Source organism: Lepidochelys olivacea (assembly GCF_965140295.1).
Source record: "Lepidochelys olivacea isolate rLepOli2 genome assembly, chromosome: 17".
NCBI classification, from domain to species: Eukaryota; Metazoa; Chordata; order Testudines; family Cheloniidae; genus Lepidochelys; species Lepidochelys olivacea.
The window spans coordinates 24,316,050-24,457,803 of record NC_140427.1 but is presented as its reverse complement, the minus strand read 5'-3'; the positions used below and the strand labels follow the sequence as shown (position 1 = coordinate 24,457,803).

The 141,754-nt window shown below is 54.8% G+C and overlaps 1 protein-coding gene across 4 annotated transcripts; it reads right to left on the bottom strand.

Annotated features, from left to right (window-relative positions):
• Positions 1-31,025: 31,025 nt before the first annotated feature.
• Positions 31,026-122,942, bottom strand: ELN (elastin). Of its 4 annotated transcripts, XM_084650795.1 has the most exons (39): positions 122,754-122,940; positions 112,098-112,145; positions 110,888-110,947; positions 110,225-110,257; positions 107,930-107,965; positions 100,454-100,552; positions 99,509-99,568; positions 99,305-99,373; positions 99,177-99,224; positions 95,956-96,027; positions 95,149-95,178; positions 94,794-94,865; positions 80,369-80,410; positions 78,871-78,933; positions 78,176-78,220; positions 76,856-76,966; positions 76,703-76,747; positions 73,624-73,671; positions 72,805-72,921; positions 72,663-72,710; positions 67,351-67,467; positions 67,209-67,256; positions 64,887-65,033; positions 64,745-64,792; positions 56,825-56,971; positions 56,681-56,728; positions 53,324-53,434; positions 53,170-53,229; positions 48,960-49,091; positions 48,607-48,660; positions 46,064-46,186; positions 45,288-45,341; positions 44,447-44,626; positions 44,092-44,139; positions 34,879-34,905; positions 34,137-34,178; positions 33,623-33,652; positions 32,775-32,825; positions 31,026-32,112 (listed from the first exon to the last, which is right to left on the bottom strand). In XM_084650795.1, the coding sequence occupies exons 1-39, from the start codon at positions 122,830-122,832 to the stop codon at positions 32,063-32,065; spliced, it is 2,742 nt and encodes a 913-aa protein (XP_084506921.1). In that variant the 5' UTR covers positions 122,833-122,940; the 3' UTR covers positions 31,026-32,062. The 4 variants fall into 4 exon arrangements, with proteins under 4 accessions (XP_084506921.1, XP_084506920.1, XP_084506918.1 ...); XM_084650794.1 differs by lacking the exon at positions 48,960-49,091 and having other exon boundaries at positions 122,754-122,942; XM_084650792.1 differs by lacking the exon at positions 76,703-76,747 and having other exon boundaries at positions 122,754-122,941.
• Positions 122,943-141,754: the final 18,812 nt, after the last annotated feature.

The window sequence follows — 141,754 nt, the reverse complement described above, 5'->3', positions numbered from 1 at the left end:
ATTAAATCACTTTCACACCCTTCAGTTGCAGCAAACTGCTTGCACAGATTACCTTGAGGATTCCTTTCTCCAGGAACTTCTTTAAGCAACAATTCACTCCTCACAGAAATTTTGCCCTTACCCTCTTCACCTAAGGCTTGCTCTGAAGGAACACTTCCCTGAGCAACAACAGACTCTTTCTGGGTCTCCCTTACATCCAGAATTACCTGTGGCCCATCAGTCGGATTTCTACACAATCCCCTTTCAAGCAAACTTGTAGACTCACTAGACAAAAGGTTAGAAGAATTGTCCTTCCTTTTGCCACACACAAGTTCAGGAATCTTTTCCTTCTTGAAAAAAGAAAAGGAGTACTTGTGGCACCTTAGAGACTAACCAATTTATTTGAGCATGAGCTTTCGTGAGCTACAGCTCACTTCATCCGATGCATGCTGTGGAAACTGCAGCAGACTTGCTGCAAGTTGTCAAACTGTCAGTAGGCAACACAATCAAATCACTTTTATGCTCTCCTTGTGCCCTGGCTAGGGTATCACCCTGATTAGACAGAGTTGCGACACCCTTTCCCAACAACACACTAGCAACAGGTGAAATACAAGCACCAGAATTGTTTGGTCTCTGGGACTTTGCTAAGACACTAACTGGATGCAACCTAGTGCCATTCTCCCGAGCAGACACAGACTTAGGACCATTCCCTTCCTGGGCTTTAGTTGAATCCAGAACCAACTCTGAGACAACTGCACGACCCTCAACCATCACAGGCTGAAAGGCCTCTTCTGTCTGCTCGACAGACGAAGAAGGGCCGGAGACACATTCCCCCTTACCAGACACACATCTTGGGATCTCATTTCCCTTGTCCCAGCACACAGGGGTGTTCACAGACAACTGCTTGAAGACCAGGGTGGCTCCCTCCATAGGCAAGTCAATACCCCTGACAGATACAGGCACGTTTCCTTCACGGTCACAATTCTCCACCCAGCTAACAGGTAAGGTCCAGGGACACTCATCTTCCACTCTCCTCGCCTTCCCACACTGCTAACTAGACAAAGCCATCAGCTCACAAGGCTGCCTAGGCTCATCCAAAATGTCCTTCCCAGGCACATTGCCACTCCCCACAGATAAACTGCTGCTCTTCTCACTACACCGAGCTACTTCCAGCAAATCACAGTTACCCTTTTCCAGGTTCACTTTTATAAGCTGTACTAGCCAACAATCCATCACCCATCAAAAATCTACCCTTTCCTTTCTCAGTTAGGGCTTCCGCCTGACTAACCACTTTAATCTGCTCCTGAGAAATATTTTCCTGACCAATGAGTTTTTTCTGCTCTTTATCTAATTCCAGATTCACTTCTGAGACATTAGACAAACATTCAGAAACTTCAGTCACAGACAAACAGTTCTTTTCCTCAGACAAACATTTGGAGAAACCTTCCCCAGGCAAATCATTGTCCATAATAGACACAGGTTTAAGATCATTCATTTCCTGTGACTGGTTACCTGGACTGAACAAAGCTTTAATATTTTCCCCAGTCAAAAGATCCTTCGGCAATAACTTCCTTACACCAGCTATAACTTCATGCTCAGTACCATTCCATTCAAGGTGGATTCTGGCTAAAGGCATGCTTACCGTAAACTCATAGAAGACTACAACATTCACACTCTGATTTGGTAAGTAATCTTCCTCTTTGACAAGATCTGCTTTAACAAGAGTGATGTTAGAAGCCATAATTTGCCCTAAACAGCTTTTACCATTGATTTTTACACTCCCTAAGAATTTTTCATTACCACTCCCATACAGAGCATTAGCACAGGTTTTGGAGTCACCGTCTGCTGAACTCACAGTAACAGCATTTACATAAAAGCTGGGTTACACCCAGACAACTGCTCAGAGTTATACAACATACCAACATTGTTAGAAACTGGACTTTCAAGACGATACAATTTCAGCTGTTCTTCCCTTGCTTTTTTCACTTGAAGCTGAAGTCTGGCCATGTCCTGTTGCATGTAGCAAATCCTCTCCTCTCTTTTAGCAGCTTCTTTCTGTAAGCAGAGTCAGAATGAGCTCTACCCTGACATCTGGTGGTGGGCTGTGGAAAAGGCCTTCAGGGGCTGATCTCATTTGCATGGGCACACCCACCCTGCCTAGCATGATGAACTCCTTGCCCAAATGGTCACTTTGGCTGCTGTGGGATCCCCAGTCTCTCTGTTATTGGGGCAGAAGTAATAAAGCATTGTTATCCTGGTTATGTGAATCAAGGACAGTAGAACTGTACTTGGCATTTTATGACAGAGGGACTTGCCCTCAACTAAGGAGCACTTGCTAGGCAAGGGACATGGGTTCCAAAACCCAGTAAATTAAGGGAGGCTTGGGACAAGTATATGCAAAAAGAAAAGGAGTACTTGTGGTACCTTAGCGACTAGCCAATTTATTTGAGTATAAGCTTTTGTGAGATACAGCTCACTTCATTAGATGTATACTGTAGAAAATACAGAAAATGTTTTTATACACACAGACCATGAAAAAATGGGTGTTTATCACTACAAAAGGTTTTCTCTCCTGCTGGTAATAGCTTATCTAAAGTGATCACTCTCCTTACAATGTGTATGATAATCAAGGTGGGCCATTTCCAGCACAAATCCAGGGTTTAACAAGAATGTCTGAGGAACAGTGGGGGGAGGAATAAACAAGGGGAAATAGGTTACTTTTTATAATGAATGAACCATTCTCAGTCTCTATTCAAGCCTAAGTTAATTGTATCCAATTTGCAAATTGATTCCAATTCAGCAGTCTCTCGTTGGAGTATGTTTTCGAAGTTTTTTTGTTGAAGGATAGTCACTTTGAGATCAGAAATCGAGTGACCAGAGAGATTGAAGTGTTCTCCGACTAGTTTATGAATGTTATAATTCTTGACATCTGATTTGTGTCCATTTATTCTTTTACATAGAGACTGTCCAGTTTGACCAATGTACATGGCAGAGGGGCATTGCTGGCACTTGCGGTGTGGGGGCTAAACACTGCTTTGATCCCTTCTATCTACATGGTATGCTAACTGAGCTAATTTTGGCTTCATTAGGAGTCTTGTTATATGCTGAATAGTTGAAATCACTGATACCTAGGTCTGAGCATTAGACCTACTTTGGGTTAGTGGTGCACTAGTACTGAGGGTCCCCCTACTACGAGCTAAAATCACTAAAGAGCTGAAAAAGCAGCAAAGGGTCCTGTGGTACCTTATAGACTAACAGATATATTGGCGCATAAGCTTTTGTGAGTGAATACCCACTTTGTAGGATGCATGAGCTGAAGTTGCTGAGAGCTGTGTTAAGTGTGGGGGGGCCTGAAGACAAGTTGGTGAGTGGATACCAGGATGGCGAGAGTGGAGTGGATAGCTGGACTGGCAGAGAGGAGTGGACAGCTAGGAGAGAGGTGGGGAGAGTGGAGTGGAGCAGACGGCTGGTGGAGAGCAGAGCAGAGTGGAGCGGACAGCAGGACAGCTGGCAGAGAGGCGCGGCTGGTGGGAAAGACTGCAGCAGAACCCCATGGAGAGGCATGGCACTTGGCCGTTGACCCAAACAGCGGAGCATGTAAGATGCCCCCCATCCCTCCCTCCACTTCCACCCAGGCTGGGAGGTAAACTCTGCAGATGAACTTCTGAACTCTGGGGGACCAAGGACAGAAACTGGGAGCGGGGGGGACTATTGGGTTGCTGGACTTAAGACCCTGAGGGACACTGCCAAACTTACTTGGGGGGTGAGTCTTTTGCTCATGGTTGGTGTTATGAGTCCTGTTTGTGGTGTTTCCCCAACATAATGCCACATTGTTTCCCTCCTTTATAAAAAGGCTTTTGCTACACTCAGACTCTGTGCTTGCAAGAGGGGAAGTATTGCCTCTTAGAGGCACCCAGGGAGGTGGTATGTAATTGTCCCAGGTCACTGGGTGGGGGCTCGAGCCGGTTTTGCATTATGTTATTGAAACGGAACCCCTAGATACTGAACCCGGCCCTTGTTGATGCCAATTCTGACGGGCAGAAGGGTTACATTTTTGGGGGCTCGTCCGGGATGTCCTGGGTCAGTACCCTTCGCAAGCACCTGTTGAGTGTTGCACTACACTGGGAAACAATTGTGTTTATATTTTGAGGAAATTTGTATAATGGCTAATATGTTGGGTTTGTCAGGCCACAGCTCACGGGCTGCAGCCTCGGCAGATGAATGGGCAAAAGCACTGGGGCAAACATTGGAAAAGGTTGTTCTGTCTCATGCTACGTCAAACTCTTGTCGTAAGTTAAGGTTATTTGCTGGGAGGAGGAGTTTGAACCCTGGTTGGAGCATACCACTGAAATGCTTCAGGAGTGGGCTGTACCCGATGCAGAAAAGCGAAGATGTCTAATAGAGAGCCTTAGTGGCCCAGCATTAGATGTGATTTGTACCCTGAAGCTCATTGACCCTGGGGTCAGTGTGAAGGACTGCCTAGAGGCCCTTCATCACACCTTTGGGAGCGTAGAGGACTCCAAAGACAGTTACTGTAAGTCCCTTAATTCCCAACAGCAAAGGGGCGAGAAGGTTTCAGCCTATATACAGAGGCTGGAGAGACTGCTTCAGAGAGCTGTCATGAGGCGAGCAGTGACTGCTGAGCAGATGGATCAGACCAGACTGGCTCAAATTGTAAGAGGAACTCAGTATCAGAACCTGATTCTACTTCATCTCTGGCTAAGAGAACGACAGGAACATCCCCCAAGTTACTCCCAGCTGATAAAAGAGGTCAGAGAGGAATAAGAAAGGCAGGCTGACAATGATTTTTGGGAAGCCCAAGCATTGGAGCCAGCCAGCACAACACCACTGCAAATGGCCAGTGTACTGATGGTGAGCACCAGAGAGGGACTTGCCCAACAAATGCAGGTCCTGACAGAATGGATAGCTGAACTGCAAAGCACCATTGACCTAGCTAAGACTTCCAGGAATAAGGAGCCTCAGATTCTGGCAATGGAGAAGTCGGCATTTAGAGCCACTATCCCATTCAGGCAAAGGGGGAAAGGACAATTCTTCTGCTACTGATGTGGTCAGGATGGACATGGAGCTGCCAAGTGCCATAATGAAGAAAATCCCCCCCTTAGTGTATGGAGAGCTGAGGATCAGTTGGGAGAGATCCAGTAACTGCTAGAGGGTCTGGGGACGGGGACCACCCAGGCCTGCAGGATTTGAAGATCCCTCCAGAAAAGACTGTCCAGCTGGGATCCCCGCAGGACTTACAGGGCCTTGAGCAGAGGTCATGGTGAGGATTGAAGGGGTGGAGTGTAAAGCAGGGCTTGACACTGGATCTCAAGTGACTATTATATTTCAGTCATTCTACCAACACATGCTTAGGCACCTGCCTATACAGCCACTGACCGGCCTTGGTCTGTGTGGCCTCAGCATGGAGGAAGACCCCTACCAAGGGTATGTCATAGTGCACCTGGAATTCCCAGAGGAGGTTGCTGGGGTAAGAGAGGAGGTAGACACAGCTGCCTTAATATGCTCTGACCCTAAAGGGACCTCTGGTGTGTCTGTGCTGATAGGGACCAACGCCAGTCTCTTCAAGGTACTCGTGGATTACTGCAGACGACGGGCTGGGGACCAGTACCTGAATACCCTGATGATCCATACGCTTTGTGCTGAAGCCTATAGGAAAATTGAGAGCGCTAAAAAGGAGACATCTGAGGTACCGACTGGGGCAATGAAATACGTGAGCACGACCCCCTTAGTAGTGCCTGCAAGGATGGAGCGAGAGGTGCTTGTCCTGAGTACCTGGCTGAAAGGCAGTAAAGGGGCATTAGCCATGGTAGAGCAGCCGGTGGGAGGAGAGCTCCCGGAAGGAGTGCTGGTCCCCAGTGGAGTCACAACCCTACCTGCTGGAGCCCAGGAAAAGGTAACTATACTGATTGCTAATGAAACAAGTCGTGATGTTGTTGTAAAGCAAGGACAAAAGGTGGCAGACCTCTTTGAGCCTGAATCAATTGTAAAACCCCAGTGTGAAACTCAAGTTCCGACAATAGACCCAGCAAAGTTTGATTTTGGAGATTCACCAGTGTCCGAGGAGTGGAAAGATCACCTGAGGAGGAAAACTTTGTGAAAGCTCCAAGGTGTTCTCACTGCATGAGTGGGATGTGGGATGTGCAAAAGGAGTAGAGCACAACATCAGACTACATGACTCTCGACCTTTCAGGGAGAGATCTAGGAGGATTGCTCTCTCCAAGATGGAAGATGTGCAATGTCATCTTTAGGAGCTGGCTGAGAATGGCATCGTTACAGAGTCCCACAGCCCGTACGCCTCACCCATTGTGGTGGTCCGTAAAAAGAATGGGAAAATCCGGATGTGTATAGACTACCACACCCTAAACAGCCGTACTGTGGTTTACCAGTACACTATGCCTCGAGTCCAGGATGCCTTAGACTGGCAAGCCAGTGGTTCTCCATGTTGGATCTTCAGAGTGGATACTACCAGACCCCTCTGGGAGAAGAAGATAAGGAGAAGACAGCCTTCATCTGCCCATTAGGGTTTTATCAGTTCGAACGCATGCCCCAAGGGATTTCTGGAGCACCTGCCACATTTCAAGTCTTATGGAGAAAGTTGTGGGAGACATGAATTTACTGCAAGTGTTAGTTTATTTGGATGACCTGATTGTGTTTGGAAGAACCTTGGAGGAGCATGAAGAAAGACTTCTTAAAGTGCTTGATAGGTTGGAGGATTATGGTCTGAAGCTTTCAATTGACAAATGCCAGTTCTTCAGAACCTCAGTGAAGTATGTGGGTCACATCGTGTCCCAAGGGGGTGTGAGTACTGATCCTGACAAAGTAGAAGCACTCACTAGATGGCCATGCCCAAGTAACTACAGAGAACTCAAGACCTTTCTTCGATTTAGTGGCTACTACTGCAGATTTGTGAAAAATTATGCTACGATTGTAAAACCTTTGAATGATCTTACCAGGGGATACCAGTCCAGCAAGAACAAATCTAAGACCAAGAATAAGGGGAGGTCCCCAAAGCCTCCTGTGCAGAGACACTATGGCCCCTTCGAACCATTTGGACCATGGTGGGATGAGAGATGTGAAAGGGCTTTTCGAGAAATCATTACTTGCCTAACTCATGATCCAGTCCTAGTCTTTGCTGACCCAAGCAAGCCGTTTATCTTGAATACTGATGCCAGTTTGGAGGGTCTGGGAGCAGTCCTTTACCAGGAAGTGGAAGGCAAACATAAATCTGTAGCTTTTGCCAGACGAGGACTGTCTGATAGTGAAACTCGCTATTCCACCCACAAGCTGGAGTTCTTGGCCTTGAAATGGCCATCACTGAGAAATTTCAAGACTACTGGTATGGTGCTCAGCTCCAGGTGTGGACAGACAACAATCCACTGACTTATGTGTTAACAAGTGCTAAGCTGGATGCTACAGGGCAAAGATGGGTGGCCGCTTTGGTTAGCTATGACTTCAGCATTCAGTACCGATCAGGGATAAGCAGTGTAGATGTGGATGCATTGTCCAGGCGCCTGCAGGCACCAAAGAATGATGCTACAGGAGTCATCCCATATCTCTTGATGTTTGGGCGAGAACCAAGATTACCCATAGACCTGTGATTTGGTGTATCAGAGGATGGAGATAGCTATGAAACTCATCAGCAACATGTATCCCGACTAAGAGAACAGCTGCGGAGCTCACAAGAGGAGGCAGAGCTGGGGGCACTCACGCTGCTTTCCCAGGGTCTTAATGTTTCATTTCACTCGTCCATGGGTTCGGAAGTGCTTTATCCCATCCCTCCCCTGTGTAGATGCCTCTCAGGCTCTCTGGTTCGTCAAGGCCCTGGGCAGCTGGGACAAGGGCTCCTCTCCTCACTCCAGGCAGGAGATGATGTCAGGCTTGTGAATGGGAATCCCTGCTCATGGGAAAGTTCACAGGTAAGGTCCCAGCCTACCAAATGTCTCAGCATTCATTGTTCCATTATTTTAACCCCAGCCACCCTTCCTGTGCTCACAAGCACGTGGGAGCCTCACAGCTGGGGAAATACAATGGAAGCCTTCTGGGGAGCCAAAGTGTCTGTGAGGGGCACTGACATGCCCTGTTAAACACCAGCACCTCTGTTAAATGCCAATGGACCCTCTATCTCCAGCTCAGAGGGCTAAATCCAACCCCTGCACTAAATCCAATCCACTACTGTCCCCCAGTCTGGGAGCAAGTTAGGACTGGGGGGTGGCACAAGCTAAATGGGAGGACATGTGACTGCCCCACATGTCTCCCCTGCTGAGTGACACCTAACCCCAGCCAGGGGCCTTCGCATTCTCCCCGCCCCACGTTACCTGCGGGGAGGTGCCTGGGGGGTTCTGTCCTTCTCTCCCTGGGATCCCCCATCCCCCAAGCAAGTTTGACCCACTCTCCCTGGCAGCCAGGCAGGGAGCGGCACAGAGCTGCTTCTGTCTGAGAGAGCCTGGCTGGGAGGCAGCCTGGGCTTGGCTGCCGGGGGGAGGGAGCGGGACTCCAGCTCGCTCAGCCCCTGTCCCTGCAGCAGGGCCTAGATGGGGGGACAGGGACTCCTCCCCCACCCCCGGCAGCTGGCCAGCTGCTGACACGTCTCTGTGTGCCCCTAGGCGAAGGGGGACAGCCTGTCTCCATGTGCTGTCTGTACCTGCAAGCATCACCCCCACCACTCCCATTGACTGGTTCCCAGCCAATGGGAGCTGTAGGGACAGCGCTGGGGATGGGGGCAGCACATGGCGCCTCCTCCCACCACCCCTTCCAGGGGCCGCAGAGTTGTGTCAGCAGCCGGCCGGGAGAGGTGTGGGGCCACGGCCGGCAGGCAGCCTGCTGAGCCCTACTGTGCCGCTGGACTTCTAGCAGCCAGGAGATCACGATCAACTGACCAAGGCTCCCGGATAGACCATTGATTGCAATCGATGGGTTGGTTACCACTGAATTGTATATAATAATGGGTTTATTTTTGCAGGTGCCTGTGCCTGTGACACTCTGTGCCTTGAGGGAACTCCCAGCACCCCCATGTTCATCCTTATCATATGGTTGTGTGGTATCCAATGAAACATTTTTTATCTCGGATGTCTTTGAAAGGCTCAGGATACACTGAGCATGGTTGTCACAGTGATGTCACAGTGATGTTATAGGTTGTGATTTCATGGATATAGTTATGAGTCTGACAATGTGTCCTCATGGCTTAAAACAGGCCCAGGCAAAAACTCTCCAAGAGCAGAGGGGCAATTCACACCTCATCAAGGCATGTATGGGACAAACCCAGCCCAGCCTCACAGGAACAAAGGACACTGGCTTAGGCAGCAACAAAGGATCTGTTGTACTCCTGAGTGAGTCACCCCCCTTCCTTTGGTCAGTTTGGGACTGCGATGAGGTAATGCTCACCTGACTCTGAAGGTGGGGGGGAAGCCAAGAGGGAAGAAAGAACATGATAAAAGGGAGAGACTTTTGCCATGCTCTTCTTCTCTCTTCCACCTCCATCTACAGACATCACCACCAAATGACTGAAGTGCTGATCAAAGGGGAGAGCCTGGCTGAAGAGCAACCAGCCAGCCTGTGGTGAGATGCATCTAAGTTTGTAAGGGCATTGAAAGTGTTAAGATCAGCTTAGAATGTGTTTTGCTTTTATTTCATTTGACCAAATCTGACTTGTGCTTTGACTTATAATCACTGAAAATCTATCTTTGTAGTTAATAAATCTGTTTGTTTATTCTACCTGAAGCAGTATGTTTGGTTTGAAGCATGTCAGAGACTCCCCTTGGGATAACAAGCCTGGTACATATAAATTTCTTTGTTAAATTGACGAAGTCATACAACCTTGCAGCATCCAGCGGGCATAACTGGACACTGCAAAATGGAGGTTCCTAAGGTTGTGTCTGGGACTGGAGATATTGACTAGTGCCATTCAGTTGCACAATCCAAGCAGTTTACATGCCAGAGGCTGTGCGTGAACAGCCGAGGAGTTGGGCTTCTCACAGCAGAGCAGGGTAAGGCTGTCCAGGGTCAAGGATTGGAGTGACCTAGCAGATCGCCGGTCCAGATAACACCAGGGGAACGTCACAGGGCCCCCTTAGCCTGAGGCCCTGGGCTGCAGCCCCTAAAACCCCTGCATTAATCTGGCCCTGCATCACCTCTGGGAGAGGGAGCTGGATTATTTTCCATTAGCCCTGCCCAACCGGCCCTGCAACGGCAGAGGGAACAGGATCTTACCCCCATGAGCCCTGCCCAGCCAGCCAAGCCCAGGAATGAGACAGGGAACTAGATCTTACCCCCATGAGCCCTCATCAGCAGGCCCAGTGACGGGAGAGGGAGCCGCTTTCTCCCCTCATTAGTCCTGCCCAGCGATGGGAGAGGAAGGAGATTCTACCCCCATTAGGCCTGCCCAGCCGGCCCAGCAACAGGAGCTGGATTCTATCCCATTATCCCTGCCTGGTAGGCCCAGCAATAGAGAGGGAAATGGATCTTACCCCCATTAGCCCTGCACATAGGGTGACCAGGTGTCTGGTTTTCAAAAAAGGGACCATGGTGGTTTCAGTCAGCACTGCCTCCGTTAAAAGTCTGGTTGGTGGTGCTGTGGAGCTAAGGCAGTCTAGTCCCTCCTGGTCCTGGCTCCGCACTGTGCCCCGAAAGCAGCCAGTTGGTCTGACCCCTAGGCAGGGGAGGCCACAGGGCTCCATGTGCTGCTCCCGCCCAGAGCACCGGCTCCGCACTCCCATTGGCTGGGAACTGCGGCCAATGGGAGCTGCAGGGGTAGTACCTGCAGGTGAGAGCAGTGTGTTCAGCCTCCTGGTTCACCCACCTAGGAGCTTGTTAGCCAACGGCCAAGGATGTTTGGTGAGGTGCCAGCTATGCCCGTTTATACCATCCGTGACTTTAACCGCTAGGACACACTGTCCCTTCGCGGCGGGCAGCCCGGGCTAGGCTGACGGATGCCCCAAGGTCCTAACCACCCGTGACTTTAACTGCTAGAGCTCAGAGCTCCTTCGCAGCGGGCAGTCAATACTGACTGACAGGTGCCCCAATGGCAGCACTAAGAGCCTCTCCACACCTGTGACTTTAACTGCTAGAGCTCAGAGCTCCTTCGCAGCGGGCAGCCAGGATTGACTGACAGGTGCCCCAAGAGTTTGCCCTGTGGAGGCGGCACAACTCAACGCTAGGCTCTTAGTACTCTCACCTAATGGCCAGGCTTTAGAGCCAAAACGGCTGAGGTTCTTTAATTGTGTTGGCTGCTTTACAGTAAACCAGAGAAAACAAGTCAGGCTTATGCATAAATGGTTACCAAAATTTATTAAGCTAGATTCTAATCATGTGGTTACAAAATTGCTAGTGCCTAGTTATTTAAATGTAGAGATGTTACACACACAAACAAGTTACAAAACTGAAGCCACAATCCCAAAGAAAGAAAACAAAGTATAGAGCTCTATTTCAAAATATGTGTACACTAAAGATAGGAGATCAGGTGTGGGTGCTTCTTACCCTCCTTGCATCTCTCGATTCCAGCGGTGCCAAGCCAGGATCGGTCACTCAATTCCGCGGAAAGACGAATAAGGGACAAGGCGTAGGGACCCTCTTAGCTGCAGAAGCCTTGGGAGGCTGTCACTTATCTGACCAGCAGATAGATAGTGAAAAGCACTCAAAAATCATGGTGCTGTAGGTCCCCTACTTATACCTCTGTACTCCTTTATTCTCTTTCTCCTTTCTTATGCCAAATTGAGGCTGGTCTGTCGGGGTGACGCCAGCTTTTGCAAGAGTAGTTTACACTTGCAAGGGAGAGAAACAATAAGTGTCGACTACTGGACATTTCTTTTATCAGGGTAAATATTTTCCCACCTAGGATGTTGGGGTGTGTGCATCACGCTATTTAGTTGGGGCTAAGAGCCATGTCTGTCACAGGGCCTCTGCCTGCTGTGAGCTTAATCGTCGTATCTGTTCCCAGAGGCACATTGTAGCAGCACACCTGTGCTTTCACAGCTTCAAAGGCTGTGCTGGAATATATGTTAAGTGCCCTGTTCCTGCTTCCTCCTGTGTTTCCAGCAATGCTGGTCTGAGGGGGGCGGGGGGCTGGCTGTCTGGCTACATTCCACCCCCTGATGCACCTCACTACATCCCAGATTGCAAGGTGGCGGTGATGCCAGCACCTCTTGCCCTCCTTGGGGAAATCTAGAAATACCCAACAACCAAATTAGAGGATGAGGGTTCGCGGAATTGGGTAGGATCCCTTTTTAGCTCTAGGTATCTGATTTGCGTGGAGGAAAGAGCAGTTTGAATCAAACGCTTCATAATACATAAAGTTACACAAAAAACAATTACAATAATTAAAATGGTTAAAACAGTTTTCACAACCGAATGTAAAAACGGGGAGAGGGAGAATCCCAAGTGTTGAGCTAACCATTGCATCCATGAGGTTTGTCCATTCTCAGCCACTGCATGTACTGGTACCAATTCAAGTCCCAGGCCATTGGTTGAATCTAGCAAGGTGCATATCCAGCCATTGGTAGCACCAGCAGCTGAGGCGATGGTTTGGATTGCTCCCCGAAGAGGATGTTCTGGTATTGCCAAGGTGACTGGAGCCAACAGAAGGATCATGAGGGCTTGCAGGAACATATCTCTGGTGGGTCGTGTTCTAGCTAAAAAACTTATTTTAAAACCAAAAGCAAAAATTACACCTGCTATTATAAGTAATGGCAAATATATCAACAGTCCATAGTAGTCTCTAGTGATCAAACAGGTCTGCTGCATGGTCCATTTTGCTGACAGGTTAGCTGGCAGGTTGCTCGGAACCATGGGACCATTCCTGCAATAAATCACATGGTCAGCCGGTCTTGGATGCGATCCAAGCCTCTGTAATGGTTATTAGCCTTTTATCAGCATTTAAGGCACTCCATACACCTTTCTCTTTATAGGCGTGCAAAACGCAGGTAAAGGTTCCCAGGGCTGGGTGTTTAATCACAACAGTATCTCCGGGAGCATACTTGGAACTGTGCGACTTCCTGTAGGAGTCTGTCTGTTGTTTAATCTCTGCACCACTTCGTCCAGTCTGTCTCCCCATGTGCCATCAGTAGGCTTCAAGTGATTCTTTAGCAACCCATTCCAGCGCTCGACCATGCCATTAGATTGAGGTCGATATGGAAGGTGGAAGGTCCATTGGACTCCATGGTTAAGGGTCCATTCCCTTACAAGTTTATTCTTAAAATGCGAACCATTATCTGATTGGATTTCTTGAGGCATTGGGACAATTGCTGTTAAGCGGTTTAGTCCCATAACTGTGGACAACCCTGTTGCCAATCGGGTTGGATATGCAAAACCAATCCCTGAAACAATTTCTACTCCAGTCAAGATGTATTTCCACCTCTGCCTTGTAGTGGGCAGTGGTCCGACATAGTCGACCTGCCAGGTTGCCCATAGTGTTTTTCCATCTCTTAGCCTGGCAAACCTTTGTCCTTCTGCTATATGTTTTCTAGTCTCAGCACAAATAGTGCAGGCTTGCACCAGGTCTCTAGCCTGTCTGTGGGTGATAGGCCACCCCCTGATATGTGCTTGCCGCACTAACTCATCACTTCCCGTGTGTCCTAAATTATCATGTAACCATGAATATAAGCGTTCCCATTCTACTTGTGTGGTAAAGAGCTGGGCAGCTGCATCGGCTAAATTGTTTAACTGTGCAGCTGGGGTATTATTCCTCTGATGAGCTGAGACATGTCCTATAGACAGGGGTTGTTGCAGGCCATGCTGATATAACCACTGCCAGTATTCCAGTCCCCAGACTGGTTTACCTCCTATTTCCCAGTGGTTATTTTTCCAGTTAGTGATCCACTGAGTGGCACCTGCCCATACCGCATAGGAGTCCGTATATACTGCGGTGGCTCCTGCTTCACAGGCCAGTTTAATTGCAGCTAATTCTGCAAGTTGTGCTGACCCATCAATTCCAGCAGTTAGGGGCGCTGCAGAGGTGTCTGCAGGCGCTGCTGCAGCTTTTCCCTTCCATTTGCCTTTGACCAGCCTGGCACTGCCATCAGTGAACCATACTCCCTCAGGCTTAGAAGGATCAAATGGGGCAGCATCCTTAATGGGAGACTGCTGTGGAGGCAGGCGGTATTCATCAGGCATTCCTACTTTCCATAGGGATTCCTGAATCATAGTGGGGTTTTGTGCAGTGTCTGCACTCCCTACCCTGTGGTGTATGTAAAGTGCCCATCTTTGGATAGTCATCTTTTGTGCTACACCAGGTGGTAACTCTTTCCCTTCCAATATAGGTTTAATGATTGGAAGAGGAGTGTGAACTGTGATGTCCTTATCCTGAGTTAATTCCTCAGTTTCTCTCAAGGCTGTGTAAGCTGCCAGAAGCACCTTCTCATAAGGCGTGTAGTTAGCCTGTGACCCTTGCCATGACGTGGAACCAAACTGAATTGGTCGTCTGGGAGCAGTGTCACTGTCTTGCCAGAGAGCATAAGACATTCCAGTGGCTCCCACAGTTAGGTACAAATGGAGTGGGGCTTCAGGATGTATGGGAGCCAGAGCCTGATAGGTGTGTATCTCCCCTATCAGTTGCCTGAGGGCTTCCTCATGGGCAGGAGCCCATTCCCAGGCAGCACTTTTCTTTAACAAATTGTACAATGGTCTGGCTATAATGGCAAAGCCAGGTACATGTTTTCTCCAAAACCCCAGGGTTCCCAAAATCTGTCTCAATTGATCTTTACTTTCAGGGGAGGGTGCCTGATTTAGCTCTTGCACAGTGTCATTAGGCACAGACCTCCTACCTCCCATCCATACAGTACCTAAGAATTTTATCTCTTGGGAGGGACCTTGGCATTTCTCAGCTGGTAACTCTAAATTAAGGGCTTCTAGTGCTCCTTTGATTTGATTCATAGCCTCCTGTACCTCTTCTGAGGTTTTCCCACCTATTAAGATGTCATCAATGTATTGCACAGTTTGTACATTGTGTGGCAGTATAAGGTCATCTAGGACCTTTGCCAGTGCCCCATGGCAAATAGTGGGTGAGTGTTTAAACCCTTGTGGCATTCGGGTAAAAGTGTATTGTACACCTTTCCAAGTAAAAGCAAATCTTTCCTGGTCAGCTGGTTGCAAAGGGACCATGAAGAACATGTCCTTTACATCTAATACTGCTAGCCAGGGTTTATCCCAGGTTTGTATGGTGTTTACAATATCTGTTATGCTAGGGACTGCTGCAGTTAATGGTCCAGTATTACTGTTTAGCTTCCTATAGTCTATAGTGAGTCTCCATTTGCCATTTGGTTTCTTGATGGGCCACACAGGAGAATTAAAGCGAGAGTGGGTAAGAATTAAAATTCCTCGCTGTTCCAAATCTTTGATCAGGTCAGTAACAGGGCTTATGGCCTCAGCTGGGACATTATACTGCTTTGTGTTTGTTACTGTTGAGGGCGGGAGAGCAGGCGCGCTGCTAAGTAAGTTTACAGAATAGTGGGGAGGGCTTTCCTCTTCCAGGTGGGTGGCATGAGGAACAGAACTGACTCCAAAAGCCCATCTTTCCCCATTAATCCTTCCCTTCTTTCCTCTTAAAACGTCCATGCCCAGTATGTTGGCATTGCCCAAAATCACCTCATATCTTCGGGGCTGATGGTGGGGTTGCAAGGGGATATCCAGTTTTATCTTAACTAATGGGTAAGTTATGGTACTGCCATTTACCCCTGTAACAAGTACCTGCTTTCCGCCAGTAGGTGGCGAGCCCTGAAAACTTTCTCGCTTAATCATGGACCTTTGAGCCCCTGTGTCCATTAAGAAAGGAATAATGTGTTTGTCATTTACAGTTACATGTATCCGGGGGTCTTTTGCTGCTGTTTTCTCCTCTTTGGATTTAAGCTGGTTTATTAGGAGAGGAGATTGACCCCCGCAAGCTAGTTTCCCTGCTCTGGTAACTCTTGCAGTTGCCGCAGCAATGGAGTATATCGGGTGTCTGCAGGTGGGGAAAGAGGAGAGAGCTGCAGAGGTGCACTGGGAGTCGCATGAGTTGTCTCCCAGTCAGCTCTTTTAAAGGTGGTGAATAATTTTAGCCGCTCTGTGGGCAGTCCATTTATCACATCTCTGGGATAACCTAAAGCCAGACATTGTCTCCACAACTTGGCTCTAAGCTCCTTTTCCTCCTGGGTTGGCTCTCGCTTGTTTTTATGTCCTTTAGATGGTGCCCCCTTGTTTCCCTGAAGGGAACGCATCTTAGCTTTGCCTGTCAGTGCTCTGATGTCTCCGAATTCTCTAAAGTATGACACCAGAAGGTTTAGCAGTGCCCGAAAGGTACTGTTATGTGCTGCAGCTTCTGATCTAAGGGACAGTGCCATGGCCCTGTGGTTACTCGGAACTCCCTTAAGCAGGGGTCTGAGATCATCTACATCTACCTGACCCTCCCATGGGCTTTCATAGGCTAACTCTTGAGGGTTTTGGCCAAGCATGCTAATGACAGCCACAGTTAATAGAGCTGTTTTTACCTCATCTATGTTGGTCCAGTGCATTACTGTGGGTTCATCTCGGTCTGCTGGGTAAATTCCTCTTGCCCATCGACAAGCCAGAGACCAAAGTGTTTTAGGGGTGTTCCCCTCTGAATGTTCCAGGAATATTCCTGCACCTAAGTTAAGGCGCTCAGTTTCTTGGGCTGTCAGGCGTATATGTCCACCCCCAGTGTCCCAGAGGCGGACCAGCCACTCTATTATACCTTCCTCAGGCTTTTTAGCAAAATCTCCCTGGATTGTTTTTAACTCCATGGGAGTATATTGGTGGGTGGTAATTTTGGTAAAGTGTGTTGGAGCTTTACTCCCTTTTCCCTTTTTACCTCCCTTCTTTGTTTTTGAAGAGGTGGATGGATAATTGTCATCCCCTTCTTCATCCAGCTCTGTCCCACTCAAATTTTCCTCATGTTCTTCTGATTTGTGATGTGTGATAGCTGGTCTTAATTTTACAGAGGGACCTTCCTCCTCAGAGGAGGGGGACTCATTTGCTGAATCCCAAATGTCTCCATCCCATTCCTCAGGGTCTAGCCAGAGAGCAGTCTCAACTTTAGCCCGGTTGATACTGCGTGTTTTAGTCTCCAGCTTTTCCCTTCGTTCTATCCCTTCTTTCTCAATTAAGGGAAGTAATCTTTTCTGAAGATGTTCCATATCCCTATTCAATGTTCTTACTCTGGTATCTAAATTCTGGCATTCCTGGCGCAGTGTGTCCCTTTCCTGTTGTAGCCTATTAAATTCTATTGCCAGACCATGATAATCCTTACAGGCAGCTTGCCAAATGTTAGTAAGCAGCCATATACAAGCACCTTTTCCTTTCCCTTTCTTCATCTTGCAGGCAGTTCTCCAGTTACAGAAATGCTGCCAGATCTCTGCTGGTTTTCCCCAATATTTCTCCAGCAGTTCTTTGCTCCACAGAGGATTTCCCCATCCCTCTTGGGTCAAACTTTTCTCTAGCTCAGGGAATTCTGTGGTGTTTATCATGACTGGTTTCATTGTGTTACTGTAGTGCAGCCTATATCACAATCCTGTTCATGACGCCAATTTCTGTTAGCCGACGGCCAAGGATGTTTGGTGAGGTGCCAGCTATGCCCGTTTATACCATCCGTGACTTTAACCGCTAGGACGCACTGTCCCTTCGCGGCGGGCAGCCCGGGCTAGGCTGACGGATGCCCCAAGGTCCTAACCACCCGTGACTTTAACTGCTAGAGCTCAGAGCTCCTTCGCAGCGGGCAGTCAATACTGACTGACAGGTGCCCCAATGGCAGCACTAAGAGCCTCTCCACACCCGTGACTTTAACTGCTAGAGCTCAGAGCTCCTTAGCAGCGGGCAGCCAGGATTGACTGACAGGTGCCCCAAGAGTTTGCCCCGTGGAGGCGGCACAACTCAACGCTAGGCTCTTAGTACTCTCACCTAGTGGCCAGGCTTTAGAGCCAAAACGGCTGAGGTTCTTTAATTGTGTTGGCTGCTTTACAGTAAACCAGAGAAAACAAGTCAGGCTTATGCATAAATGGTTACCAAAATTTATTAAGCTAGATTCTAATCATGTGGTTACAAAATTGCTAGTGCCTACTTATTTAAATGTAGAGATGTTACACACACAAACAAGTTACAAAACTGAAGCCACAATCCCAAAGAAAGAAAACAAAGTATAGAGCTCTATTTCAAAATATGTGTACACTAAAGATAGGAGATCAGGTGTGGGTGCTTCTTACCCTCCTTGCATCTCTCGATTCCAGCGGTGCCAAGCCAGGATCGGTCACTCAATTCCGCGGAAAGACGAATAAGGGACAAGGCGTAGGGACCCTCTTAGCTGCAGAAGCCTTGGGAGGCTGTCACTTATCTGACCAGCAGATAGATAGTGAAAAGCACTCAAAAATCATGGTGCTGTAGGTCCCCTACTTATACCTCTGTACTCCTTTATTCTCTTTCTCCTTTCTTATGCCAAATTGAGGCTGGTCTGTCGGGGTGATGCCAGCTTTTGCAAGAGTAGTTTACACTTGCAAGGGAGAGAAACAATAAGTTTCGACTACTGGACATTTCTTTTATCAGGGTAAATATTTTCCCACCTAGGATGTTGGTGTGTGTGCATCACGCTATTTAGTAGGGGCTAAGAGCCATGTCTGTCACAGGGCCTCTGCCTGCTGTGAGCTTAATCGTCGTATCTGTTCCCAGAGGCACATTGTAGCAGCACACCTGTGCTTTCACAGCTTCAAAGGCTGTGCTGGAATATATGTTAAGTGCCCTGTTCCTGCTTCCTCCTGTGTTTCCAGCAATGCTGGTCTGAGGGGGGGGGGGGGGGGGGGCTGGCTGTCTGGCTACAGAGCTGGACCAGCTAGAAGCTTCCAGGGTGCAGCGCGGTCCATGATGCCAGGATAGATAGGAAGCCTGCCTTAGCCGCCGCGCTGCGCTGCTGACCAGGAGCCGCCATAGGTAAGCCCATGCCCTAACCCTGAGAGCCAACCCGCGGCCCAAACCCTGAGCCCCATTCAACCCAGAGCCCCCTCCTGCACACCAAAGCCTCTGCCCCAGCCCTGTCTAGTTGGCAGTTGGAATGGTCTAGTTGGCAGCTGGTATCAAGCGGAGTGCCCCAAGGGTTGGGCTTGGGGCCAGTTTTGTTCAATATCTTCATTAATCATCTGGAGGATGGCATGGGCTGCACCCTCAGCAAGTTTGCAGATGACACTAAACTGGGAGGAGAGGTAGAGACGCTGGAGGGTAGGGATAGGATACAGAGAGACAAATGAGAGGATTGGGCCAAAAGAAATCTGATGAGGTTCAACAAGGACAAGTGCAGAGTCCTGCACTTAAGGATGGAAGAATCCCATGCACCACTACAGACTAGGGACCGAATGGCTCGGCAGCAGTTCTGCAGAAAAGGAGCTCGGGGTTACAGTGGACGAGAAGCTGGATATGAGTCAACAGTGTGCCCTTGTTGCCAAGAAGGCCAATGGCATTTTGGGCTGTATAAGTAGGGGCATTGCCAGCAGATGAAGGGACGTGATCATTCCCCTCTATTCGACATTGGTGAGGCCTCATCTGGAGTACTGTGTCCAATTTTGGGCCCCACACTACAAGAAGGATGTGGAAAAATTGGGAAGAGTCCAGCTGAGGGCAACAAAAATGATTAGGGGACTGGGGCACATGACTTATGAGGAGAGGCTGAGGGAAATGGGATTGTTTAGTCTACAGAAGAGAAGAATGGGGGGGGGGGGATTTGATAGCTGCTTTCAACTACCTGAAAGGGGGTTCCAAAGAGGATGGCTCTAGACTGTTCTCAGTGGTGGCAGATGAGATAACAAGGAGGAATGGTCTCAAGTTGCAGTGGGGAGGTTTAGGTTGGATATTAGGAAAACCTTTTTCACTACGTGGGTGATGAAGCACTGGAATGGGTTACCTAGGGAGGTGGTGGAATCTCCTTCCTTAGAAGTTTTTAAGGTCAGGCTTGACAAAGCCCTGGCTGGGATGATTTAGTTGGGGACTGGTCCTGCTTTGAGCAGGGGGTTGGACTAGAGGACCTCCTGAGGTCCCTTCCAACCCTGATATTCTATGATTCTATGAGAGCCCCCTCCCACACTCTGAACCCCTCTGCCAGCCTGGAGCCCCCTCCCACAACGTGAATCCTTCTGCCCCACCCCCCAGCTTGGAGTCCCCTCCTACACCCAAACCCCTCATCCCTGGCTCCACCCTGGGAAGGGATGGGGCTAGGGTGTTCGGTTTTGTGGGATAAGAAAGTTGGCAACCCTACCTGCCCAGTCATTCCAGTGATGGGAGAGGGGGCTCAAGTCTACCCCCATTAGCTCTGCCTGGCCGGCCCAGTGACAAAGAGGGATGCAGGATCTGTTCCTTCTTGTGTGTCAGGAAGAGAATTGCTTCCTGAACCCCATTCCGTGAGAGTCCAGTGGAGGCAGAAGGTTGTGCACCATTGTTCCTGAAGGCACTCTCTGCCTACAGCACCTTTGTTACTGGGGAGCTGGGTGGAAAGAAGCCAGCTCAGCTCGCGGAGTGGTAGCCGTGTTAGTCTGTATCAGCAAAAACAATGAGAAGTCCTTGTCCTGATCACTCTGGTTACAGTGTGTGTGGTAACACCCATTGTTTCATGTTCTCTGTGTATATAAATCTCCCCACTGTATTTCCCACTGCATGCATCCGATGAAGTGAGCTGTAGCTCACGAAAGCTCATGCTCAAATCAATTTGTTAGTCTCTAAGGTGCCACAAGTCCTCCTGTTCTTTTTACTTTTTGTAGTGACCCATTTACTACATGTAAGAGACTGAGTCTTCCACTGGCAGGTGACTTGGCACCAGATGACATTTTGACTAAACAACAAGCAAGATATAAAATTAATATGGTGCAAATTAAATGGATTAAAATCCTCACTGTTAAAGTTTGCAGATGACACAACACTTAGGGGAGGGTAAATAATGAAGAGGACTGGTCACTAATTCAGAGCAGTCTGGATCACATGGTAAGCTGGGCACTAGCAAACAATGTGTGTTTTCATACGACTAAATGTACATGTACACATCTAGGAACAAAGCATGCAGGCCACCCTTACAGCCTGGGGGACTCTATCCCGGAAAGCATGGACTCTGAAAAAGACTTGGGGGGTCTTGGTAGATGACCATGAGCTCCCAATGCGATGCTGTGGCCAAAAGAGCTAATGTGATCCTGGGATGCATAAACAGGGGAATCTTGAATAGGAGCAGAGAGGTGATTTTACTTCTGTATTAGGCACTGATACAACCAATGCTCAGATTCCGTGTCCAGGTCTCGTGTCCACAATTCAAGAAAGATGCTGATAAATTGCAGAGGGTTCAGAGAAGAGCCAGAGAATGACTGAAGGATTAGAAAACCTGCCTTCTAGTGAGAGAATTAATGAGCTCAATCTTGTTTATTTTAACAGAGAAGGTTAAGGGGTGACGATTATAATCTATAAGTGTTTTCATGGGGAACAAATACTAAGCAATGGGATCTTCAGTCTAGCAGAGAAAGGTGTAACACGATCCTATGGCTGGAAGGTAGAACTAGACCAGCGGTTCTCAAACTGTGGGTTGGGACCCCAAAATGGGTTGCAACCCCATTTTAATGGGGTCACCAGGGCTGGCGTTAGACTTGCTGGAGCCCAGGGCCAAAGCCTGAGATCCACTGCTTGGGGCCAAAGCCGAAGCCCAAGGGCTTCAGCCCTGAGCAGTGGGATTCAGGTTACAGGCCCCCCCACCTTGGGCTGAAGACTTTGGGCTTTGACTCCCCACACTGGCAGGGCTTCTGTGGGCTCAAGCTTTGGTCCTCCCTCCTGGGGGTCACGTAATTTTTGTTGTCAGAAGGGGTCCATGGTGCAATGAAGTTTGAGAACCCCTGAACTAGACAAATTCAGACTGGAAATGAGATGTACGTTTTTAACAGCTGAGAGAAATTAACCACTGGAACAATTCATCAAGAGCTGTGGTGGATTCTCCATCACTAGCAATTTTTGAATCAGATGGGATGGTTGTCTAAAAGACCTGCTCTAGGGCAGTTCTCTGGCCTGTGCTGTACAGTGGTCCCTTCTGGCCTCGGGATCTATGACTCTCCATCTGTGATACTCAGACCGCAGTGGTTCAGGAGCCAAATTAGCGCTCGCCATTGCCCATTGCTCAGGGAGATTAGAGAGGCTATCAAAATAAAGAATTCAATAATAGTGGGGGATTTCAGTTATCCCCATATTGACTGGGGACACGTCACCTCAGGACGAAATGCAGAGACAACATTTCTCGATACTTTAAATGACTGCTTCTTGGAGCAGCTGGTACTGAACCCCCAAGGAGAAAGGCAACTCTCGCTTTAGTCCTGAGTGCCGCGCAGGATCTGGTCCAGGAGGTAACTATAACAGGACCGCTTGGAAATAGTGACCATAATATAATGTAACCCTTCTGCCCGTCATAGTTGGCAGCAACAAGGGCCGGGTTCAGTATCTAGGGGGTTCTGTTTAAATAACACTGTCAAGGTTCTTTCCCCCCACTGAACTCTAGGGTACACATGTGGGGACCTGCATGAAAGACCCCCTAAGCTTATTTTACCAGGATAGGTTAAACGCTGCCACCACCAAAGTGTTACACAAAGAACAGGGGAAGTGCCCACTTGGAAACTCTCCCCCTCAAAGTATGCCCCCAAGCCCTACACCCCCTTTCCTGGGGAAGGCTTGATAAAAATCCTCACCAATTTGCATAGGTGAACACAGACCCAAACCCTTGGATCTTAAGAACAATGAAAAAGCAATCAGGTTCTTAAAAGAGAATTTTAATTAAAGACCTTTAATTAAAGGTACAGTTCTACTGTCCTTGATTCACATAACCAGCCCTTGAAGTCCTTTTCCACAACTCACCACCAGATGTCAGGGTAGAGCTCAACCTGACTCCGCTTACATCATAACATTCCTGTGGTGGGAAGAACACCTCAACAGCCCAACACCGTGGCATTTAATTTCAGAAAGGGGAACTATGCAAAAATGAGGAAGTTAGTTAAACAGAAATTAAAAGGTACAGTGACTAGAGTGAAATCCCTGCCAGCTGCATGGATACTTTTCAAAGACACCATAATAGAGGCTGTCAGGATTCCTTCCCCACTCTGAACTCTAGGGTACAGATGTGGGGACCTGCATGAAAGACCCCCCTAAGCTTATTCTTACCAGCTTAGGTTAAAAACTTCCCCAAGGTACAAACTTTGCCTTGTTCTTGAACAGTATGCTGCCACCACCGAGCGTTTTAAACAAAGAAGAGAGAAAGAGCCCGCTTGGAGATGTCTTCCCCCAAAATATCCCCCCAAGCCCTACACCCCCTTTCCTGGGGAGGCTTGAGAATAATATCCTAACCAATTGGTTACAAAATCATCAAAGACCCAAACGCCTGGATCTTGGAACAATGGAAAAATCAGTCAGGTTCTTAAAAGAAGGGTTTTATTAAAAAAAAAAGAAAGGTAAAAATCACCTCTGTAAAATCAGGATGGGAAATACTTTATAGGGTATTCAGATTCAAAACACAGAGGATCCCCCTCTGGGCAAAACCTTAAAGTTACAGAAAACAGGAATAAACCTCCCTCTTAGCACAGGGAAAATTTACATAAAACAAAAGATAAACTAATCCGCCTTGCCTGGCTTACCTACACTGGTTGCAGTATTGGAGACTTGGATTAGGATGGGTTGGAGAAGATGGATTTCTGTCTGACCTCTCTCAGTCCCAAGAGAGAACCAACACAAGCTCCACCCCCCCCCCCCACCCAAGATTTGAAAGTATCTTGTCCCCTTGTTGGTCCTTTGGGTCAGGTGCCAGCCAGGTTAGCTGAGCTTCTTAACCCTTTACAGGTAACAGGATGTTGCCTCTGGCCAGGAGGGATTTTACAGCACTGTATACAGAAAGGTGGTTACCCTTCCCTTTATATTTATGATAGAGGCCCAACTTAAATGTATACCCAAAATTAAAAAACACAGTAAAAGAATGAAAAAAGAGCCACTGTGGCTTAACAACCAGGTAAAGAAGCAATGAGAGATAAAAAGGCATCTTTTAAAAAGTGGAAGTCAAATCCTAGTGAGGTAAATAGAAAGGAGCATAAACGAATTAAGTGTAAAAATGTAATAAGAAAAGCCAAAAAGGAGTTTGAAGAACAGCTAGCCAAAAACTCAAAAGGTAATAACAAAATGTTATTTAAGTACATCAGAAGCAGGAAGCCTGCTAACCAACCAGTGGGGCCCCTGGACGATCGAGATACAAAAGGAGCACTTAAAGACGGTAAAGTCATCGCAGAGAAACTAAATGAATTCTTTGCTTCAGTCTTCATGGCTGAGGATGTTAGGGAGATTTCCAAACCTGAGCCGTCTTTTGTAGGTGACAAATCTGAGGAATTGTGACAGACTGAAGTGTCACTAGAGGAGGTTTTGGAATTAATTGAGAAACTTAACAGTAACAAGTCACTGGGAACAGATGGCATCACCCAAGGGTTCTGAAAGAATTCAAATGTGAAATTGTGGAACTATTAACTATGATTGGTTTGTAACTTGTCCTTTAAATCAGCTACTGTACCCAATGACTGGAAGATAGCTAATGTAACACCAATATTTAAGAAGGGCTCTAGAGGTGATCCTGGCAATTACAGACCGGTAAGTCTAACGTCAGTACCGGGCAAATTAGTTGAAACAATAGTAAAGAATAAAATTGTTAGACACATAGACGAACGTAAATTGTTGGGCAAAAGTCAACATGGTTTCTGTAAAGGGAGATCATGTCTTACTGATCTTCTAGAGTTCTTACTGTTCTACTAGAGTACAAACATGTGGACAAGGGGGATCCAGTGGACATAGTGTGCTTAGATTTCCAGAAAGCCTTTGACAAAGTCCCTCACCAAAAGGTCTTACGTAAATTAAGTTCTCATGGGATAAGAGGGAAGATCCTTTCATGAATTGAGAACTGGTTAAAAGACAGGGAACAAAGGGTAGGAATAGATGGTAAATTTTCAACATGGAGAGGGGTAACTAGTGGTGTTCCCCAAGGATCAGTCCTAGGACCAATCCTATTCAACTTATTCATAAATGATCTGGAGAAAGGGGTAAACGGTGAGGTGGTGAAGTTTGCAGATGATACTAAACTGCTCAAGATAGTTAAGACCAAAGCAGACTGTGAAGAACTTCAAAAAGATCTCACAAAACTAAGTGATTGGGCAACAAAATGGCAAATGAAATTTAATGTGGATAAATGTAAAGTAATGCACATTGGAAAAAATAACCCCAACCATACATACAATACGATGGGGGCTAATTTAGCTACAACTAACCGGGAGAAAGATCTTGGAGTCATTGTGGAGAGTTCTCTGAAGATGTCCACGCAGTGTGCAGCGGCAGTCAAAAAAGCAAACACGATGTTGGGAATCATTTAAAAATGGATACAGAATAAGATGGAGAATATCTTATCGCCCTTATATAAATCCATGGTGCGCCCACATCTTGAATACTGCGTACAGATGTGGTCCCCTCATCTCCAAAAAGATATACTAGCATTAGAAAAGATTCAGAAAAGGGCAACTAAAATGATTAGGGGTTTGGAACGGGTCCCATCTGAGGAGAGATTAAAGAGGCCAGGACTTTTCAGCGTGGAAAAGAGGCGACTAAGGGGGGATATGATCGAGGTCTATAAAATCATGAGTGGTGCGGAGAAAGTGAATAAGGAAAAGTTATTTACTTGTTCCCATAATATAAGAACTAGGGGCCACCAAATGAAATTAATGGGTAGCAGGTTTAACACAAATAAAAGGAAGTTCTTCACTCAGCGCACAGTCAACCTGTGGAACTCCTTGCCTGAGGAGGTTGTGAAGGCTAGGACTATAACAGGGTTTAAAAGAGAACTGGATAAATTCATGGAGGTTAAGTCCGTTAATGGCTATTAGCCAGGATGGGTAAGGAATGGTGTCCCTAGCCTCTGTTTGTCAGAAGGTGGAGCTGGATGGCCGGAGAGAGATCACTAGATCATTACCTGTTAGGTTCACTCCCTCTGGGGCACCTGGCATTGGCCACTGTCAGCAGACAGGATACTGGCCTGGGTGGGCCTTTGGTCTGACCCAGTCTAGCCGTTCTTATGTTCTTATGCCCAGAAGAGCCACAGTCATGTGACTTCATTGGCTCATTTACTATTGTTTTATATCTATTATTCTCACAGCGAAATGACTGGCCAAGCATTATTTATCAACTGCAATTGATTAATTACATAGTAAAAGCATGCTCATTGGTTACTAACTTAGATTGGTTAATAATTAAATCACCCAGAGTTTTAAAGTCACGTGCTGCAAGGAGCATTGAATCACGGCTTGCAGCTTGCTAGCCTCAGTCTGAGGCTGAGGATCACTGCTCTACGGTCTGGGCAGGCATGCCTGCCTTGTGACACATGCACTATGCATGCCAGCTACGGGTAGCCACTTTTCTGATTGCAGAAATCCTAACATCCTTGCCTGACCCCTGCCTGCCCCTTCTCCAAGGCCCCGCCCCCCGCTTACTCCATCCCCCGTCCCTCTGTTGCTTGCTCTCCCCCACCCTCGCTCATTTTCACTGGGCTGGGACAGGGGGTTGGGGTGCGGGAAGGGGTGCGGGCTCTGGGGTGGGGCCAGATATGAGGGGTTCAGGGTGCTGGAGGGGGCTCAGGGCTGGGGCAGGGGGTTGGGGTGTAGGAGGGGGTGAGGGCTCTGGCTGGCGGTGTGGGCTCTGAGGTGGGGCTGGGGATGAGGGATTTGGGGTGAGTGAGGGGGCTCAGGGCTGGGGCAGGGGGTTGGGGTGTAGGAGGGGGTGAGGGCTCTGGCTGGCGGTGTGGGCTCTGAGGTGGGGCTGGGGATGAGGGATTTGGGGTGAGTGAGGGGGCTCAGGGCTGGGGCAGGGGGTTGGGGTGTAGGAGGGGGTGAGGGCTCTGGCTGGCGGTGTGGGCTCTGAGGTGGGGCTGGGGATGAGGGATTTGGGGTGAGTGAGGGGGCTCAGGGCTGGGGCAGGGGGTTGGGGTGTAGGAGGGGGTGAGGGCTCTGGCTGGCGGTGTGGGCTCTGAGGTGGGGCTGGGGATGAGGGATTTGGGGTGAGTGAGGGGGCTCAGGGCTGGGGCAGGGGGTTGGGGTGTAGGAGGGGGTGAGGGCTCTGGCTGGCGGTGTGGGCTCTGAGGTGGGGCTGGGGATGAGGGATTTGGGGTGAGTGAGGGGGCTCAGGGCTGGGGCAGGGGGTTGGGGTGTAGGAGGGGGTGAGGGCTCTGGCTGGCGGTGTGGGCTCTGAGGTGGGGCTGGGGATGAGGGATTTGGGGTGCTGGAGGGGGCTCAGGGCTGGGGCAGGGGGTTGGGGTGTAGGAGGGGGTGAGGGCTCTGGCTGGCGGTGTGGGCTCTGAGGTGGGGCTGGGGATGAGGGATTTGGGGTGAGTGAGGGGGCTCTGGGCTGGGGCAGGGGGTTGGGGTGTAGGAGGGGGTGAGGGCTCTGGCTGGCGGTGTGGGCTCTGAGGTGGGGCTGGGGATGAGGGATTTGGGGTGCTGGAGGGGGCTCAGGGCTGGGGCAGGGGGTTGGGGTGTAGGAGGGGGTGAGGGCTCTGGCTGGCGGTGTGGGCTCTGAGGTGGGGCTGGGGATGAGGGATTTGGGGTGCTGGAGGGGGCTCAGGGCTGGGGCAGGGGGTTGGGGTGTAGGAGGGGGTGAGGGCTCTGGCTGGCGGTGTGGGCTCTGAGGTGGGGCTGGGGATGAGGGATTTGGGGTGAGTGAGGGGGCTCAGGGCTGGGGCAGGGGGTTGGGGTGTAGGAGGGGGTGAGGGCTCTGGCTGGCGGTGTGGGCTCTGAGGTGGGGCTGGGGATGAGGGATTTGGGGTGAGTGAGGGGGCTCAGGGCTGGGGCAGGGGGTTGGGGTGTAGGAGGGGGTGAGGGCTCTGGCTGGCGGTGTGGGCTCTGAGGTGGGGCTGGGGATGAGGGATTTGGGGTGAGTGAGGGGGCTCAGGGCTGGGGCAGGGGGTTGGGGTGTAGGAGGGGGTGAGGGCTCTGGCTGGCGGTGTGGGCTCTGAGGTGGGGCTGGGGATGAGGGATTTGGGGTGAGTGAGGGGGCTCAGGGCTGGGGCAGGGGGTTGGGGTGTAGGAGGGGGTGAGGGCTCTGGCTGGCGGTGTGGGCTCTGAGGTGGGGCTGGGGATGAGGGATTTGGGGTGAGTGAGGGGGCTCAGGGCTGGGGCAGGGGGTTGGGGTGTAGGAGGGGGTGAGGGCTCTGGCTGGCGGTGTGGGCTCTGAGGTGGGGCTGGGGATGAGGGATTTGGGGTGCTGGAGGGGGCTCAGGGCTGGGGCAGGGGGTTGGGGTGTAGGAGGGGGTGAGGGCTCTGGCTGGCGGTGTGGGCTCTGAGGTGGGGCTGGGGATGAGGGATTTGGGGTGCTGGAGGGGGCTCAGGGCTGGGGCAGGGGGTTGGGGTGTAGGAGGGGGTGAGGGCTCTGGCTGGCGGTGTGGGCTCTGAGGTGGGGCTGGGGATGAGGGATTTGGGGTGAGTGAGGGGGCTCAGGGCTGGGGCAGGGGGTTGGGGTGTAGGAGGGGGTGAGGGCTCTGGCTGGCGGTGTGGGCTCTGAGGTGGGGCTGGGGATGAGGGATTTGGGGTGAGTGAGGGGGCTCAGGGCTGGGGCAGGGGGTTGGGGTGTAGGAGGGGGTGAGGGCTCTGGCTGGCGGTGTGGGCTCTGAGGTGGGGCTGGGGATGAGGGATTTGGGGTGCTGGAGGGGGCTCAGGGCTGGGGCAGGGGGTTGGGGTGTAGGAGGGGGTGAGGGCTCTGGCTGGCGGTGTGGGCTCTGAGGTGGGGCTGGGGATGAGGGATTTGGGGTGAGTGAGGGGGCTCAGGGCTGGGGCAGGGGGTTGGGGTGTAGGAGGGGGTGAGGGCTCTGGCTGGCGGTGTGGGCTCTGAGGTGGGGCTGGGGATGAGGGATTTGGGGTGAGTGAGGGGGCTCAGGGCTGGGGCAGGGGGTTGGGGTGTAGGAGGGGGTGAGGGCTCTGGCTGGCGGTGTGGGCTCTGAGGTGGGGCTGGGGATGAGGGATTTGGGGTGAGTGAGGGGGCTCAGGGCTGGGGCAGGGGGTTGGGGTGTAGGAGGGGGTGAGGGCTCTGGCTGGCGGTGTGGGCTCTGAGGTGGGGCTGGGGATGAGGGATTTGGGGTGCTGGAGGGGGCTCAGGGCTGGGGCAGGGGGTTGGGGTGTAGGAGGGGGTGAGGGCTCTGGCTGGCGGTGTGGGCTCTGAGGTGGGGCTGGGGATGAGGGATTTGGGGTGAGTGAGGGGGCTCTGGGCTGGGGCAGGGGGTTGGGGTGTAGGAGGGGGTGAGGGCTCTGGCTGGCGGTGTGGGCTCTGAGGTGGGGCTGGGGATGAGGGATTTGGGGTGCTGGAGGGGGCTCAGGGCTGGGGCAGGGGGTTGGGGTGTAGGAGGGGGTGAGGGCTCTGGCTGGCGGTGTGGGCTCTGAGGTGGGGCTGGGGATGAGGGATTTGGGGTGAGTGAGGGGGCTCTGGGCTGGGGCAGGGGGTTGGGGTGTAGGAGGGGGTGAGGGCTCTGGCTGGCGGTGTGGGCTCTGAGGTGGGGCTGGGGATGAGGGATTTGGGGTGAGTGAGGGGGCTCTGGGCTGGGGCAGGAGGTGGGGGGGAGTGACGGCTCCAACTGGGGGTGCGGGCTCTGGAGTGGGGCTGGGGATGAAGGCTTGGGGTACAGGAGGGGGCTCTGGGCTGGGGTTGAGGGGTTTGGAGTGTGGGAGCGGGCTCCGGGCTGGGGCAGGGGCTTTGGGGTGTGGGATCTGGAATGGAGTTGAGGGGTGTGGAGTGCGGGCTGTGGCCATGCGGTGCCTACCTCAGGTGGCTTCCGGAAGTGGCTGGCATGTCTGGCTACTAGGTGGAGGGACCAGGGGGCTCCGCGTGCTGCTGTGCCCACAGGCACTGCCTCCATAGCTCCCATTGGCCGTGGTTCCCATTGGCTGTGGTTCCCATTGGCCGTGGTTCCCATTGGCCGTGGTTCCCGGCCAATGGGAGCTGTGGAGTTGGTGCTCAGGGCAGGGGCAGCGCATAGAGTTCCCTTTGGCCACTCCTGCTCCTAGGAGCCAGACATGCCAGCCACTTCGGGGAGCCACACAGAGCCAGGGCAGGCTGAGCCCGCTGCGCCGCCGAGTGGGACTTTTAGCCACCCAGTCAGCGGTGCTGACCGGAGCCACCAGGGTTCCTTTACAACCAGGCATTCTGGTAGAAAACTGGATGCCTGGCAACTCTAGCTATGGGCTGCTCTGCTCCTGGCCTCATTTTGCTGGCCTTAGTGCTCCGGAGAGGACTTTGGTTTGGTGTCTCTCAGCACAGAGCCCAGTTATTGCTGCACCTAAACCCTCTTCTTCAGGGGACTGTAGCTTGGCTCCCACTGCAGCTGGGCTGGGGGCAGGGGGCTGACCCTGTGTGTGGACACTCCAGCCCCTGCTTGTGCAGGTGAACACACCTGCTAGTCCAGTCACTCCCTGCCTGGCTCCAGCACAGTGCTCAGCTCCGTCCTGCTGCCCCAGACTCTGGCAGGCCAGCAATCTAACACGAACATAGCACAACTTCACTGGGACCTCAGTCCCAGCAGGCCACCAGCACTGTGAGCTTCCCTGCAGCAGTGCCCTGTGAGTGCCAGCAGCGAGAGCACAGGAGTAGAAGCCCTAGAGAGACTCTAGCTGGCAACAGGGGTTGATGTAGCCCCATGCGGAATGGGCACATTACATGGCAGACACCTGCAGCAGAAGGGGCCAGGTGCTGCAGGCAGTAGAGCTGGAGAAATGGGGTGAGTCCCGGACAGGTGCAGTGAGGAACTGGGTGGGGCAGATCCCCAGGTGGGCAGGGAGGATCCCCAGGGGGTGGGAGGCTGTGAGGATCCTGGGAAGGCAGGGCAGAACCGTTTGGGGTGTGTGTGTGTGAGGATCCTGGGGGGCAGGATGGATCCCTGGGGACGGGGGGGGGGGTGCAAGCCAAATCCCGGGGGTGGGGTGGGGGGGACAGATTGCTGGGGTGGATCGCCAGCTCTGGGTCTGGAGAAGCAGCGAAGAAGAAGCAGGAGGCTGCAGTCCTTTAGAAATCATTGTTTATTAGTCGTTTGGAAGCAGTTACTTTCCCTCTTTATAACATGTCCCACCCGAGCTATACCAAGTGAGTAACATGGAGAGGTGCGATTCCTTCCGGCCCACGGCTCAGGAACACACAGGCATCCAGGGCAAGAGGAAGGGCAGGTCCCAGCGGGGCCTCAGAGACATGGCAGGGCTGGGCTGGCGCTGGCTGCCCGTACAGTACTGCTGAGTGAGGGCGGGCACATGGCTAATCCCATCAGTGTTAGTGACTTGGCTCTGCTGATAGTGCCAACCCCTCCCCACACACCGGAAGGGCCGTGTCCTCCAGCGTGGGGACGCGTCAGCCAATCAGATGGCCCCACCGCAAAGAACTCTAGGCGAATTTAACCCACCCATGAGCCCCTACAGGCCCCGCTGGCATGAGTGTCAGAGCAGGAGGAATTCCCCTGCCCGCCTGCATGGAGCCCACAAGCCCCATCCTGTGGCATCCCGCAGCGTGGGCACTGGGGCGGGCAGGCACGGAGGGGGCTGACAGACATGAGGGGCGGGGGATCAAGGCTGGCTAGCTGCTAAGCAGTTCCTGGCCAGTTGGACGGAGTCTTGGGAGCAGCTGGGATATGCTGGGCCTGGGCACTGCTGACGGGTCATTTGCCCATATGCTGGAGGCAGGAGGAGCCCAGCCCCTTGCTGTCCTCTTGGAAACCAGCCCACATCTCCTCCTCCCCGAGGGCCCATGGCTCCCGTCCCCTGGGGAGGGTCCAGTCCTGCCCCATGGAGGCCTGCCCAGCTCTCCCTGCAGGGAGCTTTAGCACCAGTGGGAACGGCATTTCCCACAGTTTGTTCTGTGCTTCCCGCTGGAGAGAGGGCAGGGACCCCTGGGCCGGAGCGAAGGGAGCATCAGGGGCCATGGAATTCCCTCCGGGGGGCTGGCGGGGGAACGGGGGATGGGGCGGGATCGCTGCTTTACTCAGGGTTTACATTCTAGACCATGCAGTAGCACCAAAGTTCATGAGGTTAATGGTAGCAGCCTGGCTGGGTTACTTCCGCTTCCTGCCACAGTACTTCCCTTGCGCACAGCCCACGCCACCTGGCAGGGGACAAAAGAGGGCGTCAGTCCCAGCACTCCAAGCCCCTGGGCTCCCCCCAGACAGGGGCAGCAGGGGGTGGGACACGAGGCTGCCACCTGGTGGTGATGGCGTAGGCCAACAGGCTCCCTGCTGCCGGCTGGGCGAGCGGTGTGATGTGCTCCCGGCCCGGGCACAACGCTGCGGAGGGCGTGGGCTCTCCCCAGCCTGACAAACGGGCTGCTGCGTGAGGCAGCGAACATGAGGCCAGGTCAGGCAGCAACATGCTATGAATGAAGGGCTGATTGTTGTGCCAGAGGCGGGCCACTGCCGCCCTGTGGGCACAGCTGCGATGCGGGGAGACAAAGGCTGCTCCCAAAGTGGGAGTGGCCTGGGTGAGCCCCTGGCAGTGGGGCATGCCGAACCAAGCACCAAGGCTATGGCCAGAAGCCTGAGCATGGGCAGCATGAGCACCTTGGCTGGCACCTTGCGTGGCCAGCGCAGCAGAACCAGGCTGCACGAAGTGACGAGGCCGGGGGAGCCCCAGGCTGAGAGGTCACATGGCTTCCTCCTTCCAAGTGCAAACGGTGAGTGGGGCTTTCCTATCCTGCTCCCCCAGCGCGTGCTGGCAAAGCCTGGCGACCACTTAGCCCTGTCTGGCACAGTCCCTGTAGGGGACACCTACCTCTGTATCCCAGGGCTCCCAGGGCCCCACCATAGGTCTTGAGAGGTTTTCCTGTGGAGAGGCAGAGAAAACAATCCATCAGCACAGGCCCCATGAGTGCGCAGCCCAAGAGGGGGCAGCAGGGAGCATGTGCTACCAGTTCCCCGCTCTGCCAGCCACAGTCCCTGGGAGCCTGAGGACCGGCGGTGTGCCTCATGGGCCCTCTCCCCCAAGCACCTCTCACAAGGGGCACTTCATGGGACCCCAGGGGGACTCCCTGGAGCAGCAGGGCTGTTGGCAGCTCATCCAGGATGCCAGTTCCCAAAGGCAGCAGAGAGCGGTTCCCCGCCCCGAAGCCAACGATCCCTATCGACCAGCAGAGCAATGCGATCGAACCCCTTTGCCCCAGGGCCTGGCTGCAGCTGCAGGGCACAGAGACGTGCCCGCCCCTGCTGTGTGCACCAGGCTGGGTGCAGGGCCCACCTCACAGGCATTCAGCCAGGGACTAAGTCAGGGTACCTGGCTGCAGAAGGCACCCCTGCTCAGATGGGTGAAGGCACGGCGGGTAGGGGTAGAGGAGCCCAGCACTGGAGCCTGGCTTGCCCACTGGAAGTGCTGTGTGCTAGTGATGGGGACCACTGCCTCCACAGAGTAAGGGAGTCTGGGGCTGCTGGACCCACTCCCCCTGGCTGCTGCCGGGGTGCTGCTGAGGAGGGTGGATCTGGGAGCTAAGGCACTGCACGGGCACTCAGGAGATGAGGACTCCCTTCCCTGGGACTGCCACCCAGGGCAATTCACTCTGGGCCTGGGTTTCCAATGGGCGCAGTCCTTGCCTCACCCAGCCCTGGCAGGCACGGGCACCCACTCACCGCCGTATCCCAGCTGGCCAGCGAGTCCACCTGGAAGAAAGCAAAATCCTCAGTGCCAGTCCTGTTGGTGCCTCACCCCCTCCTTTAGACACCCCTGTGCTGAACTGGGGCCTCTTGCAGGGGACCTGGCACCATCCCCTGAGGGCTGCCCCAGCTCCATCAGTCTTCCAGGCAGACTGAGTGTATGCGGTATGGAGGCCAGCATAGACCAGGGCCCAGCCAGCGGGCACAGCCTCCTGGCCATAGGCCCCAGCCAGTGGCACAGTCCCATGGGCACAGGCTCCAGTCCTTGGCCCATCCCCCTGGCCACAGGCCCCCCTCCTGGGCCCCAGCCACTGGGCATAGTCCCCTGTGCACAGGCCCCGCCTGTCGATGTTGGCCTGACTGCAGCACAATGTGGCAGGGCCACGCTGGGACCCCAGGTGCGGCCAAGAGGCCCATGCAGGGGGATGGGGCACTAGGCCGGGCTCATGACCCAGCTGTTAGGAGATAGGAACTGAGCTGCCAAATATACCTGGGTAAATGGGAGACAAACCGAAGCCAGGAACTCCAGCCCCTAGAACAAAATGAGAGTGGGTGAAGCTGGGGCGAGCCACTGGCCTGGCTTGAGGAGGGTTGTGCCATGCACCCCACAAGCATACTCTGGGCCTGCAGGTCACAGTAACACCCTGCCCCACGGGGGGCTGCCTAGCAGTACCAGAGGCTGTGCCAGAGGAGACCCAGGGCATGGCCTGGCACCACCCTGGGCCACAGCATTCCTGGCCCCACCCTGGCCAGGAAGTTGAGCCCCCAAGGTCCAGTTCTCATCTGATCAAGGCTCAGTCCCACCTGAGCAGCAACGGCTGTGAATGCCTGGCCACATCCCCAGAGCTGGGCTGTGGGAACCCAGACCAGGGCACCCAGTTCCAGGACATCTGGCTGAATGGGGCCCTGCTGGCTCCTGTGCCCCGGAAAGCCCTCCCAGGCCATGGGTAGCTAAAGAGAAGTTCGGTTCCCTGGTGCCCAGGGCGCAGCGTCCGTAGGTCCTGGCAGCTTGTCCGGGACACTAGCCTGCCTGGGTTTGCTCCTCCTGCCAGAACAGCACAGTCCAGCTTCTTCACGAGCCTGCCTGGGGAGCGGCTAAAGAACAGGGCCCTGCCGAAGGCACCACTGGCATCAGCATCCCCGCCCAGGGAGGCTAAGGCATTCCCTAGGCAATGCCCAGCAGAGCCGCAGGAGAGCAAGCGTGAGCTCCCCCCACAGCCCCGTTCACTCACCTGGCTGCAGGCCCCCAACACCGAACCCTACAACAGCAAACACAGCCAGTCACTAACACAATGACAGCAGCGCCAGAGTCACGACCTCCCTGCCATCCCCCACAGCGCCCCATGCTGGGAGAAGCTGGGCTGGTATAGTCAGGACTCGGAGCCCCCCTGCCCCAGCCAGCGCTCCTGCCCTGTTTCCTACACTGTTGCCAGATGGGAGGCCCTAAGGCTAGAGGTCCCGCTGCAAAGGGCAAGGCACAGCTGGCTGCTCAGCCGAGGCCCAGGGCTCTGGGGACTGGCCAGAGGAACTGGGCACTGGCGATTGCTGCTGATGTCACCTGGCGCAGCTCCAGTGAGCTTCATCTCACAGGCCCATGCCCCTCTCCCCAGGACCCTCCCTTCCCGGTACTGCTCTGAACCAAGAGATGCCAGCGCCTGGAAACAGGCTGTTCACAGGACTGCGCCACATGGAGATGAGAGGAGGGGGTCAAGCTTAGCAGCCGTGGGCTCCCTGCAGTCCAGCCACGGTCCAGCTGGCTGCAGAGAGAATGTTTCCCTCGTTCTAATTACAGCTCCACTCAGCTGGGCTGGCCCCTCCTGTGCCCACGGTTCACAACCCGCTGCACAGGGGAAGGCACGTGCTGGGGAGGCTCGAACCTGTCTGCACCAGCATGGCCACCATGCCCGGATATTGAGGGGATGAGCAGGGAGAGGTGGCTGCACTGGGCACATGCTGTCACCTGCAGCCTCTGATGGGGAAAGCTGCCTGGAACAGCTGCCTGCCCCAGGACCAGCCAGGTGGGCACCAGGGACTGAGACCCCCAGATCCATGGACAGAGCCAGAATACAAAGCAGCGTGACAAGGCAGGGCTGGGTGAGGCAGGGTGGGTGCAGGCCTGGGCTCACAGCCCCCCAGACTGACACAGGGCCCAGTGACAATCCCCTGGGACTAAGGTGACCAGTCACAGCACACAGGGCCTTAAGGGCTGGACTCCGGCCTATGTGCCAGCCAGTGCAGGCAGCCCAGGCCAAGCTGCTCCCCACAGCCAGCTGAGAGGCACTGTCTCTACGCATGGGTCTGTCCCTGGTGTAAGCTGACAGCTGGGCCAGGGAGAACCCAGTTCCTCATTTATTGCCATGGCTGCGGACCTGGCATAGGCTGCCCACCTTTGTTGGATGGTAGTAAGGGGAAAGCACGTGGAAAATACGGGACAAGACAGTATTTCAAGGGCCATTTTAGGGACACAACATTTTTCTGAGCACCACCTGGATTTCTCTCTCAAGTGAACATTTCTACCCTCAGGTGTCCAGTGCAGTTACCACCTGCATCAACCTAACGTTCCAGTGGTCAAGGGATGGCCCTCAAAGTATGGGATGGGTGCCCGGCCCATAACCCGCAGGGCAAAGGCTTCCCGAGTAACTCCCTAGGGAAGTGAGCTGTAGCTCACGAAAGCTCATGCTCAAATAAATTGGTTAGTCTCTAAGGTGCCACAAGTCCTCCTTTTCTTTTTGCGGATACAGACTAACACGGCTGCTACTCTGGAATCTGATCCTTAGGGACACTAACACTGCACTCTCACCAGCATGCCTGCCCCTACAGCGCCCCCCGCTCACAGCCAGCGCTCCTACCCTGCTCCCTACAGTGCCCCTGCTGCGAGAGGCAGAGGCTGGAGTAGCCAGGAGCTCCCTACAGCCAGCGCTCGTGCCCTAGTCCCCACAGCAACCCCTGCTGGGAGAGGCTGAACCCAGTGGAGCTGGGCCAGTTACATGGCTTGAGAGGTTTGCCACTAGCCCCTAGATACAGAAACCCTGTGGCACAGAACAGGTGGGAAATGCACTCCATCAGCATTCAGCAAAAACTGTAGCAGCCCCAGGCTGGGTGACGGGGGTGAGGAAGGCCCCAAGTGGGCACAAGCCTGTGGCTCATGGCTCCATGACAGTGTGGGGGGGCCCAAGGTGCTGAGAGCTGGACAGATGGGGGCCCTCAGGGCGGCAGTGGAGTGTCCTGGATCTGAGATGCTAAGAAAGGAACATCCCATTATTGCCACTGTTTGGTGGCTGCTTTGGATGGGACCGAGGGGCCAGGGGGCCGGGGCCGCCTTCCCATGGGGACCAAGAGGCATTGGGGCTGGGGCCCCCTTCCCCTGGGACCAAGCAGGCGACATTCCCTAAGACTGGCATCCCACTCCAGCACTCCGTAGCCATGCACCCTGCCATCTGCGGGGAGGCCATCCCTTGCCACCTCCGCGCCCAGCAGGGGACAGCCCAGCCCTGAGGCCAGGAGCTCTAGGGACTGTCCCAGCAACCTCCTCCCCCACAGGGCCGGGCATGGAGCAGGACAGGTGCTCTGGGTAGTGTGCATGAGAAGCCCTGGAACCTTAATGTGAACCGTGCACCATGCAGACACACACGCACGAACACATGCACACCCCCATGTGTACGCACACCAGTGTACAGTACGCACACACTCAGCACACACAGGCCTGTCCATGCTAAATGACGCACTGCACCTGCCCTGGAGAGCTGTGTGCAGGCCTGGATGCCCTGGGGAGAACATGGGCACACACTGCCTTGTGGGGAGGAACCAGGTCCTATGAGCCTCTAGTGCTGGCTGACCCCCGGCAGCCCAGCTCCAGTGCCGTGGCCTGCCAAGCAAAGGCTCCGTCAGCCACTGGCTAGTGAGAGCAGCTGCTCACTGCCGGCAGCAGGCACCCAAGGCCAGCCGTGCCCCAGCTGGGCCAGCCCCTCTGGGCAGAGCAGAGCCAGTGGGTAGGGCAGTGCCCCAGAAGCTTGTGGCCTCCCAGACGTGAGGAGTGGTGTGTGGAAAGCGCCACGTGGGGAAGGGAGAGAGAGGAGGGCAGTGGCCTGTAGGCTGGCAGCCCCCATCACACACTCTGTGCTCCATCTGGCTCCTCTGGACAAAGCCTCTGGCCGTGCAGAGACTCTGGTAGTCCTGCGTGCTGGCTCCTCCGTGAGGGCTCCCCAGTGGGAGGTATGGCACCCTGCAGAGCCACTGCCTGGCCCCAGCACTGTGCCGGGAGCAGACTCCTGCTGGCATGCCCTTAGGGATGGGGCCTCTGGGGGAAGGGAGCTAGCCAGGCTGGGTCTGGCACTAGCCAGGGATGCCAGGATAGCAAGGGCCTGGGGCAAAGGGGTAGGATCAGGGCCTGGAGACTGGACTATAGGGAGAATCCTGCCCTCCCCGTCTGCAGACACAGCACGTCACCCCCAGCACCCTTCCCAGCACGTCACCCCCACCCGGCACCAGGGCCTCGCCTGCTGAAAGAGAATCATAGAATCATAGAATCATAGAATATCAGGGTTGGAAGGGACCCCACAAGGTCATCTAGTCCAACCCCCTGCTCAAAGCAGGACCAATTCCCAGTTAAATCATCCCAGCCAGGGCTTTGTCAAGCCTGACCTTAAAAACCTCTAAGGAAGGAGATTCTACCACCTCCCTAGGTAACGCATTCCAGTGTTTCACCACCCTCTTAGTGAAAAAGTTTTTCCTAATATCCAATCTAAACCTCCCCCACTGCAACTTGAGACCATTACTCCTCGTTCTGTCATCTGCTACCATTGAGAACAGTCTAGAGCCATCCTCTTTGGAACCCCCTTTCAGGTAGTTGAAAGCAGCTATCAAATCCCCCCTCATTCTTCTCTTCTGCAGGCTAAACAATCCCAGCTCCCTCAGCCTCTCCTCATAACTCATGTGTTCCAGTCCCCTAATCATTTTTGTTGCCCTTCGCTGGACTCTCTCCAATTTATCCACATCCTTCTTGAAGTGTGGGGCCCAAAACTGGACACAGTACTCCAGATGAGGCCTCACCAATGTCGAATAGAGGGGAACGATCACGTCCCTCGATCTGCTCGCTATGCCCCTACTTATACATCCCAAAATGCCATTGGCCTTCTTGGCAACAAGGGCACACTGCTGACTCATATCCAGCTTCTCGTCCACTGTCACCCCTAGGTCCTTTTCCGCAGAACTGCTGCCTAGCCATTCGGTCCCTAGTCTGTAGCTGTGCATTGGGTTCTTCCGTCCTAAGTGCAGGACCCTGCACTTATCCTTATTGAACCTCATCAGATTCCTTTTGGCCCAATCTTCCAATTGGTCTAGGTCCTTCTGTATCCTATCCCTCCCCTCCAGCGTATCTACCACTCCTCCCAGTTTAGTCTCATCCGCAAATTTGCTGAGAGTGCAATCCACACCATCCTCCAGATCATTTATGAAGATATTGAATAAAACCGGCCCCAGGACCGACCCTTGGGGCACTCCACTTGATACCGGCTGCCAACTAGACATGGAGCCATTGATCACTACCCGTTGAGCCCGACAATCTAGCCAGCTTTCTACCCACCTTATAGTGCATTCATCCAGCCCATACTTCCTTAACTTGCTGACAAGAATACTATGGGAGACCGTGTCAAAAGCTTTGCTAAAGTCAAGAAACAATACATCCACTGCTTTCCCTTCATCCACAGAACCAGTAATCTCATCATAAAAGGCGATTAGATTAGTCAGGCATGACCTTCTCTTGGTGAATCCATGCTGGCTGTTCCTGATCACTTTCCTCTCATGCAAGTGCTTCAGGATTGATTCTTTGAGGACCTGCTCCATGATTTTTCCAGGGACTGAGGTGAGGCTGACTGGCCTGTAGTTCCCAGGATCTTCCTTCTTCCCTTTTTTAAAGATTGGCACTACATTAGCCTTTTTCCAGTCATCCGGGACTTCCCCGGTTCGCCACGAGTTTTCAAAGATAATGGCCAGTGGCTCTGCAATCACAGCCGCCAATTCCTTCAGCACTCTCGGATGCAACTCGTCCGGCCCCATGGACTTGTGCACTTCCAGCTTTTCTAAATAGTCCCTAACCGCCTCTATCTCCACAGAGGGCTGGCCATCTCTTCCACATTTTGTGATGCCCAGCGCAGCAGTCTGGGAGCTGACCTTGTTAGTGAAAACAGAGGCAAAAAAAGCATTGAGTACATTAGCTTTTTCCACATCCTCTGTCACTAGGTTGCCTCCCTCATTCAGTAAGGGGCCCACACATTCCTTGGCTTTCTTCTTGTTGCCAACATACCTGAAGAAACCCTTCTTGTTACTCTTGACATCTCTGGCTAGCTGCAGCTCCAGGTGCGATTTGGCCCTCCTGATAACATTCCTACATGCCCGAGCAATATTTTTATACTCTTCCCTGGTCATATGTCCAACCTTCCACTTCTTGTAAGCTTCTTTTTTATGTTTAAGATCCGCTAGGATTTCACCATTAAGCCAAGCTGGTCGCCTGCCATATTTACTATTCTTTCGACTCATCGGGATGGTTTGTCCCTGTAACCTCAACAGGGATTCCTTGAAATACAGCCAGCTCTCCTGGACTCCTTTCCCCTTCAAGTTAGTCCCCCAGGGGATCCTGGCCATCCGTTCCCTGAGGGAGTCGAAGTCTGCTTTCCTGAAGTCCAGGGTCCGTATCCTGCTGCTTACCTTTCTTCCCTGTGTCAGGATCCTGAACTCAACCAACTCATGGTCACTGCCTCCCAGATTCCCATCCACTTTTGCTTCCCCCACTAATTCTACCCGGTTTGTGAGCCTTCAGGCCAGTGCCAGCCTCGGCCAGGACGAGGCCTTCTATGAGCAGGGGTGCAAGGGAGGAGAGGGGAGCAGGTGACAAACCACTGGGTGGCCCCCCACTGTGCCTGACCGCTAGCCCCCTGCCAGTCCCTGCCTTGGGTCTCTCCCAGCCCAGGGACCAGGGAATGCAGACATGTCCCAGCCTGTCAGCCCCCAGGGCCGCAGGCGAGACAAGGGGATGAGTCACTGACACAAAGATGGCAGGCCAGGGAGGGCGTGCTGGCAAGTGGGACGGGGTGGGGTGGAGCCTGGCCACGCACTGGGTGAGGCTGGGGAAGGGCTGCAGCTCCTGCAGGGAGTGCGGTGGCTCTGGGTTGTCGGTGCCATGTGCTGAGTGAAGCCACGGCCAGAGGGGCTGGAACCCCCCACTGATCACCCCAGCCATTCCATGCTGCACAGGGAGAAGCCAGGCCTGAGGCAGTTCCACCCTCAGCCACTCTTGCCTGTATAGCCCAGGAGCCTGGCTCCTAACCCGGGACTGGCCTGCAGCCAGCCACACTCCACCAGAGCCACTGCCAGGGAGGGCAGCTTCGGAGGGACAGGGATGCCCTCAGCTCTTGCTGAAGGGGGAAGGGATGAGTCAAACATTGCTACTTGCCGTCCTGGATGCCTGCCTGCAGCCATGAGGGCTAGGTCCCTGGCCAGGGCTCTCCGTGCTCCAGAGGGGACCTTGGGAGCAGGGACAATGCTGTGCCAGGGGAGAGCACTGGAGCCCTGCAGCACCAGACTGCCCACCAGCTTTGGGAAGCCTTGCCACCAGGGCTCGAGGGCAGAGCCCCTCTCTTTCCCATGCTGACAGCACACTTGGGCAGAGCGCAGGGGCAAATTCTGCCTCTCCAGAGTTCTTGGCCCACAGAGCTCAGCATCTCTGGCAGCTGCATACCTGGGAGGCCCCTGGCACCTGTGACCCCAGCCCCAGGGACACCTGTCAGTCAGAGAACAAACAGTTACACCAGTCACATTCCTCCTGTTCACTGGACATACTTTCCTAGGCCAGTGCCTCTGCTGGATCATAGGTAAGGCTACGTTTCTGTCACAGAGGTCACAGGAGCCCCAGAACCCGTGACTTCCAGAGACCTCCCTGACATTCTCTGCTTCAGCCCAGGGGCTGCAGGACTCTGCAGCTGGCAGCCACGGGGGCTCTGGCAGGGTTCCAGCAACAAGCAACGGGGGCCCTGCTAAGTTCCAGTGACAGGTGACAGGCCCTCCTCAGGGTTCCGGCAACAGAGGGGAGTGGGGGACACCTCAGGCGAGTGGCTGGGCATGTCCCATTTTCTCTTTGGGAAATATGGTCACCCTGCAGCTCCCAGCTGCCCTGGGCAGAGGGGGAACCCTACAGCGCCCAGCACCAGGGTGGCGGGGGAAACCAGAGAGCCGCAACAGCAGAACTCACAGGCAGGTCACAGCTCCCGTGAATTTTTGTTTATTGCCTGTGACCTGTCTGTGACTTTTACTAAAAACAACCATGACAAAATCTTAGCCCCAATCGTAGGCCCAGAACCCCTTGCTCTGAGCCCTGCAGGGCGGGCAGCGCATTCACCGCTGCCCGACCAGCCCCTCCAGTGGGAAACAGCTGTATCTCCTGGTTCCCTGTCACAGCAAACCGGACTGTCACAAGATTTTAAACCTACGGATTTCCAAAGGGTGCGCACACACACACACACACACACGCATGACTTGCACACGCACATATGCACACATGTAAGTGACCTGCACGCACACACATACACGTGCATACATGACTTGCACAAGTGCACACCCACCCACACACACAACCTGCACACACACACGTACTAAGAGAGACACACACACACGGCTGCGCACACGCAGCCTACATCAGTGATCCCAATAAGAATGCACTGCAAGATGTAATAAAATAGCACCAGGAAGACAGGGGGAAAATGCTTTAGAAACATAAAATGAACTGGCCTCTTGATGGTGCCATAGCACTACAGGCTGAGAAGGAAAGCGCTCGGTCCCTGCACATACCCGGCCCTGCACACCTGCCAGGTAAGTTCTTTCTGCGAGGCAGAGCAGTGAGGGGCTCAGGGATTTCTGCCTGCTCGCTGTGGACACTGCAACCTTTGGCCAGTCTGCAATGGTTTCGTGGCCACAGATCATAGTCTGTAATGCTCAGTTACACCCCAAATGCCTTCTGCCATTTTTCCTTAATGCAAGGCAGAGAATTCACAGGCCTGAACTCACAAAACAATACAGTTCTGCTCCGACATGCACGTTTGTAGCAAAATAGTGAGAACCTGCCCAGCTAAACTCAGAAGTGGAGCTGGGGCCAATTCCGGCCAAAGGAAAGAACAAAGCCTGCTCTGGAGTGCTAGCTGGAGAGGAAATCCACAGCTCCTCCTGCCCCAACCCCTCCCTGCGTGTGGCACGGAATGGGGAAGCAGACGCACTGGCTCTGTGGCACTCAAAGACGTGTCTAGTAGGCATCGAGTTTAAAGCAAACAGAAGAAAGCACTTCATACAATGCACAGTGAACTTACAGAACTCCTTGCCGGGGACTTAGTGAAGGCCAAAAGTATAACTGGGTTCAGACAAGAATTAAATCAGTTCCTGGTGGACATGTCCATCAATGGCTATTAACCAAGAGGTCAGGGATGCAACCCCATGTCCTGGGTGTCCCTAAACCTCTGACTGCCAGATGCTTTGAATGGATGATAGGGGACAGATCACTCAGTAAATTGCCCAGTTCTATTCATTCCCTCTGAAGCACCTGGCATTGGCTGCTGTCGGAAGACAGGATATTGGGCTAGATCAGGGGCCGGCAACCTTTCAGAAGTGCCAAGTACCAGAGGGGTAGCCGTGTTAGTCTGGATCTGTAAAAGCGGCAGAGTCCTGTGGCACCTTATAGACTAACAGACGTATTGGAGCATATGGTGTGCCGAGTCTTCATTTATTCACTCTAATTGAAGGTTTCGCATGCCAGTCATACATTTTAACGTTTTTAGAAGGTCTCTTTCTATAAGTCTATATTATATAACTAAACTATTGTTGTAGGTGAAGTAAATAAGGTTTTTAAAATGTTTAAGCAGCTTCATTTAAAATTAAATTAAAATGCAGAGCCCCCCAGACCGGTGGCCAGGACCCGGGCAGTGTGAGTGCCACTGAAGATCAGCTCACATGCTGCCTTAGGCATGCTTGCCATAGGTTGCCTACCCCTGAGCTAGATGGACCTTTGGTCTGACCCAGTATAGCCGTTCTTATGTTACATCTGCCCCCGTTCCCTTCAGTAGAAGAGGGGTGTGGAACAGGGCAGGAACATTGGCTATGGGGAAGCTGCCTAGGCCCTGGAGACCCTAGCTCCCAAGCAGGGCCGTGCAGGGCAGGAGGGGGCAGAATTTCAAAGCCAAGGCTGGTGGGTGGAGACAGGGTTCCCAGGATGGATGTTGACGGCTCCGATCGGAAGTTGCTGTCAGTCTGGAGAGAGAGGTGGTTGGCTCTGGCTGTCTGCGCTGAGCGACAGGACAGCTCCTCAGCCCTCCACACAGAGGGCACCGGGGAAAAGTGGACAGGATGGGCCACAGTCAGTGGCGGGCAAAGAAGAGCCATTGGCTGGGTCACGGTGGGGAGGTGCATACCGTACTTTGGAGGCTTGGCGCCTGGCTGCACGCCCAGCTGAGGAATCCCTGCAGGGTGAGAAGAGCACTGCAGTTAGACCCAGGAGCCGCATGGCACCCGGTGCCTGTCCGTCGCCAACCCGCCTCACTTGGCTTCAAGAGAAAGATGGTGCATGGGTGACTGTTCTGCACTTCACATTCAGAGGCACCTGCTACTACTCACAGCAGGGCCCAACACTTCTGGTGCTCCCGTGCCAGAGCTGCCCCAGTGCCCAGGAGATACCCTCTGAGGGGCATCCCATCGTGCTGTGGGAGGAGTCTAGCCATGCATGTTCCATGGGAACCAGCACCACTGAGTGACAGGATATGCAATTACCTGCTCCAGGTACAATGCCCGTTCCTGGCACTTGTCCTGCGCCGGGCACAAAGACTGGCACTCCCCCAGTCCCCGGCGTTACAACAGGTACCCCACCAGCCCCAGGCGTTGCGACTGGCACCCTGCCAGCCCCGGGCACGACACCAGGCACCCCGCCGGCCCCGGGCATGACGCCAGCACCTGTGGAGAGGAACGGGGGTTAAGGCCAGAAGCGCAGGCTGGGATGGAAGGGGACACGAGGAGCCTGTGCAGGCTCAGTGTGAGTATTTCTGGGCTGGGTCTCTGTGCCTCTGACATGGGCCCATTCAGTGGGCCAGACCCGTAGCCCTTCACACTCCTCGCACTCGCTCCGCATGGGGGTGAGGGCAGGCGATGGGCAGCAGGGCCTCTAGGAGCAACCCTGCGCTCTGCACGGGGGCCCTGACACCCGAGCTGGGCGGGGTCTTGTGTCTAGGATGCAACCCACACCGCATCAGCCACAGATACAGTCACGGCCTGGAGGAGCCACTTGCCAGCTGCAGGGTTGGCTGCCCTGGCTGCTTGGAGGCTGGAGCATCCTTTCCTGTGGTGAGTCGGGATTCAGACCCAGGTCAGAAAGACCAGGGCTCAGACAGCCCCCTGCAAGGAAGGGCTGTCTGCTGCTCCATGGCCCCAAGGACAGAGGGAGATGCAAGGCTGGGGCTGGAGCAGAGGGTCCAGGGCTGGAAGGAAGGGGAGGAGAGCCCGGGTTAGAGGGGGAGGGCTGGAGGGAAGGGGGAAGGGTTGTGGCTGGAGGGGGAGGGCTGGAGTGAGTGGGGGAGAACCAAGGCTGGAGCGGGAGAGCCAGGGAAGCCCAACTCACCATACTTGGCTGCTTTGGCAGCTGCTTTAGCTGCTGCTGCGGGACTGATGACTCCTGGAAGAGAGCGAGAGGCAGGGATTATAGTTCTGCCCTGGTGAACAGCCCGGCTCATTCACACTCTCTCCTCTGCCCAGCCAGGAACATGGGCACCACTGCCCCTGCCCAGCTCTGCCTCTGCTGAACCCCTCCTGCTCTTCCCCGTACACCATTGCAGATTCCCTCTCCGGCCGTGTCTGCACGGGCACAAGGGACCCAGCCTGCTCGCAGGAGCAGAGCAGCCTGCGTCTGTCTGACCCGTCCCTGTGCAGGCTCAGATCACCTGGTGGCACCAACACCTGCCCCTGTGTCCCAGGGAGATGGGCCAGTGGGATCAGTGGCTCTGAGCCTGGGGACGGAGGGACGCTGACTCTGGGCTGCTCAGACACCAGCACAGCCTGGCACTGCTGCCTGCCTGTGACGCAGCCGACTCCACCAGCTCCCATTTGATTACGGGCAGGTCCCGAGCCTGTGCCAGAACCGTAGTCAGCAATGAGCGGTTGGCAGAGCTGGGGTGCCATACCCAGATCCCACTCTGAGAGCGGGAGAATGGCAGGACTCCACCCCAGACAGGGAGGGACAGGAGGCTGGACAGCAGAGGGGTCACTCAGAGAGACCAGCAAGGGGGCAGGGTTACACTCAGCTCCGTCACTGGCCAACCCTATCACATGGTACCGGGGAGCCAAACCCACTCATCCACTACTGGAATAGAATGAGACGGTCTCCAATTCTGCCCGCACCTGGGACGCCTCCGACTCCACCAGGCACCAGGCCTCCAACTCCACCGGGCACCAGGCCTCCGACTCCACCGGGCACCAGGCCTCCGACTCCACCGGGCACCAGGCCTCCGACTCCTCCAGCTCCTGCAGAAGGTTAGATATGTGAAATGCAGCCGTGGTCTGGGAACGCAGGGCCTATAAAGGTGTGGAAGATGGCAAGGACTGAGGTAGGTAGAAAGTGTGGGGCCTTCAAATAGCACACAGGTGGATTGTAACGGAGAGCAGTGCTCAGATAGCAAAACACTGGGTGCAGTATAAGAACTGATTAAGAGAGAGAGAGAGAGAGATCTGTATGGAGGTGGATGGACAGTGGATGAGTCTGTTTGGGGCTGCGTGGATGGACAGTGGATGGGTCTGTTTGGGGCTGGGTGGATGGACAGTGGATGGGTCTGTTTGGGGCTGCGTGGATGGACAGTGGATGGGTTTGTTTGGAGATGGGTAGATGGACAGTGGATGGGTCTGTCTGGAGATGGGTGGATGGACAGTGGATGGGTCTGTTTGGGGCTGGGTGGACGGACAGTGGATGGGTCTGTTTGGGGCTGGGTGGATGGACAGTGGATGGGTCTGTTTGGGGCTGGGTGGACCGATACTGGAAGGGTCTGTTTGGGGATGGTTGGATGGACAGTGGATGGGTCTGTTTGGAGATGGGTGGATGGACAGTGGAAGGGTCTGTCTGGAGATGGGTGGATGGACAGTGGAAGGGTCTGTCTGGAGATGGGTGGACGGACAGTGGATGGGTCTGTTTGGAGATGGGTGGACGGACAGTGGATGAGTCTGTTTGGGGCTGGGTGGATGGACAGTGGATGGGTCTGTATGGAGATGGGTGGATGGACAGTGGAAGGGTCTGTTTTGGGCTGGGTGGACAGATATGGGATGGGTCTGTTTGGGGCTGGGTGGTTGGACAGTGGAAGGGTCTGTTTGGGGCTGGGTGGGTAGACAGATATTGGATGGGTCTGGTTGGGGCTGGGTGGATGCACAGTGGATGGGTCTGTTTGGGGCTGGGTGGATGGACAGTGGATGGGACTGTTTGGGGTTGGGTGGATGGACAGTGGATGGGTCTGTCTGGAGATGGGTGGATGGACAGTGGAAGGGTCTGTTTGGGGCTGGGTGAATGGGCAGTGGATGGATCTGTTTGGGGCTGGGTGGATGGACAGTGGATGGGTCTGTCTGGAGATGGGTGGATGGACAGTGGATGGGTCTGTTTGGGGCTGGGTGGATGGACAGTGGAAGGGTCTGTTTGGGGCTGGGTGAATGGGCAGTGGATGGATCTGTTTGGAGATGGGTGGATGGACAGTGGAAGGGTCTGTTTGGGGCTGGGTGGATGGACAGTGGAAGGGTCTGTTTGGGGCTGGGTGGACAGATATTGGATGGGTCTGTGTGGGGCTGGGTGGATGGACAGCGGATGGGTCTGTTTGGGGATGGTTGCATGGATAGTGGATGGGTCTGTTTGGGGCTGGGTGAATGGGCAGTGGATGGATCTGTTTGGGGCTGGGTGGATGGACAGTGGATGGGTCTGTCTGGAGATGGGTGGATGGACAGTGGATGGGTCTGTTTGGGGCTGGGTGGATGGACAGTGGAAGGGTCTGTTTGGGGCTGGGTGAATGGGCAGTGGATGGATCTGTTTGGAGATGGGTGGATGGACAGCGGATGGGTCTGTTTGGGGATGGTTGCATGGATAGTGGATGGGTCTGTTTGGGGATGGTTGGATGGATAGTGGATGTGTGTTTGGGAATGGGTGGATGGATAGTGGGTGGGTCTGTTTGGGGATGGGTGCATGGATAGTGGGAGGGCTCTTTTGGGGATAGGTGTGTGGACAGTGGGTTGGTCTGTTTGGGGATGGGTGCATTGGATAGTGGGGGTTCTGTTTAGGGAGGGGTGGATGGAATTAGCTGCATTATTTCCTAAAGGGCTCTCCAGACTCCACGAACCCCTCAGTGCAGGGAAGAGGAGTTTGCCAACTGAATACACAATGCGTCCTGGGCTAGTCCTCACCCGAGGGGCTGGGTTGCCCATGTCTTATATGTAACACGGACAGACCCCGTTCGCCAGTGGGCGGAATTGAACCTGGGCCTCATGAGCAGCTACTGCATGAGCTAAGAGCCGCATGGATCTTAGCGAAGGCTGCAGAACAGACTCATTACTCTCTCTCTAAGGGGTCTCGGTGCCACTAGATGTGACAGAGCCCCAAGCCCAGGAGGTATGTGGGTTACACACATTGTGGTCAGCACATACCACCCCTCCCTGCCCCCAAAGGAATCTCTGCCCCAACTGGGCTGGAAAGGTGATGGCACTCACCACGTGCCTTTACTTCTGCTCTGTTCACATGCGGCTCAGGCAGCTGCCTCACCCCTTCTTAGGAGGGCCCAGACTGCTCTGGGTGGGAGGTTGTTATTTCCTGGAACCCCAAGCCCCAGCTTTGGCCATGACCCCCTCCTGCTGGGACTCTCAGGGAGCCAGCAGTCACAGGGCACTGTGGATAGCCAGAGAAGGAAGAGTTGACTCACCGTACTTGGCTGCTTTGGCTGCTGCTTTGGCTGCTGCTGCCGGACTGACAACACCTGGGGACAGAAATGTGTGGAGAATGAAACTTGGGTGGAGATGCATTCCCCAGGGATGGAATCCAACAGACCCCATAGCATATCCCAGCACAAAAAAACACTGTTCCTGCAGCATGCTCTCCCACTGCAGGGACAAGGGGGAAGACCCCACCCTCAGCAGCACCTGGGGATGCTCCAGATTGCAGCGGAGCATCATGGGACTCTTTTCCTTCCCCTGCAGTGGCCATTACAGATCACTGCAGCAGTGAGGATCCCAGACCAAGTGGCAAGTCCTATCTCTCAGTTAAAGCAAAAGTTACCTCCAATGCCAGGCACCAGGGCTCCACCAACACCGGGGACCAGACCGGCACCAATGCCGGGCACCAGACCCCCACCAATGCCGGGCACCAAGCCTCCAACTCCCGGTACCACACCTGGTATGCGTCCAGCCCCTGTTGAGAGGTTCAGTGGTGAGGCCAGGGCAGGAAGCAGGGCTGTATCCCCCTGTACTCGGGGACCCATGATATGGCTGTAAAGGGTGCCCTGCCATTAGATTTAGAGAGATATGAATGGAGATCCTGGTTTGCCATCCACTCCCCCATTATCCTCTCAGCCCATAACCAGGCACCGATAGGGGCCATCCAGCCATCCCAAAACAGACCCACCCACTATCCTTTTCATGTCCATCCATTCACCCATGTGACGCACAGTGAATGCTGTGAAGTGCTCATTCCCAATGTTCAAAGTGCCCCACTCTGGCAGAGGCAGGAATCATGTACTGCATGTACACGATAGGCTGCAGGGCTGTTACTTTTAGCAGGTCAGACTGTTGTACCAGTTTCTTCCATGAGATCCTTTAATGCACTGTCTGGCTCTAGCTATGACCTGCTCAGATAAGGATGTTACACCTGGCGCTAATTCGTGGCTGATCAGTATAGTACAATTTAGCATTCCATTATGTCTCCCCCTTTAAATTCTACATTCCTACCAGTACAGACCAGACTGTTCAGTGTCTCTGAATCGTACTGGTTTTCTAATTACATGACCTGAATACATAACAACTAGGTCATCTGGCTGTCCATTGGTTGTAACAACTGTCTCTGGTCAGTTTGGAATCTTTGAATCTTCTTCTTATTCTGCATCTGCCATCTGCAGAATTTGCTTGTTGATTGTTCTTTCTGAAGAACAAAATGTAGATGTTGATCGCTTCTAGATGTTGAACTCTCCACTGTTGGTCTCAATCATGTACGATCTGGGGGCTGAATTCTCTTTTTTATAACAGCTGGAGTTGTCCTTCCTTTTTCTCCATCCTGTTTGACACAAACACATCTCCAGCTTCTAGGCCCAGCAGGTCCCAGAGTGATGTCTGTGGTAAAAGTGTTCCATAAGCACTTTTTGCCTTTGTATCCAATTTGGCTCCTTTCTTCATGTCTGGCCACTTTGGAGATAGATTCTTTTCCAGAGCTGGAACAGCAGTGCATAGTTGTCTTCCCACCAGGAGCTGTGCTGGGACTATATACAGTAGCCACTATTGGTGTTGATCTGTAGCTCAGAAGACCAAGGAATGGATCTTCCTGCCTTAGGATTTTCTTGTGTGTCTGTACAGCTCTCTCAGCCTCTCCATTCATTTGTGGGTAATGTGGGCTACTAGTAATACGAACAAAAGCATATTTTGTTCAGAATGACTTAAATTCTGCTGCAGTGAGTTGTGGTCCATTGTCCATCACAAGTTGTTCTGGAATACCAAAGTGAGCAAAAGTGCATTTCAGTTTCTCCATAACACATGTTGTGTCTTTCAATTACACTATTTCTATTGTGATACAGCAGGCCAGAGGGCAGCAGAAGGGTGATCAAAGGGAGATATGTAAGCCCCAGGATGATGAGAGCCTTATTCCCTGTAGAGGGAAGAGAGGTTGCTATAGATTAATTAGAGCACCTGAAGCCAGTCACCTGATAAAAACCCTCTGCTTCAATCAGACAGCTGGAGGAGTTGAAGCAGAGTGGTTTGGGGTTGGAGCAGAGAGCTGTTTGAAGAAGTGCTGTGGTAGGCCAGAAGACAAAGACCCTAAGTAAAGGGAAACCTGGTTTGTGCAGAGCAGAGGGACTCCACAGTCACAAGGGGTTGGGAGAAACCTGGCCCAAGCAGAGGGAGGGCAGGAAGTCCCACAAGCTGAAGGGCCAGAGAGGGAAGTAGTCCAGGGGAAGGAATTGCTAGTTCAAGTGAAAAAAAAAGGAGGACTTGTGGCACCTTAGAGACTAACCAATTTATTTGAGCATGAGCTTTCGTGAGCTACAGCTCACTTCATCGGATGCAACTTGGTTAGTCTCTAAGGTGCCACAAGTCCTTTTCTTTTTGCGAATACAGACTAACACGGCTGTTACTCTGAAATAGTTCAAGTGGTTTGCTGCTATCTCTAGGGCCCCTGGGCTGGGACACCAAGTAGAGGATTGGCCTAGGTCCCTCCCTCTCCACTCCCCTTCTCTGGGATACCAGTGGGACAGTTAATACCCCAGACCAGGGGTGAGAAATGGTGCCCTGAACCTCCCCTAGAAGAAGAGAAAGTGCGGGACCCATCATAGTAGTGCTGACAATTTGCCACACTATATACCTGGAAAAATAGTCCACAATGACTAGGTAATGATCTCCTCTGAATTTGCATAAATCAGCTTGTCTCTTCTAAGGTCTCTCTGGTAGGAGTGTCTGTACACTGCATGATCTACCATTGTCTCAAGTTTATTTGTATTGGATCTCTTTTCTAAAGTCCAATATCATCAAATCCTCTGAGTTCTTCCACCTTTCTCACTAGGCCTGTCATGGCTGCCATGCTGTGTCTGAGAAGGTTCTTGGTCTTTGATCACACACAATCTGAATGCACAGCTTTTGTCTTGTATTACTGTGGTGAAGTGGTCCATGCAGTTCAGAACACCCCCAGGGCTAGTCAGAGCGGTGTCAGCTGATTTCAGCTCTGGGAGGGGCAGAAGGGGATTGTAAATCCCTTCTGAGATGATGGTCACATCTGCTTCTGAGTTAACATTAAAGTTAATAGTCTTCCCATGAATATTCTGTTTCATTCTCCAGGCTGTCATCACACGATATATTGTATTAACAATGGCATGTGATCATCTGTAATGCTAGTCAACTCCCTGATTGCCTTGGTATGGCAAACAGCTACAAAATGTCCATATTATTTACAGGTGCATGTATTATACCTTGTGCCTTTGACTAAATATAAATCTGATGGACTATGAATTTTTCCATGTCTTGTACATTCTGTCTGAAAGGCGTTGTAGTTTGCCTGGGACTCCCTCATAGCCTCAGGGTTTTGGTGCCTTTTCAACTCATGCTGTGTCTGTTTACAGCTTCTAAGATACTTTCAGATGTCTCAAGTTGCTCCTGCCTTTTGTGCTACTTTTTGACAAGCTCAGCCTGCTTTGCTCTCTGAGTAGCTGTGAGTAGGTTTAAATCTACCTTTAATTGCCATTCCTATCGCTGTAGTTGTCTGTTGACTCAGTAATCAGCCCGTCTCTGATATTTTCATGTTCTGCATTCCCAAAATCAGTTGTCGGCCAATGCATGCAGAGCTATTATAAAACATTAAACATTTTCTCCTGGTTCTTGAATTCTCTGGTGGAAACATGCTCTTTCATAAACTACATTTTTCTGAGGTATACAGTATGCATCAGACATAGCCAGAACCTTTTCCTAGTTATCTTTTTGACTGTCTGCAGTAAAGGTAAAAGATTTAAAGATATGCTCTGTCTGCTTCCCACAGCATCAATTAATATTGATACTGGAACATCCCCAGTTTCCTTATGGAGTCTCATAGCAATGCAAAATCTTGAAAAATGTGGCTTCCAGTCTGGCCATTCTGAAGGGCAGAGAAGAACTGCATGATGATGAGATCCCACAACCTTTGTTGCTTTTGTTCCTTCTGTTTGCAACCTTTGCTGCTGTTTTCCTTCTGTTTCTGTTCTCCTCTGGCGCTAGTTTACTTCCAACACCATGTCTGTACTTCTTGTAGATGGTAAATTGCAGGGCTGCTACTACCCGATATGGATTGGCTACGGTGCTTCCTTCCCAGAGAGATACACTGGAGATGGGTTCACTCCAAGACCTTTCAGTGCTCTGCCTTACTTTAGCTATGACCTGCCCAGATAAGATAAGTGACACTGGGCTCCACCTACTGGCTGAACAGTAGAATTCAGTTTCACATTCTGGTACAGCAGGGTCTGCAAAGGTCTCTGCGGTGCCTGGTGTCATCGGAGACACATAAGGGGAGTGAAGGCTGGGCACTCCTGCCAGGTGACCCCCTGTGCCATGGGACCCTCGTATCCTGCTGCGCAGTGTGGACCGGTCTCCGTCTGCGCTCCATGCTGACGGCCCTGCTGCACGATGGCCTGTCTGAACTAACAGATGCCAGTGATGCCAGAAGGCTACAGATGCCAGCAAAAAGGACTCTGGCCTGCAATCAGGAAGCCCTGGGGAAAGGGCAAAGCTGCAGAGCAGTAAGAGAGGAGGAGCTGACTCACCATAGGCTGCTGCTTTCGCTGCTGCTTTCGCTGCTGCTGCCGCTCCTGCTGGGATTCCAGCTGTTTGGGACACAGTAGAGAGAGAGTCAGGGCTCTGAGACGGGGAGACCACAACCCCACAGGCCCATTGGTCAGTTGAATTGTGCAACTTCACCTCCAACTCCTGGGACGACGCCGGGCACCAGGCCAGGGACACCGCCGACGCCGGGCACCAGGCCAGGGACACCGCCGACGCCGGGCACCAGGCCTCCAACACCAGCCGCTCCTGCAGAGTTAGAGGAGAGAAACCCAGTCCCGGTCAACGTAAACTCTAAGGCCAGGTCTACACTAGGGACAGGGATCGATCTAAGTTACGCAACTTCAGCTAATTGAATAACGTAGCTGAAGTCGACGTACTTAGATCTACTTACCATGGTGTCTTCATTGCAGTAAATCAATGGCTGATGCTCTCCCATCAACTCCTCCTGTGCCTCTCACCTGGTGGAGTACCAGAGTTGACGGGAGAGTGCTTGGCGGCCGATTTATCACATCTAGACTAGACGTGATAAATTGACCCCCGCTGGATCGATCGCTGCCTGTCAATCCAGCGGGTAATGTAGACAAGCCCTAAGTGCCCAGTGGAGCTGGGCCACTGCAATTCTGCTGCTGTGCGCTCCCATCATGTCAGACACACCAGAGGAAGGGGCATTGTAAACATCCTGCAAGTTCATCTCAGCCCTACACTAGAGGGACAGTCTGATGGAATAGGAATTCATTCTCCAGGGGGATAAAACATCTTCTACTCCAGCAGGAACTAGGGAGGATGTTAAAAATCAACTGCTAAAGTTATACAAATCTGCTGGACTGGAGAACCTGCACCCAAGAGTTTTAAAAGAGCTGGCAGAAGAGGCCCAGAGTCATTGATGTTGATATGTAATAAATTTTGGAAACCTGAGCAAGTCCCAGAAGACTAGAAAAATGCCAATGTGTGCAAGTACTCAAATGGGCAAGTGGGATGACCTGGGTAGATATAGGCCACATAGCCTGACATCAATCCTGGGCAAAGATATGGAAGGGCTGATATGGAATGCAATCAGGAAAGTATTAAGGATAGCAGCATGGCATTTAGCATGCTCTTCCAGACAACAGGTCCCGTCAAAAAAGCCTGGCATTGTTTGTGAGGAGAATACAAGTCTGGGTGACAAAGAGAATAATGTGGATATTAAAGAGAGGTCTGGATCCTTTACAGTTGTGACGTTGCACCCCATAATGCTTTATAGAAATATGCCTATGAATGTAAATATGGCATAACTGGAATATGTTTTATGCTACATATGCCATGTAACATATCTCTGCAAAGGTTGTGATCTACTGAATGTATTCATCCTATTTGCATGCATGTATCATTTTTGTATTTGAAGTTATAAATATTGGCTGTGTACTTGTTTGATTTTAAGTAGCCTCAGTGAAGCATTTGGTTAGCTTCTTGAGAAAAGACTATTCTCAGTAAGTGCCCAATCAAGAAACACTTAAGCTGACAATAGACTTTGATAGATGCCAATCCACATCTGAGCTTTCCTTGGAACGTTCCTGTAGAGAACTAAGTCATACATAGACATGTGACTTGCCCAGGTGACTCCAAAACTCCATCTTGTAGAGGGAATTCTACAGAGGGGGAGGAAGGGGTTTCCACCCACAAGAGAGAAACTATGTAAAGCCCCGGGAGACCCCTCCATTTTGTCTTCAGCTGGCTCAAGAGATGGCCTCTCCGCCCCAAGGAGATGCCTTAAAGAAACTGGAACAAAGGACAGTAACTATGGGGGTGTGAGTGATTGCTGGACCCAAACTAGAAGGAGGCTAGTCTGCCAAAGAAGCTTACTGGAACATCTCTGAGGGTGAGATTTCATCTGTAATCACTTTCTTACTGTATTAGGCTTAGACTCGCATGTTTCATTTTATTTTGCTTGGTAATTCACTTTGTTCTGTCTGTTATACTTGGAACCACTTAAATCCCACTTTTTGTATTTGATAAAATCACTTTTTACTTATTAATTAACCCAGAGTAAGTATTAATACCGGCGAGGGAGGCAAACAGCTGTGCATATCTCTCTATCAGTGTTATAGAGGGCGAACAATTTATGAGTTTACCCTGTATAAGCTTTATACAGGGTAAAATGGATTTATTTGGGGTTTGGACCCTACTGGGAGTTGGGTATCTGAGTCTTGGAGACAGGAACACTTCTTAAGCTGTTTTCAGTTAAACCTGCAGCTTTTGGGGGACATGGTTCAGACCTGGGTCTGTGTTTGTAGCAGGTGAGCGTGTCTGACACAACCAGGCAGGGCTCTGAAGCCCCACGCTGGCAGGGAAAACGGGTTCAGAGGTAGTCTCGGCACATCAGGTGGCAGTCCCAAAGGGGGCTTCCGTGATCCAACCCATCCCAACGGTGCCCAGTCAGAATGAAGACAGACCGGGAAGCCAACAGGGGCCAGCCGTATCTCCACGTATTCAGAACTAGGCCCCAGACGAAGTTAAACTGCAGGGGGGAGCTTTAATTTACACTGTTGGCGATAGGTCCCTCTGGGACCAGGTGCCAGTGGGAAAACATCTGTAGCAGAATCTAGCTCTGGCAGACACCCTCCCTTCCCTTGCCCTGACCACCCCTCTTCTCCCTACTTAACATCCCCCCTCCACTCCAAAACGCCCCTCCCCTGGACCACACCTCCCCTACTTCACTTGACAGCCCTCCTCTCTTACACCTGTCTCTTCTCCCTCACCCGAAGTGACCCTCCCCACCTTCACCTGACACCCACTTTCCTCTCCCCCAACACGCCCCCTGCCTCACCCAGCACCACATGGCAGTGCCGGCTTGAGGTCAGTGAAGCCACCTCAGCCAGCCTTGCACCGCACGGATTCCCCCTACACCAGGAGTTCCCCATGGCCCTTCTCTTCCTTCTTGCATGCTGCAGTGTGCGCTTGATGGATTGGGAACTGAGGCCATTATGTATGAAGTGGATTCACACAGGCTGATGATAGAGCTGAAAAGAACATGCCCCGGGCCCTGGCGAGGGGCTCTGGGAATTCACTGACCGGCACATCCCAAACGGCTTCGCCCGCAGCCCTCCAAACTGAGCCGTGGGGCAGCAGCCTGCCCAGAGTGACAGGGGAACACGCTCTGTGCTGTCACACTGTCTGAAGCTTCCCCATGCTTTCTACTGGCTGCAGGGAGCCTGGCTTGTGGCCAGCGAGCGAGTTGGGAGCCCAGCTCCGGCTACCCTGCTCCCCATCACCAGTGGACCAAAGGCAGGAGCTCTCTATGCCACGTGCTGCAGGGCAGGGTGAAGCTCCATGGGGAACGGGGAGGGGAGGGATGTGAATATATCCCAGACATGCCAGCGGCTCCACTGATTGCTCCCAAAGAGACCGACTGTCTCTGGGCTCGGATCCAAGTAGCTACCCACTTCCAGGAGTGACAGGCGGGCACCCCATCACTATGGGCTGCACGGAGGGAGAAGGGGGAGGGAGCCAGCTTACCGTACTTGGCGGCTTTTGCTGCTGCTGCCGCTCCTGCTGGGATTCCAGCTGTTTGGGACACAGTAGAGAGAGAGAGTCAGGGCTCTGAGACGGGGAGAACACAACCCCACAGGCCCATCGGTCAGTCGAATTGTGCAACTTCACCTCCAACTCCTGGGACACCGCCGACACCGGGCACCACGCCAGGGACACCGCCGACACCGGGCACCACGCCAGGGACACCGCCGACTCCGGGCACCAAGCCAGGGACACCGCCGACACCGGGCACCAGGCCTCCAACACCAGCCGCTCCTGCAGAGTTAGAGGAGAGAAACCCAGTCCCGGTCAACGCAAATACCCTAAGTGCCCACTGGAGCCGGGCCAGTGCTATTCTGCTGCTGTGCGCTCCCATCATGTCAGACACATCAAAGGAAGGGGCACTGTAAACATCCTGCACCATCCTGCCCGTTCATCTCAGCAATATACTAGAGAGACAGTCCGATGGGACAGGAATTCATTCTCCAGGGGGATGAAACATCTTCTATTCCAGCAGGAACTAGGGAGGATGTTAAAAAGCAACTGAAAAAGTTATACAAATATTTCAGATTGTATAATTTACACCCAAGAGTTTTAAAAGAGCTGGCCAAGGTGGTTCCAGAGCTGTTGATATTGCTATGTAATAAATCTTCAAACCTGGGCAAGTCCCAGAAGACTAGCAAAATGCCAATGTGTGGCAGTATTCAAATGGGAAAGTGGGATGATCTGGGTAGCTATAGGCCAGGTAGCCTGACATTGATCCTAGGCAAAGTCATGGAATGGCTGATACGGAATGCAGTCAGGAAAGTGTTAAGGATAGCAGCATGCTGTTTAGCATGGTCTTAGCATGTGAGGAGAATACAGTCAAGGAGACAAAGGCAACTATGTGGCCCAGTCAGAGCGCAGACAATGTGGGAGGCCAACGGGGGCCAGTCTTTGTTCCCAGATCCTCAGCACTTGGCCCCAGACTAAGATAAGGTGCAGGGGGGGAAACTTTAATTTACATAGCTGGTGATAGGCCCCTCTGGGGCCAAGTCCCAGTGGGAAATCATCTGTAGCAGAACCTAGCTCTGGGAGTTGCCCTCCTTTTGCTCACTTTGACCCACTCTCTCCTCCCTCATCTGACACCCCCTCCTCCACCCCAACATTCCTTCCCCTCCCTTGCTGACAGCCCCTCCTCCACTCCAACATACCCCTCTACCTGATAACCCTTCCCTTCCTTCACCTCTTCTCTCCCTCACCCGAAGTGCCTCTCCCCTCCTTCACCTGACACCCCCTTTCTTCTCCCGCAACATGCTCCCTGCCTCGCCCAGCACCAGATGGCAGAGCCAGCTGGGGGCAGCAGAGTCAACTCAGCCAGCCTTGCACAGTACAGATTCCCTCTATACCAGGAATTCCCCATGGCCCTTCTCTCCCTGCTTTCATGGTACAGAGTTCCTTTGATGAGCTGGGAACTAAGGCCCTTATGTATGAACTCAGGCAGCTGGAGGCTGACAAAGAAAAGGCCACTCATCAGCAAACCCTGGACTTAAAAGACAAAGAAACTGAGGCCCAGAGACTAACAGGGATTTTACATGTACTGCCTCTGCCATGGACAGTGTCCAAAACTATGGCAGTAAGCTCAGAAGGAGGGTGTGATGTTGTACTCCATATGCTTTATGGAAATATGCTTATGAATATGACGTAACTGGAATATGCTTTATACTAAATATCCTTGGTATGGTGTCACTAGAAAGCTTGTAATTGACTAAATGTGTTCATCCTATTTGTTTGCCTGTATTATTTCTATATCTGAAGTTAAGAGAATAAGATATAAACTTGTATCACTGATGTAAACATATTAAGTGGAGGCCATTAAGGGTGGTCCAGAAACAATCAGTTGTAAATGGCCTTAGTTACTTGAAAGCCTTCCTGTGTATGTGTGGGCCAGCCCATGGGGAATGGAGACTAGGGGTCACCAGGTCACCTGATAATGAAATCCATCTTAAATCTGGTACTTTTCCATTTAGAAGGAGGGGTGGAGACCCAGAAAGACAAAAGATTCCCGCCTTGTGCCAAAGCTATAAAAGGGGGTTGAGCGGGACAAAGGAGGCTGCCAGTCATGAGAAAACCCCTGCTTACCACCTGAGATGTCTGCTGAAACTAACAAGGACTGTACCAGGGAAAGGACTGGCCCTAGACTAGGAAGGAGTCTAGTCTGTGAAAGAAGCTTATTGGAACATTTCTGAGGGTGAGATATTACCTGTAATCAGTATCTTAATGTATTAGGTTTAGACTTGCGTGTTTTTGCTTTATTTTGCTTGGTGACTTACTTTGTTCTGTCTGTTATTACTTGAAACCACTTAAATCCTACTTTTTATACTTAATAAAATCACTATTTTTATTAATAAACCCAGAGTAAGTGATTAATACCTGGTGGAGCAAACAGCTGTGCATATCTCTCTATAGTGTGTGATACAGCAGGGCCAAAGGGCAGCAGGAGAGTGTTAGAAGGGAGCCTTATTCCCTGTAGAGGGAAGAAAGTTTCCTATAGATTAATTAAAGCACCTGAAGCCAATTAAAGCACCGGAAGCCAATTAGAGCACCTGAAGCCAGTCACCTGATAAAAAACCCCTGCTTCAATCAGACAGGAGAAGGAGTTGAAGCAGAGTGGATTGGTGTTGGAACAGAGAGCAGTTTGGAGGGAAGCAGAGGAGAATTTGGAGAAGTGCTGCGATGGGCTAAGAAGACAAAGACCCTAGGTTAAGGGACATCTGGTTTGTGCAGAGGAGGGCAGGAAGCCCCACAAGCTGAAGGGCAGGAGAGGGAAGTAGCCCAGGGGAAGGAACTGCTAGTTCCAGTGGTTTACCGCTATCCCTAGGGCCCCTGGGCTGGGACCCGGAGTGGAGGGCGGGCCCGGGTCCCTCCCTCTCCACTCCCCTCCTCTAGGACACTAGTAGGGCAGTTAATACCCCAATTCAGGAGCAAGAAACGGTGCCCTGAAACCCTCCCCCACCAAGAAGAGAGAGCGCGAGACCCATCACATGCTGGGGACTTAAACCAGGGTTAGCCAAAACCCTCCCGTCCCTAAAATGGACAACATGGTCAAGGTCCTAATACAAGCCACCGCCACCCAGCAGGAGGCTACCCGGGTTTAAGCAACCACCCAACAGGAGGCGACTCGGATGCAGCAGGAGACTAATAGTCTATTGATGAGTCAGGCTGCCCAGGACTGAGCCCTGCTGCAAGAGCTGGTGAACCAGATGAAAGCCCTTATGGAGCTGAACCGCAACTGCGATGGGACCCGGACCATACAGGCCAGCTACTGCCTACAGAAAATGACACGGGAGGATGATGTGGAGGCATACCTCCTGGCTTTTGAAAGAGCAGCCCTGCGGGAGGCCTGGCCCCAAGATCAGTGGTCTGGTATCCTCGCCCCGTTCCTGTGTGAGGAGGCCTAGAAGGTCTACTACAATATGGCCGCGGAGACTGCAGCAGATTACTCCCAGCTGAAGGCAGAGATCCTGGCCAGATCCGGAGTAACGACAGCATTGCGAGCCCAGAGGTTCCATGAGTGGCAGTATACGGAGGACAAGACACCCTGATTGCAATTGTTTGACCTGATCCACCTGGCCCGGAAATGGCTGCGCCCTGAGGCCCTCAGCTCTGAGAAGGTGATGGAGCTCCTGGTACTGGACCGGTATATGAGGGGGCTACTACCAGGCCTCCGGGCTTGGGTTGGCCAGAATGACCCCTCCACCTGTGATGAGTTGCTCTCCCTCGTGGAAAGACAGCTGGCAGCCTGTGAACTGTTCCAGACCCCAGGGGGTGAGACACGGCAAACCAGGAAGTCAGCCTCAAACCCAGGGCCCCGCACTGTCGAGAACTCCAGGAGAACCATAACTGGGAGGAAAGACACCGAGGAATGGCCTGTAGCCAAGAAGTGACCTGGGGGTTTGGGAAGAGAGGGCTGGGGGGGCCGGCCAAATAGCCCCAGGCAGAGGGCGGCAACCGGAATAAGGGGGCGGTGTTACGAGCGTGGGGAACTGGGGCATATAGCAGCCCAATGCCCCAGCAGTAATGGCTGGCGGTAAAATGGGCTATGGAGACTCTCCACTACCACCTACTGGGGCGGCGGTTTACCCTTGTGACAGACCATGCCCCACTCCAGTGGATGCACAGAAACAAGGAGAAGAATGCAAGAGTGACTAGGCGGTTCCTATCCCTGCAGCCCTTCCATTTCCGGGTACAGCACAGGGCCGGAAGCCAACCCGGCAACGCTGGTGGCCTATCACGACAGAACTGCCTCTAGTCCCAAGTAGCCCAACCCCATGGTGTTGAGCGGGGGAGGGGGAGGTATGTGATACAGCATGGCCAGAGGGCAGCAGGAGAGCGTTAGAAGGGAGCCTCATTCCCTGTAGGGGGAAGAAAGTTTTCTATAGATTAATTAAAGCACCTGAAGCCAATTAAAGTACCTGAAGCCAGTCACATGATAAAAACCCCTGCTTCAGCCAGACAGGAGAAGGAGTTGAAGCAGAGTGGATTGGCGTTGGAGCAGAGAGCCGTTTGGACGGAAGCAGAGGAGAGTTTGGAGAAGTGCTGCAGTGGGCTAAGAAGACCAAGACCCCAGGTAAAGAGACACCTGGTTTGTGCAGAGGGAGGGCAGGAAGCCCCACAAGCTGAAGGGCAGGAGAGGGAAGTAGCCCAGGGGAAGGAACTGCTAGTTCCAGTGGTTTACCGCTATCCCTAGGGCCCCCGGGCTGGGACCCGGAGTAGAGGGCGGGCCCGGGTCCCTCCCTCTCCACTCCTCTCCTCTAGGACACTAGTGAGGCAGTTAATACCCCAGTTCAGGGGCAAGAAATGGTGCCCTGAACACCCCATACCCCCCCGCTCCCCTGAGAAGAGAAAGCGCGAGACCCTTCATACTAGTGCCGGCAATTTGCCACAAGTGTTATAGAGGGCAGACACTTTATGACTTTACCTTGTATAAGCTTTATACAGAGTAAAACAGATTTATTTGGGGTTCAGGCTCCCAGAAAGGCTGAATACTGGGTGCTGGGAAACTCCCTGTTAACGGAGAAGCCCCTGGCTGAGTGAATCTCAGTTTCAGTGAACTGCATAGAGGTGTGGCCCAACCTCTGGGTCTGTGCTGGAGCTGACTGGAGTGTCTCACTCAGCAAGAGAAGAGTGGAGGGGCACCTTTTCTGGCAGGAGGGTTGTTCTCAGTGTTCTCAGTGGTATCCCAGCTCACTGAGTGACAGTCTCGAGGAGAGTCTCTGTGACCGAACCCGTCACAGGCTCATTAAGGAGAATCCACGGTACCAAGGACTATCACAGGATCTGTGTACAGTGAAGAATTCTCAGAGGGGGCATGTAAACAATGGACAATTTTTGACTCAGATCATAGCAAAAGATTTTTCCAGTAAGCTGGAAGAACCTATAAAGGAGGGGAAGTGATATCATCACTTGGCCTCACTCCCCTCACAACTCAATACCTGGAAACAAATCTGGAGAACGAAGCCTTTGAACAGGGAAGGGTTGGGATTCCTCAAGCTGAAAAGAGGAATCCCAGCCTGTGGATGAAGGAACTATACCATCAGGGTGAGACAATGCTTGATTCAAATCCTATCTAGTTTATAGAACTCAGATTGTGCTTCTATTTTTCTTTCTTAGGTAACCAACTTTGATCTCTACGCTTACTACTTATAATCACTTTAAATCTCTGTCTGCTGTTAATAAATCTGTTTTATATTTTACCTAAGACACTGTGTTTGGGTTGAAGTGCTTGAGGAATCTCAGCTCAGGTTACAAAGGCTGGTGTGTGTCCTCTCCACATTGAGGTAGGGGTGGACTGGGTAATGAACTTACACTGCTCAGGCTTCACAAAAAAGAAGCTTACAAGAAGTGGAAGATTGGACAAATGACCAGGGAAGAGTATAAGAATATTGCTCGGGGATGCAGGAGTGAAATCAGGAAGGCCAAATCACACTTGGAGTTGTAGCTAGCAAGAGATGTTAAGAGTAACAAGAAGGGTTTCTTCAGGTATGTTAGCAACAAGAAGGAAGTCAAGGAAAGTGCGGGCCCCTTACTGAATGACGGAGGATGTGGAAAAAGCTAATGTACTCAATGCTTTTTTTGCCTCTGTCTTCACAAAGACAGGTTTCAGAGTAACAGCCATGTTAGTCTGTATTCGCAAAAAGAAAAGGAGTACTTGTGGCACCTTAGAGACTAACCAATTTATTTGAGCATAAGCTTTCGTGAGCTACAGCTCACTTCATCGGATGCATACTGTGGAAAGTGTAGAAGATCTTTTTATGCACACAAAACATGAAAAAATACCTCCCCCCACCCCACTCTCCTGCTGGTAATAGCTTATCTAAAGTGATCACTCTCCTTACAATGTGTATGATAATCAAGTTGGGCCATTTCCAGCACAAATCCAGGTCCCCCCCCACAAACACAAACCCACTCTCCTGCTGGTAATAGCTTATCTAAAGTGACCACTCTCCTTACAATGTGTATGATAAACAAGGTGGGCCCATCTGATGAGGTTCAACAAGAACAAGTGCAGAGTCCTGCACTTAGGACGGAAGAATCCAATGCACTGCTACAGAATAGGGACCGAATGGCTCGGCAGCAGTTCTGCAGAAAAGGACTTAGGGGTTACACTGGACGAGAAGCTGGATACGAGTTAACAGTGTGCCCTAGTTGACAAGAAGGCCAATGGCGTTTTGGGATGTATAAGTAGGGGCATTGCCAGCAGATCGAGGGACGTGATCCTTCTCCTCTATTCAACATTGGTGAGGCCTCATCTGGAGTACTGTGTCCAGTTTTGGGCCCCACACTACAAGAAGGATGTGGAAAAATTGGAAAATGTCCAGCGGAGGGCAACAAAAATGATTAGGGGACTGGAACACATGACTTATAAGGAGAGGCTGAGGGAACTGGGATTGTTTAGTCTGCGGAAGAGAAGAATGAGGGGGGATTTGATAGCTGCCTTCAACTACCTGAAAGGGGGTTCCAAAGAGAATGGATCTAGACTGTTCTCAGTGGTAGCTGATGACAGAACAAGGAGTAATGGTCTCAAGTTGCAGTGGGGGAGGTTTAGGTTGGATATTAGGAAAAACGTTTTCACTAGGAGGGTGGTGAAACACTGGAATGCGTTACCTAGGGAGGTGGTGGAATCCCCTCCCTTAGATATTTTTAAGGTCAGGCTTGACAAAGCCCTGGCTGGGATGATTTAGTTGGGGATTGGTCCTGCTTTGAGCAGGGGGTTGGACTAGATGACCTCCTGAGGTCCCTTCCAACCCTGATATACTATGATTCTATGAGTACAGCCCTGGGGTCCTAAGCTGCGGAGCTGGGGGAACTGGCTGGAGCCCCTCTTGCTCATTAGTGAGTGGCTGGCAAAAGCATTCAAGTAACTCAGCTGGATATGTGTCCCTGCCTGTGGATGTCTGTGTAAGTGCAGTACCTGGAGAGATTTGCAGCTTGTCACAGCAACGCAATGTGAGAGGGAGTCCAGGTTGGTGAGACAGAGGGCTCAGCGGTACCCCAGGTCCAGGTTGCACCCTGGGGAACCCATCACACCCGGGCCCTGGTGCGGGGCTCTGGGAATTCACTGACCGGCACATCCCAAACGGCTTCGCCCGCAGCCCTCCAAACTGAGCCGTGGGGCAGCAGCCTGCCCAGAGTGACAGGGGAACACACTCTGTGCTGTCACACTGTCTGAAGCTTCCCCATGCTTTCTACTGGCTGCAGGGAGCCTGGCTTGTAGCCGGAGCTGGGCTCCCAACTCGCTCGCTGGCCACCCTGCCCCCCATTGCCAGTGGACCTAAGGCAGGAGCTCTCTATGCCACGTGCTGCAGGGCAGGGTGAAGCTCCATGGGGAACGGGGAGGGGAGGGATGTGAATATATCCCAGACATGCCAGCGACTCCACTGATTGCTCCCAAAGGGACAGACTGTCTCTGGGCTCGGATCCAAGTAGCTACCCACTTCCAGGAGTGACAGGCGGGCACCCCATCACTATGGGCTGCACGGAGGGAGAAGGGGGAGGGAGCCAGCTTACCGTACTTGGCGGCTTTTGCTGCTGCTGCTGCTCCTGCTGGGATTCCAGCTGTTTGGGACACAGTAGAGAGAGAGTCAGGGCTCTGAGACGGGGAGAACACAACCCCACAGGCCCATCGGTCAGTCGAATTGTGCAACTTCACCTCCAACTCCTGGGACACCGCCGACACCGGGCACCACGCCAGGGACACCGCCAACACCGGGCACCACGCCAGGGACACCGCCGACTCCGGGCACCAAGCCAGGGACACCGCCGACACCGGGCACCAGGCCTCCAACACCAGCCGCTCCTGCAGAATTAGAGGAGAGAAACCCAGTCCCGGTCAACGCAAATACCCTAAGTGCCCACTGGAGCCGGGCCAGTGCTATTCTGCTGCTGTGCGCTCCCATCATGTCACCCCAGGACTCCTGCCCCATCCATCCCACCCTGCTCCCTGTCCCCTGACCGCTCCCAAAACCCCCACCCCTGACTGCGCCCCAGACCTCTGCCCCATCCAACCCCTTCTCCTTCCTGACTACTCCCCCCCCTGCCCCCATTCAACCCCCCACCCCCTGACCGCCCCGACCCGTAGCCATACTCCCGCCCCTGGAACACCACCCCCCGAACTCCCCTGCCCTCTATCCAACCCCCCGGCTCCCTGCCCCCTGACCACGCTACCTGGAGCACCGGTGGCTGGTGGCGCGGCTGCACCAGGACAGGTAGCCAGGCCGCCCGGCTGGAGCCAGCCCAGAGACTGGGTCAGGCCAGGCCCCAGGAGCTCGCAGACCCCCCGCCCAGAGCATCGCGCTTGCAGCGCAGTGAGCTGGGGCTGCGGGGGAGTGGGAACAGCAGGGGCGGGGCCGGGGCTAGTCTCCCAGGCCAGGAGCTCAGGGACTGGGCAGGAGGGTCCCGCAGGCCGGATGTGGCCCGTGGGCCGTAGTTTGCCCACCTCCGCTCAAGTAGCTTTCTTCCCCGATGTGATTTTTGCCCAGACAGACTCTGTCTTATCCATTCCATCACTTCTAATTTCTTTACAGTCGACCTCGTCATTGATATACAATGCTACTCCACCACCTTTGCCTTTATTTCTGTCTTTCCTGAACAGCACATGCCCTTCCACACCTGTACTCCAGTCATGGAGTCCAGGGATGACCAGGGGAGCTATAGGCCAAGTAGCCTGACATCAATCCCAGGCAAAGTCATGGAAGGGCTGATATGGAATGCAGTCAGGAAAGTATTAAGGATAGCAGCATCCATGTCATCCCTACAGTTAGGGAGACAAAGGAAACTATATGGCCATAACAAAGGGAGGACTGGACCCTTCATGGTGCCCGGTCAGAGTGCAGATGAAGTGGGAGGCCAACGGGGGCCAGTCTTTGTTCCCAGGTCCTCAGCACTTGGCCCCAGACTAAGATAAGGTGCAGGGGGGAAACTTTAATTTACATTGCTGGCGATAGGTCCCTCTGGGACCAAGTGCCAGTGGGAAATCATCTGTAGCAGAACCTAGCTCTGGGAGATGCCCTCCTTTTGCTCACTTTGACCCCCTGTCTCCTCCCTCATCTGACACCCCCTCCTCCATCCCAACATGCCCTTCCCCTGATCACCCATCCCCTGGCTCATCTGACACCCCCTCCTTCACTCCAACACGCCCCTCCCCCCACAACCCTCCCCTCCCTCTCCTGACAGCCCTCCTCTCTCACACCTTGACACACGTCTCCTCTCCCTCACTTGAAGTACCCTGTCCCTCCTTCAGCAGAGACCCCTTTTCCTTTCCCCCAGCACACCCCCTGCCTCACCCAGCACCACATGGCAGTGCCGGCTTGAGGTCAGTGAAGCCACCTCAGCCAGCCTTGCACCGCACGGATTCCCCCTACACCAGGAGTTCCCCATGGCCCTTCTCTTCCTTCTTGCATGCTGCAGTGTGTGCTTGATGGATTGGGAACTGAGGCCATTATGTATGAAGTGGATTCACACAGGCTGATGATAGAGCTGAAAAGAACATGCCCCGGGCCCTGGAGAGGGGCTCTGGGAATTCACTGACCGGCACATCCCAAACGGCTTCGCCCGCAGCCCTCCAAACTGAGCCGTGGGGCAGCAGCCTGCCCAGAGTGACAGGGGAACACGCTCTGTGTTGTCACACTGTCTGAAGCTTCCCCATGCTTTCTACTGGCTGCAGGGAGCCTGGCTTGTGGCCAGCGAGCGAGTTGGGAGCCCAGCTCCGGCTACCCTGCTCCCCATCACCAGTGGACCAAAGGCAGGAGCTCTCTATGCCACGTGCTGCAGGGCAGGGTGAAGCTCCATGGGGAACGGGGAGGGGAGGGATGTGAATATATCCCAGACATGCCAGCGGCTCCACTGATTGCTCCCAAAGGGACCGACTGTCTCTGGGCTCGGATCCAAGTAGCTACCCACTTCCAGGAGTGACAGGCGGGCACCCCATCACTATGGGCTGCACGGAGGGAGAAGGGGGAGGGAGCCAGCTTACCGTACTTGGCGGCTTTTGCTGCTGCTGCCGCTCCTGCTGGGATTCCAGCTGTTTGGGACACAGTAGAGAGAGAGTCAGGGCTCTGAGACGGGGAGAACACAACCCCACAGGCCCATCGGTCAGTCGAATTGTGCAACTTCACCTCCAACTCCTGGGACACCGCCGACACCGGGCACCACGCCAGGGACACCGCCGACTCCGGGCACCAAGCCAGGGACACCGCCGACACCGGGCACCAGGCCTCCAACACCAGCCGCTCCTGCAGAGTTAGAGGAGAGAAACCCAGTCCCGGTCAACGCAAATACCCTAAGTGCCCACTGGAGCCGGGCCAGTGCTATTCTGCTGCTGTGCACTCCCATCATGTCAGACACACCAAAGGAAGGGGCACTGTAAACATCCTGCACCATCCTGCCCGTTCATCTCAGCAATATACTAGAGAGACAGTCCGATGGGACAGGAATTCATTCTCCAAGGGAATAAAACATCTGCTCCACCAGGAACTAGGGAGGGTGTTAAAAGGCAACTGCTAAAGATATACAAATGTGCCGGACTGCATAACCTATACTCAAGAGTTTTAAAGAGCTGGCCGAGGAGGTGCCAGCGCTGTTAATGTTGATGTAATAAATCTTCAGACCTGGGCAAGTCCCAGAAGACTAGCAAAATGCCAATGTGTGCCAGTATTCAAATGGGAAAGTGGGATAGAATCATCAAATCATAGAATCATAGACTTTAAGGTCAGAAGGGACCATTATGATCATCTAGCCTGACCTCCTGCAAAATGCAGGCCACAGAATCTCACCCACCCACTCCTGTAACCAACCCCTAGCCTATGTCTGAGCTACTGAAGTCCTCAAATCATGGTTTAAAGACTTCAAGGTGCAGAGAATCCTTTAGCAAGTGACCCCGTGCCCCATGCTGCAGAGGAAGGTGAAAAACCCCTAGGGTCTCTGCCAATCTGCCCTGGAGGAAAATTTCTTCCTGACCCCAAATATGGCAATCAGTTAAACCCTGAGCACGTGGGCAAGACTCACCAGCCAGACACCTAGGACTCACCAGCCAGACAATCTGTAGTAACTCAGATCCCACCCCATCTAACATCCCATCACAGGCCATTGGGCATATTTACCGCTAATAGTCAAAGATCAATTCATTGCCAAAATTAGGCTATCCCATCATTCCATCCCCTCCATAAACTTATCAAGCTTAGTCTTGAAGCCAGATATGTCTTTTGCCCCTTCTGCTCCACTTGGAAGGCTGTTCCAGAACTTCACTTCTCTGATGGTTAGAAACCTTCATCTAATTTTGAGTCTAAACTTCCTGGTGGTCAGTTTATATCCATTTGTTCTTGTGTCCACATTGGTACTGAGCTTAAATAATTCCTCTCCCTCTCCGGTATTTATCCCTCTGAAAAATTATTGAGAGCAATCATATCTCCCCTCAGCCTTCTTTTGGTTAGGCTAAACAAGCCAAGCTCTTTGAGTCTCCTCTCATAAGACATGTTTTCCATTCCTTGGATCATCCTAGTAGCCCTTCTCTGTACCTGTTCCAGTTTGAATTCACCCTTCTTAAACATGGGAGACCAGAACTGCACACAGTATTCCAGGTGAGGTCTCACCAGTGCCTTGTATAACGGTACTAACACCTCCTTATCCCTACTGGAAATACCTTGCCTGATGCATCCCAAGGTTGCATTAGCTTTTTACACGGCCATAGCACATTGGCGGCTCATAGTCATCCTGTGATCAACCAATACTCCAAGGTCTTTCTCCTTCTCTGTTACTTCCAAGTGATGCGTCCCCAGCTTATAAACAAAATTCTTGCTATTAATCCCTAAATGCATGACCTTACACTTCTTACCATTAAATTTCATCCTATTACTATTACTCTAGTTTACAAAGTCATCCAGATCTTCCTGTATGATATCCCAGTCCTTCTCTAAATTGGCAATACCTCCCAGCATTGTGTCATCCACAAACTTTATTGGCACATTCCCTCTTTTTGTGCCGAGGTCAGTAATAAAAAGATTAAATAAAATTGATCCCAAAACCGATTCCTGAGGAACTCCACCGGTAACCTCCCTCCAGTCTGACAGTTCACCTGTCAGTGTGACCCGCTGTAGTCTTCCCTTTAACCAGTTCCTTATCCACCTTTCAATTTTCATGTTGATCCCTATCTTTTCCAATTTAGCTAAAAGAAATCGAGGTAAATTAGAACCATTACGTTTCCTTTGTCTAAAAAATCTGTTACCTTCTCAAAGAAGGAGATCAGGCTGGGTTGGCAGGATCTACCTTTTGTAAAACCATGTTGAATTTTGTCCTATTTACCGTTGACCTCAATGTCCTTAACTATTTTCTCCTTCAAAATTTTTTCCAAGACCTCGCATACAACAGATGTCAAACTAACAGGCCTGTAGTTACCTTGATAACTTTTTTTCCCCTTTCTTAAAAATAGGAACTATGTTAGCAATTCTCCAGTCATATGGTACAACCCCTGAGTTTACAGATTCATTAAAAATTCTTCCTAATGGGCTTGCAATTTCATGTAACAATTCCTTTAATATTCTTGGATGAAGATTATCTGGCCCCCTGATTTAGTCCCATTAAGCTGTTTGAGTTTGGTTTCAACCTCAGATGTGGTAATATCTACCTCCATATCCTCATTCCCATTTGTCATCTTACCATTATCCCTGAGCTCCTCATTAGCCTCATTAAAGACTGAGGCAAAGTATTTGTTTAGATATTGGGCCATGCCTAGATTATCCTTCAATCCAATCCACTTCCCTAACTAATTTCCTTAATTTTTTAAAGTTAGCCCTTTTGAAACCAAAAACCATAGTCACAGATCTATTTTTGTTTATCCTTCCATTCAGTTTGAACTGAATTAGCTCATGATCGCTCGAACCAAGGTTGTCCCTTACAACCGTGTCTTCTACGAGGTCCTCACTGCTCACCAAAACTGAAACTAAAACGGCATCCCCTCTAGTCGGTTCAGGAACTCCTTGGTGAAGGAATCCATCAGCTATCGCATCCACGAAAATCTGAGCCCTATTATTATTATGAGCTCTTGTCCTCCAGTCTATATCTGGGAAGTTAAAGTCTCCCATGATCACACAATTCCCATTAGTATTTACTTCATTAAAAATATTAAAGAGGTCTCTATCCATATCCAGATCAGATCCTGTTGGTCTATAGCACACCCCAAGCACTATCCCAGGGGAGGCTCTAGTGCAGGGGCGGGCAAACTTTTTGGCCTGAGGGCTGCATTGGGCTTCGGAAATTGTATGGAGGCTGGTGAGGGGAGGGTGTGCCTCCCCAAACAGTCAGGCATAGCCCAGCCCCTTATCCCTCCCCCACTCCGGCTTCTCGCCCCCTGTTGCCCACCCCGGGACTCCTGCCCCATCCATCCCACCCTGCTCCCTGTCCCCTGACCGCTCCCAAAACTCCCACCCCTGACTGCCCCCCGGACACCTGCCCCATCCAACCCCTTCTCCTTCCTGACTACTCCCCCCCCGGGACCCCTGCCCCCATTCAACCCCCCACCCCCTGACCGCCCCGACCTCTAGCCATACTCCTGCCCCCGGAACACCACCCCCCGAACTCCCCTGGCCTCCATCCAACCCACCGGCTCCCTGCCCCCTGACCACGCTGCCTGGAGCATCGGTGGCTGGTGGCGCGGCTGCACCAGGACAGGTAGCCAGGCCGCCCGGCTGGAGCCAGCCCAGAGACTGGGTCAGGCCAGGCCCCAGGAGCTCGCAGACCCCCCGCCCAGAGCATCGCGCTTGCAGCGCAGTGAGCTGGGGCTGCGGGGGAGTGGGAACAGCAGGGGCGGGGCCGGGGCTAGTCTCCCAGGCCAGGAGCTCAGGGACTGGGCAGGAGGGTCCCGCAGGCCGGATGTGGCCCGTGGGCCGTAGTTTGCCCACCTCCGCTCAAGTAGCTTTCTTCCCCGATGTGATTTTTGCCCAGACAGACTCTGTCTTATCCATTCCATCACTTCTAATTTCTTTACAGTCGACCTCGTCATTGATATACAATGCTACTCCACCACCTTTGCCTTTATTTCTGTCTTTCCTGAACAGCACATGCCCTTCCACACCTGTACTCCAGTCATGGAGTCCAGGGATGACCTGGGGAGCTATAGGCCAGGTAGCCTGACATCAATCCCGGGCAAAGTCATGGAAGGGCTGATATGGAATGCAGTCAGGAAAGTATTAAGGATAGCAGCATCCATGTCATCCCTACAGTTAGGGAGACAAAGGAAACTATATGGCCATAACAAAGGGAGGACTGGACCCTTCATGGTGCCCGGTCAGAGTGCAGATGAAGTGGGAGGCCAACGGGGGCCAGTCTTTGTTCCCAGGTCCTCAGCACTTGGCCCCAGACTAAGATAAGGTGCAGGGGGGAAACTTTAATTTACATTGCTGGCGATAGGTCCCTCTGGGACCAAGTGCCAGTGGGAAATCATCTGTAGCAGAACCTAGCTCTGGGAGATGCCCTCCTTTTGCTCACTTTGACCCCCTGTCTCCTCCCTCATCTGACACCCCCTCCTCCATCCCAACATGCCCTTCCCCTGATCACCCATCCCCTGGCTCATCTGACACCCCCTCCTTCACTCCAACACGCCCCTCCCCCCACAACCCTCCCCTCCCTCTCCTGACAGCCCCCCTCTCTCACACCTTGACACACGTCTCCTCTCCCTCACTTGAAGTACCCTGTCCCTCCTTCAGCAGAGACCCCTTTTCCTTTCCCCCAGCACACCCCCGCCTCACCCAGCACCACATGGCAGTGCCGGCTTGAGGTCAGTGAAGCCACCTCAGCCAGCCTTGCACCGCACGGATTCCCCCTACACCAGGAGTTCCCCATGGCCCTTCTCTTCCTTCTTGCATGCTGCAGTGTGCGCTTGATGGATTGGGAACTGAGGTCATTATGTATGAAGTGGATTCACACAGGCTGATGATAGAGCTGAAAAGAACATGCCCCGGGCCCTGGAGAGGGGCTCTGGGAATTCACTGACCGGCACATCCCAAACGGCTTCGCCCGCAGCCCTCCAAACTGAGCCGTGGGGCAGCAGCCTGCCCAGAGTGACAGGGGAACACGCTCTGTGTTGTCACACTGTCTGAAGCTTCCCCATGCTTTCTACTGGCTGCAGGGAGCCTGGCTTGTGGCCAGCGAGCAAGTTGGGAGCCCAGCTCCGGCTACCCTGCTCCCCATCACCAGTGGACCAAAGGCAGGAGCTCTCTATGCCACGTGCTGCAGGGCAGGGTGAAGCTCCATGGGGAACGGGGAGGGGAGGGATGTGAATATATCCCAGACATGCCAGCGGCTCCACTGATTGCTCCCAAAGGGACCGACTGTCTCTGGGCTCGGATCCAAGTAGCTACCCACTTCCAGGAGTGACAGGCGGGCACCCCATCACTATGGGCTGCACGGAGGGAGAAGGGGGAGGGAGCCAGCTTACCGTACTTGGCGGCTTTTGCTGCTGCTGCCGCTCCTGCTGGGATTCCAGCTGTTTGGGACACAGTAGAGAGAGAGTCAGGGCTCTGAGACGGGGAGAACACAACCCCACAGGCCCATCGGTCAGTCGAATTGTGCAACTTCACCTCCAACTCCTGGGACACCGCCGACACCGGGCACCACGCCAGGGACACCGCCGACTCCGGGCACCAAGCCAGGGACACCGCCGACACCGGGCACCAGGCCTCCAACACCAGCCGCTCCTGCAGAGTTAGAGGAGAGAAACCCAGTCCCGGTCAACGCAAATACCCTAAGTGCCCACTGGAGCCGGGCCAGTGCTATTCTGCTGCTGTGCACTCCCATCATGTCAGACACACCAAAGGAAGGGGCACTGTAAACATCCTGCACCATCCTGCCCGTTCATCTCAGCAATATACTAGAGAGACAGTCCGATGGGACAGGAATTCATTCTCCAAGGGAATAAAACATCTGCTCCACCAGGAACTAGGGAGGGTGTTAAAAGGCAACTGCTAAAGATATACAAATGTGCCGGACTGCATAACCTATACTCAAGAGTTTTAAAGAGCTGGCCGAGGAGGTGCCAGCGCTGTTAATGTTGATGTAATAAATCTTCAGACCTGGGCAAGTCCCAGAAGACTAGCAAAATGCCAATGTGTGCCAGTATTCAAATGGGAAAGTGGGATGACCTGGGGAGCTATAGGCCAGGTAGCCTGATATCAATCTTGGGCAAAGTCATGGAAGGGCTGATATGGAATGCAGTTAGGAAAGTATTAAAAATGGCAGCATGCCATTTAGTATGGTCTTACAGAGAAGAGAGCCTGTGAAAGAAGCCTGGCATTGTCTGGGATGAGAATACAAGTTTGGGTAACAAGGGCAACTATGTGGCCATAAGAAAGGGAGGATTGGACTCTTCATGTTGCTGTGTGCACTGAAGGCCATCTTACCGTACTTGGCTGCTTTTGCTGCTGCTGCTGCCGCTGGGCTTCCAGCTCCTGGGGATAAAGGAAGGAGAGGAAATCTCAGAAACCTGACACCACACAGACACAGAACGCAGAAGGCACATCGGCAGAGCCAGCTAAGCGCATTCACCTGCCACACCTGCAGCCCCTGGGCTGCCCCCAATACCGGGCACCAAACCAGGAACTGTACTGACACCAGGCACCAGGCCTGGGGAACCACCAGCCCTGGCTGGGCTCCAGCACCTGCAGAGAGCAACTGGAGTGAGACACAGCAAGAAGTAAGAGCACAGGGAGGAGAACCAGTCCTCTGAGGGGAGAGGAGGGAAGTCCAGGAAAACGGAGACCATGCGTGTCACAGAGTCCCTGGGCGATGCTCTGGAACTGCACCCCATGAAGCCAGTCAGGACTCTGGGGCAGTCGCCTTTCTGTGAGCAGCCTGTCTGTAGGACACAAAGCTCACACGGCTTCCACCTTCCTGGGTCTGACCTCGGAGCATTCAGCATCCTCTGCCCCTCCGTGCGCTTCCCCCCAGCGAGTCCGCTCAGGCGGGGTTCCTGGGGAAGCCAGAGGGTCCTGCCCCCCAACTCCGCAGTCAGACGTGACTCTCAGCCAGCCAGTAAAACAGAAGGTTTATTAGACGACAGGAACATGGTCTAACACAGAGCTTGTAGGTGCAGAGAACCAGACCCCTTAGCTGGGTCCATTTTGGGGCCAGTGAGCCAGACAACCACGTCTGCACTTCACTCCATGTCCCAGCCAGCCCCAAACTGAAACTCCCTCCAGCCCCTCCTCCTCTGCGCTTTGTCTCTTTCCTGGGCCAGGAGGTCACCTGATTCCTTTGTTCTCCAACCCTTTAGCTCCAACCCTTTGCAGGGGGGAAGGGCCCAGCCCATCAGTTGCCAGGAAACAGGGTGTTGGCCATTCTCTGTGTCCAGACCCCTGCACACACCTGCCCTGTAGGGCTCTGCAACGATCATACACCCTTCTCTCACCCCCTAGATACTTAAGAACTGCATAGGGGAAACTGAGGCACCCCCACACTATTCAGAGGAAACATTAAGAACAGTCCCACTTCGTCACAATGCACCCTGTTCTATCCTGGGCAGGCATGAAGAGCAGACTGGCCTCTCACTCCAGAAACATCCTGCTTCACCAGTGCGGCTAGAGCCCAGCTTGGATTGGCAGCTTTTTTTGGAGTGAGAAGGAAGCCCCACTTCCGGGGTGCCCCCTCCTAGGCCTCCATCCAGGAACCAGTTCTGGAGTGCCATCACCACCACAAAGGGACGATGGAGCGAGCAGGGAGTTTTGCCTCCATCCAAATCCACCCTGGACACCCACGACTGAAAAGGGCTGCCCACACGGGGCACCCTTTGCAGGAGAAAGCTGGGAGAGATGTCCAAGCTCAAGCCTTCCCACTGCTCTGTGGGGCCAGCCTATCCCAGCCTGGGATGGGACACATCTCTGTGTGCGCTCTGGGCTAAAGCCCTGGGAGCCAGGACGCCAGGCTGGAGCTAGGTTTCAGAGTAGCAGCCATGTTAGTCTGTATCAGCAAAAACAACAAGGAGTACCTGTGACACCTTAGAGACTAAAAAATGTATTTGGGCATAAGCGTTCGTGGGCTGGACCCTCCGATCCTGCAGCATGCCGCGCACCATGGACCTGGCTGTCCTGGTTGCACCTTTCACAGCAGGTCACTCCAGAGCAGCAACTCTGGTGATACTGGAGGAGAACCTGCCCTCGCCTCTGCGGTTATAAGGCGAGACAGCTGTGCTGGAACTCAGCTGACGGCCTGGGAAGGATTCCCTGTGCCGTGGGGCAACAGGCATTGCCTGCCCTCAGGAGTGCTGTACTCAGAGCTGCCATGAGAGGTCCTCTGGCTGACAAGCTGTGAATCAATGGAGCTGGTTGAGGAGTGAGGAGCAGGAGCCCTTTGTGCACAGGCTAGTGCGCTGCACTGATGCCGCGGCTCGCGGGTGCTCCGTGCGAAGGACCCTACTGCAGCTAGACACAACCGGCGCCCAGCGTTGCTGAGGAAACGAATGTGACGTGTGCACCCCCACTGAAACCAGGGGTGCCTCTTCGCTGACTGCTGGAGGGGAAACAGAGCTGTGTCTCGTGCACATTCACCATCGCTTGCACACTCACACACAACACTGCCTGGGAGCAGGGCTTTCCAAAAGCAAAGATCGCACACACACCCCCCAACTCCCAAGAGAAAGCAGCTGCTGTCGTGGAGCTGAAAGGTCCTGGGGAAACACATCACAACACACAGCTAGCAGAATGGAATCTACCCAGACAAGCTGCTCTCCTCCCCATCAATGCTCCGCTGGTGCAGATCTGCTCGGAGCTACACCAGTGTGAATGCACAGACCTCCTCAGTGACCCCCGAGAGCGTCTCCTGCTGACATAGCTACTGCCACTCACAGGGGCTGGAGTAATTCAGGGGACGGGAGAGCTCTCCCATCTGCACTAGCAGCCCTACAGTGGCACAGCTGCACTGTAAGCTGTCTAGTGTAGCCATAGCCTGGGTTACCATGAGCTCAGCTGTGCAGGTCTCAGAGGGAGCTATAAAAAAAAGCTGTGAAACATCATGGCTTTAAAGTCTGATATCAGAGGCCCTTCTAGTGCAGGAAACAAATGCAGAATATCCCATCAGGCTGCAGAAATCCCCCTTTGCAGGCAGGGGATAACGTTCCCTCTCTTGCCCTGCAGGGCTGGGTAACCTGGCTTTAAATCAGGACAGAGAAGAGCTGTCCCTGGGGCAGGGCTGAGTCCTGCCTACCCTGGGCCGTGGCATCCTCTGTCCTCTGAAACTGCTCCGGGTGGGTCCGTCCCGGGGAGATGGATTATGGGCTCAGGGCAGGTGAAAAGGTCAAAGGTGCTCCATAAACCCATTTATCTCATGGCTCAGCTGTTTGCCCTACGGTGCTGATTCATCACAGAGACTCTGTGCCAGGCATGCCACAAGAGGGACGCAGCACCTCCCGGCCAGCAACTGCCAGAGCCAGCCCTTAGGAGCTGCTCATCCCAGTGGGCCTGCGGGGAACAATCAGAGCCCACTCACCATACGCTGCTGCTTTTGCTGCTGCTGCTGCCTGGCTTCCAGCTCCTGGGTCACAAGGGAAGAGAGTCAGGGCTCTGAGATGGGGAACGCAGGCTCTGAGATGGGGAACGCAGCCTCACAGGCCCATTGGCTGGGCTAGTCAAGCACATTTACCTGCAATCCCTGGGACACCTGCAACTCCAGGGAGACCCCCAACGCCAGGCACCAGGCCTCCGAGACCTCCGACTCCGGGGATGCCAGCAGCACCAGGCACGACACCAGCACCTGCAGAGAGCACAGGAGCCAGACGAGCATCAGCACTCTGGTGCAGGGAGTGCAGAACGGCCCAAATCCTAGCAGAATCAGTGGCCAGGGTTACAAAGTCAGGGTCCACTCCAGAGTGAATGGAGCAGCAAGCTGCCCGCAGTGTCTCGGAGGGGCCCCGCTCACCAGGCTTCCCTACCAGTGCCCCTGCCTTTTGTGGAACGGCACAGTGAGGCCAGGCCTCCCAGCCCCCCATCCAGGCAGGTCTCGCAGAGAACGTCTTTCTCTCTGGCTACACTGTGTCGCCCCATGCACCAGTCGTTATGTCCTTCATGGTGCACGTTCTCCCAGCTGTACGCGAGGCCTGGATGGCAGCGCAGGGCTGGAGCAGCGTGCCCAGGCTGACGTGCTGGGCCCATTAGTCCCTGTTGCCCTGTATCATTGCTGAGTCTAACACCACAATGGCGCTGCTGCCAAAGAGGCCTGGGACAGAGCAGCCCACATGCCCCCGCCGGCCAGAGCGGTGCAGGACGTGAGCACACACATGCTGCCCAGCCCCTCTGGGTGGCAGGGGAAGTCCAGTGGGACACCAGCACCTGGCCTTCAGGGGACCCCTCTCCTGGATCTCCAACTGGGTTCACTGGTCCTGCAGTGGGACCTTAACCCTACCCTGAGGCACTCCCAGCCTCACATCCCTAGGCTTTCCCCACTGCCTCATGCTGTGAGCTGCAGGCCCCACCAGCTCTGCAGTGCCATGGCTCACAGTGAGGGCTCTGCCGGGCTGTACTGGGTGGTGCAGGGACAGTCTGAGGGGCACACCCCAGAGCTGTGGTTGGCAGGTCAGGGTGGGGGTCTCAGGCTTTCGCTCTGGCTCTCTGGAAAGCCCCAAGGTGGGCTGGCCCCGATGCCCCATCACTCCCTGCCTCCTGCTCACATACACTCCAGCCCACAATGGCACCCCAGGGCTGGGGTTTCCAGCAGCCGTGGCTCCTTCGCAGGCTGAATGGGAACAGGGGTCCCTGGTGCTGCTGCCCATGGATGGAGCTGGGGTCTGCAAAGAGCAGGTTTATCCATCCGTCTCCATGCTGCCTTCCCAAGGGAGCCCGTTACCCGCCTGGCTCCTGCCAAACACACCACTCGGTTCCCTTTGGTGGTGCAGGCTCCGCAGTGCCACTCTCTAGCATCTTGGCCCATGCCCATCACCATGGCATCTAGGCTCAGGCAACTCACCATATTTAGCTGCTGCTTTAGCTGCTGCTACCTGAGCTCCAACTCCTGGAGACACAAATAAGAAGACGTTCAGAGATCTGGACTTCATCACATGCCTGCAGAACAGCCGCCCCCAGACCCCCTCGGCCACCCTCCAAACCCTGGCCACCCCCGTACTGAGCCAGAGAGACCCTCCTGGGTCTGCCTGTCACGTGAGGGGAACTCGTCCTTGGTGTCTGTGAAGGCGTCTGCCCTGCAGCAACCTGGCCTCTCCCCCATGGAGAGGCACAGAGTCAAGGAGCCCTGGCCACCGCCCAGACACCTGGCCCCCACAGTGAGAGCAATCCTACTGCCATGCACCTCGCCCTCCCCTGGAGCCAGCCCCATGCTCCCTCCCCCGAGAGTCAACTCTTCTCCCCTGCCCCAGCCACTCCCCCTCCCTTGAGTTAGCCCACCACTTCCCCAGAGCCAGCCCCATGCCCCTTCTCCCCCTCCCCCCAAAGCCAGTCCCTCTACCCCCTCCCCCAGAGCCAGCCCCGTGCCCGTCCCCACAGAGCAGCCTGCAGCCTGAGCAGACTGGGAGGAAGGAAGGCTGGCTGGCCAGTCGCAGGGCCTGGCTCAAGGCCCCATTCCTGTGCCAAAGAGCGTGGGAGGCTCTAGGCAGCTGCCCCCTCGGCTCAGAGAGCTGCTCCCTGGGAAGAGGCCAAGCAGCGCACCTGTCCCTGTTGGGTATCCTGCCTTTCCCGCAGCACCAGCACCTAGCCCACCTGGTCCATACCCTGCAACCACAAAGATCAGAGGACTCTGTTAGACCGTCCCATCAAGGCAGGCTGTGATGGGAGCAGGGCAGCCCAAAGGGCAGGGCATGCCAAGGCAGCCTGGGGATGTGGCAGAGTCCTGCTAGGTGGGAGCCAGATTTCCAAACGTCTTGGAGTGAGGCTGGCTGAGGCGTGAGGCATGTCCTCGGGGATGGCCAGTGCTCAGCTTACCGAGCCGCCGGAGGGAGCCAGGCTGGGGCCTCAGGACATCTGGCTTACAGCCCTGCGCTGCCGGGATGCCAGGAATTCAGGGAGACGGCTCCAGTTTGGGCCAGCCTCCAACTGGGAGATGTGCACAGTTGTCAGCATTCTTCCTCCCCTGCAAGTTGGCCCAGGGAGGCCGCTGCTCTGCACGGGGAGCAGGAGGGTGCATGGGCCTCCAGGAGGGGAGACTTGCACTCAGGTCTCAGGTAACAAAGTACAGCAATCAACAAACCCTGCTCTCCTCATGGAGCCCCTGGTCTGGCTGCTGACCTTGCTGGGGCTTCGATTGCACATGTGGCCAGGTCACTGTAGGTGGGTCACAGCACCGTCCCTTCTCTGCCTGGCAGCCCTGGGGCCAGCGCTGACTATGGGCGCAGGGACGTGGGGCCACAGCCCTGCACAGTCAACTCCAGCGAAGCAGGCACTGGCAGTGACAGCTTATGGGCCCAGAGTGCCTGGCCTGGCTGAGCTGTACTCATTGCAGGACGACAGCAGGGCAGAACAAAGGCAGCTCTGAGCCACCTTCACCCTCCCCAATGCCAGGCCACCAGCGCTGCCCTGGTCCCAGCTGCCCACAGCCCCAGGGGTCACTTGGGCAGGCAGGGATCACAGAGACACCCCTTTGAACAAGAGGATGGGAAGCGGGTGCCCGAGAGGTAAAAGCTGCCTTGTGCTGGGGGAGCAGTGCTCAGCACCCCCATCTCCAGGCTAGGAGCTTGTCAGCATGACAGTGAGCAGCCCCAGTGCTCTCTGCTTGGTGTGTCTGGCACTGTGCGTCCTGAGACCCTCCCAAGGTGGGAGGCCAGGTCGTGTGAGCAGGCAGAGCTTTCCCTCAGCTGGGGGAAGGGCAGGGCTCACACGGGCTATCTGAGCAGCCCCCGAACCGCCTGCAGCCCTGTGCGAACCTCTGTCAGCTCGCCTGGCCTCTCCAGACACCAGCTGCTCGGGGATTTGGTGCCAGCTCACAGCCTGGCTGGCCACAGGTCTCAGCTAGTAGGAGACTCCTCCCATCGGCCACCCTGGACAGGTGTCGGCACGGACCCCTCTGAGGTTTAGAACAGCTAGGGACTCATCCAATGGCTATGGACTCATCCCTCGTCTCTGCTGGGAAGCTGCGTTTAGGATTAGAAGGGGGAAGTCACAGATGGCCCTGACCTTATCCTGGGAGGGCAGAGAATGAAAGAGCACTCACCGTAAGGCAGCTTTCCAGTGCTGTAGGGCAGCCCATAGCCACCTAGCGAGAAAAAACACACGGGGACGGGCGGTGAGTGCAGCAGCCTGTGCGTGTGAGCTCCATCCCACCTGCCCTGCAGGCCCGGGGCATCGTGTCCCTGCCACTGCCAAGCAAGACCGGCACACCAGCCACGCCATTCAAAGCCCAGCTCTGCTCCAGTTCAGAAGTGCCCCTTTTGCTAGCACTCTGTGGAACATGAGCTGTCCAAGCTTAACTCCAAGGGAGACTGTCTCAGAGCCACCTCTTCCTGCAGCAAGCGCCTGCAGACTCCACTTCCTGTCAGCCACTGGGCCAGGGTAGCGCCAGGCAGTGAGACCCCCGGCCCCACACTCCTGATAGTGGCAGCAGAACCCTCCCAGCTGGTTAGGGTGCCACTTCTCCGATGCTCTGGGGAGCTTCTGCCCCAGGCCGAGGGCGGCACTACCCACAGCCCACCTCCCAGCAGAGCATGTTTCCGAGCATGTCCCCCAGCACAGGCTCAGCAAGGAGCCCCCGGAAGGCTCTGCAGTGAGAGTTGCTCCCTCCTGGCTCTGTGCTGGCCACAGCCAAATGAGAGGCTTCGGTGGAGTCAGTCTTTGGGAGTTCCTGCTGAGGTCAGCAAGGGGGCTGGGGCAGCATGTGGAGAGGAACATTGCTACTGGGGAGCAGGCGACTAGGGATGTTGCAGTGGAACAGTCTCCTAGAGAAGGGCTGGGAGCCCCATCGCATGGGACATATGAACCAAGGCTGGACAAACCACACGTCAATATGGAACTCCAGTAGCCTGGCTGCAGGGAGCAGGGCAGCCTGCTCCATCTCTAGAGTAAGCCAGGCAGGGCCTGGGGAGCCCAGTATCTGGGGGGGACCAGCCCCTCAGGGCTCTGGCAGGAGCAGATCGAGAAGAAGGAAGATTTAGGCCCAAAGGCTGAAGAGAGGCTGCTGGTTTCAGGAATCTCCATTTTTGGTGCCCAGCCTGCGACAACTTGATCTGAGCCCATGTTAAAAACTGTGGGCCTGAGCACCACCAGAGCACTCGGGGGGTGGGGGGGGAGGTGTTTCTCCCCTGGCACCAGAGCCGTCTCCAGTCAGAGGGGGCTGGAGTGCAGGGATCAAAGTGAGTCAGAGCTTTGTTGCTCATGTCTCTGTGGGTGGAGAGTGCTCTCGCTCCTCCTGCAAGCCAACATGTGGAGACCAGATTTCCCTGAGCCCATTCCAGGCATTCCCACATCAACACGGCCCTGACAGAAAACAGAGCTCTCTGGCCAGATGCTGCTGTGAGCTCTGTGCTGGGGAGACTCCATTTTACAGGATTCTAGCAACCCACCAGTCCCTAGGGCTAGTTGTCTCCACATGCCCCACGGTACCATCGGCACCTGGACATGCCTGCCGGGCTCTTACTGGTGATAAGATAAGCAGGCTGAGCTGTGAGGCCATGTTAGTGCGCTGATCTCTGCCTGCCTGCGTGCTCCACAGACAGGGAAATTAAGGTACAGCACAGCCTGCTCAGAGACCACAGACTCAGCCTGGACTAGAACCAGCTCTCCCAAGCTCAGGCCTGCACCTGTCGGCCATGAGAGCTTTCTGATAATTGGCTAGGCAGTGGCGACGGCGGGATTTTGTTTCCTCAGCACTCTAAACAGAAGCAAAAGGCATCAATGGCTGCATTACTGGTCATCTGTGTGCTGGGAGCTCACACAGCCAGGAGTTATACACAGTTTGGGTGGTGAACAGCCTGGCCTCTCTGGGAGAAGGCTCACCAGGCTATGCTTGTGCCATGGCTGTGAGATTCCAGTCCGTTAGCCCCACGGGCTGCAAGTGGGGACATTGGCGGAGTACTGTGCTCACCAAACTCAGCCAGCAGCCCGAGGAGCATGAGTCTCTGAGCCTCAGACCACATGGCCTTGGTCAGCGCCCTACCAGACCAGAGCTGTTGCCCACAGAGAGCACCTATGTAACTCGAAATGCAACTCCGGGCCGGTCACCACTGACCGCAGCCTGCGAAGGAAGGGGATTTTCTCAACCGTGCAGGGAAAAAGTCAACTATGTGTGCCAGGCTGCAGGGAGCCTTCTCCTTCCAAGATGGCTGCTGGCCACTGACTCCAGTGAGGCCAGGGTTTCACCCACAGGTTCAGAGATGTGAAGGCCAGAGGGAGAACTGTGATCATCTAGGCCAGTGGTTTTCAAACTTTTTTTCTGGCGACCCAGTTGAAGAAAATTCTTGATGCCCGCGACCCACCGAGCTGGGGATGAGGGGTTTGGGGTGTGGGAGGGGGCTTAGAACTGGGGCAGAGGGTTGGGGTGCAGGGGTGAGGGCTGTGGGGTGGGGCCGGGAATGAGGGGTTCAGGGTGTAGGAGGGAGCTCTGCGCTGGGGCAGAGGATTGGGGTGCGGGAGGGGGTCAGGGCTCTGGGCTGGGGGTGCAGGCTCTGGGATGGGGCCAGGGATGACGGGTTTGGGATGCAGGAGGGGGCTCTGGGTTTGTGGGGGGCTCAGGTTTGGGGCAGGGGATTGGGGTGCTGGGTTGGGGTGCGGGCTTACCTTGGGTGGCTCCCGATCAGCAGTGTCATGGGGGTGCTAAGGAAGGCATCCTGCCTGTCCTGGCACCGCAGACCGTGCTGCGCCTGGAAGCGGGCAGCAGCAGGTCTGGCTCCTAGGCAGAAGCACGCAAGTGGCTCCGCGCGACTCTCACCGGCAGGCACGTCCCCCCACCCCAGCTCCTACTGGCCGGGAACTGGCCAATGGGAATGCAGAGCAGGTGCTCAAGGTGGGGGCAGTGTGCAGAGCCCATGGCCCCCCTGCCTAGGAGCCAGATCTGCTGCTGGCCGCTTCGGGGCACAGCTCGGTGTCAGACCAGGTAGGGACCAGCCTACCTTAGTTGGGCAGCACCCCCAACTGGACTTTTAACTGCCCAGTCGGCCATGCTGACCAGAGCTGCCGCGACCCAGTGCCTGGCATTCCACGACCCAGTTCTGAGTCGCGACCCGCAGTTTGAAAACCACTGATCTAGTCTGACCCTGCATAGCACAGGCCAGAGACCTGCCCTGAATTAATTCCTGGTTGCACTAGAGCAGAGCTTTTAGAAAACCAGCCAGTCTTGATTTAAAACTGGCCAGTGATGGAGAATCCACCCCAGCCCCTGGTAAGTTGTTCCTATGGGTAATTCCCCTCAGTGTTAACATTTTACACCGTATCTCCAGTCTGAATTTGTCTAGTTCCAACTTCCAGCCATTGGATCGTGTTAGACCTCTCTCTGCTAGCAGTAAGCGTTTGATCCAGTGAGGGGCCTAAACTCTCCAACTCCCATTGTCTTTCTCAGTCCTTAGGGAACAGTCCTATAAATGGTATCGAGACGAAGCCTAGAGAGTTCTACAAAACCTTAATGGGGCGCTTCGTACCTATGGAATGTAATCGGGACGGGCACCTCCTCTGTACGGTGTGTCGCAAACAGCCTGCAGCATCCCTGCGCAGGGACAGAATCCCCGCCTCGCCTGGGTGGGGCAGAGCAGAGCACTGGAGCTGGGCGGCATTTTTGTGTCTGAAAATGTTTCCCACCAAGAAATGGGAGGAAGCTGAAGATGAACCACAGCTTTGGTGTAACATTTTATTTTCAGGGATAGTTTTTGATTTTTCAGTGAAAAATTTTGAAACAATATAAAATGATGTTTTTGGTTTGCTTTCTGTTTTCCAAAAACAAATACCCTTGGGGATATTTTTTCCTAAGATTCCCCCCCCCCCGTATTCCTTTCCCTTTTTTCATTTTTCTTTTCTCACTGTGTAACTTATCGAAATGTTGAGAAAATTACAGTGAAAAAAGGTGGGAGAGGGAAGAGAAAGAAGAAAGTGGAAAGACATTGTCGAGCACTCAGTGGCAAAAACAAACATTCAAAATGTCAAAGAAATATTTTGTGAACATTTTTAAATTCCCTCCCCCCCCCAGTTTGAAACCCCCATAAACAGGGAACAACTTCACAATTCAAAAATTTGCAAGAAATTGTTGATTGCTGCCTATTGAAATAACCCACCGACAGGGCAAACAGATTCATTACGGCCTGGGGTGTCCTATACCTGCCGGTCAGGTAGCTGCCACCATCACCAAGCTTTGCACTTGGAAATTTTACCTCAGCTCCCTTATTCCAAGGGTCCTGTCCTCTGGTACATACAGCAGGTGCTCTTCAAAGGCCACTGCGGGAAAACCCAGCCGCCACAGCTCCACTGCAGACTTCACAAACTCGGACTGTGATCATTACAAGTCAGCCCAGGAGTGAGTTAATTTAGAGTCCCTTCCTGTCACCTTCAGCCAGGTCACAGGACAACCTGCCTCCAGCCGGGAAGCTCAACTTCTCCCAAAGCTCCTTGCCTGACGACTAGCGTTCCAACCAATACTCTCTGGTGGCTCCTCTTCAATACTGCCTTGTCAGACAACCCATGGAAAGGGAGAGGGCTGCTATTCCCCCAAGAGACACAGGGCGATCGCTACCTTGTCCACCAGCCTACAGAAAGGGTGATAGCTTCTTAGTCAAATAACTCACAGAAGGGGTGAGCTCAGCCTACTCTAAGATTAAATCGCTATTTGCTTCCTATTCTGATCACCAATGAAAAGGCACGTCTGCCTCGTGCAATAACCCACAGAAAGAGCGATCCCTGGGTGGGCGTGAGCTCAGGTGACTAGCCTGAGAATCTGCCTGAGCTGCAACATCCACACAACTGTTTTCAGTGCCCAGCTTGAGCCCGGCTAGCACCTGTCTCTCTGCCCAGGCTGGGAGGCTCGCTGCCAGCTGCACTGTCAACACACCCTAGGAAAAGCAAATCATTTCCTGTTCAAACAGCCACTGGAAAGGGCGAACGCTGCCTAGGCTGGAAATGGTGACAGTCAAATAGCCGATATATGTGACCATCGCTGCCTACTGGTGTAACCAGCAGAAAGGGCAATCACTGCCTATTCAGATAACCCACACACAAGGTGATTTCTGCCGGTTCAGATAACCCCTAGAAAGGGCAATAGCTGTCTAGTCAATTAACCAATAGAAAGCACTGGCGAGGCCAAGGCAAATAACCCTCCGAAAGAGTAATGTCATAAACATATAGAGAAGGGTAGCATAAAATCCCTCCTGGGCAGCTGTACTAAATCTTTACCTGTAAGGGGTTAAGAAGCTCAAATAACCTGGTTGGCACCTGACCAAAAGGACCAAATAAGGAAAGAAAATACTTTCAAATCTGGGGTGGGGAGAGGCTTTGTTTGTGCTCTTTTTGTTTGTTCCCTCTCCGGACAGCAAGAAAAGCCAAGCAGGGACAACATCTCCTGAAAATATACCTGGTATAATCCATCTACGAATTACAAAAATTGTAAGTGAGGCAAGGAAATGCATTAGGTTATCTTTTGTTTTTAGCTTGTGAATTTTCCCTATGCTAAGAGGTAGTTTTATTCCTGTTTTTGTAACTGTGAAGCTGAGTCCAGAGGGGAGTCCTCTGTGTTTTAAATCTTTTTATTACCCTGTAAAGTTACCTTCCATCCTGATTTTGTAAGTGTAATTCTTTTACTTTTTTCTTTATAATAAAGCGCTTCTTTTAAGAACCTGATTGATTTTAGTTTCCTAAAGATAAAGGGTTTGGTCTGTGCTTACATTGTAACCAATCGGTTGATATATTATTCTCAAGTCTCCCCAGGAAAGGGCGTGAAGGGGCTTGAGGGGATATTTTGGGGGAAATAGGGACTCCAAGTGACCCTTTCCTGAATTTTTGTGTAAATCACTTGGTGGTGGCAGCAATACCGTCCAAAGACAAGGAAAGGAATTTGTGGAAAGTTTAGGAGGTTTTTCATGCGGATCCCCACATCTGTACCCCAGAGTTCAGAGTGGGGAGGGAACGCTGACAAGCAATCTCTCCTGAATCAAACAGCTGATAGAAAGGCCAAACAATGCCTAGTCAAAACACCAATCAAGTCATCGCTGCCCATTCAAATAACCAATAGGAAGGGGTATCAATGCCCAGCCAAATAACCCACAGAAAGGGCCACAGCATCATATCAAATAACACATAGAAAGGGAGATAGCATCCGAGTCAAATGACCAAATGGGCTATTGACACCTAGTCAAATGTCCCATAGAAAGGCTGTGTGTATCATATCAAATATCCTATAGAAAGGGTGATTGCTGATTATTGAAATAACCCACCGAAAGGACGACCAAAGTGTGGTCAAATAAACAGCAGAAAGGGTGATCCCTTTCAAATAACCGATATAAACCGTGATCACTGCCTAGTCACATAACCATAGGAAGAGCAATCACTACCTAGACAAATACCTCACATAAATGGCTTTCGACACTTAGTCAAATAACTATGGGAATAATTTATAAAAAGGCAATCACATACTATTCAAATAGCTTTAACAGGAGGATTGCTGACTAGTCAAATAACCTAGAGAGGGTAATCGCTGCCTACTGAAATAATGCATAGAAAGGGCAACAGATGCCTCGTCAACTAAACCATTGAAAGGGCAGATGCTGCTTATTCAGATTACTAGTGGCAATCACGGCCTAGGCTAATAACAAATAGAAAGAGCTATCAACACCTGGTCAAACAACCCACAGAAAGGGTGAAAGCTGCCCATTCAAATAACTGGTAGGGAGGGCGATTACTGCCTAGTCAAACGGCTAATACATAGAGTGATTGCTACTTACACATAGAAAGGGTGATCACTGCTTCGGGCACAGCTACATGACAGGGCTTTCAGCAGCTCAGCTAGTGCAGAGGAGCTAAGCCAAGGGAGAGAGCTCTCCTGTCGACTTAGAATCATAGAATCATAGAATATCAGGGTTGGAAGGGACCTCAGGAGGTCATCTAGTCCAACCCCCTGCTCAAAAGCAGGACCCATCCCCAATTAAATCATCCCAGCCAGGGCTCTGTCAAGCCTGACCTTAAAAACTTCTAAGGAAGGAGATTCCACCACCTCCCTAGGCAATACATTCCAGTGTTTCACCACCCTCCTAGTGAAAAAGTTTTTCCTAATATCCAACCTAAACCTCCCCCACTGCAACTTGAGACCATTACTCCTTGTCCTGTCCTCTTCCACCACTGAGAATAGTCTAAAATCATTCTCTCTGGAACCACCTCTCAGGTAGTTGAAAGCAGCTATCAAATCCCCCCTCATTCTTCTCTTCCGCAGACTAAACAATCCCAGTTCCCTCAGCCTCTCCTCATAAGTCATGTGTTCCAGACCCCTAATCATTTTTGTTGCCCTTCGCTGGACTCTCTCCAATTTATCCACATCCTTCTTGTAGTGTGGGCCCCAAAACTGGACACAGTACTCCAGATGAGGCCTCACCAATGTCGAATAGAGGGGGACGATCACGTCCCTCGATATGCTCGCTATGCCCCTACTTATACATCCCAAAATGCCATTGGCCTTCTTGGCAACAAGGGCACACTGCTGACTCATATCCAGCTTCTTGTCCACTGTCACCCCTAGGTCCTTTTCCGCAGAACTGCTGCCTAGCCATTCGGTCCCTAGTCTGTAGCTGTGCATTGGGTTCTTCCATCCTAAGTGCAGGACCCTGCACTTATCCTTATTGAACCTCATCAGATTTCTTTTGGCCCAATCCTCCAATTTGTCTAGGTCCCTCTGGATCCTATCCCTGCCCTCCAGCGTATCTACCACTCCTCCCAGTTTAGTATCATCGGCAAATTTGCTGAGAGTGCAATCCACACCATCCTCCAGATCATTTATGAAGATATTGAACAAAACCGGCCCCAGGACCGACCCCTGGGGCACTCCACTTGACACCGGCTGCCAACTAGACATGGAGCCATTGATCCCTACCCGTTGAGCCCGACAATCTAGCCAACTTTCTACCCACCTTATAGTGCATTCATCCAGCCCATACTTCTTTAACTTGCTGACAAGAATACTGTGGGAGACTGTGTCAAAAGCTTTGCTAAAGTCAAGATACAATACATCCACTGCTTTCCCTTCATCCACAGAACCAGTAATCTCATCATAGAAGGCGATTAGATTAGTCAGGCATGACCTTCCCTTGGTGAATCCATGCTGACTGTTCCTGATCACTTTCCTCTCATGTAAGTGCTTCAGGATTGATTCTTTGAGGACCTGCTCCATGATTTTTCCAGGGACTGAGGTGAGGCTGACTGGCCTGTAGTTCCCAGGATCCTCCTTCTTCCCTTTTTTAAAGATTGGCACTACATTAGCCTTTTTCCAGTCATCCGGGACTTCCCCGGTTCGCCACGAGTTTTCAAAGATAATGGCCAATGGCTCTGCAATCACAGCCGCCAATTCCTTCAGCACTCTTGGATGCAACTCGTCCGGCCCCATGGACTTGTGCACGTCCAGCTTTTCTAAATAGTCCCTAACCACCTCTATCTCCACAGAGGGCTGGCCATCTCTTCCCCATTTTGTGATGCCCAGCGCAGCAGTCTGGGAGCTGACCTTGTTAGTGAAAACAGAGGCAAAAAAAGCATTGAGTACATTAGCTTTTTCCACATCCTCTGTCACTAGGTTGCCTCCCTCATTCATTAAGGGGCCCACACTTTCCTTGGCTTTCTTCTTGTTGCCAACAGACCTGAAGAAACCCTTCTTGTTACTCTTGACATCTCTCGCTAGCTGCAGCTCCAGGTGCGATTTGGCCCTCCTAATTTCATTCCTACATGCCCGAGCAATATTTTTATACTCTTCCCTGGTCATATGTCCAACCTTCCACTTCTTGTAAGCTTCTTTTTTAATTAATTAATGCACCCCCAATGAGCTATGTTAGCGTGAGAAACTCTCCTGCCGACATAGCGCTGTCTCTGCCAGCACTTACATCGGTGTAAATTACATCACTTGGGGGGTGGTGAATTCACACCCGCAATCAACACAAGCTGTAGTAACCAAAGCTGTAGTGTGTACATAGCCTTAGCCAAAGAACTGATAGAAAGGGTGATTTCTGCCTACTCAAATAGCCATAAAAAGGGTGATCAAGGCCTACTCAAATGACACACAAAAAGGGCAATCACATCCCATTCCGTTATCTTTGCCTATGGAAATAACCCATAAAAAGGGTGATGATGATCTACTGAAATAACCAATACAGAGAGCGACTGCCGTTCTTCAAAGGGCCATTGCTACCTAGTCATAGGCTAATTGCTGCCTAGTCAAATAGTGGACAGAAAGGGCAACCAGTGCGTAGTCAAATAAACAATAGAAAAGGGCAATCAGTGCATAGTCTACTAACCACAGAATGGGTGTGGCATCCTAGTCAAACAACCAACAGAAAAAGCACCTGAGGCCTCTTCAAAGAACCCATAGAAAGGGGGACTGAAGTCTAGACAAAGGGGGATTGAGGCCTAGACAGATAACCACAGAAAGGGGATTTGCAAAAAGAAAAGGAGTACTTGTGGCACCTTAGAGACTAACCAATTTATTTGAGCATGAGCTTTTGTGAGCTACAGCTCACTTCATCGGATGGGGATTGAGTCCTAGTCAAAGAACCCATCGAAAGGGGGATCATATCCTATTCAAATAAGCCTATGGGAAGGGCAATTGATACCTAGTCACGGTAGAGCCCTTGCTGCCTATTCCAATAATCATAGAAGAGGTGAGTGCTACTGTCACAGAGCTGTACCTCAGGGAGGAACCCCTTCAGTGTACCAGAACTTGAAGGGGTCCCACTCCTCCTTCGGGTAGGCCATGTGGCCTCAACACCTTTAAGACTGAGCCTTTGGGCTCCAGCACTCCTGTTTCACTCCATGAGCTCTAAGATAGACTCCAGTTCTGAGATTTTCTACCCTCTTCAGGGATCAGTGAACCTCAGCAGGTATGTGCAGGGACACCAGGCCGCCTTATTGAAACAAAGAAGTGTTTATTAGTCAACATCGGGAAGTCCTTAGGGTACAATAAAGAAGCAAAGGTTAAGGAATAGTCATAGAATATCAGGGTTGGAAGGGCCTTCTGGAGATCATCTAGTCCCACCCCCTGCTCAAAGCAGGGCCAATCCCCAATTTTTGCCCCAGATCCCTAAATGGCCCCCTCAAGGATTGAACTCACAACCCTGGGTTTAGCAGGCCAATGCTCAAACCACCAAGCTATCCCTCCCCTCCATACTAACTAAAGCCTTTTTTCTATAGCTATTACCAGCAGGACAGTGGGGTGGGAGGAGGTATTGTTTCATATTCTCTGTGTATAAATAAAGTCTGCTGCAGTTTCCACGGTATGCATCCGATGAAGTGAGCTGTAGCTCACGAAAGCTCATGCTCAAATAAACTGGTTAGTCTCTAAGGTGCCACAAGTACTCCTTTTCTTTTTTCTATTGGGATCATTGACCCACAGAAAAAATCAGTTGCAGGCTACACACAGCCCTGTGGGGGGCGGAGGGGGAGACTTGAGCCTTCCCCTAGGCTCTGGGGTGGGGACAGAAACCAGGGGTTCAGGGTGCAGGAGGGGGCTCCAGGCTGGGGCAGAGGGTGGGGGTGCGGGAGGGGGTGAGGGCTCCGGCTGGAAGTATGGGCTCTGGGGTGGGGCTGGGGAGGAAGGTTTGGGGTGCAGGAGGGGGCTAAGGGCTGGGGCCAAGGTGTTTGGAATGCGGGAGTGGCGTCAGGGCTGGGACAGGGCACTGGGGTGAGAGAAGGTTCAGGGTGCAGGCTCTGGGAGGACGTTTGGGTGTGGGAGGGCGCTCAGGGCTGGGGCAGGGTGTTGGGGGTGTGTGTGGGAGGTGCGGGATCTGGGAGGGAGTTAGGGTGCGGGAGGGGATTCCGACCTGGGGCAGGGGGTTCGGTGTGCGGGCTCCAGCTGGACGGTGCTTACTCCTGGTGGTTCCTGGTCGGCAGCGCAGCAGGCCTAGGGCAGGCTCCTGGCCTGCCCAGGCTCCGTGCTGCTCCCAGAAGCGGCCGCCATGTCCAGCCCCTAGGTAGAGGGTCCGGGGACTCTGCGCGCTGCCCGCACTCACAGGTGCTGTGGCCACAGCTCCTCGTGGCTGCGGTTCCCAGCCAATGGGAGCTGCAGAGCTGGCGCTGGGGGCGGGGGCAGTGTGCAGAGCTCCCCTGATCACCCCTGCTGCTACGGGCTACAGGGACATGGAGCCGACCCTTTCTTCTCCCTGCAGCAGGGCGAGCCGGCACTTGCTGCTCCAGCCCCGTGGGGGGAGCGCCAAGGCTCCAGGTTTACGGCCCCCGGCGCGGAGACTTGCTGCGGGCCATATGAAATGAAGCAGCAGGCTGGATCTGGCCCATGGGCTATAGGTTCCCCTAAAGCCAGGGGTCCCTTGACTGTGCTGCTCTAGGAACCATCTTGATTTCTTTTCTGTCAATTTCTGCTCTTGTCTGTCAGTCCCAGGTCAGACCTATGTCTAGAGCCCTGCGCGGATACAAAATTTGTATCCACATCAGATTTGTGATCAGCAAAAATGGTCCATTATCCTCCTGCAGGACACCTACTGAGTTCACATATTCTGCCTGCTGGAGTTTCCCATTGTTACGTGTCAATTGTTCAGTCCTTGGGATTCCCACTGTCTTTCTGGATCCTCTATTGATAGGGGTCAGTTTCAACCACAACAACACATTCATATCACCCCAGACAGTTATGTGACCCAAACACCTCATGTATCCTGCTTTGCCCTGGGAGCAGCATTTGAACCCCCCTGCAGTTGCATTCCCTAGTCGAGTAGGTCCTGTCATGCATAACGTTCATCAGAAAACTCCCACTTGGTCACAGCTACCTCGTCAGATGACTCATAGAACAGGGTTCAAATAACCACAGAAAGAGTGTTTGCTGCCTACTCAAATATTGACAGAAAAAGTGACTGGGGCCTATTCAATTAACCCACCAAAATTGCTACCTATGGAAACAGCCCCTGGAAAGTGTGATCGCTGTCTGTTCTGATAACCCATAGCAAGAGCAGCGGCTGTTTATTCAAACAACCCACAGAAGGTGTGATCAAGGCCTCACCACGTAAACGCTAGGACAGGCAGTAGCTGACTGAGGCCTATTCATTTTGACTGGACTTTTTGTACCAGGGAGTAATACCTAGCATCAAACCTTCATTTGTAGGCCTGGAGTTTGCAGGTGGAGACCCAGAATCCTCGTTCTCAGGGCAGTGGCCCTTTTCAACGGGGACATTCTATATTCCAACCTATGTTAGACGGTGGTCCGACTAGATGATCACAATGGTTAAGCTATGAAGTCTATGAATAACCACCAGGACACAGGATGGTGCCTCCTGCCACAAGAAAGCTAACAACTTAGAAAATATCATCTGGTGTTAAATGTGCTTGGAGGGGCAGCTAGCCCCAACCCGCCCCACTCCTACCCCCCACACAGAGACCCATTTTGTGAAAAATGCCTTACTGTATCAAGCCTGGGGGCTTTTGCCCCTCAACCCCTATTTAGGCACCTCGAAAAATGTTCTGATTCAGTCTGGCCAACTGCAAGCATTCAAAAACAAGTCAGGCCCAAACTCCACAAAATCAGGAGACTAGCGGAGGGTTCACAGGCAAGGGGAGGCTGGCGAAGCTGAGCTCAGAGCCCATGAGATCATGGGAGACTTTAACAACACCCAGGAGGGTGAGACTCATGCTAAAATGGCAGTAGTTTACAGTGCAGGGGTAGCACTAACCAAACTAGAGTGCCTGGGAGAAAAAGCCCGGCTCCCTGCCCGGCTCCAGGTGCTTGGGTGTGGGGAGCGACCCCAGCACTCTGACAAGGGCTGCTACAGTTGCCTCGAGAGGAGGGTATTTCTGTGGAGGGCTGAGCAGAGAAGCAGAGGGACCCGGGCGTCAGCGCTTGGTGGGGAGCCCCGCAGCACGAAGGGAGGGGTGGGGGAGTGCTGCCTGGAGCAGGGAGACGCTGAGAGCATGGCTCCCCAGGGGGGCTATCTCCTGCGATTTATTAACGGTGGCTTCCCAGTAAGTGGGTCAGCCGGCGGCAACGCCGCATCTGGGCTCTGGGCCACTGGCGGGGCTGTGCTGCAGGAGCCAGGCGCTGCGTCAGCCATACATTGGTGGCTTGATCGTTAGCACCAGGCAGCCCATCAAAGACAGTCTGGAGCAGCGGCTAGGCGGCGGAAACCGTGCTGTGGGGCAGATGCCAGACAGCTCGGGGAGCGATCTCACTGAGTGGCTCTTTGGCTTCTCAGGAATCAGCAGCCCGGGCTGCTCAGGAAGAGAAGGGCCCTAATGAATGTAACTCTGCCTCTGCGGGAGGAAGTCAGCCTGGTTCAAGTATTTCTGCCTCTCGCTGCGATGGGCCCCAGTGGGGGACTCTGGCGGGTCTGGTGAGGAGTTTCACATTGCACTGCCCTGTCTGTCTGGGACCCTGCCCAGCGCCAGGGGCTCAGGAAGCCAGGGTCGCCTCTCTCCAGGGAGGCTGCTACCAAAGCAGCAGTTTGTAACCATGCAACCAGTTATCCTCAGAGATAGGGCTTAAAAGCTACCCCTTGCAACAGCCCTGTGGGAGCAGCTCCCTGGCCTGGCTTTGACCCCGACCCCCTTCCTCCCGTCCGACGGCGGCATCTGCTGCAGTCCTGGATCAGCATGTTGCACAATAAACCTTGGCAACAGCAAGTTGCCTCAGCCTGCCAGGAAAGACATTGCAGCGCTCCCAGGGCCTAAGGGCCCAGGCTGCTACCTGCAGGAGCTCCCAGGCCTCACCCTGCTTGTCTCTGGACAGCCCGGCCAAGGCATGCACCCAATGTGTCCCCAGCCCTGCGCTCGCACTCTCCCGCTCATCTCCAGCGGAGTGGGGGTAAAACAAGACGGGTCTCACCTCCATATTACCCCCTCCTACACTGCTGTTCCCCTCCACGCCCAGCAGGCACAAGGGCACGGCCTGGTGTCCTCACACATGGAAGGTTAAAGCTGGGTCCCTGGATAGGTGATGCCTGAGCCCAGCAGCTCTCACGAACTTCCAGGCAGGCCACTTTCTAGGTCCTACTATGAATTCAGGGCCTCATGCTGGAACTGTCACTCGCAGGTCAGCCAGCAGCAGCCCTGGGGTAAGAGCTGCACCAAATATGAACATGTCTGTACAGCACTGAGCGCAGTGGGGCCCCGGGCTAAGCGCTGCAGTAATACAAATAACAAAGAAGAAGCCTATAGGATCCAAAGGAAAGGAAGAGCTGGTAATGTACTGCCAGCCTCTCTGTGCCTCCCCCTTTGCCTGCCCCCTCCCTGCTCTGGCAGAGAGTTTAATGCTGTCCACTCCTTCTTGGGCTCGCCCTGGGCACAGGTCTTTCCTGCTCCCATATGCTGGTGCGCAGGGGGTGGCAGGAAGAGCTGGGGCTCCAGTTTAGGTCTAAATGCAGCAGGCAAGGCGGGGCTCAGTTGGAGGAAATCCCCCAGCAGAGCAGCAGCAATGCCCGTTCTCCCCAAAGGCAAAGCTAGGGAAGGCTTGCCCGCTCCTGTCCCACCTGATGGCTACTTACCTGGGAGCTTGGGGGCTTTGATGGGGTATCCCAGAGGGACGCCAGGCTGCTGGCCCCCGAAGCCTCCAAATCCTGAAAGACAACAGCAGAAACTCTCAGGCGAATGCCCAGTGCTCCTTCCAGCACCTGCTCCATGAGCCCGCCACCAGCCGAAGGGCACAAGGGGAGTGTCTGTGGGGTGTCCAGAATCCCAGAGCAAGAACAGAGCAGAGCAGGAAGCAACATGTGGGCAGAGCTGGGGACTCTGAGACCCTGAATGCAGCATGGGCAGGCCCTGGGGCTGTACAGACATCACTTGGGTATATGGACCATGCAAACAAAAGCATGCAGCAGGCTGGGAAACCAGGAGACTCACCGGGAATTCCTGCAAGGGCTCCTGCTGCTCCTGTTAAAGAGAGAAACAGGTAAATGAGCCTCACAGCCAGCCAATATAGGTATGAGCTAGTCCATACAGGCCTGAGCTGGTCCATGTGGGTCTTAGCTGGTCCACAGGGGTCCATGCGGGTCCATAGAGGCCTGAGCGGGTCTATATGGGCCTGAGACAGTCAATGTAGGCCTCCACCTCACCCAAGTCCCTCCTACACCCTGTGACAACCCCAGGAAAATGTGCCTTCTCCCACCCCGTGCTCTCTTGGCATGATGAAGGTGTCACGGAGCGTGGGGGAGTCCAGGCCCTGCACCCCTCTTCCTGGGATTCACTGAGACTCTCAGCCAGCCAGTAAAACAGGAGGTTTATTGGACAACAGGAACACAGTCCAAAACAGAGCTTGTGGGTACAACCAGGACCCCTCAGTCAAGTCCTTCTGGGGGAGCAGGGAGCTTAGACCCCAGCCCTGGGGTTCCCTGCGTTCCTCCACCCAGCCCCAAACTGAAAACTAACCCCCCCAGCAGGCTCCCTCCTGCAGCCTCTGTTCACATTCCTGGGCAGAGGTGTTACCTCCCCCTCCCCCTCCTGGCTCAGGTGACAGGCTCTCAGGTCTCCCACCCCCAGGGCACATTCCCAGGTCAACACTCCCCCCTCCCTGCTGCGTCACATCCTCACAGAAGGATGCAGCCTCCTGTCATCTCTGCCCAGACCTCACCGCCCACTCCAGCCCACACAGGAGCCATGGCAGCTCCCGCCCCACTGGTACCTGATACTCCCTGGGGAAGGGCAACATACCTGGGGCTTTCGCCTTGACTCCAGTCCCAGTGGGCACACCAGGCAGGACACCTATGCCAGGGTAACGGACCCCTACAACACAGTGCAGAGGGAGCCAACTGAATGCAGGACAGGGACACCCCCAGTGACAGCCCCACCAGCCCCCCTGCGCACCGATCCCTGTCCCAACGCAGATCGTGGGACTGAGAGCCAGGCACCTGTCTGTGCCCCGATCCCTGCTCTGTCCCAACTCCTGCTGAGCGGCTGCTGCTGGGCTGTTCTGTTCCCTGGCTCAGATCCTGTTACTTCCTGTCTCTTGCAGTCTTGCTCCCCCTCCCCATTCCCATCCTTCTGTCTCCTCCTGATCCACTTGATCCTCAGTGCACAAAGGGGTCACTGTCTGTAGCTACAGTTGTTACCGGGCCTGGCAAACTTACTACGCAGAACACACTGTTATAATATTTATCCAAAAAGTATCTTGCAAGGTATGATATGGACTGGTGACACTGGTCATGGATGTTACATGATGCCTGTATGGTTAGCGCATAAGGTTATGGAGGTGTGCTAGAAATATGGTACTATTCTCTGTTTAGACCAAGCAATCCAAGCAGAGTGGGTAACAAGTCTGTCCTAGCCAAAGGAATGCTGGTTTGCCTGTCTGCTTGTATCTCCAGTGTCACTGAGCAAGGCCATGCCAGAGACAATGGAGATACACTTGCATCTGAGTAACAGGACAAGCCCATTGAGAGAGGGATGAGAGGACAGCAGGGGCACCAGCTTCCTGGAGCACAAGCACCAGGAAAGGAAAGCTTCATCTGGGGAGACACTTCCCAAGAACACATTGCCGAGGTTTGCTGGACTATAAAAGGGAAGAAAGGGGACTTGGTTATTCATCACTTAGGGGACAAAATTCTGTGCATGGTGGGTCCTCCTGCCTGAGAGGCCAGAGATGCTGGTACCTGGCAGTAACTGGGAAAGCTGCTCAGGCAAAGACTGTAGCTTGCTGGAGTGAAGTTTTGCTCACCAGAAAGCAGGTTATTTTTGGTTTGTTTGTAACCAGACCTGTCCCTTTTTCTCTTGCTCAGCATCACTTAAATCACTGTTCCTTATTAATAGACTGATGCTTAGTTTCTCTATAATCCATCTCAGTGCTGTGTACTGAAGGGAGATGGACAACCTCAGCTGAGCCTCTTTGGAGGCAGCTGCCTTGGTCATTTCTGTGCGTGGCCAGTGATAGGAGCTGGACTCTGCAGAGATGTCTCTGGGAGTTGCTCCCTGGGTGTTCCCTGCACGTCACCTGGAAGGTCCGGTTAAGGCGGGCAGTCTGGAGGAGTTTGCTGGAGGAGTCGCTCCCCCACCCTCTCATTTCCTCATCTTTCTCCCTGTCCCAGTGCTCCTGGGATGGATGGACCAATTCCTGCCATTCCACGAGCACTGGGGCAGAGGGAGAGAGGTGTGTCCCCGCTGCACGCCTGGGCTGCAGTCAGTGTCTGGGATGCATGATATGCTTCTATCCACTGGGACTTGTCTTCTCACAAGCCACACCAAGCCGGGCCATTCTAGAGCAGAGAACGTATCAAGGCCACATCTACAACGAATGGACAGGGAGGGGCTTGGGAGATGGGGCCCTTCAAAGGCTTTTGTTCTGATCCAATCCAGGTGAGGGAGACTCAGGGGGTGGGGAATAGGACTCTGGACCTTTCCTCTTTAGGGGGCACCAGCTCCCATCCGGCCCCAGGGCGGAGGACTAGCTGGCTCCAGGGAATCGGAGATGGGAGGTGGGGCTTTTCTCCTCTAGGGTGCCTGTTGAAATCTAACCCCCGGTGGCAGTACGAGAGACTGGTCAAGGACTCCTGTGGTCCTGGGGAGGGGAGGGCGCCTGGTGCATGGGTAGGCACCGCACTGAACAGCCCAAGCAGCCATGCCTAGAGGTGGCTCAGTGGCTGTGGGGGCAGCTTGCAGCCTTCTGAGGGCTGGTGAGGGGCCAGCTCTGTGGCCAATGTCTCTCTCATGAGCAGCACCGGCACAGGGCTCTCCCGACAGGTGGACAGGCCCCGGGGCTCCTGCCCTGTGAATGTGGAGTAGGAGCCCAGAGCACACCCCACAGTGGAAATGGCCCAGCAGGCCCCTGCTCCCACACGTGCAGGCTTGTGCAGGCCATGGGAGGGCTGCACTTTCTGACACCCCCCACCCCCTTAGAGCCGGGGCTCCGTGGTTACTACGATTACCAGGGCCAGACCCCCGTCCCCAGGAACTCCACACCCCTCTTGGCCAGGCCTGTGGCCATGCCAGTTGCCATCTCACCCCCTGTGTCTCTCCGGCATCCCCTTCACAGTGGATACTGAGCGCTGCGGGGTTCACAGCCCCAGACAGAGGTGGAAGTTTCCAGGGTCCTGATCATTCCCACCCCACCCCCAAACCCCCAGCTCAGGGACGGGGGGAAGTGCACCGGGTATCCCTGGGGATGGGAGCCCACTGAACGAGAGACTGGCATTGCCATGTTGTCAACTCTGCCCCCCACCCTGACATTTCCTGGGCTTTGCTGCCAGTGGCTGCCCCACGCTAGTGCTCGACCCCATCGCTGCTTGGTTTCCACAGCAGCCGCCTGGGGGAGCCTGGGCCACCTCAACTCAAATAGCTCCTCCCCTCCCCACCCCACGCCCCCTAAATCCAAACAGCCCCTCCCCACCCCACACCCAATCAGCCCCTCCCCACCCCATGCCCCTAAATCCAAACAGCCCCTCCCCACCCCATGCCCCAAACCCAAACAGCCCCTCTCCACCCTGTGCCCCAAACCCAAACAGACCCTCTTCACCCCGCCCCCTAAATCCAAACAGACCCTCCCCACCCTGCACCCCAAACCCAAACAGCCCCTCTCCACTTTGTGTCTCAAACCCAAACAGCCCCTCCCCACCCCACACCCAAACAGCCCGCTCCCCTCCCCTCCCCTCCCCTCCCCACCTCACGCCCCAAACCCAAACAGCCCCTCTCCACTCCGTGCCCCTCACCCAAAGAGCCCCTCTCAGCCCCATTCCGGGGCTTGCACCCATGTGCAAAGTGCTCAGTTTCTGGTCTAGATTCGGTCTGGACAGGGTGAGGCCCTTCCCAGAGCGAGCTGGTGGCAGTCAGGCTGGCTGGGCGGTGTCCTGACGGACTGGGCATATGGGACACTGCCACTGGTGGGTCCCTTGGCTACAGGCTTCATCAGTAGAGCCCAGTACCAGGGCCCAACTACTGCTCACCTGTTCCTGGGAGCACGCCTCCTGGGTACACCCCTGGAATGCCAACACCTGCCGGCCAAGAAAGGAAGAGCAGTGACTTTCTGTCCAGCTGCACAGTCCCACCCTTCCCAGCCTTCTCCGTCACCTACCTGGTACCTTGGCAGGTTTCCCTCCAGCGCCTACACCTGGCTGAACCCCAGTCTGGGGCACTACGGCACCTGCAGGAGAGCCAGAGGCCATGAGCACGGGACCAGCAGACAGCACGGCAGGCCCCTGCTCCTCTCAGGGCAGGGCACAGGGCAGTCAGAGTTGCGCCCAGGGGTGGGCAAGCTCTGGACTGCGACACACTTTACCTGTGGAGACCCCAACACCACCGGGTCCACCCACACCGCCGACTCCGCCCACACCAGCACCTGGTTACAAAAAGGAAGCACTCAGCACAGTGCACAGCGAGCTCCGAGCAGGAGACCAGAGCCCCAGGTATTTCAGGCTCAGCCATGGGCCCCATGCCCAGCCTCGATGGACCATATGCTCCAGGGGTGCGAGGGAAGTTCAGCCTCAGTGGGCACTCTTCTCTGGGCTTCCCCATGCTGCCCTTCCGCCAATGGGTGCCATCCAATGTGGGGTTCCCCACACTGTCCCACAGGCCACAGGAGCGACAACCTCTGTTGCATCGGACAGGGAGAGGCCTCCCCAAGCCTGGGCAGTGGGGTCCCAACCTGTCAGGTGCCAGGTGCTGCACACCCAGCTCTGCGCTCCCTGTGCAACGACCTCTAACTCCAGCCAGTGCACTCGGCTCAGCATGTGGCCCACGGGCACAGTCTCCAGGCCCTTAGTGCATGCCCACTCCTGCCCCTTCACCCCCAGCTCCCTACCCCACCCCCCAGGCCAGCTCTAGCCCAAGAGACCAGAGCCTCTCATATGACGCTTCACACCTGGCTGGAGACCAGGACCTGTCCCAGAGAAGGCAGGAACCCCAGGGCTCATGACAAGAGAGCCAGGCAAGCGGGTAAGGCATGGGAGGCAGCAGGAGATACCGCTTCAAGCCCAGGGCATCCCAGCTCTGCCAGACCATGAAGTGCTGTTGCACCAGCCTTTCCCCTTGGGAGGCCTGAGCTCCTGGTCTGGCTGCGGTGCCAGATGCTAGGGTGTCTGGCGACGCCTGTGCCAGTGCCTGTCCTAAGCCAGCTTGCAGATCAGTGCAACTGGTTTTTGGCAGTGGCAACGGGCACCAGGGAGAGGCAGGGGCATGCAGGCACTCGGGATCACCCCTGCAGCAGAAAGCCATGTGCACTCACCAGCTTTGGCAACAGCTTTATAGGCTCCCAGCCCAGCTCCTGGGTAGATGCCGCCCGGGTAGACGCCTCCTGGGTAGAAACCTGGCTGGACTATGCCACCTGCCAGGAAGAGGAGAGTTAGCTGTGACCCGGGAGACTCCAGCTCCATGGGCTGGGAGGGTTCACCCCTGCCCTGGGTCCCCCACTGCCAGCCATGCTGCTCCAGGCCAGTGCCGTGGGTCTGCACTGTCCCAGGGGCTGGGGGGAGGGGAGAGTGGTAAGACAACCCCCATTCTTTTGTGTATTTATACCTGCTCCTGCATTTTCCACTCCTTGCATCTAATGAAGTGAGCTCTAGCCCACGAAAGTTTATGCCCAAATAAATGTATTAGTCTCTAAGGTGCCACAAGGACTCCTTGTTGTTTTCACTGCCGCAAGATTCATGGCAGGGGGAGGGCAATCAGCCCTCAGGGCTACCCCAGGGACCGGACTGAACCCTGCCGGCTCTACAGAGCGGAGGCACAAGCAGCCCCCCTCAGTACCCACTCTGGTGACTCACCCACGTCTTTGCCAGGTGCCCTGCTGCCTGAGTCAGAGGGGCACCCCAGTAAATCAGGGCCGCGTGCTCGGAGTCACACCGCAGTGGTATTCTGAGGTGCCATCGAGCGAATGGCTGCCAGGGCCCACAAGGGACAGACTCCATCCCCAGCGGGTCTCCAGGGCACCCGTCAGCAGGCGTCAGGTTGAGCCTGCCACGGAGTGTGGGGGAGTCCGGGGCCTGCACCCCTCTTCCTGGGATTCACCGTGACTCTCAGCCAGCCAGTAAAGTGGAAGATTTATTGGACAATAGGAACACAGTCCAAAACAGAGCTTGTGGGTACAACCAGGACCCCTCAGTCAAGTCCTTCTGGGGGGGCAGGGAGCTCAGACCCCAGCCCTGGGGTTCCCTGCGTTCCTCCACCCAGCACCAAACTGAAACCAAAACCCCCCAGCAGGCTCTCTCCTGCAGCCTTTGTCCAGTTTCCCAGGCAGAGGTGTTACCTCCCGCTCCCCGTCCTGACTCAGGTTACAGGCTCTCAGGTCTCCCATCCCCAGTGAAACTCCCCTGCCACATTCCCAGGTCAACACTCCCCCCTCCCTGCTGCGTCACATCTCTCCCCCCTTCGAGACTGAACGGAGGTCGCTCCGACCAGTGACCTGGGGAAGTTCAGGGCCCCCTCTCCGGGACAACGCATCCGCTCTCATGTTGGGAGAGTGGTCGGTGTACATGGTGAAGTGTCGCCCGAAGAGATAGGGCTCTAGTTTCTTGAGGGCCCACACCATGGCCAGGCACTCCTTCTCGATGGCCGTGTAGTGTTGCTCCCGGGGTAGCAACTTCTTGCTCAGGTACACGATGGGGTGTCTCTCCCCCTTTTCATCCTCCTGCATTAACACTGCCCCCAGTCCCGTGTCTGAGGCGTCGGTGAACACCACAAAGGGCTTGTCAAAGTCTGGGTTTTCCAGAACTGGGCCACTGACCAGAGCCTGCTTCAGTGCCCGGAAAGCCTCCTGGCACTGCTTGGCCCAGACCACCTTGTCTGGCTTCCCCTTCTTGCATAGCTCGGTGACGGGGGTGGCGATGGCACTAAAGTGAGGCATAAATCTTCGGTAGTATCCTGCCATCCCAGTAAAGGCTTGGACCTGCTTTTTGGTGTGGGGAGCGGGCCAGTCTCTGATCACCTCCACCTTTGCTGGTTCCGGCTTTAGGCGGCTGCTCCCCACCCGATGGCCCAGGTAAGATACTATCCCATCCCCATCTTGCACTTCTCAGCTTTTACTGTCAGCCCAGCCCCCTGGAGTCAGTCCAGCACTTGTCTAACCTGGGACACGTGGTCCTCCCAGGTCTGGCTAAAGACACAGATGTCATCAATATACGCCACGGCAAAACTCTCCATCCCCTTCAGTAGCTGGTCCACCAGGTGCTGGAAGGTGGCAGGCGCTCTGTTGAGGCCGAAAGGCAGGGTCAGGAACTCGTAGAGCCCCAGAGGGGTGATAAAGGCCGATTTCAGCCAGGCATCTGCATCCAGCGGCACTTGCCAGTAGCCCTTTGTAAGGTCCATGGTGGTAAGGTACCGAGCTCCTCCCAGTTTGTCTAGGAGCTCGTCAGGCCTGGGCATGGGGTAGGCATCAGATACAGTGATGGCATGAAGCTTCCAATAGTCCACACAGAACCAGATCAACCCATCCTTTTTGGGGACCAGCACCACCGGCGAGGCCCAAGGGCTGGCAGATGGCTGGATCACCCCTAAAGCCAGCATGTCCCTGACCTCTCTTTCCAGGTCCTGAGCAGTTTTCCCTGTGACTCAGAAGGGGGAGCATCTTATCGGCAGATGTGACCCTGTCTGCACCTGTGGACAGTCAGATTAGTGCGTCCAGGCTGGTTGGAAAACAGCTGTCGGTACGGATGCAGCACCCCCCTGATCTCAGCTTGCTGGGCAGGGGTTAGCTGATCCGAGAGGGGAATTGTTTCCAGGGGGGAACCAGCTCTGGTCCCAGGGAATAGATCTACTAAAGGGTCATCTCCCTGCTTCTCCCACTGTCCACACACGGCCAACATCACATTCCCCCTGGCATAATATGGCTTCATCATATTCACATGGTACACCTGGCAGTGGTGTGCCCGGTTCGACAGCTCCACCACATAGTTTACTTCATTGAGCTGCTTGACAACCTTGAAAGGGCCTTCCCAGGCGGCCTGTAGTTTGTTCTTTCTCACGGGGATGAGAACCATCACCGGATCCCCGGTGGTGTAGGCACGGGCCCGCGCCGTGCGGTCATACCAGACCTTCTGCTTCTTCTGGGCTCTGGCCAGATTCTCCCTGGCCAGGCCCATGAGTTCAGCCAGTCTCTCTCAGAAGATCAGGACATACTCCACCACTGACTCTCCATCGGGAGTGGCCTTCCCCTCCCACTCGTCTCTCATCAGGTCCAGGGGGCCCTTTACCCTCCTTCCATATAACAGTTCGAAAGGCGAAAATTAGGTAGACTCCTGGGGTACCTCCCTATATGCGAACAGCAGGTGAGGTAAGTACTTGTCCCAATCCTGTGGGTGCTGGTTCATAAAGGTTTTCAGCATCATCTTTAGCATCCCATTGAACCTCTCCACCAGCCCATTGGCCTGGGGGTGATAAGCTGAGGCCCAGTTGTGCCGGACCCCACATTTCTCCCACAAGCACCAGGGCAGGACCGACATGAAGTTGGACCCTTGGTCTGTCAAGACGTCCTTGGGGAACCCCACTCAGCTGAAAATGGTCAGGAGCGCATCTGCCACGGTGTCTGCTTCAATGGAAGCTAAGGGCACTGCCTCGGGGTAGTGGATTGCGAAATCTACCACCCCCAGAATGTATTTCTTCCCCGACCGGGTCGTCCTGCTGAGAGGCCCCACGATGTCCATGGCCACCTTCTGGAAAGGCTCCTCTATGATGGGCAAAAGTCTCAAAGGCACTTTCCCCTTGTCCCGGGCCTTCCCCACCCTCTGACAGGGGTCACAGGATCGGCAATACTGCCGGACCGTGGTAAAGAGTAAAAGTTCTGTAGCAACGTAAAAGTTCTGTAGCAACCTCTGCCGGGTGCGCCGGATTCCCTGGTGCCCTGCGAGGGGGATGTCACGGGCCAGGTACAGGAGCTTGCGCCGATACTTCTGGGGGACCACCAGCTGCCTCCTGATCCCACAGGACTCTACTTCCCTTGTGGGAGCCCATTCTCGGTACAGGAACCCCTTCTCCCACAGGAACCTCTCCTGGCAGCCTCTCCTCATGGTCCGTCCCACACTGAGGTCGGCCAGGTCCCTGAGCTTCCGCAAGGAGGGATCTTTCCTCTACTCGGCCTGGAACTCAGCGGCTGGGGAAGGGATGGGGCCTGGTTCCCCCTCAGTGGCCAGGTCTGAGGCCTCAGCCTCTCTGAGCCGTGCCCCTCGGCGCTCCCTCCCCACCAGGGTAGGGTCCTGTGCCTCCAGTGTGGTACCCTCCCCAAGGTCGGGGTGCAGTGCCCCTCGCCGGCTCTGGCTACGGGTCACAACCAGGGCGGCCTGGGGGTTGCTTAGCCAGTCCTCTAGGTCTCCCCCCATCAAAACCTCAGTGGGCAAATGGTGGTGCACCCCCACGCCCTTGGGGCCCTCCTTGGCCCCCCATTTCAGGTGTACCCTTGCCACGGGCACCTTATATGGGGTCCCGCCCACCCCCGTCAGGGTCAGGTAGGTGTTGGGCACCACCCGATCTGGGGCCACCACCTCGGGCCGGGCCAGCATCACCTCTGCGCCCGTATCCCAGTATCCATTGACATTCTTCCCATCCACCTCCAGGGGAACAAGGCACTCTTTCCGGAGGGACAGCCCCGCGCCCACCCTTTAAACCGAGCACCCTGAGTCCAGAGCATCCAGCTCTCTGGCGGAGCTGGCCGGGGGTACTCTTCCCTCCTGAGCAGGTGGTAAACTGGCAGCCCCCCTTGCCTGGGCCGTCTGCCCCTCGTCCAGCTGGGTCCCTACCCAGTTAACCCTGGGTAGGTTGGGTCTGCTCAGTCTGTCCCTGAGCCTGGGGCACTGGGTCCGTACGTGGCCTCTCTGGCCACAGTGATAGCAGCTCAGGTCACGTTGGTCCCCTCGAGCAGGTCGGATGGTCCTGGCGCCAGGCATTCCCCTTGGGAGGGGGTTCTCCCTATTTCCCCACTGGGAGGTCCCATGGTGACTCTCTCTCTGCATCGGGAGGGTGGGGGGGGCTGTTCTTTTGGGACTCCTCCCGGCTATCCCCTGACCGACTGTTCACAAACTCGTCGGCCAGCTGCCCTGCGTGCTGGGGGTTCTCGAGCTTTTTGTCCACCAACCACAGCCTCAGGTCGGAAGGGCACTGTTCATACAGTTACTCCAGTATGATTAGGTCAAGCAGGTCCTCTTTAGCTTGGGCCCCAGCTGTCCACTCGCGGGCATATCCCTGCATCTTGTTGACCAGTTGTAGGTAGGTGACCTCAGGCGTTTTACGTTGACTCCGGAACCTTCTCCGGTACATCTCGGGGGTCAGCCCAAACTCACGGGGCAGGGCCTGCTTGAACAGTTCATAGTCCCCTGCCTCCGGCCCTGTCATCCGGCTGTACACCTCCACGGCTTTGGGGTCCAGTAAGGGGGTGAGAAACTGGAGCCTGTCTGCAGGGTCAACCCTGTGCATCTCACAGGCATTCTCAAAGGCCGTCAGGAAGCTATCTATGTCCTCCCCCTGCTTACGCTGGGCCGGGAAGCACTGATCAAAGCTCCTTGCAGTCTTGGGTCCCCCCTCACTCACCACAGCCGGGGCCCCACTGCTCCTCAGCCTGGCCAGTTCCAGCTCATGCTGTCTCTGCTTCTCTTCATGCTGCCTCTGTTTCTCCTTCTCCTCCTGCTCATGCTGACGTTGCCTTTCATGATCCTCCAGCTTGCTCATTTTCATCTCCCTCTTCCATTCCAGCCGCTTCCTCTCCAGGGATGAGGAGCTCCGCCAGGAGGATCCCCCGCTGGCTGCCGGGGTCAGGGTGCCCTTGGCATTCGCTGGGTTTCCCCCAACCCCTCCCCTAGGCATAGGTAGGATGGGTCTCGGGATATCCTCGGCAGCAGTCTGACCCCTCCCAGCCTGGTCAGGCCCCAGGGGCCACGCTGCGTCCACCGGGCGGCTTCCCTCAGGGACAGGGATCGGGTCATCCAAGCGATCCCTATCCTCCAACTGGACAATCAGCTGTTCCTTGGTGGACCTCCCAATGGTTTCCAAGAAGAACCCCGAGGGTGCCAGTCCTTCTTGAGGTCACCACCTCTTTGCCAGGGTCGAGCTGCAGACTCCTCCGCCCCTGGGACCGCTCGCTGCAATCCCCTGGGGGACCCTGTTACTGCAAAAGTCCTTCTCTCTGGTCACACACTCCCAGGGGTTAACTGCCCCCTGAAACCGTCTCTCTCTGAATCTTCAGCACGCCTGGTCCCCGTCAATCCCCCTTCGTTTTACTGTTCCCTAGTCACTTACTGCAGGAAGTGCCGTTCACGGGGTGCAGTACATCCCACCACTTCCACCAGTTGTCACGGAGTGTGGGGGAGTCCGAGGCCTGCACCCCTTTTCCTGGGATTCACCATGACTCTCAGCCAGCCAGTAAAGCAGAAGGTTTATTGGGCAATAGGAACACAGTCTAAAACAGAGCTTGTGGGTACAACCAGGACCCCTCAGTCAAGTCCTTCTGGGGGGCAGGCAGGGAGCTCAGACCCCAGCCCTGGGGTTCCCTGCATTCCACCACCCAGTGCCAAACTGAAACCAAAACCCCCCCAGCAGGCTCCCTCCTGCAGCCTCTGTCCAGTTTCCCCGGCAGAGGTGTTACCTCCCCCTCCCCCTCCTGGCTCAGGTTACAGGCTCTCAGGTCTCCCCCCCCCACCCCCCCAAAACTCCCCTGCCACATTCCCAGGTCAACGCTCCCCCTCCCTGCTGCGTCACAGAGCCCATGTGGAGGGAGCGGGACCACCTCCTGACAGGACTCCTAGTGAGTCGCTGCTCCAGGCAGACTGGAGCGGAAACCAGCTCACAGCGCCAGCTGAACTGTGTAGGGAGCCCAGGGCTGGGACTGCAGGGACTGAAGGGCAGGATCAGGGTGGGCACTGGCAGAGCTGTGTGGGGAGCCCCAGACTGGGACAGCTGGGGGCTGTGGTCAGGATTGAGTTGTATCAGTAGATTTGTGGGGGGAGCCCTGGGCTGGGATAGCAGGGGGGCTGCTGGAGTGAGCAGACTTTTCCCTTCCTGCTATTATATGACCATATTCTCCCCTCTTCAATGTCTGTCCAGACTCCTTAACTCCCACCGTATCCCCTACCCAGCTCTGCCCCTCTGTACGTGTCTGCCCATGTCTCTGACCACGTTTCTCCCCATCCCAGCTTTGACCCCCGTCCCACAAATATCTCTGAGCTCTCCTCCATGTTCCTGCCTTATCCCTTGGCACCCTCACCCTCTGCTCCCTGCAGCCCCTGGTAGGGACCCAGCTGGTCAACCACAGCCAAGCTGGGCTGCAGACAGTTAAAAGATCCCGAGATGGTGTGGAGCACCTAGCTGTCCTGTGGCTCCCCAAAAGGTGGGCTCCATCCCTGCTTCCTGCCCCATGTGCTCATGCCTGTGGGGTGGGAGCCAGGCCTGGAGTGCCTGGCACAATGGAGCCCTGACCCTGATCGGGGGCTGTGGCTGAATCCCATCGCTCAAGACTGGGAACAGCCCCAGCTCCCTGGGCCCCACAGCTGCGAGGGAGCCTGGCTCCCCAACCTCCACGCACTGCGAGGTTGTCCAACCCCCTTGGCAGCCTTGCATATCTCAGCGCCTGTCTCTGTGGCTTGGGCAAACAGGAATCAGGAGAGGTGCACAAGGATCTGCAGTGTGTGCTGTATGCAAGGGAGTGCCCTGGCTGAGGGGTCCAATGCCAGCCCCTTGCAGGGCTCAGCCTCCCCAGAGAGCCCCTAAGAGTCAAAACACTCACCTGGCTGCAGGCCAAGTGTGCCAAGTCCCCCGAGGCCTGGAAAGAGAAGATTGGTGAGAAGGGGCATCAGGGGACGGCTGCCCAGCCTGGCATGCTGGGTAAGGAGGGAAGGCTGGAGGCAGGCAGAGGTGATGGGGACAGTTAAGCTCAGCCCAGTTATTTCAGCCAGGCTCTGAGTAGACACAATGGCAATCGCTCTGGCTCAGGACTTTGCTGCCTTCCAACATCTGTGCCTAATCACCCACTCGCTCCTCCAGGCGCACATTCCACTGCCCTTGGCGGAGGGCGGCTGCCAGCAGTCAGGCTGGGCCCGCACAGCTCTGCACCATTTGGGTTTCATTACCCACAAACACAGGCCTTGTTTTTCTTTCCATACACTGAAATCGGAGACCCACCTTGCCAGGGACACCCGCGGAGATGCAGATGGACAGGCCCAGGGGCCAATCGCATTGCTGCTCACCTAGGCTCTGGGCAGGGCCAAGGTTGGGTGGGCAGTCTGACCTGGAAGTACCCCAAAGGGGTTTGAGCCTCCTGGCCCCACTCGGATGGGCACCTGGCAGCATGGTCGATCTCCAGCCCCTGTCCCCGGGACTGACTCAGCATCTCTCACCTGCCTCCCAACATGCCAGGGGCTCAGCCCCCTTCCTTCCTGCTCCCTCCCTAGCACCCAGATGAGCTAGGGCCCAGCTGCATGCCCCTGATCTGGTGATGACCAAACACACTGGCCCAGCCTGGCACAGCAGAGGGTCCCATGATGAGACGTGCACTGGCCCAGCTGTCCCACCAAACAGTACGGTGATGACACGTGGACTGCCAGCGACATGCTCCTTGGAATAAGTGTGGATCCATCCTACAACAACCAGACGATTTCTCAGCAGCTCCATCCACAGCTGGAGGATGCTGCCGCCCGGGGCTCGGTTTCTCCAGGCATCCTCGCAGCCACTGGGCAGCCCCTCACCCCACAGGGCCGAAGCCATGTCTAGCCATGCCGGAGAGGTTTCTGGGAAGCACCCTGCCCAGCTGACCCCACTGCAGGCATTGCAGGGGAAAGGCTGGACTGGGCAGGCGGGGCACTGCCATCTGAGGGACACAAGCAGGCTCCTGGGAGCCCTGTGCTGAGCCTCCTGCAGGCTGCACATCTCACTGTAAATGGGACCCTCTGCCCCACAGGTGCCTCCTGCTCCAGTGTGGGGTTTGCCTGAAAAAAGGCACCTGGCTGGTTGTCTGGCCTGACACTGAATCCTGAAAGGTGGAGAGAGGCTCTGCCAGCTTTCCAGGGCACAACCTCTTGGCAGCCACTGGGTTTGGCACGGGGCTGACATTACTGCAACTTTACGTCTGCTCTCAGATGGGCACAACTGACTCTGGAGCTCCTGAGCTCTGTCCCTAGCGCCGGGATGGCTGACTTACAGACAGGCTGGGGGAGCCAGGATCCTCTCCCTGCCCTAGGCTCTGCATGCTGCAGTTCCCCAGGTGGTGCTGGGCACCGGGGAGTGCTGGGCTTTGGCTCAGTCCCCTGGAGTTGGCATTTAACTTCAGGCTAGTTGGGGCCTGACATGCCTTAACCAAGCCTCGCTGGCAGCAGAAGAGGCTGCCTGGAACCAGTGCCCTGAGGCTGCCAGGCCCTGAACCAGGAAGGTGCAGATGACCATAGGCCAGCAGCTCTGCTGTGGCCTGGGCCTTCCTCTCAACCAGGCATTGGCTGCCACTCTGCTTCCCGCGGGGCGGGGACAGTGCCAATCACAGCCCTAGCACCCCCCCCCCGCCAGTGCTCCAAGGGGTCATGGGCTGCCAGCCCCAGGGTGCGAAGGAGGCTCCCCCACGAGAACTCGGTGAGTTCTCTGCCCCCAAGGCATGAATCCCTGCATTGGGCTCCAGGCATGGTGTGTGGCTGTGGCTGAGGAGAGCTCCGTGCGGGTGAGCAGCAAGAGAGGTCTCGTGATCCCAAGGCACTGGGGAAGGAGGCAGGGCAGGGGGCTCTGCCCGTCTGGGGCGGGGGGCAGCTGTCAAAGCAGGGAACTATAGAGTGTGGGAGGGGTCTAAGCTGGGGCAGTGTGATATGCGGGCATGGGTGCCATCAGGGCACAGCGAGCAGGGCTCAGGCTGGGAGGGAGAAGGCAGCCGCAGAGGAGTCGTAGTGGTGACCCCCCACTCAGCCCCATGCGAGAGAAGCAAGGGGAGCAGCTGATGGGAAACCCCTGCATGTCCATGCCTGGCTTCTGCCGAGCCCTGCCCTAGCAAATGGAGCCCTGTGCTGCACAGCCGAGAGCCCACAGACGGGGAGATGTCCCTTACCTGGCTTGGGAGGTTTTGCTCCAACACCGAGCCCTAGAGAAAAGCAAGAGCTCAATTGATGCGGTAAGTCTGGTGGTTTGGAGGGAGACACACAAGTCGCTGCCCAGCCCCTGGCCTTGGGAGATTGTGTCACACAGGCAGCTGGCCTGGAGCCGGCAAGATGAACTTGGCACACTGGCCATGCAGCTCGGGGCAGAGAACCGCCCCTGTACCGTCCCACCTGAGAGCCAGGCACATGGGTTTGAAGGCCCCACGAGGCTGGTCTCCTCGACAGCATGAGTCTGAGAACTTCCCTGATTTGATCCCTGGGTGGCTGGAGCAGAAGCTTCCAGATGTTAGTTTGCAAGACTGAAGTGCCCTCTCCCTGGAGAATCCAATAGCACCACAGAAGGGGGCATGTGCCACTCCCTTTGGTTATGGGGGGACACTGCAGCTCAGGAAGCAGATACCTCCACACTAAGGTGAAGGACCCACTACAGGCGCTTCTGCACACAGGGACAGGGGTGCCTCCTTACTGGGGGGAGCCGCTGTATGGTGCCCCCATACCCAGGAGAGATGCTTGCTTCCAGGGACTCAGCCAGCAGCAAGCCTGCTCGCCAGCCACCATTGCCTTGGGCCATGTAGGTGGTGACTTTGGGTTGTGCATCTCAGGACAGCGCTCACCTGCAAGTCCAGCTCCCGCCCCCAGGCCTCCTGCTCCCAGGCCTCCAACCCCAGCAGCTCCTGCAAACAGCAACACGTGCTTAGCGCCCTGCCCTCCAGCCCTGCCCGCATCACGGCTTTGGAGTAATCAGTACCCATGGGTATAGCTCTGAGAGCTGCCATCCCAGGGCCTCCACCCCACCATGCTCCAGCCCAGAGCCACAGGAACTAGAGCCAGGAAGACGTGGGCAGCTGGTCCCCTGCCAGCTTGCAGTTGGACTGCCCGAGTGAGACTCCTCTTTCCTTTGGGAAGTGGGCAGTGAAAGGGCCCGGAAAACACCCTGCTGAAGGTCACTGCCTGTCAGCCTCACCCCCGCCCAGTCAGGCCAGCAGCAGGTGAAGCCAGGCTGCCGGCTGTGGCTAAAGCCACACGGTGGGACAGCTCCCTTCCAGTGCTCGCCGCAGCAAGGACAGCCCGTGCTGCACTGCAGCAGCCCTGCACTCTCAGTAGATGGAGAGTCCCGCCAGCCAGAGCTGGGCTCACAGGCCAGTGGTTCCCTGGCTCCCAGGAGGACTTGAGGGGCTGGCTCTGTGCCTGGAATGCAGACTCTGAACTCCGTCACAGCCCGGCACAGGGGCTGAGCCCTGAGGGACATAGGTAAGGCAGTGCCTAGTCCAGGCTTTAGCGCCCAAGTCCCAGGTCTAGGCCCCGCTGCAATCCACAAAGCTCCCGCTCATGCTGGAGGTGCCGAAACTCTCGGCACCTAAGTTTTGAGGGTTAAAGTTCCCTCAGTACCTACATTTCTGCGTCTGCGTACAGGCCCTGCTGCCTTCTCTAGGCCCCCAAAGCCCACCTCCGGCCCAAGCCCCGATGCGAGGGGGAGAAGACAGGCATTCCTCCATCTGAGTCATTGCCAAGCGCCATCCGGGGGCGGGCTCAGAGGCCACCTGCCAGATCAGGGCCCATTCAAAATCCAGCTGGAGGAGTAGTGGTGCTCATCATATAACGCGTAGCCAGGGGCTAGCATGCTCACCTGGGATGTAGGTGACCCAGGTTCAATTCCCATCCCCCACAGGATCTGAACAGGGGCCTCCCACCGCTCACCCCTCTTCCACTGCACCCTCACTTCCCTCCCCATGCAGGGGAGAGCGTGCCCTGCTGGGTGGGGAGACAGTCCCATTCCCTGCAAACAGCAGCTTCCCATGTCCAGCTGGGGGAGTGGGTTCTTACCTGGGTAATATCCTAGAGCTGGAACTCCCACTCCAGCACCAGGCACCCCTGCAAAAGGAACAGGCAGCGTCACACACAGCCAGCTGGGAAACACATCCGCCGGGCCTCGTCCACCCAGCCCATAGGGAGCCCAGAAACCTTCCTGGGACAAACAGAGAAAGCAGGACTGCCCTCTTGAGTGCACGAGCTGCGGGGCAGTGCCAGGTCCCAGCTCTGCCGTGGGATCACGAGCCATTCCCTGCACCTCCCTGTGCCACAGTTTGCCCATCATTACTGTGTGGATAGTGACACAGACCTACCCTGGGGAAGTACTTTGAGATCTACAGTTGGCAAGCCCAGTGAAGGTAGCAGCACGGGGTTGCTGTGCTCAGAGCCCTGTCATTTTGCTAATGGGACCCAGAAAAGCCACATGTGCCCCTGAGACTCATGGTGGAGGGCCGTGACACCCTTCAGGCCCAAGGGGGAGGGCTGTACACCCCTGAGGGCCCTGGCGGAGGGCTATTCACCCCTGAGGCAAGGGAGCACCTGGCTCTCCTCCCTGGGGCAGGAGTCTGGCCTGGCTCTAATTCCTATCCAGCTGGTGTAAGACTCCGGGGGGGAGGTCTCCAGGGGAGACGGGCCTGTCGGGGACTAACAGGCCCGTCTCCAGGGCCCTGATCTCTGGGCGGCTGAGCACGCTGTGCGGGGAAGGGCTCGGCTTTGGGATGCCGGCTGTTCCTGTAACACCCCACACAGCTCTGGGACAGCCCCGGAAAGGGGGAGGCCCATGGTTGTGTCAGTAACGGCTGCCCTGCAGCAGGATCTGTGCCAGCCCAGTGCTGCCTGGGATTCAAGCCAGCACCATTTCTCAGGCGGGGGAGGGGAGGCTGAGCTACAATGAACCTGATGGTTGCCATGAGGCTAGGAGAGCCCCAGCTGATACCCTCAGGCAGGATCTTCGCCCCAATCCCACCAACAGTTGCCCCCCTACGGAGCAGGGACAGGGCCCACCTTTGCCTGCCACCACCCTGCTCCTAGCTAGTCAGCCCTGGGGACATACTGGGGCACTGCTGCGTGAACCTCCATTCCTTTGCATAGAGCCATATGCTTCTGTTGACAAGCCCTTGTGTGTGGACTCGGTGCTGGGAGGGCTGTTGTATTTAGACACAGCACTGGGAAGCGAACCCTCCGTCTTTCTACAGGGCAGCGCCAGGTAGTTCTTGGCCTCTGCTGAGTCTCCCAGACAGCACAAAACGGGGTGCGGTGTTTGGGATGTGGGAGCTGGAGTTCCATGGGGTATCCCAGGCCCAGATCACTAAGCGCCTCAAAGGCAGGACCAGGACCCCCTTGCAGGGGAGACAGCAGAGGATGGGTTTGCTGTGCTGAGCAGGGAGCCCCGGGGTTGCCATGCTAGGCATGGAGTTCTGCCTGGGGTGGCCTAGTGCGACCTCTGTGTAAATCGGGGCACACGGCTTGCCTGCCTGCCCTGGGTGGGGCCTCCAGCTGGGAGGGCACAGACATCCTACCCGCTGCCTGCAGGAGCTGGCCCAGTCCCAGTGTGCACAGCTGCCCCTAGGCAAGGGCTGGTCTGAGGGGGCATTGTTCCCACATTGGAGAGGCGTGACGGGTGGCAGCCCTGCTCCCATCTCAGCCCAGCCCATGGCCGGGTGCTCTGTGTCAGTCTCTACCCAGCCAGGTCCTTCCGGGCCAGCTCGCCCAGCTAGGTTATGTTCTTCGGGCGTGGAAGTTGAAGGAGTCACTAGCAGCTGCCCAAATAAACATGCCCAGCAGGTGGCATCGAGGGGCTGAGACGGAGCCTGCCCGCAGGCGGCTGCTCTCACTGCTGGGGAGCTTTATCAGGCTTTGGAGAAGTTCTCATTTCCTTCCCAACACCCAGACCAGGCTCCCTACAGCAGCCCTCTCACCCACTCCAGCCAGAGACACGGAGACGTGTCCAGCTGGGACAAGCCTTCCTAGTGCTCTCTGCTCCAGCTGCTTCTGCCCCTGGGGGAGGAGACAACATCCTGCCTGCGCCATAGACAGCCCCAAGACATAGACATAGACTCCCAGCCCCAGGCACGCACAGGGCACTAGTGCCAGGGTTCACACTCACAGCCCCCATGTACACACAGGGCACTAGTGCCAGGATTCACACCCCCAGCCCCAGACACAGACAGAGCACTAGTGCCAGGGTTCACACTCACAGCCCCTATGTACACACAGGGCACTAGTGCCAGGGTTCACACCCCCAGCCCCAGACACACATAGGGCACTAGTGCCAGGGTTCACATTCACAGACCAGATACACAAAGGGCACTAGTGTCATGGGTCACACTTATAGCCCCAGACACAGACAGAGCACTAGTGCCCGGGTTCACACTAGCAGTACTGGATGGACGACAGAGTACAAGGCTGGGATCCATGAGTTATAGATGCCATCCCACCTGTGCCAATGACTTGCCAGGCAGCCTAGGGGCTTCCCCTCCTGTCTCAGGGAAGTTGCCCCACCTGTAATGTGAGGTAGCACTAGGTGCCCCTGATGGGATGGGAAGGTCACAGGACAGCAAAGTATTTTGAGAGCCTTGGGTGTCAGGCCCTGGAGAAGGCAAAGCCCAGTGGACCTCTGCTGCACTGCCAGGAGCTTGCATGCCCAGGCCCGCAGCCCTTGACCCGTGCAGCTAGCACAGAGCCGGCCTAATGTGGAGCACATTACACTGAGCCTCCGCAGGCTTTGGAATTGGTTCCAGATTCCAGACGAGCTGATCTCACTTTGCATGGAATTCAGAGCGATAACACGTTCCCGCAGCCAAAGGCACTCGTTCCAGCCCTCGGTCTCCTGTCTCCCCATCCGTCTGTCTGTCTGTCCCTCTCACTCCCCTGGCCTGGCCCTGCCCCACTTTCCTGTCGCAGAGACTGCGTTATTGGCTAGGATGAATGACAGGGCTCTGACCTTTTCAAACAGGGATTAGAACCCTGGCTCCCGCTCCGCTCGCCTCCCGCTGGCTTGGAAAAACAAATCCCAGATAATTCCTTGTTTAAAAACAAACGCAAAGTGTCCATGCGGCCCCTCCCTGTCCTGCACTTCAGACCACCGCCAGCCTCAGCTGCTGCAAACATCTACCAGGGGGAGCTCCCCAGACTGGGGCGCAGCTGGGATGCCAGTGCTGCGAGGTTCCCCAGAGCAATGCCCTGTCTGCACCACAGACTCACTCCGAGAGCCAACTGCAGCCCTGCTGTAAATGGCAGAACTGCACTGATGTTTGCACCGGGCTGCAGCTTGGCCCTGTGAGCCATGGATTGTGATGTGCAGCCGGGGAGCCAAGGCCACAGGAAGGGACAGCATGGCAAGGGGAACTCACCTCCCACCCACCCCTTCCCTGGCTGCTGAGAGGAGTGGGGAAGCCGTGGTGGGAGCAGCTGGAGCAGCTTGTGTCTGACTGGGGGGGCCCCGTGGGGCTTCCAGCCTCCCCACCAGTAAGCCGTCCAGCCCTGGCCCTGGAGAGCTGTCCAGAGGGCAGCCCCAGTCTGCTGCTCCTGCCTGCTGGGAGAGAGAGGGGAAGGGGGGCAGACTCTCGACGGGAAAGGGAGACACACCCCCTCAGCTCTTGGGGGAGCCCCTGTCCCCTGCCTCCAGGGCTCAGAGCTCGGGGCTCATTGCGGCCAAGTAGGTTATTGTGTCGGCGGGAGCTCTGTGTGCCAGGCAGTGGTTGTCTGGCGCGGCTGCCAGCGTGACACGGCCCTGAGGGCCTCTGGGCTGCTGCTGGGAGGAACGGTCTCACACGGTGGCTAAAGCAGCTAGCTGCGCAGTGCCGGCTGGGCTGGGATGAGGACATTCCTCAGCAAGACTTGAGCGAGGGGCTCCATTTGCCCCTCCAGAGAGGTCAGAGGGGCCTTTGGCTCCCGGTAAGTTCTTTGGTGCTGAGTCATCCCAGCCCAGCCTCCCCGCAGAGTCTGGGTTCCCAGGAAGAGCAGTCAGAAGGCCGGGTGTGAGGAGAGGAGCCGGCAGTCAGCGGGGGCACGACCTGGATGGCGCCCATTGGCAGGAGCTGGCCCAGCACTGGTGCCACTTAGTGCAGCACCTGGCATCACCGCACAGGGGACAGAAGCCGTCCTGGAGCCATGGCTGATGAATGTCCCTGCCCAGCCCGGGTAGGCTGGGGTCGGGGGTGTGAAGCCGGGCATCCTTCCTCCTCGGTCTAGTTCTCCTTCGCCCCAGAGCCAGCTCCTGATTGGCGTCACTCCCCAGCACCAAGGGAAGGTCCCCTGTTAACTCAGGATTTGTCATCGAGACGGGCTTGTTCTGTGCAGACCTTCTCAAGTTCGCTGCCTCAGCCATGCTTCTCAGCTGCTGGGCAAAGGGCTCCTAAGGATACTCTGGATCCTTTGGGCGGGCGCCATCCATCAGGCTTATATGTCTCTCATGGGGCCCTGCTACCTTCAGCGTTATCTCCCACTCAGCCCTCCTCACCAGCTGTTCACTGACTGGCTGTCACAGAGGTTTCCATCTCTCCTAGGCTCTGATCCCAACTTTTCCCGAGTCTGCCCTCCCCAGACAGGGCTGAGAGTGGAGCTGAGCTGAGTGAGGAGTGTGCCAACCTCCTCTGGATCTTGGCAAAGCTCACCGTGGCCTTGTGTGCTGCTGGAAGGGGGGGCTTGTCTTGCTTGGCAGGAGGGTTTTGGAATCCTACAGTCGAAAGAATATCAGGAGGTGACATCTGCTAATGGCAGACTCCTCCGTTCTGAGCTCGGTTAGCTTGGCCCATGGCTGGACAAGATGCACCAAGCTGGCTAGTTCATATCCCAGGCCATTCGTATTGACGGCAATAAGTCCCAGGCCTCAGCTTAGCACCAGCTCTTCACTGCACGCTCTGAAGAGTCCACGGGTCAGATCTCTCAGATCGCTGGTGCCAGATGTTGGCTGTCCTGCCCTTTTGTTGGAGCATGAGGGTACGTCCACACTGCACCTGGGGCAAGCCTCCCAGCCCTGGCAGACAGACGTGCTAGCAGGGCTCGAGCTAGCATGCTGGAAATAGTTGTGTGGGCATTGCAGCTCAGGTCTCAGGCCCACCCGAGCCCTGGGCCTGAGCTGGGTGGCTAGCCTGCATGTTGGCCACAGCCACGGTGTCCACACAGCTAGTTAGCGCACTAGCTCAGGCCCTGCCAGAGCCCTGCCCAGGCTGGGCGGCTGGCTGCCAACTGCAGAGTAGATAGCCCCTAGTGTCTCCTTCAGAGGCTCCAGCTGGCTTCAGGGGCTGCTGCTCACAGCCAGGCAGGTCTAGGATCTTGTGCTAAGGAGATTGCTGAACCCCAGACTGCACAGCCCCTCCAGACGTGCAAGGCTGGCCCTGGGGGCCCTAACCTGTTGAGCTATAAAGCCAATGACCAGACACGAGGAACCAAATTCAGCCCTGGTGCAAGCGATTGCATTGAAACCAACAGAACTGCAACGGTCGCCCATGGGCATCCCCGACCCAGGGGGGCTCGTCAGGGGCAGCTCCACATGGTGCACTCCAGGGCTCCTGCAGACTTCTCGCCTTCCAGCCAGCACAGAGGCATTTGTTCTCTGCCCATTGGCGTGGGGCTGAGATTGCAGTGCCCCTCTTGGACCCCCCCCCCCAGCAAGGACTAGGCTACAAGGCTCTGATAAGATGGGTGGCACCATCTGGCAGGAATCAGAGGCCAGTCACTCGCTGCCATGTGGCTAAAGCTCCATTCAGGGCCCTTCTCCTGGCTTCTAGGAGACCTCTGCCACGCTGGTTCCTGCTGCCAGCTGCGGAACAGGGCTCGCCAGTGCTGGGCGTCGCGGAACTGCAGATGGCAAATTATTCACTGAAATCACTGGGGGAAAGTCATGCCCCTGGGGAACAATTCACGAGCAGGAAAAGAGTAGGGTGACCAGACGAAATGGACAAAATATCGGGACACATGGGGGAAGCAAAAACAAAAAAAAGCCGGCCGGAGCAGAGTTGCCGAAACGACAACAACAAAAAACCCACTGGAGCGGCCAAAGCCGCAATATCAGGATACATGGTGTCCTGACCGTGCATCGGTCGGGACACGGGACAAAGAACTAAAAATCGGGACAGTCCTGATTTTATCGGGACGTCTGGTCACCCTAGAAAAGAGGCAAAATTCAGATTATGAAAGGCTGGCCATATCTGAGAATAGCCATCATCAGGTGGGCAGCACAAGGGTGGGAGACACGTGGACTGAAAACGGGGCCATGCCTGCTGCACAGGTACAGGGAATAGGGCAGCTCCCGTTCCCACACACAGCTGCTGTGCACTGGACTTATCTGCTGCACAAGAAGCAGAGCAGGGGCGAGCTCACAGCACCATTGTGGCCTCTGCCAGCAGGAGGCGCTGGAGGGAGTAGGAACAGCACTGGCTTTGAGAAGCTCCTCCAGGCGGCAGGGAATGGTGCAGAAGTCCTAGCTGCAGGGAGCACCAGCCTCACCAGCAGGAGGTGCTGTAGAGAGTGGAGGAGCACTAGTTCCCAGCCTGCCCCAGCAGGAGGCGCTGGAGGGACCAATGCAGGAGTGCTGGCTGCGGGGCAGCTCCCAGGTTGGCCATCCCGGCGATGGTGCGCCCACGGTTTGGGCAGTGTAGGTGCCATTTCTGTAGGGCCCCAAATGAGGAGGGGGCCCAGATGGGGCAGAGTGCATTGCACAGAACAAAGGCCTCTCTGTCCGTCTCGCTGTGAGCGCCAAGACACAGAGCTTAGAGCACAGTGTCAGGAGCTGCAAGTCCCCAGAAGCCCCCCGCGGGTGGCCTTGGCTTCTCACAGCCTGACACTTGCCTCGGAGGTGCTCAGTGAGCATGTGACCGTCACAGGCTGAGGCTGCTCTGTGCTAATCGCCTTACTGCGGAGCTGGGCCGGGGCAGGCGCAGGCTTTGGGCCTGGCTCAGGCATGCTCGCATTATCCCCAGCGATGCAGCAGGCAGGTGGCGGGATGGGCCTGGGCAGTAAACGCCACGGGCTCGAGGCCCTGCGTTCCAGGCCTATGTGATCCAGCCCTGGGTTGGGAATCACTCTCCATGGTCCCTGCTGCCTGGCCTGCGGGACTCCTGCTCTTTGCAGCCCGTGAGCCTGTGTGGACAGGATTTGTCAGGGCAGAGCTGGGAGACGAAGCCAGCACCCTGCCTGGCCTGGGAGTGCTTGATGCTATGGCTCGCGCAGCCTGGGTTCTTCCAGTTCAAGCCTGTGGAGGGAGTGTGGTGAGGGCCCCACACAGAGTTGGGAAGAGAGCCCTGGCCTCTCCCACTTCCCCAGCACCACGTGGCAGGGGAGAGGCACACCCCAGGTCTACAGGTGTGTCTCTGCGGGGGCCAGCCCTGTGGCCACAGAGACCCCGTGGGCATGGGGGGAGGCGAGGGGAGTCTGGACAAACAGCAGTTCCCTGGCAGGGTCGGGCCCGCTGGAGGCAGGTCCCCCGCACCTCCCGCCTAGGCAAGCCCAGTCCCACCGTTGAGCCAGCGTGGGCACTGCCCGGGTTACCGGCTGCAAAGCGGCAGAATCTGAGCCTGCTGCAGCCAGCGGCACGGCCACACGGCTGGGCAGAAAGCTCTGCCCCGCCTGGGAAAGGCAGACGTGCCACAGGCCCCCAGGAGACAGTCTGCGCTGGCATGAGCCCCTCCACTGCTCGGCAGCTCCTCCTGGGCACTCCCCTGCTCCGCTCGGCAGCCGAGAACGTGCCGCCCACAGCCCGCCCCGGCCAGCTGACAGGTCCCCCGTGGCACAGCCCCGGGCACACGAGCGCTCGCACTCCCCCTCCCTGCTGCCCGCTCCTCCACAGACCTTCCTGGGCATGCCGGCCACTCCCGCAGGCGGGCACGGCCACTCCCAGCCCCGCCTCACAGCTACGCTCGCCCTGCCCCACCCCACAGCCACTCCCAGCCCCACCCCACAGCCACTCCCAGCCCCGCCCCACAGCTACACTCGCCCTGCCCCACCCCACAGTCACTCCCAGCCCCACCCCACCCCGCAGCCACTCCCAGCCCCGCCCCACAGCTACACTCGCCCTGCCCTGCCCCCCCGCAGCCGCTCCCAGCCCCGCCCCACAGCTACGCTCGCCCTGCCCCACCCCACAGCCACTCCCAGCCCCGCCCCGCAGCTACGCTCGCCCTGCCCCACCCCACCGCCACTCCCAGCCCCACCCCACAGCTACACTCGCCCTGCCCCGCCCCCTGCAGCCACTCCCAGCCCCGCCCCACAGCTACGCTCGCCCTGTCCCACCCCACAGCCGCTCCCAGCCCCACCCCCCCGCAGCCACTCCCAGCCCCACCCCGCAGCTACACTCGCCCTGCCCCACCCACCCCGCAGCCACTCCCAGCCCCGCCCCCAAGCAGCCACTCCCAGCCCCGCCCCACAGCTACGCTTGCCCTGCCCCACCCGCCCCGCAGCCACGCCCAGCCCAGCCCCCCTGCAGCCACGCCCAGCCCCGCCCCACAGCTACGCTCACCCTGCCCCACCCCACAGCCACTCCCAGCCCCACCCCCCGCAGCCATGCCCAGCCCCGCCCCACAGCTACACTCGCACTGCCCCACCCACCCCGCAGCCACGCCCAGCCCCACCCCCCCGCAGCCACGCCCAGCCCCGCCCCACAGCTACACTCGCACTGCCCCACCCGCCCCGCAGCCACTCCCAGCCCCGTCCCCCAAGCAGCCACTCCCAGCCCCACCCCGCAGCTACGCTCGCCCTGCCCCACCCCACAGCCACTCCCAGCCCCGCCCCTCTGCAGCCACTCCCAGCCCCACCCCGCAGCTACGCTCGCCCTGCCCCACCCACCCCACAGCCACTCCCAGCCCCACCGCACAGCTACACTCGCCCTGCCCCACCCCCCCGCAGCCACGCCCAGCCCTGCCCCACCCCACAGCCACTCCCAGCCCCGCCCCACAGCTACGCTCGCCCTGCCCCACCCCACAGCCACTCCCAGCCCCACCCCACAGCTACACTCGCCCTGCCCCGCCCCCCGCAGCCACGCCCAGCCCTGCCCCACCCCACAGCCACTCCCAGCCCCGCCCCTCCAGCTGCAATGTGCATTGTGAGCTACAGGCTGCATTTTCATCCCTTTTGCCTTCGGGAGTGATGCACACGGGCTGTGTCACGACTACACACACACGCACCCCGAGTGATCCGGCTGGGCTGTGTCACGACTACACACACACGCACCCCGAGTGATCCGGCTGGGCTGTGTCACGACTACACACACACGCACCCCGAGTGATCCGGCTGGGCTGTGTCACGACTACACACACACGCACCCCGAGTGATCCGGCTGGGCTGTGTCACGACTACACACACACGCACCCCGAGTGATCCGGCTGGGCTGTGTCACAGCTACACACACGCACCCCGAGTGATCCGGCTGGGCTGTGTCACATACCCACACAGCGATCCAGATGGGCTGTATCACACCTACACACAAACACAGTGTTCCATACTGGCTGTGTCACACATATACCCATATACACACAGGCTGTCACACACACACACACTCACACAGAGTAATGCACTTGGGTGTTGTCTCACGCACACAAAGTGATACACAAAGACTGTCACACACACTGCGAATTATACACAGGGGCTTTGTTTCTCTTTCTTTCATACACCCGCACACTGAAGGTTGTATACATGGACTGTGCCATACATACACACTCATACAAACACACACACGTAGAGTGCTCCAAACAGGTTGTGTCTCTCACATCCACACATCAAGGGTGTATGAACAGGTTCTGTCACACCCGCACCTGCAGTGAGAGTGCTACACAGGCACCTTGCCACACACACTCGCTGACAGTGATCCACACACATTGTGTCTCTGTCACACACAGCAAAACACACAGGCTGTGTCAGACACACACAGAATGAGACACGTGTATTGTGTCTCTCACATACACACTGAGGTGGCTACACACAGGCTGTGTCACACGCGCGGAGGTAGAGTGACACATGAGACACTGAGAGTGTGATACACATGGGTTGTGTCTCACACACACACACACAGAGTGAACCCTGGACTCTCACACTCACCCCACGCCTGCTCTCTGTATGTCAATCCCCCACATTGACAGCCCGGCGGGCCCTGGTACCCTAGCTGGGGCTGGGATCTTGCCTTCTGGGATGCGCTAGGGAGGACGTTGCATGACCTGGTAGGAGCCCCTCAACCAGCACCTCTCCCCCCAGGAGAGCTGCTGTCCAGTGTCAGGCAGGGATCCCCAGGCGCAGCCCCGGCTGGGCTCCCAGCTCAACATGCTCCAACCCCTGCCCCAGGGAGTGCCCTAGTGCCATGTCACACTTGGGCATGGCTAGTTGGGAGCATGCCTGCCCCAGTGGCGGGGAGCAGAAGGGACAGGCCAGGTTCTGCGAGGAGCTGTGGATGGGACCCATGGACGGCAGGGGGAAGTTGAGCCCAGGGGCAGCGCAGACACGGCAAAGTCTCCGATTGGCTCGGGGGCTTTGTTGAGCTGCTCCGTTCCCAAAGGGGGTTTGTGGCATTAGCAGCCTGCCCGCTGGGCATTCCCCTTCCCTTGGGGACACACGCCCCGTAACCAGCTGCCGGGAGCCTTGTCCCAGCCAGGCAGCGCCTGAGGTCAGGTGTCCCAAGAGAGGTGGCCTGGCTTGGGGCTAAATGGCTGGCTCAGGCTGGGGAGAGGCAGCTGTTGCTTTCCTTACCTCCTTGCCGAGAAGCCGGGAGGATGGCGAGGAGGAGGAGGACTCCGGGAAGGAGGGATGCAGCCAGCTGCCTTGCCATCTCTTGAAGCAATGCCCCAGTCCTCTTGCAGCCAGTGTGTTTTATCCCAGAGCCGCTTAATTGTGGCTTCCAAGGCTGTGAGGGGCGAGGGGTGGGGGCTGGCCGAAGGGAGGGGAAGGGAGTTAGGGGAGAGGCACAGGACACTACGTCATTACAAAGGGCAAACACACAAGCTTCTCCAGGCTATTGGGCTTTTTTCCCTTTTTAATTTCTCTCTTGCTGCTTTCTCCAGTTCTGGTGCGTCTCTGCCAAGAGAGCGGGGCAGCTGCCAAGAGAGCCTTCAGCGAGAGGAAGGGGGAGGGCTGGGCTGCCGAATGCTCCCTGCCCCCGCACCATAACGGCCAGGCCATACATCGCGCCTCTGGGGGCACGTGGGCACGGCAGGCCCCAGACCCAGCGCCTGGAGCCACTCCTGCCCACTCGCCCCTTGCAGCCAGGCAGGGCCATTGGCGAGCCCTGCACAGCCTCACCACCCTTGCCAGGCCCGGGTCGGAGCCCCTGCTGGGGGTGCCAGGCTTGTCAGGGGCACAAGTGGCTCGTGGGGGGGCATGCGATATCCCCCCCCGGAGGTGGGGGAGGCTGGGGCAGCCAGGCAGCGAGGGGGGGATGGGGTGGCAGGAAGAGATTGAGCTCTCAGCCCCAGCAGGCCGGGGTAGGGAGGGCAGGGGAAGGGAGGGATGAGAGGCCAGAGATCTTGGTGGATCTGCTTTGGGTTCCTGCTCCCAACGCCTGCTTCCCCCTCCCTATTGCTAATGCTGGTTATGCTGGACACCCTACACCTGAACCTGCGCTCGCCCTGCAGGGTACCAGGGCCCTGCTCATCCCAGGGCCAAGGGGAGCCCAGAGCCCAGGGTTTAACCCTGCACAACCAGGACCCTGCCACCCCATGGGCCGCAGCAGGGCTCTAGTGGGCAGAGGGGGAGTCAGCTCTCCGGTCCGGGGCCAGTCAGTGGGATCCCAGCAGTGCCATGTGGGAGTGGCTGTGGGGGAGGGGACTGGCAGGTTATGCGGCAGGGACCCCAGCAGCTCTATGTGGGGTGGAGGTGAATGCGGTGAGGACAGTTGTGATGCTGTGAGAGTTCAGCGATGGGGGGGTCACAGCAGGCCCATGGGCTGGAGGGGGGCTGCAGACTGGGGTGGGGGGAGTACAAAGATGGTGGGGGGGTCACAGCAGGCCCATGGGGCACAGAGGGGATGCAGACTGGGGGGGTGAGAGTACAGTGATGGGGGGTCACAGCAGGCCCATGGGGCACAGGGGGGGGTGCAGACTGGCGAGGGGAGAGTACAGTGATGGCGGGTCACAGCAGGCCCATGGGGCACAGGGGGGATGCAGACAGGCGAGGGGAGAGTACAGTGATGGGGGGTCACAGCAGGCCCATGGGCCGCAGGGGGAATGAAGACTGGCGAGGGGAGAGTACAGTGTTGGGGGGTCACAGCAGACCCATGGGGCACAGGGGGAATGAAGACTGGCGAGGGGAAAGTACAGTGATGGGGGGTCACAGCAGGTCCATGGGGCACGGGGGGGATGCAGACCCAGGGGAGGTGAGGCTGCTGACCCTGGGATGCCGATGAATTTGCGGCTAGATGAGAGGCAGGTGAGGTGAGGCTGTGGGGTGACAGGGCCCCGTGGGGCAGGGGGAATGCAGGGCTTGGCGAGGGTGCGTGAGCAGGTGCGTGAGGCGGTGGAGAACGGGGAGCTGGTAGGCGGGGCGGTGGGGGGGTGAGCAATGTCCTGACGCTCCTTGGGTTTCTGTGTCAAGAGCAGATGTCTGAGGGGACAGATTCGGGAGTGAGCGGAGCTGGTTCCAGACTGCCATTTACCCAGCAGCCATTAGGGGGCATCCGTGAGGTGTTCAAAAGCCCAAGAACCAGCGTTTCCCAACAGAGGCTTCCAAAAGAGAAAGCAGAGTTTTATGATGAACATGAGCCCAGAGCGGCTGCCTCCTCCCTGCCAGAGCACCAGGCTCTGGGGAGCAGCCGGGGACACGCTTCCCCAGCCCCCTCCCCAGCGCAAGCTGTCCTGGGGCACAGGGTGCTTCCCTGCAGGAGATCTCCAGGAGGCCCCATGGGCATGAGAGCCAGCTTCACTTCCGCCTCCCTCCTGGAAGGAAGAGCCCCTAGAGAGAGCATTTCAGGGCCTGGGGCTGGGCGGAGCAACTTTGTGTGTGTGTGTGTGTGGGGGGGGGCAGATGGCACCCCGAAGCAAAGGCCCAGTGGGCAGCTTTTGTAACTGACAGAAGTTTGAAAAGGCTAAAACAAGGGAGGGTGGCCCCTGGCACACATGCTCCTACCTCTGCAGAGAGCCCAGGACTGTGATCTCCAGACAGTATGCTCCTCAGGGACCCTGAGCCACAAAGCATTCATTGCCACATGGGTGCGGTGGGGAAACCAGCTTGAGGCATGAGGCGGAGAAAGCATCCCAGCTACATGCCACGCAGGAACTAAGAAAGGGGCAGGGAACATGCCCCCTCACTGGGAGGGGGAGGGGGTCAATGGGAGCTGCACACTCCACAGTCGGTAGCACAGGCAGGCAGCCTGATCGCCAGGTGCTGAGCCGCGGTGCCTCTGGCTGAACTTCAGCAAGATCACTGGAAACCCACCGTCTTGGAACATCAAGCCATGGGCAACTGCCTCTTCCATGTGAGCACATCACTCCTTGGCTGTGCACACGGAGCGCCTGCATCCTGTGGCCTCTCTTGCTGCTCCAGGCACACCCACCTTTGCCACTCTTGTCACCGGGGCACACTGATCCCCCGACTGGAAAACAGCAGCTTCCTGAGCATCCTGGGCATGCACATGAGCAACAAGGTCACTTAGCTCCTTCTTCTCCCCTACAGGTGGAGCCAAGAATATGAAGCTTTTTGGGAGGGCTCCTGAACCACTGACACCGCTTCAAGAAGTGCTGCTCACGTCCTTGCTCAAGATAGTATCGCTGGGTGCTGAGTGTCTGGGTTGTTTCGCCTCCCTGTGCCTTCTAGGGAAGCTGCTGGTAGCTACAGCCACAGGAAATCTGGGGGACAGTTTGCAATATTGGGCAGGGGATGTCTGTAGGAACTTGCTAAGCCAATGAATGCAAACAGCAGGCAAACACAAACAAGCGGGGCAGTGTCTCGCTGTGGGTGGAAGGGTTTTCAGTCAAATGGACTTTTTATTTCACCTGCTCTTGCTTTCCCTTTGCAAATCCTCACCCACCATGTGCAGAACCCCTGGTAGGGTGTGTAAGGATGTGGGTGTGGCCACAGAGCGAAAAGGGCATCTTCCATGTTGGGCAGCGGGCAGGGGCAGAGCACATTGTGGCTGACTGGAGCACGCTGCAGGCTGTCCGTGCTGTGCTATGGAATGTTTAAACAAACGGACTGTAGCTGTTAAACACAAGCGCTCCTTGCCTTTGTGAGAAGAACACCACATGATGCAGGGAGCGGATGGATTTGAGCGTAATCAAGAAGAATTTTCACAGCAATTCCAGACGCCTGAACTGCATGTACCCAGCCAGCAAGGATGGATGGTCTGAAACCACCATGAGAATGAAGGTTGGGAGCAATGTGGAAGGGGTCTGGAAGCATTTCAAACAGAGGTTCGTGGTGTTTATGTCTGCAATGTATGCAGACACGCTGAGCATGCCAGGAAAGTGGCTTTACTATTAACCATAGCAGGTACAGCCAGAGATTTATAATAGCTTCCAGCTCTCACCTGTGGACAGCATGGATTTTGACAAAGTCCTAGCACAGTTCAAAGCATATTGTATACTTAGGAAAAGGGAAACCTATGAAAGATTCCCTCTCCTCACAGAGTACCAAAGGCACAAGGGATGGAGGAATGAGGTACAGACGTGAAGCTAGGATGCCAATATTGCAGTTTGGGCCTTAAGCGATTCCCTGCTCAGGGACAGCCTGGTGGGGCGCTGTAGTGAGCAGTCGCTCAGAGCCTGTGAGCATCTGACTTTAGAAAAAGCTGCACAAACCGGTACAGCAATGCAGCCGGCAGAACTGCAGAGGCAGGCGGTGTGGGAGGGGGAGAGCTAGAAAACCACACATAAGGGTATCAGGCAGGAGAATGGGAAGGATGAGCATGGGATGAACACATAGGAGCAAATCAGGCAGGGCAGAGAAAGAGAGCCCAAATCTGCCACAGACAGACAGCCCAGATGCCTGTGTGGGAGGTGTGGACATGAACATGGATACAGAGATTGTCAAGTGTTGGGCAAAAGTGCAGAGTCTGCCTGAAGGACAACCAGTCCATACAGCAATGCAGCAAACAAGATCTGTACACACAATGAAGGACTCCAGTGATGAGGCATGAGCATTAATTCCATGCAGCAACTGATACTGGCAGACAAAAGTTGGCCCATTTCACGGAATGGCCTGCACATTACATACAGGTTGGACACAGGTGCTGAAATCGATGGTAATCCCACAATTGTGGTGCAATCTGCCAAACAGACTTTCACTGACGTAGCAAACCCATGTCCTGAAAACATACAGTGGGCTGGCTGTGTCAGCAGTGGGAAGATATTGCCATATAACAACAGAGAAGTAAACAACACCTTTACTCAGATTACAGGGGACAGAACACCTATCTTAGGTGGGAGGGGTCATGCGATTGATTGGGGGTGAGACACAAGTTGTTTACTAAAAAGAAAAGGAGGACTTGTGGCACCTTAGAGACTAACAAATTTATCTGAGCATAAGCTTTCGTGAGCTACAGCTCACTTCATCGGATGCATTTGATGAAGTGAGCTGTAGCTCACGAAAGCTTATGCTCAGATAAATTTGTTAGTCTCTAAGGTGCCACAAGTACTCCTTTTCTTTCTGTGAATACAGACTAACACAGCTGCTACTCTGAAACAAGTTGTTTACTGTAGACCAATTCTTGACTCAGAATGTCACAACATTAGTGAAGAAATGTGAAGATATGGTTCCAAAGATTTGGAATGATAAAAAGGCATCGAAAGGGAAGATGCACCACCACCTGTCCTACATGCAGCCAGGAATGTGGTGTGGCCCTGAGAAACACATTTCAGAAAGGACTTCAATGCGTCATCTCAATGGACACGATGGAAGAAGTGGAGTAGCCAAGAAGATGGGCGTATTCCCTGGCGATGGTGGAGAAGGAATTGGGAGCGCTGGGCTTGTGTTTAGACCCCAGAGAATTGAAAGTAAGCACAAGGAAGGAGCATTATCACTCCCTAACCAGACATGAAATCCTAGGGAACATTGAAGGTGACGTATTTTTCACGATTTTCAATGCATGCAGTAGGTCTTGGCAAAGTCTTCTGACTCAAGAGTTCATGATTTTGCCCATTTAACACACCTTTGGGTAGGCACTGTTTCCAACATCACCTGTTTGGAATTTGTTGTGCATCCCAAAGTATTCCAGTGGACTATTCAGCAGCCCCCGGATGGTGCTGATGGAGTCAGGGTGTCAATAGATGATATTTCATATGGGGCGCCATGGAACATGAACACAGTGATAGGCTTGAACAAGTCCTGCAGGTTGCTGGGGACAATGGCCTGAAAGTGAACAAAGCAAAATTCCAATTCCAGAAAAAGGAACTCTTGTGTTCGGGGGAAACTCTAGCAGAAAGTGGTGTCAGGCCAGATCCTACAAAGCATACAAGTTGCCCTATGAATGCCAGGCCCAGACAAAAGAAGGGTCTACAGAGGATCCGGGGTGTGGTGAATCTACTGGGAAATTCGTTGACCATCTGACTGCTAAAGCATACAAGAAGGATACTGCTCCAGGGTGTGGCACGGAAGTGGACTGAAGAACATGAGTCTGAATGCAAAACACTGAAAAGATTATTCACCAGTGCACCTACAGAGTGAAATTTTGGTGTGTCCTGTGCTACAAAAAGTTCCACAGATGTCTCTGAAGACGGACTAGGAGCTGTGCTATTGTGAAGAAAGGACTGTGCCGGGAGACCTGTGCATCGCCAGAGCCTTCCCAAGCCCAGATGTGTCAATGTCGCTGGTTTTATAAAAGGAGACAGATGAGTAGAACAGCTGCTGTGGTGGTGTGAGGGCTGGAGGGCAGCTGCAGTGGCCACAGGGCAAGGTTCCAGCAGGAGGGACAGAACAGACTCCCGTCGTTGGGTTCTGTTATATTTACACAGGCTTGGAAGGATTCAGTTTTTATCAGTAAATGTTGGTTTCACTGTACACAAACCCACAAAAAGGATTTCCATCGCGAATAATGAACATTTGCAGAAAGACAATGTAAGAAACACGCTGCATAAGAACTTATTAGAGTTTGATTTCAGGATATCTACTTTGTATATCTGACATGTGATGCTGATAATTTGTGATTTAGCTGTTTTTGAATTTCAGTGTCTACCCTCATTAAATAATCACTGTCTCCCTCTCTTTATTTCTGATGCCTCAGAATTTCCTGCAACTGTGAAAATGGAAATAGATAAAAACTGGAGAAAAAATGCTTAAAACCCATAATTTTGCACACCTGTGAAAATTTTTATGACTAAAAGTAGAAAAAATGCTTAAAAATACATATTGTTATTATCCATCAAAATTATAAAACAAGAAACATGGAATTCTGCTAAGCCTATATTTAAATATAAGCCATGCAGCATTCAAAACAAGCTCTCTTCATAGCCTCATAGAGTGTATGGCCAAAAGGGATTATTAAATCATCCAGTCTGACCTCCTGTATACACAGGCCAGAAAATGTCATCCAGTTATCCCTGTATTGAGCCCAATAGCTTGTGTTTGGCTGAAACATCTCTTCCAAAAAGATGTCCAGTCTGGATTAGCAGACACCAAGAAACAGAAAATCCAGTACTTCCTTTGGTAGTTTGTGCCGGGATTAATCACGCTCACTCTTAAAATGTGCACTTTATTTGAATTTGACTGGTTTTAACTTCCAGCCATTGATTCTTGATCTGTCTTTCTTCACTAGATGAAAGAGCGCATTAATACCCACTGTTTTCTCCCTCTGAAAATGCTGATACACAGTGACCATAGAATATCAGAGTTGGAAGGGACCTCAGGAGGTCATCTAGTCCAACCCCCTGCTCAAAGCAGGACCAGTCCCCAGTTTTTGCCCCAGAACCCAGACAGCCCCCTCAAGGATTGAACTCACAACCCTGGGTTTAGCAGGCCAATGCTCAAACCACTGAGCTATCCCTCCCCCAAACAATCTCTTTGTGTTCTAACCAGATTGAGCGGTTTAAGGGTACTGTGATGGGGTGTACGAACTCTGCATTGCGCCAACGGGGACGGACCAATCCCTGTGGCCCCAGGAGGCCATGCCCTCTTTCCCCTGCTGCGCACGCTCCAGGTGGAAGAGCCAGGTAAAAGGAGGCAGCCCCGCTCAGTTGGGTCGGGCTACGGAGGAGGAGGGATGTGTACTGCAGGTTCCTGCAGAGGTGCCTGCGACACTCCAGGCGGTAGAGCTCTGGGACCCGGACTGTGCTGCAGGTGTCTCTCTGACTGCGGAGACTGACAGGGGAGCCAAGTTGCTGCCAGCTGAGGAGGTGCCCAGGACACAACTTGTGGTCGGAAGTGACCCAGGGAAGGTGGTAGAAGCCGATGCCTGAACCCCTAATGGGGAGTTCCCCGGGCTCATAGGGCCCTGGGTGGGAACCCAGTGGAGATGGCGGGGCCGGATCCCCCTACCACAGGCCACCAGGCATGGCCACTGTCTGTCTATTTGAGAGGATAGGCATGGGCCTAGCGGGACCCTTCGAGAAAAGCGGTTCAGGGTTCCGCTACATATTGGTGGTGGTGGACTATGCAGCCCGATACCCTGCGGCTGTCCCCTTATGCTCAAGGACTGCAAATGCCATAGCAAAAGAACTCTTGGAAATGTTTTCCCGAGTTGGGCTGCCAAAGGAGATACTGACAGACCAGAGCCCCTGTTACAGGTACATCTACACAGCAATTTTTAGCCACACAGCCTGAGTCAGCTGACCTGAGCCAGCCGCAGCCATGCCCCGGGACTTTTACTCCAGTGTAGATGTACCCTAAGCCCATCAGTGCAAGGCATTTTCTGCAGCCCTTGAATCATTCTTGTGGCTTTTTTCTGCACCCTCTCCAATTTTTTAACATTCTTTTTACAACGTGGACCCCTGAGCTGGCTGCAGCTGTGGGGGAAGTGGGGTGCTCAGGAAGAATTTATGAATCCTGGATTGTTGACCTGGTTACTGAGATGTTTTCCGTATGATTGTGGCAGGGGGTTTGCTGCATTAATGTTGATTGAGTTTAACGGTAGGCTGCAGGGAAACACACAGGAAGCTAGGCAATAACCACCTATCTGCCAACAATCACAGGACAAGGCAAGAAGCCAGCAATTGGATGGCCAACACTGGGCTGGGGCAGCAGGCCCAAGGCTGGGAAACTGAGAGATGAAGGACGTCTGGGGCGATAAACAGAGCCAGAGCCTCAAGCAGGGGAGAGACACAGTTCTGGGGAACAGACAGTCACCCAGATTCTGGGATCTGGGTATCAAGGAAAGGAGGCTGGTTTCGGGTCTGTGCTGGGGATGGTGATCCTTTGGTCAGCCAGGCAGGCGGATATACCTTTTGTTGTTTTAAAATAGTTTTCTCTTAAATTGTGCTTCGTTCTTACTGTTAAGATTGAACAAGACTTTGGTTTAAGAAGGCTGTCTGGTCACAGCTCCCAAAGGGAAGACCCACAGCAACCAAACCCAGCTGGATCTGCAAGGTAGGCATGGTGGATACACCAGCTGCTGTAGCCCAGGGCCTGGACTAGGAGTTGGAGAATCACATGATTCCATCCCAGGAGAGGAAAAGGCTCAAAGCCTGAGAGCTGATGGGGTTCATTCAGAGAGACCCCAGAGGGGTCAGAGGTGCAGCTAGCCCTGTAGCTGGAACAGCAGTATCTTGTTCTCACCAGTGCCGTAGCCGTAGATGAAATCATCTCCCTACTCCCTTGTTATACACAAAGGTTACAGTTAGCCCATTTGGCCACAGTGTAACACTGAGAGCTGGTGTTCAGTTGTTTGTCCACCATGACCCCTAAGTCCTTTCTAGAGTCCCTGCTTCTCAGGGTACAGTCCCCATTTGTAGGTATGGGCTGCGGGCCTTGTGCCTTGATGTGTAACTCTGCATTTGGCTGTGTTAAAACACATTTTGTTGGAATGGGCCCAACTTACCAAGCGACCCAGCTCATGCTTTATGTCCGCCAGTCGTCCCCTTTTACCACTCCGCCGATCTTTGTGCATTTCGCCAATGTCATCGGCACGGATTTTTTCTTTGTGCCTGTGACGATGTGACGCAGCAGGGAGGGGAGAGTGTTGACCTGGGAATGTGGCAGGGGAGTTTCACTGGGGATGGGAGACCTGAGAGCCTGTCACCTGAGCCAGGAGGGAATGTGGACAGAGGCTGCAGAAGAGAACCTGCTGGGGGGGGGTTGAGATTTCAGTTTGGGGCTGGGTGGAGGAACACAGGGAACCCCAGGGCTGGGGTCTAAGCTCCCTGCTCCCCCAGAAGGACTTGACTGAGGGGTCCCCTGTACCCACAAGCTCTGTTTTGGACTGTGTTCCTGTTCAATAAACCTTCTGTTTTACTGGCTGGCTGAGAGTTTCAGTGAATTCCAGGAAGAGGGGTGCAGGCCTCGGACTCCCCCACACTCTGTGACAACTGGTGGCAGAGGTGGGATGTACTGCACCCCGTGAACGGCGCTTCCTGCAGTAAGTGACTTGGAAACAGTAAAACGAAGGGGGATTGACGGGGACCAGGCGTGCTAAAGATTCAGAGAGAGACAGTTTCAGGGGGCGGTTAACCCCTGGGAGTGTGTGACCAGAGAGAAGGACTTTTGCAGTAACAGGGCCCCCCGGGGGATTGCTGTGAGCGGTCCCAGGGGCGGAGGAGTCTGCAGCTCGACCCTGGCAAAGAGGTGGTGACCTCAAGAAAGACTGGCACACGAGGGGTTTTTCCTGGAAACCGTAGAAAGCTGCCCAGGCCTGCGAATGGCCAGCAGGGAGATGTAGGCTAAATGCCTTAAGAGTGACCTGGTGGAGCTGTGCAGGCAGAGGGGGCTGCACATTGGGAGGTCCACCAAGGAACAGCTGATTGCCCAGTTGGAGGAGAGGGATCGCTTGGATGACCCGATCCCTGTCCCGGAGGGAAGTCGCCCGGTGGACGCAGCGTGGGCCCTGGGGCCTGACCGGGCTGGGAGGGGTCAGACTGCTGCCGAGGACATCCCGAGACCCTTCCTACCTAGGCCTGGGGGAGGGGTTGGGGGAATACCAGCAGGGGATCCTCCCGGCGGAGCTCCCCATCCCTGGAGCAGAGGCGGCTGGAATGGGAGAGAGAGATGAAAATGAGGGAGCTGGAGGATCATGAAAAAAACGTCAACATGAGCAGGAGGAGAAGGAGCGGGAATGTCAGGAGAAGGAGAGGCAACGTAGGCATGAGCAGGAGGAGAAGGAGAAACAAAGACAGCATGAGCTGGAGCTGGCCAGGCTGAGGAGCAGTGGGGCCCCGGCTGCGGTGAGTGAGGGGGGACCCAAGACTGCAAGGAGCTTTGATAAGTGCTTCCTGGCCCAGCGTAAGCAGGGGGAGGACATAGATAGCTTCCTGACGGCCTTTGAGAATGCCTGCGAGATGTACAGGGTTGACCCTGCAAACAGGCTCCAGTTCCTCACCCCCTTACTGGACCCCAAAGCCGTGGAGGTGTACACCCGAATGACAGGGGTGGAGGCAGGGGACTATGAACTGTTCAAAAAGGCCCTGCTCCGTGAATTTGGGCTGACCCCCGAGATGTACAGGAGAAGGTTCCGGAGTCAGCGTAAAATGCCTGAGGTCACATACCTACAACTGGTCAACCGGATGCAGGATATGCCCGCAAGTGGACAGCTGGGGCCCAAGATAAAGAGGACCTGCTTGACCTAATCGTACTGGAGCAACTGTATGAACAGTGCCCTTCTGACCTGAGGCTGTGGTTGGTGGACAAAAAGCTTGAGAACCCCCAGCATGCAGGGCAGCTGGCTGACGAGTTTGTGAACAGTCGGTCAGGGGGTAGCCGGGAGGAGTCCCAAAAGAACAGGCCCCCCCGATGCAGAGAGAGAGTCACCATGGGACCTCCCAGCAGGGAAATAGGGAGAACCCCCTCCCAAGGGGAACGCCTGGCGTCGGGCCCCTCCGACCCGCTCGAGGGGACCAGTGTGACCTGAGCTGCTATCACTGTGGCCAAAGAGGCCACGTATGGACCTAGTGCCCCAGGCTCAGGGACAGACTGAGCAGACCCAACCTACCCAGGGTTAACTGGGTAGGGACCCAGCTGGACGAGGGGCAGACGGCCCAGGCAAGGGGGCTGCCAGTTTACCACCTGCTCAGGAGGGAAGAGTACCCCCGGCCAGCTCCGCCAGAGAGCTGGATGCTCTGGACTCAGGGTTCTCGGTTTACAGGGTGAGCATGGGGTTGTCCCTCTGGAGAGAGTGCCTTGTTCCCCTGGAGGTGGATGGGAGGAAGGTCAATGGATACTGGGATACGGGCACAGAGGTGACGCTGGCCCGGCCTGAGGTGGTGGTCCCAGATCGGGTGGTGCCCAACACCTACCTGACCCTGACGGGGGTGGGCAGGACCCCATATAAGGTACCCGTGGCAAGGGTACACCTGAAATGGGGGGGCCAAGGAGGGCCCCAAGGACGTGGGGGTACACCACCATTTGCCCACTGAGGTTTTGATGGGGGGAGACCTAGAGGACTGGCCAAGCAACCCCCAGACCGCCCTGGTTGTGCCCGTAGCCAGAGCCGGCGAGGGGCACTGCACCCCGACCATGGGGAGGGTACCACACCGGAGGCGCAGGACCCTACCCTGGTGGGGAGGGAGCGCCGAGGGGCATGGCTCAGAGAGGCTGAGGCCTCAGCCCTGGTCACTGAGGGGGAACCGGGCCCCGTCCCTGCCCCAGCCGCTGAGTTCCAGGCCGAGTTGAGGAAAGATCCCTCCTTGCAGAAGCTCAGGGACCTGGCTGACCTCAGGGTGGTACGGACCATGAGGAGAGGCTGCCAGGAGAGGTTCCTGTGGGAGAAGGGGTTCCTGTACCGAGAATGGGCTCCCCCAGGGGAAGTGGAGTCCTGTGGGATCAGGAAGCAGCTGGTGGTCCCCCAGAAGTATCGCCGCAAGCTCCCGTACCTGGCCCATGACATCCCCCTCGCAGGGCACCAGGGAATCCGGCGCACCCGGCAGAGGTTGCTACAGAACTTTTACTGGCCCGGGGTCTTTACCACGGTCCGGCAGTATTGCCGATCCTGTGACCCCTGTCAGAGGGTGGGGAAGGCCCGGGACAAGGGGAAAGCGGCTTTGAGACCTTTGCCCATCATAGAGGAGCCTTTCCAGAAGGTGGCCATGGACATTGTGGGGCCTCTCAGCAGGACGACCCGGTCGGGGAAGAAATACATTCTGGTGGTGGTAGATTTTGCCACCCGCTACCCCGAGGCAGTGCCCTTAGCTTCCATTGAAGCAGACACTGTGGCTGATGCGCTCCTGACCATTTTCAGCCGAGTGGGGTTCCCCAAGGAAGTCTTGACAGACCAAGGCTCCAACTTCATGTCGGCCCTGCTCCGGTGCTTGTGGGAGAAATGTGGGGACGGCACGACTGGGCCTCAGCTTATCACCCCCAGTCCAATGGGCTGGTGGAGAGGTTCAATGGGATGCTAAAGATGATGCTGAAAACCTTTATGCACCAGCACCCGCAGGATTGGGACAAGTACTTACCTCACCTGCTGTTCGCGTACAGGGAGGTACCCCAGGAGTCTACCGGATTGTCGCCTTTCGAACTGTTATATGGAAGGAGGGTGAGGGGCCCCCAGACCTGATGAGAGACGAATGGGAGGGGAAGGCCACTCCCGATGGAGAGTCAGTGGTGGAGTATGTCCTGATCTTCCGAGAGAGACTGGCTGAACTCATGGGCCTGGCCAGGGAGAATCTGGCCAGAGCCCAGAAGAAGCAGAAGGTCTGGTATGACCGCACGGCACGGGCCCGTGCCTACGCCACTGGGGATCCGGTGATGGTTCTCATCCCCGTGAGAAAGAACAAACTACAGGCCGCCTGGGAAGGCCCTTTCAAGGTTGTCAAGCAGCTCAATGAGGTAAACTATGTCGTGGAGCTGTGATCAGAGACTGGCCCGCTCCCCACACCAAAAAGCAGGTCCAAGCCTTTACTGGGACGGCAGGATACTACCGAAGATTTATGCCTCACTTTAGTGCCATCGCCACCCCCATCACCAAGCTATGCAAGAAGGGGAAGCCAGACAAGGTGGTCTGGGCCAAGCAATGCCAGGAGGCTTTCCGGGAGCTGAAGCAGGCTCTGGTCAGTGGCCCAGTTCTGGAAAACCCAGACTTTGACAAGCCCTTTGTGGTGTTCACCGACGCCTCAGACACGGGACTGGGGGCAGTGTTAATGCAGGAGGATGAAAAGGGGGAGAGACACCCCATCGTGTACCTGAGCAAGAAGTTGCTACCCCGGGAGCAACACTACACGGCCATCGAGAAGGAGTGCCTGGCCGTGGTGTGGGCCCTCAAGAAACTAGAGCCCTATCTCTTCGGGCGACACTTCACCGTGTGCACCGACCACTCTCCCCTGACCTGGCTGCACCAGATGAAAGGAGCCAACGCCAAGCTCCTGAGGTGGAGCCTGCTCCTGCAGGATTATGACATGGACGTGGTCCATGTGAAGGGAAGTGCCAACCTGATAGCGGATGTGCTGTCCCGGAGAGGGGGCCCCGAACTTCCCCAGGTCACTGGTCACAGTGACCCCACTCAGCTCAGTCTCGAAGGGGGGAGAGATGTGAAGATGTGACGCAGCAGGGAGCGGGGGAGCGCGGGGGAGCGTTGACCTGGGAATGTGCCCTGGGGATGGAAGACCTGAGAGTCTGTCACCTGAGCCAGGAGGGGGAGGGGGAGGTAACACCGCTGCCCAGGAATGTGGACAGAGGCTGCAGGAGGGAGCCTGCTGGGGGGGTTTAGTTTCAGTTTGGGGCTGCGTGGAGGAACGCAGGGAACCCCAGGGCTGGGGTCTAAGCTCCCTGCTCCCCCAGAAGGACTTGACTGAGGGGTCCTGGTTGTACCCACAAGCTCTGTTTTGGACTGTGTTCCTGTTGTCCCATAAACCTTCTGTTTTACTGACTGGCTGAGAGTCTCAGTGAATCCCAGGAAGAGGGGTGCAGGGCCTGGACTCCCCCACACTCCATGACAGTGCCTTAACAAGAACAGTTACCCAACTCCCTGAGTCTTTGCATCCCCCTGGAGATCTCCTTCCAGGCACCGTCCACATTCCCTCTCCCCTGCAGCTGTACAGTCCTGACTGCCCTTAAGAACATAAGAGCGGCCAGACGGGGTCAGACTGAAGGGCCATCTAGCCCCGTATCCTGTCTTCCAACAGTGGCCAGTGCCAGGTGCCCCAGAGGGAATGAACAGAACTGGTCATCATCAAGTGATCCATCCCCCGTCGCCCATTCCCAGCTTCTGGCAAACAGGGACTAGGAACACTCAGAGCATGGTTTTGCATCCCTGCCCACCCTGGCTAATAGCCATTGATGGACCCATCCTCCAGGAACTTATCTCTTTTTTGAACCTGTTATAGTTTTGGCCTTCACAACATCCTCTGGCGACTAGTTCCACAGGTTGATTGAGTTGCGTATGAAGAAATACTTCCTTTTGTTTGTTTTAAACCTGGTTCCTGTTAATTTCATTTGGTGACCCCTGGTTCTCGTGTTATGAGAAGGAGTAAACACTTCCCTATTCACTTTCTCCACACCACTCATGATTTTATAGACCTCTATCATATCCCCCCTTAGTCGTCTCTTTTCTAAGCTGAATAGTCCTAGTCTTATTAATCTTTCCTTATATGGAATCTCTCCCTTCCCCTTTCCCCAGAGATGAGCGGTAGACCCTCCTTCGCACCCTCCTCCCTGTGACAGACTGTTCAGTTACGTGACCCTCAAAGCTGTCTTTCTGTAGAATGTTCTTGCTTCACAGACTAACCACCTGGCAGACTGTGCTACGTTCCCCTACTCGGGGCTTGGAGTGAGTCGGAGACCTGTTTCTGCCAAGGCAAGCTGCTGGGTTCTTACTGCTTCTTACTGCAGTGTTCTTACTGCTCCAGCAGCTATGCCTGGGCCTTGGGCGTTTCTGAAACCATATTACTGCATTGCTGGCCTTGAAAGGGCTGTTCAGGGACCGCTCAGGCTAACCAGCTATACCTGCCAATCTGTTCCATTGCTGGAAGATCCTATCGCCTGTATACTTGTTGGGTCTGTTTGGGTTTGACTGAGCAGCTGAGGAGATCTGATCCATACCCCACCCTGGCTCCCTTTTCATTAGCTCTTTTGTCTTTGGCAATACCCTCTTGGTGTTTGCTGGAGAGAGGGATTCCACCAACACCAGGTTATACTTGGTAGGTCTAGGTCTGTAGCTGAAACAGTACATGTGTAACTGGAATCTCACTATCTGTGGTGGCAGGTCCTTTAGAGACTGCACCACCAGCAAGGCTTGTCTCACACCACAACCACCAGGAGAGCCCTTCAGTGTATGCAGACCCAGTATCATCCAAGCATGGGGGGCTGGACTAGATGACCTGCTCTACATTTCATTTGATTCTATGCCTAGGACTTTATACCTCCTATGCCTATATGCAGAATCCCATTGGTACCACTGTCTCATGCTCCTCTCTTTCCCATCAGGTGTATTGTCGCTCTCCTTGGAACTCACCGGATATATGGACATACTGGGTGTCACGGAGTCCCTGGGCGATGCTCTGGAACTGCTCCCCATGAAGCCAGTCAGGACTCTGGGGTAGTCGCCTTTCTGTGAGCAGTCTGTCTTCAGGACACACAGCTCACACAGCTTCCACCTTCCTGGGTCTGACCTCGGAGCATTCAGCATCCTCTGCCCCTCCGTGCGCTTCCCCCCAGCGAGTCCACTCAGGTGGGGCTCCTGGGGAAGCCAGAGGGTCCTGCACCCCAACTCCGCAGTCAGACGTGACTCTCAGCCAGCCAGTAAAACAGAAGGTTTATTAGACGACAGGAACATGGTCTAAAACAGAGCTTGCAGGTGCAGAGAACGGGACCCCTCAGCTGGGTCCATTTTGGGGGGCAGTGAACCAGACAACCATGTCTGTACTTCACTCCATGTCCCAGCCAGCCCCAAACTGAAACTCCCTCCAGCCCCTCCTCCTCTGGGCTTTGTTCCTTTCCTGGGCCAGGTGGTCACCTGATTCCTTTGTTCTCCAACCCTTTAGCTCTCACCTCGCAGGGGGGAAGGGCCCAGGCCATCAGTTGCCAGGAAACAGGGTGTCGGCCATTCTCTGTGTCCAGACTCCTGCACACACCGGCCCTCTAGGGCTCTGCAATGATCATACACCCTTACCCCACCACCTAGATACTTAAGAACTGCCTAGGGGAAACTGAGGCACCCCCATACTATTCAGAGGAAACATTAAGAAGAGTCCCACTTCGTCACACTGGGTCTTCAGGCTGTTATGCTCCCTCTGGCTTTTATCTAGCTCTGGAAATCACTGGGTAGGTCTCATCCTAAGAAGCCTGAACTATTTCTATCTGTCTCAGCAGAGAGAGGGTCTTATAGTTGGCAGGCCACGTAGGGGATATGGCACCATACATCTTATTTCTGTTATCCTTCTCCAGGAGAACTACACGTGTCCCTTTTACTGTTCTCTCTGTGGTGAGAGCTGCTCGTGGGGTTTCCTTTCTCCCTCTCCAGAGCACAGGTTGTCTGGGATATTCTGTGAGATTCTTCATGTTGCTCTTTTCGTACTTCTGCACTCTGGCCATATACTTTCCAAATGGTGATTAAAAGGTGCCATCACTTAAAAATGCACTGGGCTTGTGTGGAGTATAATTTTCAATGAGTCAAATACAATGTTTACTGAAACACTCAAAAGTTCTTTTCAATCAGCACCGATTCTCTGCCAAGTTTTAGCTTTCTGCCCCCAGCAATTTCTGCAGTCAAGCTGCTAAAAAAAAAAAGAAAATATGGAAAGTTGTTTTATGTTATGAAGAAAGTGAATTTTTATTATGGGGAAGAGTGGGTTGTTTTTCACGCTTCACACTCAGAAATGACTGAATTGTAATCAGAGTCCAAACAAATCGCTTTTGGGCAGCAACTGAGCCTGGAAAGTATCAACCCAAAGGTGAAAGTTTTGGAAAGTTGTAACAAGCCCGGTGGAGGGGTATTCTGAATCACAGCACTAAAGAGAGGCAGGGGCAAGCTAGAGGTGAAGTTACGTTTCATCTCAATCAGTTGGGGGTAAAGTAGAAAACAATTAAGGGGGGAATAATCACAAGTAAATCAGAGTTAGTTGTTTTAGCAGGAACTACTACTTACACTGTAAACTACTGTAAATTATTACAGTTATCTACTGTATATTACCTACTAGTATCTTAATTAAACTCCCTATATAGATAAGTGTACATTTATGAAATAACAGAATTTTGAATTACAAACAATGCATTAAAGCATAAACCCCAATGTTGTACGTTCTGTTGTCAGTTTCTCAGCCTCTAAACCCAGAGTTTGGAGGAAAAGTTCTTAGGATGTTTAGTTATAATTTGAGCAATCCTCTTGTGCAATCTTTGTTTACGGTTTTGAGTTCCAGCTTAAAGAAAGATGTGTATTCCTTGATGTGCTGTGGTGGCTTCTTGATGGAACAATAATTCCTTCACTCCTTTCTGGCTTACAGTCCCTTTTCTCTCTAACAATTGCTCTAGTCCCGCCCACATGCCTTAAGATGCTGTCCTGATGTTTTGTTTTACAGTCCTTACTACTTTCTTACTTTCATTGTAGCTCATTTCCTCCATATTTCTTAAGTCTATTTCTCTTTAATTACAGTTTCTGTTTTATTACATTTAATCCTTCACCATTCCTTCTTCACTTTCCCCCACTGTTTTCTAATAATAGTTTTCTAATAATTGCTTAGGTTACTTCGAGACTATTGAGTCATGTTTCCTTTAGTTTAACTTTTCCTCTTTCCCCATTCAACCTCGGTCTTTCCTCTTGCTTGGTACTGCCCCTTTTGTGGCGGTCCCTACTGTCCCTAATACAGCATCTAATACAGTATCCCTACGGTTCCTGATGCAGCATCTCTGCTTCTTCTGTCCCTCCCGAACTGGACTCCCTCCCTTTCAGCTCTGTTCCTGGCACCCCTCTGATGATGCCACTTGGCCACCGGGGTCCCTATCCACTGGCTCCCCACTTATGCCTCCCTTCTTCTCTGGTGCCAGTTGCTGCCTTGCTGGCTATGGGCCTCGCTCCCCTGCCCCCCAACACAGGGCAGCCTCCCTCCAGCCTTCACCAGTCGTTTCTGTCAATGCCAGTTTGGCCTGCTTGAAGCAGTTCCAGGGGGATGCTGCAGCCTGCTTCCCTGCTGCCGTTTTTTTCCTCCTTTTACATCCCCACCCTCTTACAAACCATCCCAGGCTCAAGTTCCCCCACTTCAACTGCCAAGGAACCCTTGGAGGTCTCCAGACCACCCCAGAGCAGCCGTTTTGCGCTTCCCCACATTTTTAAAAACAACCAACCAACCCCTGAGGTTCCTTCTGAGCAGCCAACTTGCACGGCTCCCATGTTTCTTTTGGCCCAACAGCCTCCAATACTGGTGGGGCACACATTAGGAGCAACTGAGTAAGGGGGATTAGAATGGAAATGGTCAGGCAACCTTACATCCAGGTGTTGCTCGTGCTTTAGCTTATATCTGCAGAACACAGGAGCTCTGCAGAAAAAGCAATAGCACTTGTATTGCCTTTCCAGAAGATTCCTCATGAGGGTGGGGGAAAAGAGGCAAATCATACACTGGGTCCTGCTGTCACCCACCCCTCATGCATAGATCTCCCACCCTTCCAGGGCCACTCCGTGGACTCCAGGACACAGTATCAGAGAATTCAAAAGTAATGAGTTTGGCTTAAAATCATGGGATTTTTTTTTAAGGTAA

Coding starts and splice junctions, on each gene's coding strand:
- ELN (XM_084650795.1), bottom strand. CDS start 122,832: ATGGCAAGGCAGCTGGCTGCATCCCTCCTTCCCGGAGTCCTCCTCCTC. Junction 73,672..76,702: donor AGCAAAAGCAGCAGCGTATG/GTGAGTGGGCTC, acceptor CTTTATCCCCAG/GAGCTGGAAGCCCAGCGGCA. Junction 32,826..33,622: donor TGGCCAGCTGGGATACGGCG/GTGAGTGGGTGC, acceptor GCCTCTCCACAG/GAAAACCTCTCAAGACCTAT.